General features: G+C 39.5%; 3 protein-coding genes and 2 long non-coding RNA genes across 5 annotated transcripts; 3 read left to right on the top strand and 2 right to left on the bottom strand.

Annotated features, from left to right (window-relative positions):
* The first annotated feature begins 11133 nt into the window (after positions 1-11133).
* Positions 11134-70810, top strand: CTNNAL1 (catenin alpha like 1). Its single transcript, XM_032681560.1, is given in 20 exon segments — positions 11134-11328; positions 32834-33023; positions 38581-38768; positions 43575-43694; positions 45896-45985; positions 46293-46463; positions 47469-47669; positions 49545-49631; positions 53098-53256; positions 54804-54896; positions 55190-55340; positions 61314-61351; positions 64597-64647; positions 64739-64814; positions 64817-64886; positions 65604-65658; positions 66463-66519; positions 66655-66774; positions 69051-69134; positions 69241-70810. Coding segments are annotated over 20 exon segments (2289 nt in total). The 5' UTR covers positions 11134-11202; the 3' UTR covers positions 69403-70810.
* Positions 55965-61307, top strand: LOC116783754. The gene is made up of 3 exons (XR_004355815.1): positions 55965-55977; positions 56252-56257; positions 60861-61307. It is a non-coding gene; the product is annotated as an uncharacterized LOC116783754 (long non-coding RNA).
* On the bottom strand, positions 67220-74367 carry ABITRAM (actin binding transcription modulator). Its single transcript, XM_032681547.1, has 6 exons — positions 74300-74367; positions 74168-74219; positions 71774-71903; positions 70965-71041; positions 70824-70893; positions 67220-70756 (listed from the first exon to the last, which is right to left on the bottom strand). Exons 1-6 carry the CDS (start codon positions 74361-74363, stop codon positions 70628-70630), a joined length of 522 nt encoding a protein of 173 aa, XP_032537438.1. The 5' UTR covers positions 74364-74367; the 3' UTR covers positions 67220-70627.
* Positions 74368-74616: 249 nt separating this feature from the next.
* SLC39A6 (solute carrier family 39 member 6) lies at positions 74617-95343 on the bottom strand. Its single transcript, XM_032688265.1, has 10 exons — positions 95292-95343; positions 93130-93941; positions 91764-91944; positions 91435-91604; positions 90330-90542; positions 89061-89130; positions 87375-87752; positions 82444-82524; positions 79820-80010; positions 74617-79061 (listed from the first exon to the last, which is right to left on the bottom strand). The coding sequence occupies exons 2-10, from the start codon at positions 93910-93912 to the stop codon at positions 78909-78911; spliced, it is 2220 nt and encodes a 739-aa protein (XP_032544156.1). The 5' UTR covers positions 93913-93941; positions 95292-95343; the 3' UTR covers positions 74617-78908.
* Positions 95244-105011, top strand: LOC116787041. Its single transcript, XR_004357139.1, has 2 exons — positions 95244-96813; positions 99411-105011. It is a non-coding gene; the product is annotated as an uncharacterized LOC116787041 (long non-coding RNA).
* Positions 105012-105295: the final 284 nt, after the last annotated feature.

The raw sequence follows: 105295 nt of genomic DNA, 5'->3' as shown, positions 1-105295 counted from the left end.
AAATCTGTAACCAATTCTTCTGAAGCAAAATTGCCAAAGGAGGAGAAGAAGATATGCTGCCTTATTGGGTGCAAATCTACTTCCACTCTCTTGGAGATTGCCATTGACCTTTGACTAGAGGGGTCTGGATCTCTGAAAAGCAGAGGCATAACTAATAATATGCTTCATTAGAAGGTGAGTTCATCATTAGAAGGTGAATTCAACTACTGGGGTATTTGATGATGAGCACTGTTCAGGGTGACACAAACAGAGAGCAGGGAAGGGTTTCCTCTCTCTCCTCTTCCCCTCCCCACTCCCCCACTTCCAATTTGCATCCATTCCATTAGACAGGAAATAAATGTAAAAAGAGCTGAATAAATAGCAATAAAATGTCTCTCACTATCAACTCTAGAAGGACAGGACAAAGGTAGAGTCATGATGACTATAAATATTGTAAGGTTCAATAGATGTATGTTCCCTGTGCCTAATTCCTTCTAGCAATTTTTCCACATTAGCCTGACAAAAATTGAGACCATCCATAGTGCTGAACAGAGGACAAGGAAGAAAAGTTATCAGGTCGTAGCACACAAGAGTACAGCCACCCCTCATGAACAGAGCTTGGCTGTAGTAAGTGGGGATTCATAGAAGTGCCTTTTATTGACCTGTGCCTGACCCAGAGAACTCAGGAGATGACAGCTGACTTCCACAGGAACAGTATCAGGTCAATGTCTGAATGGTTTTGACTCTTCCAAAGAATTTCCTTCAGTGGAATCCTAATGGGAGAAGTATAAGGTACCAAACCAGTTTGTTGGGTTTTATTCTTCCTGGATAGAGGATTTCAAACAAGTACAACAGAACCAACTATAAGCACGTTTGCTGTATTCAAATGAGGAATATGACAAACTAGTGATTCTAATCTTATGAATATTTTGCTCCAGAAAAATTGCTGAAAAAATGTCCTAAGGGATTACAAACTCAGGATGTAAATGAAGAGAATGTTAACTGGAAAGGAGTAGTGATAAGAGATATAAAAGTAACAGTCTAATTCAAACTGCATGCCTATAGTACAATTTCATCACGCACATTAAGTCTGTTGGGATCAGCCTATATACACAGAATCCCCATCTGAAGACAGGTGCTCATGCCTTTTATAAGGTGCCCTTGGAATGTTGAACTTTCTCTGAAACTCATATTTAATATGTGACTTCTTTTTAAGGAACTTTTAAGAGGAAGAACTAAAATAATGCATGATTTAGGAATCAAAAATATTAATTCACAGTTTCCATTATGAAGGTTTGGGGTGGAAATGTCTTAAAGCATCTTCAGTTCTTGAAAAGAACATTAGGAGGGAAGAAAGAAACATAAGTTTAAATCCTTAAGTGGGCATAAGTGGACCATTTGTTTGGGATGAATGGTAAACCTGCAGGAACATTGCTAAACATGATATGAGCTGCTCTAGATCACACTTTTTAGTCCTATTTTGAAATAAAAAGAACAGTAAATCATAAGTACATTAGTAAAATGTTAAGACTGGAAATTTCCTATTAAATATATTTTTTTTCTCTAAATTTAGGTGAGAATGAATTGTGGGGAACACAGCAGTTCCTGTTTTGTATCCGGATGAAGACAAAGCCTGACTGAGACTTCTTAAAAGAAAGACACCACCTTGAAATATCCATAGCTAAACACACAAATGAGAAGTGGGAATTTAGTTTAAGGACTATGATCTGAAGCTGACTGAGTAGGGATTTTAATCAGGTTATGTATGCTACACATGTCACTTGGACACCAGGTTACACTAATCTAAGTGGATTTTCACTTTCCAACTTGTTTCTGCTGTGCCTACTTTTTAAAAAATGTGATTTGTAATCATCTATCTTTCAAAGTCAAGGAGAAGCTCTGCTAGAGCTAAAAGAATATTATCATTTGTTGTATCCCCTCAGCACCTTGATCATAACTCTTGAGAAGGACAGAGAGGTAGATAAAATACAGTTGTTGCACAGTTTCTGCTGAAAGGGCTGAGATTCCCTACTCAATGCATATCAGTATTAGAGCATGACAGGCAGAGTACAGAGCAATTCCATCAGGATATAATTATTGATTACATATTACTCTGTGATATTTTAAGTTTTAAAAAATACACTGTTTTAAATAGAGTGATATTTTTCTAATTATGTTGCCTGGTAAGATACAAAGTGTTGTAAGAAATCAAAATGGGTACATATATAGGTATAGACACTAAATGAAGTTCTGAGAATCCTGAAGCAACTTGCAGGCTAAATAGCTGACATGAATCCTGGAACTCTAAAAACACAAATTGTCTCCTACTGATTGGTTTGTTTTCTCTCCAGAGAAGCAGAACTTTTGCCATCCTTTATGGCAGAATCAAAGAAACATTTGATTAGGACACTATTTTCTCCTTATCCAAAGTAGACAGTTAGATTTCATATTCTGATTGCTAGAATAGACCAACTGTGAAACGAGAAAGCTTAGACTTTTAAGTGCCTTCCACCTGTGATCTGCAAATTTATTTCTGTTAGAGGAACATATACAGTGTCCCAAGCACACCTCATGCAGTGTGCAGTCCTCATCTGGCACCACATCAATGTACATGAGTGGAAGAATTGCCAGGTGAGGACTACTGTTAGTAAGTACAGAAAAAAAACATTCTGTCAATGTGCTCCTTAACCTCAACAACTCATTTTGCTTTCAAAACTTTTGCCTATTAGGGCCTGTCTACATTATGATGTTTTCCAAAAATGTCTGATATTGCAATTTGTACTGGCAATTCAGTACAAATATCACGTTCTAAGAAATGCTTTTAGTACTTTGAACATGACTGAAAAAGAGAGGGTTCTAAATTTTCAGTTATTTATGTTATGCTTTCTGGAACTTTTAATATTTAGTATAAACTCATTGAATGTACTTATTTCAAAAGTGCTTGTGCTCCCTTGGCAATAGCTTGCTGCTTCCCCTTCCATTTCAGCTGCACTTACAATTTTCTGCTCCAATTCTGATACTCCTGCTGCCAGAAACAGAATTGAATCCTACCAGCTGCCTGTAAGAGGTTAGCAACAACACAACGTCTATTTTTTAACATTAGAAGTATTTTGTTGTAATGTATATTAGTAATGTCTTTGTTGGGCTTAAGTTGGTTTGTTAACCGAGAAACATGTTTTAAAAAGAACATATACTGAAACAAAGTGGGGTTTAGTACCCTGTTAATAAGTAATTTTAAGTAATACCATGAACGTAAGTCTAGAAGCTCTTTTTTTTCTTTAAACAGATTCAGGTTAATTTAACAATGTCACATGGGTAAAATTCCTTAACAAGTGTACATGGTTCGGAGGTATGGAAGGTATGAAAAATGCACTGTCCTTAAGTATCCCCCGTTTTTTTCCTTTAAGGAGGTGGAAAAAAAACCCATGAGGAAAACAGAGCAACTGAGATAACTGATACCCAGTAAAGCATATTCTTAGACATTGTAAAGACTTATGCATGTGAATCATCTAAGTAGAACCCATGTGCATTAGCATCTGTGTAATTTTTCCCTACTACTTCATTAACATCACAAAATGCAGACCAATGGGACTTTGATAGCCAGCCAGCTCATGCATGTTGCAATTACCCTTCCTCTCATATAATTACCATACTTTCTGCACATATCTGTGCAAACTAACAGAGTATCTGTGGTTTTAAATCGTTAACATTTATAAACAATATCTCTAAAAATAACAAGACACTTTTCAAGGAATGTGGTATTTATTGCACGACTAAATTAGCAAATGCACATTTGAAAAGAAAATAGCTTCTAATCTAAGTATTCATTTGCTGATGAATTAAAATCACTAAGTTATTCAGCACAATTCAAAATGAAAAAGCTGACATATCATTTATTGCAAAGGCCACAGCTATAATAGGAACGTCATTGTTTCCCTTTCTGCTGGTCTCACACATTCTTTTTGATCTTGATTATTTGTCACCCTGTTAGGGACTTCTTATGGTAATGAAATCCTTTTGTCAGTGATGTAACCAGAGCCTTTTGCTGCATTTTCCCTTCCTACATAAGTTACAATTGCAGTTATAAACACTGTGGAGATTTCTTCTGAATCACACAATTGCAGATTGTTCGAAGGAAACACACGGGTTCTTGGCTGTTGCTAGGTGGCAAATGCTCTTAAAGATTTTGCAGGCTAGAGATTTCTTCAAACCTTTAATCCTCCATATTTTTTTTATAACTCATAGGAACAGTTAAAAAAAACCAGAAAATACCACTCAGTGCTAGGATGATAGCAGGTTTGAAAGAGGTAAAAGATTTGGCATCAAAAGCTTTTTCCCAATCCTAACTACAAGTCAGTTTAAGACTTTCATGAGGGATGATTATCGTGTATCTGTGTATTTCAAGGCTGCATATGACTTCTTCTAAAACTAGTGTGCTAGCTCCTGTTTAAAACAAGGTCCTAGATGTAATGAATGAGCCTCAGACATAGTTCTTTGAAAAATATATATGCATGAAAGAAAAACTTCATGGACTGCAAGACAAAAATCCCAAATTTTTGCTTAGCATCTAGGAACTGATCATCTAGGTGATTTTGCCTGAAATGTTGCAGCAGCACTGAGTTTTGAAGAGTATAGTAATGCATTGATAAATCTATAGAGTGTTAGTCTGAAAAGGGTCCTGTACTCTCCTATTCCTAGGGTATGATTTTATAAAACTGCACATGAATTCCTACCTACAGTTCAAGTTGAAACTGTATTTTTCAGATGTCCTTTTGAAATAAGGCCAAATTCACAGCTGAAGCTAAAATGATGAGACTTTTTACCTCCAAAAGTTGTCACACCAATGTGGGTGTTAGGCTCCAGTCCATATATCAGTAATATGTATTAAAGGACAGCACAAGGAAATTCTAAATAAAGGAAAAAAATACCAGGCTTGACTACAGAGCAGCCTCAGCTTCTCCCACAATATGTTATACCTGTCCAACAATCAGAAGTCCCTGTCTGTCACAGAAGCAAAGAATTATTCAGGTTGGATAAGACCTCTAAGATCATTGAGTCCCACTTGTCCCACCCAAGACTTGGTGAAGGTAATTCCTGCAGCTGGAGAACACCAAAATCTCTGACTAGCACAGTACTTGCTTCCTGTTACATGTTGCCCTTGCAGCTGGGCCCTTATTCTCCTATCACTTGCTGTGCTCTCCTTCAGCCTGTCTTATTCTCATTTATTCCTACTCCTTACATTTGACCCCTGTTCTTGGCTCTCAAAAAAAACAGTCCCACTCAATGTATGTAGAGGTGTCAGAAAATTTACTTGGTAGTCAACAAATAAATCCTTCAAAACATATAAAAATAAGTTTTCACAAATTTATTCTTCAGGTAAATTTAGAAATACTGTTACAGAAAGTACAAAAGGCATTTCTTTGACTGTCCCATCTCATTTACATACATGTCATTAAATTTCACCTTTGTGGGCCAGCCTAGATCTCAGCAAAACAATGATAAGAATTATGCAGCTTTGATAAATGCCTTCTTTGCCCTAACCTCACTTCTTCTGTTTTATTTTCTTTTAATTCAGGATAACATAATTTCTTCTGAAAAAATAAAAGAACAACACATTCTAAGACAAACACCTGTTGGAGAAAACACCAAAGTTTTGAAACTTAGCAAATGTATATACAGCCAAAAACATGGGTCTTACAATGGACAGTCTTGTCCGACTAGCAGTATCCATTATATATTATCCAGTATACATCTTTCCGTGCCAAAAAACTCTCATCATTAAAAAAGCAAAGCCTTACAGGATTGCAAATTGTTCCCTCACTCTTCCCTACCTCAGACACACATCTACTACAACTGTAGGTGGCTTGGGTAGGAAATATCAGTGAAAAGGTAGGATATTTTCTTCAGACCCTGACTTTAATGATCTTTCTTTAATTTTGATAGGTTGACTCAAGCTTCTGTGTTCTTTGCATTCAGTATGTCACAGGAAACATATGTTTTATGGCTTGATGTATTCTCAAAAACTGCTACTCATTACAGAAGTCTCTTGATGGTGCCGGGACTGATGAAGTGTACTGAGTCCTTAAGCTTCTTGGAGAACTAGCATGGGTAACTCAATTCATAAGTGCTCTCTAAAAGAGGCAGTCAAGCCATGATGGGCTATCAGTATCTGACCATCCAAACAAGGTTTCTCATTTTCCACAGTAATAGGGAACAGAAGTGGTTTAGAGGTACCACATTTGGTAGCATGGCCAAACAGCTGTTACTTTCTGAAGATTTTAACAGCTACCACTTCATAAACAAAAAGAGAGCCAGTGCTTGAAATCACTCTCTGTCTGCAGAGGCACACAGGCATTCTGAATAAACAGTCAGAATAAAAACAGACACTAGTAGGACTTGTAGTCCTTCAGATATGTCTATACATTACTTTTATATCCCCTCTTCTTCATAGTTTCTGTAATAATTACTGTAATCCCACTGTGAAACTAGTAAATTCATAAAAATGGTAAAAAAATATAGTCAGTGTACAGTCACATAAAATGCTCTCCATGTAAAAAAAAGTAATGTAGTCTTTGTAAAGTATTTTACTATATGGCATGAAGTAAACATAAAGAGTGATTGGTTTTATAAAGAAGTGTAATGTATTTTGGAGTTAATAACCACTAATAATCAGGATTAGACATTTCACGCAACACTTGTCTACAATCTTTTGACTTTTCCCAAAAGCCTAAAATTTTTAGCTGTCTTTAAAATTAATAATTTCACAAGTTGCCTGCAAAACATCCCCACTGAAACAAAAAGAAGTATGACTTTGTCAAGTTTTAGAGGAAACTAGAAGTAATCAAGGGAGAAGCTTAATCTTAAAGTGGATTTCATCTGGAAAGATGATTGATGCGCTTTCTCCTCCCACACTGCTATAATTTAATCTTACCTGGAGGAAAGAGAAAGGAAGCAATCTGACACTTAGCTCACTCAGCTCTGCTTTCCAGACTGCAGCTCGGAGATAAGGAAGCAATGGAGGCACTGCTTCCTCTCACCCTTGGATATTTGGGATGCTCTCTATGGGAGGAAAAAAGCAATTACTCCTTGGAATTCAACCTCAAAGTTTTATTAATTTAGCTAATTCCTATGTCCTATCTCATTCATTATTAACATGTGTGGAAAAGTGCTCATTATCAACATTTACTGAAAAGCCCTCTGATCCCATCAGCTGGCCTTTACCCGTGTTTCCTTGTTCCCCCTGCAGTTTGCGCTTCCTAGACCAACTGCTCCTTGTGGACAGAAACTGTTAGGCTCCTCTTCAAAGTTCACAAGTTCAATTCTGTCTTGACTGGCTAAGTGGCATCTGCTTTCCTGTATGTGCCTCAACAGCACATACAGAACAACTATAAAACCTGTTTCCTAAGGAAGGTTTCTTCATGTGAAAAAGGTTTCTGTCCTCACCACTGACCTTATTCTGGTCAAAATGACCGGATTAGCAAAAGTGTAATATAAACTATTAAAGCATTACCCATCTTGTTTTGCTTTAAATAGACCAGGGAGCACACACGTCTTAGACAGAAGGTAAGAGCAGGTGCCAGCTACTCCATCAAACTGAGGCTGACAGCCTTTTCAAACAAGCCATGGCACAGGTAGTATAAGATGTGCTTAGTACACCCATTAATACATTTCATATAATTCCCATCAAAGCTAAGAGGCCAGCATCCATGGTCAGAGGCCTAGCTACACATAAAGGTTCAAAACAACCATCCTTCTCAGGAGCACTGTCATTGTCAGGGTGTGGGGGTCATCACTTTAGTCTGAGAACTTTGGCAGAGCACCGTTCTGGGTAGTAATGTTATCTCCTATAACAGGTGTTTCAGATAGGAACAATAAAGATGAAGAGCTAGATGAGGGAAAACTGGTTTACCTTGTGTGTGAGAACCTGCCACCAGTCACAGAACCCAAGCTTGTGGGGGATCATAGGCAGAGCAACAGGTGTCACCTCCTTGAGTGAAGTTTGGAAACAATACAAGGAGGGACAATATAACACGTTGATAATGCTATGAGGATACGAATCCCTTCCTTCTCCTTGAGCACTGGTAAACCATGAAGTTAGAAATATAGCCCATTAGGCATTACTCTTGTCCTCTATCTTAATACTTCAAATGCTTTTCAGATTTGAAGCAGAGTTAAACAATGCTAACTCAAGTGGTACCTCAAGACTGCCACGGCCAGTGGGTGGTCCTCACATCATACAGGCATGAGGGATGTTCTTTCTGGGGTGATAGGCTATTGCTTTCCTGAATCCATCACATGGGCTGAAGATGATTGTATGCAAAATAATCTAGTGCTGTGCATTGCAGTGTGCTCCCTCAGAGGTATGTGTTGGCATGCCAAAGGTGTGGTTGCAATCTATCACTCTGCCTGATTCAAATTGTCTTAACATAATTAAAAAGCACAATTAAGCTCCAGGTTATGATGTTTGAAGATCTCCTCAAGGTGTCTTCAAAGACATTAGTCCGCAGCATGCTAGAGCTTTTCAATCGTGTTATATTAAAAACATCACAACATGCATTCTGTTTGCTTAGCACAGGATTTCAGAAGCAGAGCATGTGGTTTCCATGTTTAAACTGGAAGCACGTTAGGAAGAGAAGTGGGAGAACTAGACAGTGTTGTCTCTAGTACCACCCACTAATGCTGCTTCTCTAATGAAAACAAAATGGAAGCAGTAAAAGAGCGTGGTAGATTGGGACCAAGACTTCTGTCTGCAGAAAGGTATTGCAAAGTTCCTACTGTTTGTCCAATAAGTGTAGGAAATTATTTTTAAACTATTTTTGCCAGTATCTTTTATACTAAACTTGTCTTCTTTTTCAAAGAGAAGCTACAATCTTTAAAATTAATCATTAACCTCTGCTACTAACTCGGCTTTCAATCAGAAAACATCATCCCTGGGACATCTGATCTGTTATTGTGTTGAAGATGATAGGCAGCTGTCTTTGAAATTAAGTGACACAAATTGTCAAATTATAAACCATGTGTGCATCCAAGTGTGCATGTGCTTCTAGTTAATTTCTGATGTGAATCGTAGATTTGTATCTGTAGATGTTGATGACATAGTTAATCTGCATTACAGCAATATTCATAAAATAGTCAATGAGTGGGAAAAACAGGGGGAAGAGGGCAAAGGAATGCACTTCTGTCTGGTATTACTGACACTTTGTCTGGTGGATGCTTCACCTCATATGATCCAAAAGTCTCCAATACCAGTTCACAGTGCTGGGGAGGCTGCAACCGCCCCTGCCTTCAGTACTCTACCAAAAGGTAAAAGAAAACAACAATTGTTGTCAAGGCTTAGAATCTGGGTATTGAGAGGAAAAACAAATTACCTGAAAAAGAATTAAAGATGTTGCATGAAAATGAAAAGTAGGGAAAAAAAAAAAAGAAATCTCAAGTGTGCTTTAAACCCCTTTGGTCAAGCAAGACTAGCATTAATTTCAAGTCTACATCATCATTCAGATGTTTTTGTGCCATGGCAGGTTTAAGCCTTCAGTTCTCTCCTGTAACACTTGATGTTATATAAGATGTCATTTTAGAAAATATGAGACCATGTTGGAAATCAATTTCCTGAAGAGCTAGGAATAGGGTCATATTGTTTTCTAGGGTTATACTTGCAGCTCTGGCAATTTTCTTTTTTAATAAATATGGATAACTCCATAGGACTCCAAAGGACAACAAATATTGTCCTTTATCTTTTGTCTATGTTTCAACATTGTGGAAAAGATGCTTAGTGCAAAATGGGTCAGAAATCTTTCTGAAGACACAAAATGATACAAAGTCCTTGATCGAAAACATAAAAAAGCCAAAGACACTGCTACAGAGTTGTGTTGTGCGAGAGCCGAGCAGTCAAATACAAATCCTCAGTTCTGACCAGGAAACTAAGTAGCTATGTTAAAGTGATTTACTGTTCCAGACCCTACACAGGGCTTGCTCTCTCATACACAGCACTGCATCGAGTGACCCCAGTGTTGGACTGGATCTGCTTCACGCCTCCGTGGGTTGGATCACAGCCTGAAGAGCTCCATTCCCTTTCCACAATTTTGTGCAGACAAGCCTGTAGAAGAGCCAGCCATACCAAATACATACAGCCAAATCAGACCTGAAATCATCCAGGTCCTGCCACTTTTCAAATACAGGGTACTAAGTAACGTGAAGAGAGTTTAGCCCATGCCAAACCAGAACAACAACAAAAATCCCCCAACTCGCAACACAAACCAAACCATTTTTATTCCTTTGAATTACTTTTGCCGCCTTCTTTCTAGATCGATCATAGGTGCTTTGCTTTAGCACCAGGGCTGGGCAAAGCCGGGTATCCACGACAGCTATTCTCTGCGAGCAGCCCGTGTGCCAGGTATGGAATACAAATCACTCAAAGCCAGGAGAAGCCTTTTGCCCCTTCGCTCTAAGGCTGCTAAGAAAAGCTGAAGGCGTTTAGTTCGAGACACCCATCAGGGCCCCTTCCCCCATGCTATAAAGTACGCGAACCGTGACTGCAGCCCTCCCCAAAAAGAGAGTGGCTCCCCGGCTGCCTCTCCCCGGCCCCCACACCGGCGCCCCTCACTTCCCGATCGGGACCACCCTTCCCGGGGTTCGCGCCAGCCGGAGCCGCTGCAGCCCCGCTGCTGCCCCGGTGACGGGCCCGGATTCCCGCCTCCTTGGGGCCATCAGAGCCCCTCAGCCACTGCCTGGTCCGCTTTCCCCACTCGGGCACAGATCCTCTGCCTGCACCCGCCAGCCTGCCTCGGGCGAGACCGACGGGGAAACCCCCGCTGGCAGCCGTGGTGGCGGGACGACTCCCAGCTTCCCCTCCTCCGCCGGCTGCGGGGTGGGGCGGGGGGCTACGGGCGCGGGAAAGGAGGGGCACGAGGGTAGGCGGCAAACACCGGGATCCGGCTCCGCGGAGGGGCGGGAAGCGTAGAAGCGCGAGCTGCCTCTTTAAATCCATCCCGTCCCGAGGGGCGTGGAAGGGGCCGCCAAGGGCGGGGAAGGGGGGGTTGGCTGAGCGCGCGCGCGCGCGCGCGCGGCTTCGCCCGGCGTTCGGGCAGGGAACGGGAGAGGGGGCGGTGGCGGCCGCGGGGGCGGAGCGGCGCGGAGGGGAGCGGAGCGGAGCGCCGGGAGAAGGGTCGGTCGTGCGGGAGTGTGCGTGGCGGCGGCGGCGGGGGGTCCCGGCCAGGCTCCCCCGCTATGGCCACGTCCCCGTGCAGCAGCAGCGGCGTCTCCTCGTCGTCCTCGTCGGGACTGGGCGCGGACGCGGGGCTGGAGATCCGCACGCGCTCCGTGGAGCAGACGCTGGTGCCGCTGGTGTCGCAGGTAGGAATGCTGCCGCGAGACACCTGCACCCCCCATCCCCCGCCCCACAGCCCTCGAGAGGCGGGCGGCAGCGCTGGCTCCCGCCGGGAGGCTCTGACCGCCTCCCGCCGCCCGCTCGGGACGGGGCTCGGCCACCGCCGCCGAAGTTTGCGCGCTCGAGTTGCGGCGCTCCGGAGCCCCCTCTGTCCGGCCGCGCGGGCGGGGGTGGCTGCTCCGAGCCGCTCCCCCTCCCTCCCTCCCTCCCTTCTTCCCGTCCCGGGGTCCCGCCGGCCGGTGGCGGCTGGCTGAGCGGGGGCCGTGCGGGTGATGCCGCTCGCACGTCCGTCCCCAGACAGGCTCCGAAGTTCCCCGCAAGGTCGCGGGGAGTGTTGCGTAACGCCGGGCGCTGCGGTGCCGCCGGCGGGGCGAGCCCGGGATGCCGCGGTGGGTGGCGGGCGGAGGGACTGCCCCGCCGCTCGGGTGCTCCCGGCTTCCCGAGCCTCCCGCCTGGCGGCTGTCCGCGTGGGAGCGCGCTCCTTTCCTCGGAGCTTGGCGCTGGCGAGAGAGCGCTCGTCTTCCAGGGGCTTTGGCGGAGCTTTGTGTTTTCGCGGTCTGGCTTGAGCGTTGCATGGATTGGAGCTCTAAGCGCGTCGCAGGGTAGTGTCCGATTTTATGAAGTTCAGTAATACGCAGACTGTTTCTGGGTGACCTCTTAACGTCTCCCTCACAGTGCTAAATGACCTTAAAATAAAATAAAAATCGGTCTGGTAAGCAATTGTTTGCCTGCCGCTTCGGCGTTGGTGGGGTTTTTGTTGGGTTTTTTAGTTACAAAGTCGGTGTTTGGCAATACTTAGTTACAAAATTGGCGTTTGACATACCCCATAAAATTTTCTTCCTTGAAAAAAAATCTATGAAAACAGCACAGTGTTTGCTGTATGGAGTTTTTGTGCTTTGGGCACCGATCACTAAAGTTAGCTAGTAAAAACCTATCTGTACAAAATCTTTAGGCAATATGTAACAGCTATACAAAAATAACTAGTCCTGGTGAGGTCGGGTTGTGTTTATATCATCATAGCCGATCTGGAAACAAATGTGGTAAGCCTTGTTTTGCGTTTGTACAGCTGGGCTGCAGGAAGGGTTTGTGATTGGTGATTGTGTTTCTGTACTTATCATGGTTATGTATATTTATTTTTCTGTTTGGAGAAATCAGTCAGTTCTGCAAAGCCCGAACCACTTGTTCCAAGGCAAGGTAAAGTTAAATAAATTTCCTAGTCCTGAAACAACTGAGGTAAAATACGGAGACCTCTTTTAGGAAGCTTAAGAGCAATCAGAAGCAGATCCAATTGCAAAAGCTGAATGTAGTTGCAAATGTTAAATTCTTACTTTTAACAGATTTAAATGAAGACGTGCACGTTCTTATTTCTCTGGAATACTCTTTAATAACAACGGTTTTACTTCTCTGTGGGTTTGTTGGACATGTAATATGTCATGTATAATTTTTCATTGACCACAAAACCTGTGACAGCATCTTCCAGAAGGGATAAGCAGCTTTCACTTCCTCTATATGCAGGGTAAGGTGTCTGAACATTTGTGAACACTCAGAGCTTACTCTTTTGCTGCTAAAGGATTCCAGACAAGCTTGTTCCCTTGAAGCGTGAGCACTGAGATCTATTCAGATCCAGACTGAAGTTGCTGATTGTGTCAGCAGTAGCTCTCTACACTTGACTCCTAAAATGCCCCACTTACTGTAGTGGCTAATCAGTTCTGTCTGTGCTGTTTCATTTAGATTGTTCAGTAGAGATCTCACTGGCTGGCTTTGTTTGGGAATTTATGCAAAATGGTGCTTATACGGTACTTAGTCTCAGAATTTGTTTTTAGGTTCCGCATAAGCTGTGTATGGCAGTAACCTTCAGGACTTCGTTTTTTTGCTTGTGGAAATACACTTGCAAAGGGCTTTTTTCTTGCTGTGAAGTTAACTTTACAGTTTACCATTTTGTTAAAAGCTGAGAAGTCTGATACTTGTATACTACTGAAAAAAACAGTCAGAACGTTGCTACTGCTTTTCACTACTTTAAGCAAAGAGGAAACAAAAGGTGCTCTGTCTGACAAACTTTCAATCTTTCATGAGGAGCTAAATCTTTTCTTTAAGGAAAAAAAAGCTACATTGATTGTTATTAAATTCATGTGCTGTACAGTACATCGTCCTGATTTTAATGTTGCAAACATGTGTTTGACCGCTTGTTCTTAGTCAGCAAACGTGAGGGTTGTTTTGTTTGATTTTTTTTTTTTTTTCTTATAGACTATGTTGTTTTCACTGGGAGAAATTACCCTTGGAGTCTATTCAGACCCTGATGCAGCTTATTTCTAGAAGTACCACAAATGACAAAAGAAGATGATAGATTTAAGCCGCAGTATTAAGGCATATGTGCTAATACTTCTTCACTATATACACAGCTGTACTGTGAAAAGAATCATTGTACACTATTTTGGAAAGCATGTGGCATGCAGTTCAGAAAATGGGGCTTCTGGGGTCAAACACCACAATTTTCTTTAAAATAAGTAGAATTTTCTTCTTCTGGATAGGTGTCTTTAGTTCAGTGTTCCACGCATAAATAGTATGGCATTCTTCAAAAATCTAGACATTTCCTTCACTGCCGCTACCCATTTCCAGTCTAATTATTTTGGATTTTACTTTTTTTTATGGAAAGCTTTTGGCAACACAAGTCAGGAAGGGTGTTTGAAGTGGTCAGTGCTGACTCATTTAATAACAAGTCATTTAAGCAGTTGAGGAAAGGCAAAGGCAGGGAAAAGCACTTTCCAGGATGTGGTTCCACCAGTGACTTCCACAGCTGCCATTATGTACCTGGGTGCTTCTCTAGCAGCAGTTGGGTATTTTCACAGCTGTAGGAGTTTGTCTGTCTAGATCTGTTCTAAGGAAGCCTTCTGAGAAACTGCAGAATAGGATCTTGTCAACCTTTACAATGAGGTGCTTGGGGAAAGGAGGGAAGCTTTGAGCTCTTGTCTGTCTGGAGAAGAGAAGGTTCTGGACAGACTTGTAGCAGCCTTTCAGTACCTAAAAAGGACCTAGAAGAAAGCTAGAGGGGGACTTATTACAAAGGCATGAAGTGATAGGACATAGGGGAATGGCTTTAAGCTGAAAGAAGATATGTTTAGATTAGATATTGGGAAGAAATTCTTCTCTATGAGGGTGGTGGGACAGTGAAACAGGTTGCCCAGAGAAGCTGTGGATGCCCCATCCCTGGAAGTGTCCAAGGCCAGATTGGGTGGGGCTCTGAGCTCCCTGGTCTAGTGGAAAGTGGCCCTGCCCTTGGCAGGGTGTCGGTGGAACTAGATAACTTTTAAGGTCACTTCTGTCCCAAAGCATTCTATGCTTCTGTATTCCCAAAAGAAGACAGTTTTCACAGTTGAAGGTAACCTATCCTCCAGCATCCAGAGGGCAGACCTCTGTGATTACAACTAGCTGTTCAACCTTCAGAAATCCCATTTTGTCATAGGCACTTTGGAGAATGATTGTGTGCCCATATATTACTGAACATGTTTTTCCAATTTTCTTGGTATAGGATATACTGTCAGAGGTTTTGGAATTGACTTGATCTATATAGTCAAAAATAAAAGTTTTTAAGCTTTTCTTTATTTAACTACAAAAAGCCCATGATACCAAAGCTTCTGAATTTTGTTGTTTTCAGTCTTAGATTCTACTTAAGTTAACAGTGGCACATGCCTTGAGTTGGATAAAACAAACCTGTTCTTTGGTGTTGTTTCCTTGCTTTCTCTGAAGCTAGCTAAAATAATTCCTATTTCAGTAAACGTTATATACCATTACATAATATTCTGTCAGTATTCTGTTTTTCCATAAGTTTCTGGAGTTAATTATTAGAGCCCAAAGAAGAACCAACAGCTGATGTTTTTCTACTTTTGTAAAAAGCTCACTGATGCAGTTTTCAGACTGAAGATATGACTGTAGAATAGCCATTGTACATCAAGCTAGAGGTCTGTATATAATCTGTGACCTTTTCTCTGTTTTTTTCTGATCAATTATCAGGGACTGATATGGGGGACAGTACTGTTTAACATCTTTTTTAATGGTCTGAATGTTGGGGTGATGGGCCAGCATGTTCAACAGGCATGTGAACTCCTCCACAGTGAGTTGGAGAGTGTCTGATACTGTAGAGAACAGGGCTGCTAGACAGAGGGACGAGCTGGAAAGATGATCTGACAGGAAGTTTGCTTATCTCTCCTCCCTCTTTATGATTATATGTAATAATCCATGTTACAATGCAGGTTTCTATGTAAGTCCATCGGTCATCTCCCTCTATTAAAGTGTGCAGTCATTTATTTTCTCTTATCCTTCATCTTCTCATCATGCTGTCTCTTAATAAGTAAAATACTCATACAAAAGGGCTTCTGTTTCTTTCATAGACTTGCTTAATGTCCTTTGAAATAGTATGCACTTTATTTCCTAGTTTTCTTTCAGCAGAGTACCTTCTTATCCATGTGATCTGTAATGTCTACAGAGAAATCTGGTTGTTTTGTGAGGCAGCAATTCCTTTAACAAACACTATGTTGAGTCTTTGTCAATATGTCATAATTATGCAGGTCTCCACTACTTCTTCCTAACTTTTTGTATTGATTTTCCATGTACAATTGTTGGGCAACCTTCATACCTCAACTGTTGATCTAGTTTTAGGCAGGAGATTGCATGAGGAAGTTGATATAATTCGTTGTATCTTTTAGCCCCTTGAAATCTTAGTGAATAACATCTAATGTTGTCAAGTTGTTCCAGTTCATTTTATCTAACACTTTTATAACCTGTTCTGCAGTCACTTTGATTACACAGATTCTCTGAGTACATCACATAGGTACATTCTGGAGTAGAGATCACTTTGCTTTCTTTTGTAGTTTAGCACAATTATGAAGAGCTGCTCTGCTCTGTTCTTATTTTCTTTCAAAGGAATAGAACAAAACTGTGGTAAGGAAGTAACTGAGTACATCAGGGTTATAACATCTGAAGAAATGGACTGTAATAGCTGATACTTTACTGTATCTTTAGTGGAACTGATATTATTCTCCATGGCACTGAAAAAGCATGAGCTGTCCGAGTGAGAGAGATTTAAGAAAAGTGTAAAACTGTAGATATGAAGTTCAGTATGCTACTGTTCCATGACACTGGTCTTTGAATTTTGTCTGTAGGCTAGCAGTGTCTCAGGGGAAGCTGTTTTGTGGATTCATTGGCTTGGAAGTCCTTAGATGGCTTCTTCAAATCCACAAATAACAAAAGGAAAGCTAAGAATAATGTGGACCTGTTGCTAAATGGAGGGGGAACCCTGTTAACAGAGGACGCAGAGAAGGCAAAGTTACTGAACACCTTGGTTGCATTGGTCTTCACTGACAAGACCAACCCTTAGGAATCTCAGACCCAGGAGACTAGTGTAAAGGAATGTTGGAAGGAAGACTTTCCATTGGTCAGGGAGGCAAACTTGACATCCATGAGTCCATGGGCCCTGACAGGATGCATCCGTGAGTGCTGAGAGAGCTGGCAGACACCATAGCAAGGACACTCAGGATCATCTTTGAAAGATTGTGGTGATCAGGAATGTTGCCTGAGGACTGGAAGAAATCAAATGTCACCCCAGTCTGCAAAAAGGGCAAGAAGGGGGACCCAGGGAACTACTGGCCTGTCAGCCTCACCTCAGTCCCTGGGAAGGTGATGGAGCTCCTTGTTCTGGAGGCCATTTCTGTCCACATGGATGACAAGAAGGTGATCAGGAATAGTCAGCATGGATTCGCTAAAGGTAAATCACAACTCACCTGATTGCCTTCTATGATGAAACAACTACCTGGATGGATGAGGGGAGAGCAGCGGATATTGTCTACCTCGATTTCAACAAGGCTTTCGACACTGTCTATCACAACATCCTCATAGGCAAATTCAGGAAGCATGGACTGGCTGTATGGACACAGAGGCGGATTGACAACTGGGTGAACATCAGATTCCAGAGGGTCGTAATCAGTGGCACAGGGTCTAGTTGGAAGCCTTTCGCTTGTGGTGTCCTCCAAGGTAAAATACAAGGTAAAATACTGGGCCCAGTACTGTTTAACTTACTCATCAGTGACTTGGATGAAGGGACAGATGCTTCCTCAGCAAATTTGCTGACCACACAAAGCTGGGAGGAGTGGCTGATACCCCAGAGGGCTGTGCAGCCCTTCAGAAGGACCTCGACAGGATGGAGAGATGGGCAGAGAGGAACCTTCTGAAATTCAGCAAAGGCAAATGCAGGGTCCTGTACCTGGGGGGAAGTAACCTTGTACAGGTTGGGGGCTGACCTGCAGGAAAGCAGCTCTGCGGAGGAGGATCTGGGGGTCCTGGTGGACAACAAGCTGTCCATGAGCCAGCAGTGTGCCCTAGGGGCCAAGAAGGCCAGTGGTATCCTGGGGTGGACTAGGAAGAGCATTGCCAGCAGGTTGAGGGAGGTGATCCTGCCCCTCCTACTCAGCCCTAGTGAGACCACATCTGGAGTGCTGTGTCCAGTTCTGGGCTCCTCAGGACAAGAGAGACATAAGACTCCTGGAGCAGGTGCAGTGGAGGGCAGTAAAGATGATTAAGGGACTGAAGCATCCCTTCTACAAGGACAGGCTGAGGGAACTGGGCCTGTTCAACCTTGAGAAGAGATAGCTGAGAGGGGACCTCATCAATGTATATAAGTATGTGAAAGGAGGGTGCCAAGAGAACAGAACCAGGCTCTTATCAGTGGTGCCAAGCAACAGGACAAAAGGCAACAAGCAGAAACTGATACACAGGAATTTCCACCTGAATATGAGGAGTAACTTCTTTATTCTGTGAGTGGAACAGGTTGCCCAGAGAGGTTGTGGAGTCCTCTACACTGGAAATATTCAAGGACTGACAACCCAGTTCTGTGCAGTGTGATCTAGGATGACCCTGCTTTAGCAGAGTGGTTGGACCAGATGACCCACTGTGGTCCCTCCCAGCCTGACCCTTCTGTGATTCTGAGGTAACGGGAAACTACTAGGTTGCTCATGTTGTAACCCAGTAGCAGCAGAACTCTGAACAGCAACTCAGACTGAGATTTTCAGTATACCTGTAGACGTGGACCTTAGTATGCTTCCTTGCTGAAGAATATTTCCTCTGGATGTATTCAAGGAGCTTCACAAGGCTTATTTTGTCTGGGTTGTACATGTGTGGCACTCTTCTAAATCATCATGGCTAGGCTTCATGAACGAAGATTTGTGAAGGACTCTACCGACATTTGCTACAAGCACGCTGGTGGCTAAAGAGACCAATGCACGATAGACAAGTCCAGTTGCAAAAGGCACAGCAGAAAGACTCCTTGGATGGTTATCAGCAGGACACGATTCTTTCTGCGTTGTCTTTTCTCCTCTAGAGTGGTCCTGCGTGCGTTCTCAAAAGAAGCAGCAGCATTAAAGATAGTGTGCCTCCAGGCTTTCCGATTGGAGACCAGAGTAGACCAGTGATGAAGATCAGTATGGCCAAGGCTGAGGTGTTGTTTCAGGGAGTCCTTGTATCTTCTCTTCGGGGCTCCTCTCTTACGGCAGCCAGTGGCAAGTTCACCATAAAGCACAGTCTTAGGGAGGCGGTGGTCCTTCATCCTTGAGACATGTCCTGCCCAACGCAGCTGAGTTCTCAGCAACATGACCTCTATACTTGTGACTGCTGCTTGTTCTAGAACAGATGTATTGGTCACATAATCTGACCAGTGGATGTTTAGGATTGTAGGGAGGCAGCATTGATGGAAGCGTTCTAAGAGTCGCAGGTGGCGGTGGTAGATGACCCATGATTCAGATCCATATAAGAGAGACAGCACAATGGCTCTGTAAACACTGGTATTTCTACTTTTCTTCAAGTTTTTATTTTGCCAAAATCTTTTATGGAGTCTTCCGAAAGCTCTATATGCCTTTGCTAACCTGTTGTCTATCTCTCCATCGATCTTACTGTCTGAGGAGATGATGCTACCTAGGTAATTAAACTGCTGGACTGATTTGAGCTCTGATTTGCCAGTGGTGATATGGGGATGATGGAAAATTTCCTGAGGTGCAGGTTGACAGAAGACTTCTGTCTTCTTTAAGCTGACTTCCAGCCCAAAAAGCTCAGCAGCCTCAGCAAAGCAGGATGTTCAACGCTGCAGAGCTGCTTCTGTGTGGGCGTCATCAGTGTAAAGCAGCTCCCGGACGAGATGGTTTAAGGTCTTAGTGTGGGCCTTCAGTCGCCTTAGGTTAAATAGGCTTCCATTGGTACGATATCGAATGTAGATACCATCTTCTTCATCGAGGTCTGCTGTGGCCCTTTTCTAAATAGAAGCATCTTCTAAATAGAAGCGTCTCATACACTCTGGACAACATTCATAAAACTAAGAAATATACATAGTCTCCTTCCCTTCCTGAACTTCAACATTCAGTCCAAGCTCAGATCCATTTCAACTTATTTGCATTTCCCATGCAGCAGATGCACTGACAGATTTGTTCTAGCAAGTCCCTTGGCTGCCTTGTTTCACTGGGCATTTTTTTGGTACCTCTAGGTCTTTCCCTTTCATATGTCTAAGGTGTTAAAGGGGTTTTACATTGCTGGCTGTTGCTGCTCCAGTATGGTACCAGGGCTTGTGCTTGCCCCTTATGGCTTTTCTTGGTGGATTGGAAAATCCTTTTTTGGAAAAAGTCGGGCGATCCATATTTGTCTTAAACTCATTGCTTTTCTCAGTGCATCTGAGGGGAAAAAAAAATAAATCTGAGCACATTCCTTTTAAAATGCTTCTTGGGACCTAGTCTTTGTTTTTTGTTACTTCAAAAACCCTAGTAAGTTGCAAGCTTTGAGAAGTTACCCCCTTTTCCAGAATTTTCTCCCTTGTGAGTTAATTTGGTACTCACTTTAGACTTGAAACTTGGCACTACTGTTGAGTAATAAAATTATGAATTGTGGTGTAAAAGCTTGCGTTATAACTTGTACAGAGTGAAGCAAACCTCCTGCTAAACTCTTCTTAGTTTACATCTGTACTGCGGGGAAACTGCCGTGGATGCAGAGTCCTACGCTCTGACTGCTGTGAGTCTGGAAGCATATGGTATGCTGCCTGGGAACAGAGTTGCACCTCGTTACTTTCAATTAGTCACTAACTCACTACCCCTTTCCCCGTGGTTCCATAGGTATTGTGGGTTAAGTTGTGAGCTTCTGTTTTGTGTTAAGCATCTTCCACTCCATACAAGTTCTTTTTCTGGCAGCAGCTCAGCTGTTACTCAGCCTACAGCCTACACTTGGTGCTCTGTGCCCCTAAAGGAGCCTAATTCTTTCTCTTGGATTTATGCAGAAAAATTAGTCTTAGGAGATTGTCATCTGGATGTCGAAAAGGTGATTATTTCAGTAAAAGTATCAATTGTATTTCTTGGCTGATGTGATCACAGTTTTCCTTTTACTGGGATTAGTTTTTAATTGACAGCGTTTAGTCATTGGAGCTAGGTCGTTATGAAAAGTGAAAGAGAAATAGAGGGTCATTTACGATTGTGGTTTTTAAGGTATACTGTGGTGGCCAGGAGTACCATAGAATAGACTAAGGAGGTAAGTTAAAATATTGTTAAAATTTTGTTACATTAATAATTATTGATATTACTATCACTAATGATATTTTACTTTACAAAGAAAATTACACTTGAACATTTTATCACATGTGCAACAGCACTATCATGAAACAGCTGTGGTTTCAGGCTTCTTTTTCCATGAACCCTTGGATACTGAAATTGGCTTTAAGCTTGGCTGCTGCTTTATGATGTTCTATACCTTAGTCTTTGATGTGATAAATGAGTCAGACTAGCGTTTCAAGTAGCTGAAGGAAGATGCTTTTTACTGACATAGCTGAAAATCTTTTTCAATGGAATTTTATCTTTCATATTTTTGAGATCTGATTAATGACTTTTCTACAGATTAAACAAATTTTTGTAGTTCTCCATTAGAATGACTATTAAATCAGAACTGCCTCTCTGTGATCCTGCACAAGAAGAATTAGAGCAGCTTTCTTGCTATTCAGCATTGTTAACAGATGGTTTTAGATAGATTAGGTAGGGAAATCCCCAAAGGATGATTTATGAATTAATGGTTGCAAACAACTCTGATTATAGTTCAGTAAAACTGCTGTATGGTACTGTGAGCCTATAGCTTTCTGCATGGATTTATTTTACATTTCTTAATTCATTGACGAAGTATAACCCTTGCTAGCTAGAACCTTAAATTCTATTTTTTACTCATTGAGTTATATTACATTCCATTAATAGCCTTGTTTAAAGCTAATGATGTCAATGTGCAGTGATATAGATTCTAGTGCCAACTTGTTACTAATTAATCTACTTTAGATACTGAATCGGATTATTTTTTTGGCTTTATGCATAAAATGAATTCTCAAATGGTAAGATAACTCCTAAACATCAGTTACAGCAGTAATGTAAGAGCAATTCCTAAAGTTCTTTTAGATGTATATGGAAAAATAAAAAAAATGTTGTTGCTTTTGTTTTAGAGAAACATATTTGTATTAAGCAGAATGAGTGTAACCATTTAGAACCACGAAAATCCTGTATTTTCAAATAGCAATAGAGCAAAATTGGTCTGTAATAACATAATCTTGTAAACATGGGGTTTGTGATGGTATTTTTGTTTGTTTGTTTATTCACAGGTGTGAAAATAGTTTAGAAGTAGAAGGGTAATACTGTCCAATGTTGCAAGTGCTTAACATGTAGGAGTTAGACTGGTGTATGGAGTGCTTCCTTTTAGTTATCAAAGATTTTGCATTGTATCTCCGTGTTACATTTAAATGTTCTTAAATTTTCCAACTGAATGAGTTTTTGTTGTCCTTGAGCTCTTCAGTGAAGCAATCAAAAGAACATATAGGCACTTTAACATAAATAATAGTTCCTGGATTATATGAATGTTTTGTTTTGCACTCCTGTAGGTGGATAGCAGTTGGATTTGCACAACCTTTTCCATAGCACGCCGTAGTTCTTTATTAATCTCTAGAGCAAGTATGTGCTTTTCAAAATGGAATACCAGGTGTTGCTCTGAATGGAAGTGGTATGCCAAAATGCTGCTAGGGAAGCCTTCTCTGAAAAAGGCTGTAGGAACCCTCCTGGCTGGCAACATTCAGTGCAAGATGGATTGAATGGCTGGTATTCATGCCAGGGAAGCTGCCTGTTTGTGGAACTAACAAGCAACTTTTGCTGTATATTCAGGAGCCGATCCTCTTTTGAATAGAAAGAATTCTCAGTTGGTGGTATTAATGTGTTGTCCCTGCTACATTACAAAGTCTGAATTTTTAGTTCCACAACAATGGCTTTTTTTGGAAAGAGCAGCTCAGAGCATTGTTTGCACAAGTAGTAGACGGTTAGGTACATTAACAAAGGCAAGTTAAGGAGAAAAGCCACAATTAACATTTGCCAGTCTGGTTTTGAGGTTACCTGATCGTGTAAGTAAATTGAGTTATTTCTCAGACTTGCATCTCTCTGGTGCTGAAAACATGTCTGCCTTTGTTTTAACCACATTTGAAAGTACACTTTAAACAATGAACTTCCCTCTGAGTTGGGTTTTCTTAGGCTTGATCAAGCACAGGAATTCTACATGTGGAATGAAAAAGGGTAATAGCTTTGTTTATGAAATCTACCCTTTTGGGTAAGAAGTTAGTGAACTGGAGGGCAACAGGAGGGGAGGAAAATGTACTGCCTTGTGTGCCTCAAAACCCAATTATTTGGTCATTTAGCTTACATTCACCTTTTCTAGTGAGGTAGTGGTGCATTTCAGCAAACTTCAAGACAGCAGATGAGTTAGCCAATTTTACTTCTGCATGCATTTTATGATAGGTAAACACATGTTATCTCATGTTCCCTGTACTTGTTGATGGGTGTATCATATAATCAGAAGAGGCTAAATTGGACTTCCAATTTGAAAAACTGTTTTTGCCAGCTCATGTCAAGTTGCCCAAAGGTGCAAATTTTGGTAGAAATTTCAGTCTGTGAAATTCCGTACATCTGTATAAAAAGAGAAGAAAGCTTGATCTTGAATTATCTGAAAATTCAGATCTTTATTGTGGTCACTAATTTCTGGAGACATCCCCCCTTTTTGTAGGGGAAGATAGGGCAGTAGTTCTCTGACTTGCAAGGCACGTGGCAATAAGAGTAAACAAGGTAGCTTTAATCAGTGGTCAAGCCTCACTGAGCATTATCGAGTGAACATTTTCTTCTCTTGGATATGTGGAAAAAAGAGGGGAGGATAGCAGCAGTGCGCATCAGTTTTTGTGTACTTTTCTGCTTCACCTCTGCAGATCAGTGGGGATCCCTGATTTTAAGGAGCCTGTGAAAAGTGAACATTAAAAAGAAAGCACATTTCTCCTCTTCAATAGTGTTACTTCGGTAACATTGCTAAATTAATTCAGTCTTCCACATAATATCTAAGAATCCATAGGCTGAAAGAATAGTGAGAGCTGTGTTCATTCCTTTTTTTTTTTTTGTTCTTGTTTTTTATTTCTCCAAAGTTCCTTTTCAAAAAAAACTTGCAAAAAGAAAGAATTGGAAATAATTTAATCCCACTGAAGAAAAAAAATTCCTGAAGTTTCCAGTTTTCACTGCTTTGACAAAAGAACACCCCAAAAAACCCAAAACAAATCAAAACCCAACCCAGACAAAACAAACAAATAAACAAACAAAACCCCAAACCAACAAGAAAAAAAACACAAAAAAACCCAAACCAAAAAGGTCACGCAAATCCCCAAATCCAAAATAACCGTCACTCAAGGAAATAAATTGCTGTCATCAAAATACTACACCTCATCTGAACAAGTTCATCTGTATCACATTTTGGATAATCATTTTCTCAGTGGTGCCGTTTGGATCTTGAAATTTAAAAAGCCCTTGGTTTTCTAGGAATGCAGTCAGCACAAAGAAAGGGTATTCACTACTATAGTACAGTCTTGCTGTGAGTTGAATCCTTTCTTTTGATCTCTTAAAAATTCCAAGAATGTCTAACAAGTACATAGTGATGGTACTAATAGTCTGAGGCGTGTATTTCAGTTTGATGTTGTGTACTCTTGTCACTCCTGATGAACTTTACAAAGAGTGGGTTTTGAAGGAGATGAAGAGGACTGTTTTCACACTTTCCAGATAATATTTCCATTTGTTGAAGCTATTGTGCTTGTGAGAAGTACATAATTAAATGGTGTTTTAAAATTAAATGTACAATTTGCAGTTAACCAAAAATTCTGGTTACAGCTGCACTGTGGCTAATGTCACGTTTGCTTGTTTCGCTCTCACAATTGTCTCTAGACAAGTAGGTAAGTTGTACTATCAGATATAAAATACTAGGTCAGGGATACCAGATACCAGATCTGATTTGGTAGGGCTGCTCTTGAGTTGCTTGACAGCTTCTACTTGTCACTGCAGGTTCTGGATTGTTCCCTCACTCTTTTAGAGGTGGCTTACCAGCTTGTTAGACGCTACATGTGAAAGTTAGCCTGAGGCTCCACTCAGTGTCAGCGTTTGCCCACAGATAAGTGAACCAGCTTCCAGGTTGTTAAAGTTGTTTATTTAATTTGCTTCCCTGAAGTTTGTTGTGAAAGATGTGTATAAAACCAATGAGAAGGTACTTCTAAAGAGCCTTCAGGTAAAGGTACAACTACAATAGTCTCAATGGAACAATAGCAGTACTCAGCAGTCCTGGACATGGAGCATATTTGTACTGCCCTTCTAGACATCAGTGCATAGGCACTACGAGGAAAACACATTAGCTGGATCACACCACTTATTGGGAGCTGCTTTTTTTCACAAGTGTTGACTCAGGGTCCTGAATGATGTGTTGAGAACTTTGTGACTTCTGCAAGAAGAGCTTGGTTGACTCTTTGAATAATGACGCATTCAGTTGTCCATAAAACAGTGGCAGCTGACTCAAATAATGTTTTCAGGATAAATACAGTATGGGTTCCTACAATTAACTAGTGCATTAGTAATTAATGCAGTTGAATTCTATTTTGTTTAGTCTTTTCTAACCTTCAAAAACTTTCAAAATTGAGTTTCTACAAAGTTTATTTGTGCAATTTTTCTACGTAATGAAGTATGAATAGAGAGATAAGGCTTTCCAATACTAAAAACTCAAACATCAGCCAAACTTCTAAAACATATTTTATTGCTTGAAATAATGGAAATCTTAAGCATTTTCTGCTATGCCTGGACAGGCATCTAATGTTAACAGAGTTCTGATTTCTAGGACAGGTAAGCAGGTAGTCCTTGTTCACTTCTTGAGATCCCTGAGGCTCATCTTGTGATGAGAAGTCTATGTGACAGTTCTGCTTGTAGCCCTTATGGACAGGATGTCAAATGCCAGCTGCTGCTTCTCTGCTCTCTCTCACGCATGGCTGTATTCTGTAGCAGGTGTGGGTGTTGGAACAACATGTGCTGCTGTCTGGCTAATGAGTCTGAAGACCTGGTTGTCCTTAAGTAGTACACAAAGCTAATGACAGACAGTACTTAAAATTTAGTATTAGAAGTTCACCTCTGCTTTCAAACTCAAGATGAACTAATGAAAGTGCAGGCTGCATGGGAAAGGCCTTTTTGACCAAGATTTTTCTATGTCCTATCAAATGCAACCAAATATACTGTACAGCACTCTTCTATTGTAGAAGCTACCTGAAAAGAGGTCGTAGCAAGGAGAGTGTCAGTCTCTTCTCCTGGGCAAGTAGTGACAGGACAGGAGGACATCGTCCTAAGTTGTGCCAGGAGAGGTTAGGTTGGACATTAGGAATAATTTCTTCACAGAAGGGGTGATTAGATACTGGAATGGGCTGCCCAGGGAAGTGGTGGGATCACCATCCCTAGAGGTGTTTAAGGAAAGACTGGACATGGCACTTAGTGCCATGGTCCGGTTGACATGGTGGTGTTCAGTCATAGGTTGGAGTCAATGATCTCAGATGTCCTTTTCAACCTAATTGATTCTGTGATTCTTCCCAAGTATGTAGTGCTATTGCATTTTCTTAGCAAAGGCTTTCCATTCTCGGTATTACATTTTTTTTCAGAAAGGAATTTTCTACCATTATGAAGTTAATGGAAGGTAGAAAGCAGAGAATACACAAAATTAAATAGGAGCTGTTACTCTGAGGCTGTTAATCCTCATTGCATAGTGTCTTGATTTTCTTTCTAGCAGGAAAGCTGATTAATATGAGTGTATGGGGTTTCTGTGACAAGGTTCTGATGACAGGGGATGCTACAGGGATGGCTTCTCCAAGGAGCTGCCAGAACCTTCCTCTACGACTGACAGAGAAAATGCCAGCTGGCTGCAGGATGGACCTGCCACTGACCAAGGCTCAGCCCATCAGCAATGGTAGTATTATCTCTGTGATAACATACTTAAGAAGGGGAAAAAATGTTGTGCAGAAGTAGTTGCGGCCAGATAAGGGAGGAGCGAGAATATGTGAGTCAAACAGCTCCACAGACACCAAGCTCAGCAAAGAAGTCAGGGGGAATAGGTGGTCCAGGTGTTGGAGCAGGGATTCCCCTGCAGCACATGGTGAAGACCATGGTGAGGCAGCTGTGCCCCTGCAGCCCATGGAGGACCTCACGCTGGAGCAGGTGGACGTCCAAAGGATGATATGGAGAAAGGAGCAGGTTCAATGGCATGACACCACCGGGTACCTATGCTGGAGTGGTCTGTTCCTGAAGGACTGCACCAGTGAGACAGATCCATGCTGGAGCAGTTTGTGAAGAACTGTAGCCTGTGGGAAGGACTCATGTTGGAGAAGTTCATGGAGGACTGTCTCCTGTGGGAGAGACCCCACGCTGGAGCAGGGGAAGGAGACCTCTTTTTGAGGAGGAAGCAGCAATATTAACAACTTTGATGAACTGACCACAACCTGCATTCCCCATCTCCTTGCACTGCTGGGGGAGAGTGAATAGAGAAGTGGGAAGGAAGGGGGGGGGGAAAGGTGTTCTTAATATTTGTTTTACTTCTTATTATCCTATTCTGATTTGATTGGTAATAAATTCAGTTAATATCCCCCAAGTGGAGGCTGTTTTTTGCCCATGAGGGTAACTGGTGAGCGATCTCTTCCTTTCCTTGCCTCAGCCCACAAACCTTTTGTTTTATTTTCTCTCCCCTGTGCAGCTGAGGAGGGGAGTGATAAAGTGGCTTTGGTGGGCACCTGGCAGTCATGCAGGGTCAACCCACCACATAAGAGGTAGTAACAAATACTACTCTTTAGGGTCTAAATCATCCTATGTACAATGCGGGTACTTCCCTAGGGAGGGAGATGGATAGGGTAACTTCCAATGCAACTTCTTAGTTTAACTCTTATGTTTGTAGCAGTGGCTGTGAAATAGCTACATTTCCTCTGGTTTTATTTATAAATGTCTATAAATACTTGCTGAAACCCAGTCTCTTAAGTATCACTTAATTCTGTCATGCAAGACTTAATTACGCTGACAATAAATAGACATTAGAATATTTTTAGCTAAGCGTGCTGCCATGATGCTTCCTGTGCATGAAGCATATAACGACTTCAGTGTCAGTATCTAAAGGCCCCCAAAGAGATCTGAAAACAGCTGCTCAAAAACTGCCACAACTGAGCTCGTTTCCTTAAATATGAAATATATCGTGATACATTATGACTGTATGTGTTAGTTTTGGTAAAGTACTTGGGAAAAGGCCATTATTTTTCTGTGGCTTCTCGTAAAAAGTGACAAAAGATTGCAACTGCCAATTTCTTGACACTGCACACTCCTTAAACTGATTGTCTGAAATCTTAGATAAGCATTCCATGGCAGCGGCGTAAGAGCTCACATTAAACAGAGGGTGAGTACCATCGAAAGGACTGTTTCCTTTCTAGGACCTGATCAGTAAATCCTTAAGTAAACAGCATGTAACATATTACTCTTGTTCAAAGAGACTTGCAGGTAATCTTTTCAGCGGTTAGCTCCTGTCCAAATACCACAGATGTTGGTCACTGGGTAATACATGATCAGAATACAACAGATTAAATATTTGGGAGGTGCTAAGCTTTAAAGGAAGGCTTAGATAATGTTCTGGGACTTGAAGTGGTTTCCTTAACTGAAAAAAAAAAAAATGAAAGAAACACGACAATAACAGTTCTGGTCTGGTTGCAGCTGGATGGGCTGCTGGGGAAAAGCAATTCCTGGTAATCTGAAATATCTTGAATGCTGCACATTTTACTAGTTCAGTTTTTTATAGGTTCTTAGGGTTTCTTTGGAGGAAGATGATTGTTGGGGACAAAGTTCCTTGTTAGGTTTCTCGTGGGTCTTTGCTTTTCTCCATTTAACCTGTCTAATTTATCCTTGTTTTAAATGTTTAAAAGCCAGGAGCAAAAACATTGTTTATTCTTTACTGTAGAACCCTAGATTATTTGCCTTTTAATGCTCATTGCTGTGTTTGTGTCCTGAGGTAAGTAGTATTGTGTACCTCTTCCCAACAACCCTTCAGTTTCACTGCCTAGGGATTTATTTTTTTTTTACTATGGTCTGAACTACTAAATAATTTTTGTGCTGCTTATTAGCATCTCAGGTTCCTTCAGTTTGGCACTTAACATGCTAGTGAAATTCCTCTCCTTGCTCAGTTAAGATCTTGTTTGTTAGCTTTTTAACTGATTAAGTCTTGAAAAGAATCTGAAACTGCAGTTGCTGTTGCCTCTGCTTTTCCAAAACTTTATTTGAAATGGAGGACATAGCTAGAAATACACCTGTCACTCTTAACGCTTCATGATAGAAAGAGTAAGATATTTCTCAGAATTACACATTCTCCTTGTTTGCATAGCAATGTTTTCTGCAGGTGGCAGGTTATGAGAAGCCCATCTGTGTCTGAGCAGCTTTGCTTGTGCCTTTGGCGTTCTTAAGCATTTTACATTTGGTTTATGTCTAACTCATGTTTCTAGAACCAAGACCAGCCCTTTTTGCTTTAGTTGATCTGTATTTTATATCTTTCTCTATCTCTTTCATCATGACCTACCTACTCCTATTTCAGGGCTGTTTTTTATTTTTTTATAGCACACATCCTATGCAAATCTAATATCAGTACAGGCTGCATTTGCTACATAATGTTGATGACATCTGAAATAGGTGTTACGTGAAGCTGTTTGTTGTGATATGTTTCAAACTTCTTGACAAACCTCTGTTTTAGTTTTTTCACAATGGTTGTTTTTAACTGGCAATCCATAGTTTTTGACTTTTCTGAAGAAAAAAAAGAGAGCTCGACAAACTTCCCTCCATGCCAATGTTGAGATAGTAACTATAGTGGCCCTAAGTTAGCCAGTCTTAGAAGAAATTATATTATCTATCTAAGAATTCATTATTCCAGGAGGTATTTGCAAAGCCTCTGCTGCTGTGTATAACCATAGGCATCCAAGCTGAGTTTAATTTGCATATACAAGCTACTCCAGTGAGTGTCTAAAGTAGGTCATAGAATCAGAGAATAATTTGGGTTAAAAGGGACCTTTCAAGACTACCTAGTTCCACTCCCCCGGCCATGGGTGGGAATACCTTCCACTAGATTGCGTTGCTCAAAGCCTCATCAAAACCGCAGGTTGTTCAAAGCACCTAGCCTTGAAGATGGTGGGGTGTCCACAAGTCAGGGAATCTGTTTCAGTGCCTCACAACTTTTGTGGTAAAAAATTTCCTCTTTAAGTCCAATCTAAAACCACCCTCTTTTAATTTAAAACCATTGACCTTTCTACTGTCACTACAGGCCTTGGTAAAAAGTCTTTCTTCATCTTTATTCTAAGCCTCCTTTATATATTGAAAGGCTACTATAAGGTCTCCCTGGACCCTTCTCCAGGCTGAATGACCCCAGCTTGCTCAGCCTGTCTTCATAGGAGATGTGTTCCATCCCCCTGATCATCTTCATTGCCCTCCCCTGGACTCACTTCAGCAGGTCCAGCTCCTTCTTATGTTGGGGGTCTCAGAGCTGGATGCAGCACTCCAGGTGAGGTCTCACCAGACCAGAGTGAAGGAGAGGGTGAACATCACCTCCCTTGAGCTGCAGGCCACACATTTTTTGATTTTTATTATTTACATACCTCTACAGTAACATAGGAATTAAAATAAATGCCCTTGGTGATTTTTAAGAGACAGTGGGATTTCTTTCACTCTGCAATGTGATTTGCATATGCATTTTTTTTCAGGGTTATGCAGAACATATTTAAACTTTTACTGGTGTGAAATGCTGTAGGAGGTAAACTTGCAGCCAGTATGTAAACTTGCAGTTTGTCTTAGGCCAGTGTTATTTTATATACGCTTATGAGAAGTCATTAACTGTATGAATGTAATATTAACCCAGAGTTGGGTTGCTGTTTGCTTAAAAAGCAGTTGAGGAAAGAAAGTTGTGACCTTCTATCAAATTGGTCTTCCTCAATGTTTGGACTAATGCTCTCAGTAGGCTTGCTGGCCATGCCTAATCAAGAATCCACCAGCTGGGATTGTTAGATTTTGGGTATTTGTTAATTTGGTATACCTGAAGCATCTACAATGCAAGAATTCAGGAGAGCTGCATAGTGCAGCTGGTTGTACCATCAGTTTCATATGGATCTGAATTTCCACTGAAGTGGTAGTAATTGTGTGTTTTGAGGAATGTCATTCCTCCTCTAAAATGAATCTGAATTTTTTGCTCAGTAAATAATAGTAGTAAAAGTTATAAGACTGTTTTCATCATAAGAAGATCTTTGCACTGGAAGGACATCTGGGGTTCATAGACTTTGGGGTTGAAGCTTGGTGACTTCTTACAGGGGAACTCTTACACAAGCGATTTGTTGTATGAATTATAGTAAGTGGCCTTCCTTTAGACCTTGTGGCTTATGTACAAGTTGGAAAAATAGGGCATATATAAGAAGGCAGTGGACAGACTAAGCATTTCTGTACTGATGTTTTGTACCAAGACAAAATACTCTTCCATTCTCATAGCAGTTCTTCCTTAGGACAGCACTGTTCTTTTTTTCCCCCCCTCTCTCCTTCAGTGTGCAAAGCACTCTGTGAAGTATTGACATTTTCCATTGCAAAGAGTTTAATACAGGACACTTGGCTAAACGAACTCCTGGCATTCAAAACTAGCCTCAGAAAGGTATTGAAAACCACCGGTTTTTTTTCCCCAGAAAGACAACTCAGTGACATCTGAAGGGTAAGCGCTGGGCATTGATCACATCATGAAGCAGAACAGTTCCTACATTGCTTCCTACTATGTCCTTGGATCTCATGTGAGCCTTACAGGTACAGCTTGTATGCTCTTGTCCAACCATAGGCTTGACTAGTAGGAGAACGTATGAGTAAATGATGGTTTATATTTTTTTGAGGAATGGCAAAGACGTTTGTGATTAAGCTGATATAGCTGAGGTGTTCAGACAGTTAAGTAATTCATGTATTTCTGAGATTCTCTCAGCAGACATCCTTGAGCGCCTGGGAATGTGGCTTACAGTACAGTTCTGTGGGCATTTTAAAATCACGCTGCTGCTGAAAGGGGCACTTCTGCCCATTTTTCTCCAGTCTGTACCTTTTCCCTTTTGCCACCAGAAGTATTTGTAGAGCTATGCACTGAGCTGGACTGGAAACCTGGTTATGGGAAAAACTAAATTAACAAGCATCACCTTCTCCACAACTCAGGTTTAACCCACATCAGATAAATTAATTGCAGCCATGACAGTGGGAGGCAAAGACAGGCAGGACTACCCTTGTTGGGCCTTTATGATGATTTAGGATGTTTGAAACTACAGAGTTTAACTGCAGTCCTGCTTCTCATAAGAAAACGGTTGTCATACCAAAAACGTAAAGCTCATGTTTGTAATGTAGTTTATAGTTACTTATTTCTGAGTGGCAGGATTGCATACTGTTCTCACATTTACTTAATGCCTTGGTTGAGAATCTGCTTCTGCATTCATGCCTTTCTCCTCTGTGAGGGGAAAGGATCTCTTTGTTTCCTTATGTTTGGTGTTTTGGACAAATCTTCAGTCTCCTGCAGCCGGTGTGCAGCTGATCTCTGGTCTGTGTGATCCAAGAGGGAATGTATAGCATGATGTAGTGGACAGAAAAGCTAAGACAGGAGTTCAGAATAGGAATGTCTTTGCAAATTGTTTTACTGATAACTTGCATCTCAGTGGCAACCTTTTTCTAAATTCTAGAAACACGTGCAATTGAGTTTAAGTTACAAGTACGGTGGATACTTTAATGGGGGAAGGGCTGTGCCTGTAGTGTGAAAGGCTGTTCAGACGCAAGGGAGCTTATTTTAATACTGCAAACGGGAGGGAAAAAAGTAAAAATTCTTCTGTTCATTTGAGTTAAACTGAGATCACAGCAGATGAGCAACTTTTTTTTTTTTTTTTTATTCTCTGAGAAGTTAAATGATACCTTCTGACTCAACACTAGATGTTATTACTGAAGTATGGTAAAAATCTATTACGGAGTTCAGTTCAAAACTTGCCTTTAATGCTGAAGTTAAAATGTTCTAATAAGTAACTCTTCTTGTTTGCAGATAACTACTCTTATTAATCATAAGGATAAACCAAAGCGTTCAGACAAGACTCTGCAAGCAATTCAGCGAGTGGGCCAAGCAGTTAACCTGGCAGTTGGAAGATTTGTTACAGTGGGTGAAGCCATAGCCAACGAAAACCATGAATTGAAAGAGGAAATGAGTGTTGCTTGCATTGAGGCAAGGAGAGCAGGTATGTAGTTACTCATGAAATTGTACTTGTGCCATTTTTGGCACGCTATTTTTAGTGTCAGGAATAACGTAAGAACTTTATTATTTGATTGCTTAACCATCTTCTGCTGGTTCATTCAAGGCCTGATCTGTTACCTGATTTTTTCACTTACTTAAATTACTGTCATCTTATGAACAGAGAATGGAATTGTGTGTTGGCTCTGATTTTTATAGGATCATTTGCCATAAGGAATTATCTGACTGCTCTTTGTTTTATGATGTTATTAAAGAACAGAGTGTCGAGAATACGACTTTATTGCTACCAAGCTAAAACAGTGGAGTATCTAAAATTGGGTGTTATGCTATTGAGGTCACTGCATTCTAAATCTGAATGTCTGAATGAAGGTCGGTGTCAACCCATATTTCATCAGGATTCAGTAAGATGACTCACATCAGTCATCTGATGACTCCTCTCAGTAGAATGAAAATCATATTGTGTTTGCCTTTTTGCCGGATTCAAGTTTTGTTGCAAAGTTGCTGTGTGTGTGAATTGAATGTGAAGTATGGATAACTGAGTTGCCTGCTGTCACCCTCCTCCTCACAGAAGCCTCTGTCTAGGCAAATAGGGGATAACATAAGAGAATGTCAGTGTCATGCTAGAAACTACTATCCTAGATATTAAGTACTATTCCTTGCATGATATTTCAGTGGCTCTCAGTAAATGCATATCCTTAGATCTGCAGTGCAACCTTCAAGATGACTTCTAGTAGAATGTTCCTTTTGTTGTAAGTGGGGTGAGGTTTTGGGTTTTCTTTCAAATACCTTTGGATCATAGGAAATTCTATTTGAAGCTTTCCCAATTTGAGCAGGTGGATGTAGCTACAAGTGTGACAGACTTCCTGCTTACTGTGGCTTCAGGGAGACAATCTTGAGGTTCTGGATGTGGAGGCAAATAAATGACCCTTCAATGCTAACGTCTCTGACTCCAGAAAGGAGCAGTACTCTACTCCAACACAGGGGTTACTGTCCTTAAAACCATTCTGTTAAGTTAAATAGTGGACTTGTGGGTGGGTGTTTGTTTTTTACCTTTTAAATAACCTCAGAATTCTGAAAAACCTGTCTTTTGCTGTCCTAACTGGTGTATTTCTTGCTGATTCACTGTACTGGCCTCAAACTTTGGGGATGCAGGTCATACTATTATTTGTGATTAAAAGAAAAAAAAAGGCTTGGAAATTAGGCATGGTACTGTAAGAAATCCTCTGAAAATCCCTCAACAATGAATCACAATGTCTAGAAACATGCTGGTGATGAATGATTGTTCTTGTGATTTGAAGGACTATTCTGGATAAACTTCAGACTGAAAATTCCTAGTCGCTCCAGTAAATTTGGCTGCAAACAGAAATGTCCTAATTTAAAAACATTCCAGTTGTTATGTGAAGCATGTGTTTTCTCTTCAGAGATCCAAGTAAAATGCTGACAAGCCAAAATTGCCAAAGTTCACATTGATAATCTCAGCTGCTAGAAGAGCAGTGAAGTCTGAATCTGTTTCTTGACTTGCCATTTATGCTGTGACCAAGTGTTTTTTCTTCCTATCAGTGTATCCAGGAGGATCTCAGAATCTAAAAATAGTCTGCAGTATTTTACCTCAACAAAAGGCTATAGTTTTTTACATAGTAAGTTTTATTTCCTGTTGCGCAGTAATGTGCCTCAGTCCAGGGGAGTGAAGATATGGATTGTTTACATTTCTGTCAAGCCTCACATTTACCTTGGCATGGGCCAGTTTTTCTCTGTGAGCTATGCATTTTAGAGCTAACTGAAGACTTATAGGGGAAATTCAATATGGCAAACACATTTTCTGCTGGGTTTTTTTTTTGACGGGGTTTTTTTGTGCCAGTATTATCTCTGTGGGCTGTGCAGTGTTGGACAAGGTAAAACAGTCCTTTGTGCAGATAAATTCTTATAGATAAATGTCCTCTGAATTCAAATTCTGAGCACAGTTGCTCAAGTGCCATTTTTAATAACTTTGGTGTTTCCAAGCAAATAAAATAATTTCCTGGACAATTATAGCCAAGAATATTGACATGTATAAAAGAGTCCTATGTTCTGGAGGCATAGGTAGCAGAAAACTCTTGCTGTTTAGGGCAGAGTGTGTTGTAAGCTTTTCATTATTCTTTATAGCTGATAAATTAGATTGTGTCTCGGAAATTAAAGGGACATTTTGTTAGGCATAGAAGATAGATTTCAACACTAAAGGATTTAGAACATTAAGCATCTCAGTTGCTAAGAAAAGTAGGGAGTCTTTAAATCAATTGCATATCCTGCAGAGGCTTTGAAGGATGACAGATGTTGTATCTGCCTCTTGTGAAGGGTATAATCAGTGATCTGAAGTGTTTCAGACTTGTTATGACTGTTTCCTTGTAATAAACCTTGTAATTTGATTGACTCAAAATAGAATCATAAAACACTGCAGAGGGTCATGTAGCAGATTTTGCCTAACATTAGTCTTGCACTGTGTCAGTGTTTACAATGACAGTATAGTAGTGGAACGTAACTCAAAAGAAGTGCATTTTAGATGCCCATCTGTGATTTTTGTTATCTTTTTTTTTCCCCTCTAAAACTAGGAAAGACTGGTTAATTTAAAAGAGAAAGCACATGTCAGGAATAAGTTAGTGTCATAACATTTCCAGTATTCTCTGCCAGTTGACTACATAGCCCTAGAGGAAGATATGGAGTAAAATGAAAGCAATAAATAGCTCTCTATTTTTGCCTTGTCTTTTAGTACAGAGAGGGCTAAATTAAGAAGACTGGAAAATGACAATTTAAGATGAATAAATTGAATCACAGAATAACTGAGGTTGTAAGGGACATTTTAGCTTCAAGAATGGAGATCTGCCCTCCACAGTATCAGACACTGCCCCATTTTGGTATTGTTCACACGCTTGTTGAAAGTGCTGGCCCATCATCCTGGGAACAGTTTTGATGTCTCATATCAGTCCCAGAGAGGTACCATTGAAAATTGACTGCCCATTGGACTTTGTACCAGTTATCACCATCCCTAAGCCCAATAGTCAGATTCATTCTCTACCCACCATTTTTCAGTTATTCAGTCTGTATCTTAAGATGAAGTTATAAGGACATTATGGGAGATCATGTCAGAGGCCTTGCTGAAGTTGAGATGCACAGCATTCATAGCTTTCTTTTCTTAAAATTGATGCCATCTCATCCTAGAAGGCATTCAGATCAATAAGGGACTATTCACCCTTGCAGGTCTGTGCTGTCTCTTCCTGATTGCCTTTTTCTGCTTCATGTGGTAATGGCTTCCAGTATTATTTTAGTAATAATCCTGGAGGCTGATGTGAGGCTGACTAGCCCATAATTGCCTGAATTTTTCTTGTTACCCTTCTTGCACGTGGATGTGGCACCTTCTTGGATGTGGCAGTTGTCTTTCTGTCATTGGAAATCTCTCCCAATTGTCACAATCTTTCAGTCACAATAGGAGAATTACAGGGACAGTGAACTGCTTCTTTAACATGCTCAGGTGTGTTTTATGGACTTGTTTATACCCAGATGTCTTCCCTAACTCTGTCTCTTTACCATAACAGATTTTGCTCCTCATGGCTTTCTCCAAAGGCTTAATTCATGTTCCTGTAGTTGCAATCTACAGGCAGAGGAGGAAGCCTTTGTTCTATTATCAGAGGTCTGGAATTTCTGGGGCTGTGTGGAGCTTTTGACAGGCAGCTGTTGCAGGTCTTTCACGTTCTCTGATAAGTTTTTGTATGAGTAGATGCTTCACCTATGACTTGATTCATCTTCAAGAAGATGAATCCCACAACATAAGAAATGGGATAATAATGTTGTGCATCCTTTCTTGGTTAGCAAAAGAACTTTGCATCTATTTTAATTGTTCTCTATATGTTTCTACACCATTTTGCATTGTCTCATATTTTGAGGTCAAAGGAAGAGATTGGGATTAATTAGCTGACAAAGGTGAGCAAGCAGACATTGGCATGAACCAAAATGAATTGGACTGTGGAGAAGGCAATGGCCAGTGTGTTTTGCTGTTAAATGGTCTCATTACCTGACTGGAGACTCCTCCTACAGATTCACTGTTAGTGCATCTGGCTGCCCTTGTTGTTAGAATAGTAGCTCTACTTTTATAATTCTTCTTGCTTATTTTTAGGCCCTTCAGCTGGGGAACTCACCATCTCAGACTGTACTCTGTTTATCATATTTGCATGCTTACACTAGAGTGACCCTCTGATTATTTGGAGCATGCCTTTTATAACCTGGCCTGGTCCTGGCAAAAGTCCTGAAAGTTCCTTGCCATAATGGAATACCTATTTAGGCAGCTTAAGAAGCCAAGGGAATACAATTACCAGAGGAGAGAAATCTATACATGAACGTTATGCAGTGTGAAGCCCTATGGTTTGAAGGACTGTCAGGTCTTGTCCTGTGGTGTTTGTGTGTGATATTTGTGGAGTACCAGAATAATGCATCCTCTGGTTTTTCATATGGGAGCAGTGGCTTTATCAGGCTTTTGGAGTGTTTTGTCTGCTTAGATGAATTACCTGAGGTATTAAGATGAGTCTTAGGGAACTTGATCAAATCTTCTAGATTTTATATTCAAGGATGATCTATAGGTCAGTTGTAGGTTGATCATCTTGTCTTACATGCTAACCAAAAGCATGTCTCAGAGCTTGCCTGAGTTCAGTCTCCCAGCAGCCTTTCTGTGATAATGGAATAGGAAACTGCCCTGTCTTTTCTCTATTGCACTATTATCTAGTGTACTCCAGAAGATTTAATTGGATAGGGTCTGTGATTTTTCTCAAATAAGCAGGTCCATTGGCTGCACTGGATGCAGAATTTTTGACTGCATAAGAAATAAAAGTGGTCAGTTAAGCCTATTTAACTACTATCTGTTTAAATGCAAATTGAAAAAGAAGATAATGATGAACTGAAAATCAGTGCTTTATTGCCTTTTTTTTTTTTGTTTCCTCTCTCTGTCAGCATACTGTTTAGTGTCCCTCCTTAGAATAAAAAGTGCGGTAGTCTCACTATAATGCTTCAGTCTTATAATTTATAAAGTTACTGAAATCTCTTTTATTATTCATGCCTGAAGACTTCTAAAGGAATAGGAAATCTATAAATTATGGGAACGCTAACTGAAATTTGGAAAGTGGAGGGGAATTTGTAGTTCTTCCTTGCTGCATCCCACTCTTGCAGTGGGTTGATGCTGCAAGCGTGGACACTGATTTGACTTTTGCTATTAAAAACGTATCTCTCATTAGTGTTTTCTCCCTCCACACTGCTCATCTCCACTCCCCACTCAAATATCTGTAGACTGTAAGAAAATTGGTGTATGTTACAGATGGAAGAATAAGGTAGTACTGAGTAGTAGTCCAAATTTAAATATGGAGAGGGTGCCACCAACAGTCAATAAAAGGAAGTGAAGTGAAATAAAAAAGAGTTGTGCGTAGCTCTGAAATTGTTTCATCCCTCAAAGGTAAAAGTTAAGAATGCTTAATGGCCCAGTATCTGTTTTCTGAGTATGAAAATTTAAATTATTTTTTTTCTTCTAGGTGAAACAATTGCACAGCTTACAGATGTGGCAAACTTGGATCATCCAGAATCTGATAGCCACATAACAATCTTTACAGACAAAACGGGTGTGGTAAAAGCTGCAAGATTGTTGCTTTCTTCGGTCACAAAGGTGCTGGTGTTAGCAGACAGAATTGTTATAAAGCAAATTATAACTTCCAGAAACAAGGTATTTGTAGCTTCTTTTTTATTTTGTTTAACTGATACCTGCAGTGCAAAAGAGTGGTGGTAAATGAAGTGGTATTTTCATTATATCTCTAGAGGAAGTCTAAAATAAAAAGGTAAAAATTAATGTCTTGCACATGTTTATCTACCAGGTATCTGAAAGGAGGCGGCTGTAAGTCAGTAGTATTAAAATAACAATTTTCAGTGACTCTACATTTTATGTGACCCATATTTATTGCTCTATTGACTTAGTAGGCTGTAGAAGATGCTGTATTACTGCTTATATAACTTCAGGTTTACTTCTACATGAAAGTGTGTGTCTGTAAAATGGTCAATAAAAGCTTCTCCTTGCTAATGACAGGATGTTTGTACTGTCAGGATCAAGACAAAGAGAGCATTATGGATGTGTCTAAGCAAAAGCTGTGAGGAATGCATATGAAATTCTGTGCTAGAGATGTGAGGCTTACAGATTAAAAGTTTCTTACGCAGTTTAACTTACGTCTTGAAACTTAGCATGAATCTACTTAGTTGGTTTAAATAATGTATGAAGGCCCATTTAACCTCAAATATAATCCATTTCATACAGTGCAGACTTCACTGTCTTGCCTGTAGGATATTCTTCCATTTCTTTTTCTTCACAATGTGCTAAAACAAAAATAGAAAACCCTCATGTTTGAAAAATGAGAACCTGATAAGGCCTGGGGTTTTCCATTAATTTGAAATTCATAATCCAGAACAGTGCCCCTCTTTCCTCTTTTGACTCCTCGTGATGTCGCTATACTTCTGTCCCAATTTGCTTTGCAGATGTGCTGATTTCTATTTTGCAGCTCCTAGGTCCAAGACACTTAGTTGAGTCCAGGATTCAAAACCAACAAAAATAACCTGCTCCTGATTTGCTGTCTTTGTGTTTTCATCTCCCAGTGGTTGGTTAAGGTGGCGGCATTTTCATCAGTATCAGTTTGATGAAGTTACTTGCAGCTTTGGTCTTTTCTTGCCCTAGAGACCAGAATGGTGTATTTAATACCTTTTCTGCTTTTCTGCTGTTGTCTGCAGTCTATAATGCAATAATCCTAATTAATATACCTTTCCAAAAGTGGCTGGTGGTAGCACAGATTTAGGCTACAGAGCAACTGTGCAAGTGTATGTATCATGGAAGGATGAGGAAGAATATATCATTTCAGCAGCGAGCATGGTTTCTGATAATTTTAAATATATATGAAAATATTGTCATATGTACACTGAAATGAATATAGTAAGCATAGGTGCAGCATTTAATTTTGAAGGTATTTCAAGCAAAGTCTCATAGTCCAGAGTAAGCATATCTGACTCTGACTGCCATAGTCATAGAATCATAGACTGTCCTGAATTGGAAGGGACTCACAAGGATCATGCATAAGGATCATGGAAGCCCAACTCCTGACCCTGCACAGGACAACCCTAAGAACCACACCATGTGCCTGCGTGCTTTGTCAAAACACTTCTTGAACTCAAGAGAGCCTTGGTGTTGTGACCACTTCCTTGGGGAGCCTGTCCCAGTGCCCAGCCACCCTCTGGATGAAAAACTTTTTCCTAATATCCAGCCTAAAGCTCCCCTGACATAGCTTGATGTCGTTCTCTCGGGTCACTGGTCACCAGACAGAATAGATCAGTGCCTGCCCTTCCACTTTCCCTCAAGAGGAAGCTGTAGACTGCAATGAGGTTTCCTCTCGATCTCCTCTTCTCCAGGCAGAAGAGACCAAGTGACCTGAGTCTCTCCTCATATGGCTTCCACTCGAGGCCCTTCACCATCTTCAGTGCCTTCCTTTGGACACTCTCTAAGAGCTTAATATCTTTTTTATTTTGTCATGCCCAAAACTGCACACAATATTCAAAGTGAAGCCGCACCAGTGCAGAGCAGAGTGGGACAGTCACCCCCCTCAACCAGCTGGTGATGCTTTGCCTGATGCCTCCAGGACACAACTAGTGTTTGTGAGCTTTTGAGTTTTAGTACATTCTCATTTTCTGTGCATAGTGCGCATATATTTGAGAAAGTTGGCTTCTGTTTATGGTACCAGTAGGGCAATTCACATCTCTATTTAATTAAACAATTGATGTTGTCTTTTAGAGGCCTGATATTTATATATGCCCTGATTTCTATAGAGTACATTCCTGAAAAGTGTGTCAGACAGTATGGTGGATAGCAAAGCAGTTCTTCCTGTAAGAAATGTTGTGGTAGAGGGATGGCATGGGCAGGGACTTAAGAAGTGCACACAAATACTCAGAGACAGTGTAGTATAATATGGTACAGAGGATGGAAAGGTAGGATCATCAGTACTGCCAGCAGGAACAGACTCTGGCTTCTTGAAGTGGGTCACTGTTCCAGAAGATCTCAGCTCCATTTTTATCTTAGAGACTGAATGCCCAATGTTAAACTTTATTGCCTTTTTTTTTTTTTTTGCTGAAGCACTTTCTGAACACCTTTTATTTTCATTGTCATCATCGTCTTCCTCATATGAATTGAGTCAACCAAGGGCAAAGGATAGAAAAACAGCTTAGTGGTTGGACATCCAACTGCACAGAATGATGAAGTGATTGAGATCTTCTGGAGTGGTGATCAGCTCCAGAACCCAACTTCTGTTTGATGATCTCAATGATCTTGTTCCTGCTTCTGCATCCTCTGCACCATATATACTGTCCTTGTGTTCTTAGGTTGTGTGCATTTGTTCTGTCCCTGCCTGCATCTTTCCGCCTTATAAAATTAGTTTCATTGTCCATCAGACTTAGTCATTACATCAGTGAGCTTAAGGTCTTGCTCCACTTGCTGTCACCAGTCAGGTTAGGAGTGCCGGAACAATGAGCAGAGAAGTGACAGGTAGTGGGGGAGCTGCTGCACTGTGCAGATTGGATCAAAATATGGATGTGCCCTGAAGTGCTGTCAGCCTACGACCGCTGTCTGAAAGGCAACATTCATACTGCAGCCGTAGCTGTGCAATACCAGGTGCTAATTTAGATATTAGTAAGAACTTAAAGCCTTATTTTGTTACATATTTTTAATCTTGTATTTAAAAATGTACATTTTCATTACTATCTGCGTGTTCCCTGTTGAAGAACTTTTAAAATGAAAAATTATGAAGACATCGCAGGTATTTTGCATTGTAGCAGCTTCTTGAATAACCTTTAGACAAATATAGAGCTGTCTGTACGGTTTCTTGGAATGTCAACTCTGCCTGGGATGTCTAGAATTATTAGATGTAATGGAAATGCATGTGCTTTCACTGAAATTTTTAGTTGATGAGGTTTGTCATGAGAGAAACACTTGCTCTAGGGTAACTGTAACGGAGTTGTTTGCAACCAAGACCATACTCGTGAAATACTATACTTGCTTAAAACAAGAACAGTAGATCATAATTAATCTTTTGTCCATTTTTAGAAGAGAAAGTTGGACTTAAACTTGTATGTTTTTTCTTTTCTCCGTGCTTTCCTTCCTACATCCTCATTCTCCCAATCCTGTGGTTCTCTCATTCCACTCTCATACTGCTATTTTCACATCTTTCTCTTTGTGTGCCTTCCTTCCAAGTTCTTGATACTCCATCCTTACTTGTACATCAACACCTGAATCAGGAAAGTCCTTATTCTACAGTCTTTGTGGAACTGGCTGCATAACATAATATACTCAGACAGATACTGCGGTCTAATATGGCACGATAAAGCAGTCAGTTCCACAGTAGTCACAGGATTTAGGGGAACATTTGCTTTATGTAGTTTATAGCTGAGACTGAGCAGCTGCTCTACCACAAAGGAACGGGTGTTTCTAGGAGAGTTTGCCTAAAGTGCAGAGAGGGAGTAGCTTGTCATAATCCAGAATATAGACTGCTTTTTTTAGTTTGGGCTTAGGAAAGGAAGAATAACTTGAAGTTTCTCCCTTTAAATTTCAGTTTGTTGAATTTTTATGTGGTATCTTATCTCCAGTGTGAAAAACAATAAAGAACTGCTTTGACTGTTTTCCCTTCTGAAGACTTTTAATGGATTTGAAAGGTCACTTTGAGATTAGCAAGTATAAGTCTAACCTGAAAAACCCTGATGTTAATCTCTGTTATAAACCACATTGTAGTGACTTTACAGGATAACTTCAGTAATTTATAAGCTATATGATAATTTTTGCTGAATGTTTTTAAAAAATGCTGATTTTACATGCTTTAATGTATTGTGAGTAAGAGCTTGATACAACTTGGATATATTTAGTTCTTTGTTTTATATACAACTAATAAAAGTCTCCAAAGTTAGAGAAAATTGCTACGGATAGTATAAAACTATGTATTAACTAATTTCTGACTTTTTTGTTTACTTTTGTTGAATTCTGTTGCCTTTTTTTTTAAGTGCACAGAGCCATTGAAACACCTGTCTTTGCCACTGTGGTTTTAGACTTTGAAAGTTATGCATCTGAAATTGAACTTTGAAATTGGGAGTTACAACACGGATATAATGTGCATATTAATTTCAAGCACTTGTTACTGTCATATTAAATTTAAAAACACATTTTTCCTAAATCTGGAAGCTGAGTCCTGTAATACTGTCAGTCTTGATACTGGGAGGAATGAGGACAATGTTTTCTGAGGGCTGACAAGAGATTTACTCATTTTGAATGAAGCATGATTATTAATTTACACTTGATTTCCATTTGTTGAATTATTAATGCTTAAATAGTAACAAAATATATGCATTTTAAACTACACCATTTAGAAGTTCCTGTAAATAGTAGTATTCCTAGGTTAATAATAACATTTTCTGTTTAGCACCTTGATGATCTGCGGTATTTTCCCTTATCTTGCAGGTTCTTGCAACAATGGAACAACTAGAAAAAGTTAGTAGTTTCCAGGAGTTTGTACAAATATTCAGCCAGTTTGGAAATGAAATGGTAGAGTTTGCCCATTTAACTGGAGATCGTCAAAATGTAAGTATTAATAAAAGGTTGTGAGGGATGTTGCACAGTGTAATTTTCATCTTATTATCTGAAAGATTTGAGTTCTTCTGGGATGATTAACGAAACAAAATAATTGCTGGTGTCCTGTCTCTGGAACCTAACCTGTCCTTGCTCCACCCAAAGTATATCTTTTGATTTTAAAACTCAGCCTGAGAAATATCACTGCATTGTTTGATCTGCATATCTTCCAGATGCCTGGTTGCATGTTATTTGTGGTGTCCTTTGGTTTCAATCACCGTCTTTTGACTCTAACTTTTTTGTCTCTTTACACTGGTAGAGAATTTGTCTGTTGTTACTTGACAGAAATATTTGATGTGTGCACACAGCGAAGGGACTTGAAAGCAGAGTCATTATTTTAGAAAATTCCAAACATGAAGTCCTTAGATTCTAATAAAGCATCTGCTTTGGTGGCTTGTTAGGGTTTGTTTTTCATTATTATTATTGAATATTTTTCTAGGTTTAGGTCAAAACCTTCTTATGTTAGGGCAATGATTTTTTTATTTCTCACATGCAGCTACTCTATCAAAACCTTTCATTCATGCAGGAAGCTTTTTTCCCTGCAACTTCCATGTAAATAAAGGGTTTGCTGTGAGGCTTAAGACTTCTGCTGTGAGCTCAGATTGCTTTCCCTTGGCAATCCAATCCCCTATTCAGAATTGAACCAGGGTTTGGTATAGATATAGAGAGTCCCTAATATCCAGCAAATTTCAGAATTCAGTTTGTATAAACAATTGGCCAGCCTCATGAGTTTCCTTTTACCGTTGATGTGTGCTGAGTCTGCTAAGTACATGTGCAGTCTCGAAGAACCATTTCTCGGAAAACTGCATGTAATTAAAGGAAATGAACTCTCTGCTCGGAAATTAACTCTATTTTCCCCTGAAGTATTGACAGCAGTTGTGCCTTTAAAAGGGAAAGATGCATTACTAGTAAGTGATACTATTTTCAACTGGTTTGGGGTTTCAGTGTTAACTCCTCTTCTGCTTTCCCCTCCTTTCCTACTTGACTGTTTTGGAAAGACTGTTTCATGACCACTTTTTAAATTATGTCTGCTTTCTTGATGTACTCAGTTTACAATGTGTAGGCCGATATGTGGCACTGCTAGTCCTATTGTGAGGAAATATCCCTCAAAGTACTTTTAAGTATGCTGGAAACTCCTGAGTGCCATCAGAATTATCAGTGTGATGTCAGAATTTCAGAAATTAACTGTTTTGTCGTTTGATTGGGTTTTGGGTTTTGTTTGGTTTTTTTTTTTTAATGTGGTGATTTTGATCTTAAAAGATTTTCTGTAGTTGCTAAATACAAATTTTATAAAAATGTCAAAACAGATTGCTGCAGTGATTTGTCTGTGTGCCTTTTTTTTAATGTAGGCACATTAATGTAAACTGTTCCCTTTTCAGCCAGTCCCATTCAGTTGCCTCAGATAGCACTCAGCTGTCTTTGTGAGCAGTGAGAAGATTGTACTTGTAGCTTTCAAAGTTCTTCCTATTGCGAGACATCCTTATATGCTGAGGGATTCATGTCTTGCCCTCTTCCCCTACATCCCAGTGTGGAGTCCAAACTCTTCCGTTTTGATGAACTTTGCTGGGGGGTTAGTTCAGTTTTGCAGGTATATCCATCTCCCTGGACAGTTCTTGATAAGTTTATGTACTCAATGCAGAGCAATACAGAGGAATTGCTTTTTTAGCCTGTCAAGACTTTCTTTATTACTGGTATGTAGCAAATACAACACTCAAGTAGAAAAAAGATTTAGTTTATATTTCCTTCACTGCAGTATGATGAAAAGCAGGTGTTCTCTGCCTCTGCCTTACCCTTTTTCCCACTTCAGAAAATATTTTCAGTCAGGTATTCTTTTCCCATCCTTTTTCTGTTTTATGAATAATGCTATATGATAAAGATAGCAAAATTAGCAACAGTTTACATAACATGCTCTGAGATCTTCCTTCTTTGAAATCTGAATTGAATAGAACCAAGAATAAATGCATAAATTAAAATCTCTCTGAAAAGCAAGTTCTAGATCATGAGTTAGGCTGAAAATAGTAATTGTCAGACATCGGGAAGCTTTCTCACATCCCATTCATCTGTTAGAAAGTTTCCTTTTTGCAGTCTCACAAGCAGTTAGTATTTTAGATACTGTGTATTATTCAGGTCATTTTCTTTCTTTTGATGTTTAGGATTTGAAGGATGAGAAGAAAAAGGCTAGAATGGCAGCATCTAGGGCTGTTCTTGAGAAGTGCACCATGATGCTCCTGACTGCTTCAAAGGTGAGTGAGTATGTGCACTCTTACACGACTTGGCTAAATCACAGAGCATGGCATCTGGCAGGATAGCCAACTCTCCTCTCTCAGCCCCAGTTTAAACTTCGTGCTAAAGAAGGGTGTAAGAGTAAAGAATGGGTAAAGAAAACCTTTATATTCTCAGTAGGGGTGTGAATTCTACTTAACAGCAGTTTAATAGAAAGAATTCATAATATTCTAACACATTCCTTAGACTTGCCTTAATAGGAAGCTTTCATTTCAATATACTGCATGTGTAGTCTTTCATAATAGTTACTTTACTTTCTTTAAAAAGACTTGTCTGCGGCATCCAGACTGTGAATCTGCTCGTATTAACAAAGATGGAGTTTTTCATCGGATGAGACTAGCTTTGGAACAGGTAATAGAAATTGTAACGGACTCTCGACCAAATGGAGAAAATGAAATGGCCCCCATCAGCATATATTCTGGCATCAAAGAATTCAAGGTAAGAGTAGAAATTATATTGTTTTCTACAGCCAATAAAGTACCTCGTAACTAGGATTTTAGGAAAAAAAAAAGTAGTTTTAAATGTAAATTGTGGAGCTGCATCTCTTCAGCAGTGTTAACTTAAATAACTGTCCCAAAATGTTAGAGAATCTGACAAGAAGGGATTATAATTTCAAAGTCATTGCCAAAATACACCTCATGATACTTGCCATCTCCTTTTGAATCAGTATGCATTCAGAACTCTAATGTTTTGTTGAGGTGATGCCTTGACATTGAATAAACTGAAGTATCAGGATCTGATCAGACCTTCATTAAAATAGTTGTTGTTCAAGAATTCTTACTTAGTAAAACTGCAGACAAAAATATTCATACAAACATTTCAAAGAGCAAGCTGTCATTCAAAGGAAATGTTCTGAATTGAAATTTATTTTGTAGCTCAGTTGTTTTTTTTCCTCATAAAGGCGTTTTTAAATTTCATACTCTGTTAAGAACGATTAATGAACACCATGTCTTACTGCTTTTGAGCTTGTCACTTTGTTTTAATTTATTTACTTATCTATTTCCCCCTTTAGAATTCAATTGAAATTTTTGCAGTGTACCTCAAAGTATTCAATTTGCTACATACAAAGTTTTAGAAAAATACTGAAAATAGATGACATGGATGTGCAAAGATCAAACAAAATTGGAATACACATCTAATTTCTGAAACTTACTAAACTTAAAAACTTTTTATTGACAGCAGTAGAACAATGATGTATTTGCTGTTACTCCTGGTAGGCCAGTAATTTGCTGATGGCATTATCACTTTAAAGAAATCATCCCAAACCCCAAACTGGAGGTCTGGGCACAAGCAGATTGTTGAATTACTTTGAAAATAAGTGAATAACTAAAGAAAGCATTGAGGAGAAAAATAAAATGTGAAATGATACCTCTGCTTTCTGCATTTGCATCGCAACTGTATGATCACATAAATTCTCAAGGAATTTATATGCTTCTTTTTCAGAATAAGGTGGAGGGTCTTCGTGAGAATCTTTATTTTCTCTCAAAAGAGAACCTTTCGACAATGCTGGAAGTTATCCTGGAACATACAGAAGACTTCACAGACTCTGCCTATACCAGTCATGAGCACAGAGAACACATTTTGGAGCTGTCTAAACAGGCTAAAATGGAACTAGAGCAGCTGGTTTCAGTGTGGATGCAAGCTGTAAGAGCTTTTTAGCAAAGTAAATCTTTTCACCTCTACTTTGGAAAGAAATTTTTGATGCAGTCTTTCTTCTGTTCTGGGAAGAGAGAACCGAGTGTATTCCTCACAGTGAGAGCTGGATCAAGGAAGCCACAGTTTGTTCTGTGCTTCTGCAACTTCCATGTCTTCTGTCCTCCCCTTGCCCCAGTGTCATTGCTTCATTGATTCTTTGACGGCTAAATTAGGCTACTGGTGGCAGTAGACTAATTTTAATGAAGCTGTAATTGGAAACAAGGCAGTGAACCAAAGTATCATTGTGCAGTCTTAAACAGGTATTTTGTTGGAGTAGTTCAGAGATTTCGATTGTCTTGATCCCATAGCTGTGACCACAGTTTTGTTTCCTGTTTTTAACAGAATATTGAAAACAGTTAAACTATTGGAAAGGGAAACACTCTAAAAAATTGACTTGGTTTTTTTCAATTGTGTGGAGGGAGGAAGAGACACTAAGACTTAGAAGCTATTTTTGTTTGGTTTTTTTTAACATGATTTAAATGATGGGAGTTTTTAGAGAAGAAGCATGTTAAACCTCTCTCTTGTCATTTGTCTTACTTGTTCCTTGAAGACGATAGAAGGTACATGCAAAAGAGAGAGGAAAAGCAGAGATGGAAAATGCAGTTTCTGGTTTTGATGCTGACTTGCTTTCAGTCTTGCTTCTGGGAAACATATAGCACAAAATCTTACCAACATTCTGAAATGTGGCAGATGTGTATTAGTATAGGATACTTACTTAATTGAGTGTATTACTTATGAGAAAGCATTTTTGTTCCTTTTTATCTCTTTGAATCAGATACTGCAGTCAAGTGTTCTTAACGCGGTAGTGTAGTTTGAAGGGCATATAAATCTTACTGATATAACAGAATATTGTTATGACAAACAAGACACATATAGAATATTAGTTGCATAGACACCTTTAACTATAGAAACTAAACCTGTGTTTAGCTTGGTGTTGGTTGTTAGCCCTGGTAGGCAGCTGTGTAAACACTGCTCAGCAATAACTAACACATCCCGATGTTGTCAGCACTGCTTTTATCACAAATCCAAAGCAGCACCATGCCAGATTTATGAAGAAAATTAATTCTATCCCAGGCAAAACTAGGACACTTGGGTATTTCTAAGCTTTATTACTGGTGGAAAATGATCACCTCCAGATAATTTACATGCTATATTTCAAGTGATAGAAATGAGAGCCTTGTACCAGATTATGCATATATATGATCCATGAAGATACTTGGGCATGCATGTGTGTGCTTATGCTTTAAAGTATTTTTATTGATAAATAACCCAGCCTAGCTGTGACTAAAGACACAGTAGCAGATAAAATAGCATCAGTTCACTGAAATGGCTATTTAGTTTCAGCTCAATAGCTTCATTGGAGGGTGAATATTTTCTCAAGGACTCCTGAGAGTCTTTTTATAATTCAATATAGAACATTTGGTATAACATTTTAGGTATCACTTCATTTTAAAAGATTTTAAAAAAAAAAAAGCCTTAAACTCTTGTTTTACCCTAGGCTGGTTAGACAGAAGATTTTAGGAAATTGGGAAGCTTAAGGAAATCCTTTTCCTGAAGAAAAGCTCAGCGAGACTTAGAAATAAATTGCTGTTGAATGGAAGCAGTCAATTAGATTGAACCACTATTATTTTTCGTTTTAATTTTGTGACGAATGTTTCTATAAAAGAATTTTAGGATATACACAGGATGTGTAAATGAGTACATTTCATCTGGAAGGAAAAGGCCATCTTCTAAAGCTCCTTGAACTAATGACACATGACATGAAGGTGGGTTTTGCTGGGGTTTTTGTCTGATGTCTTGTTCGTTGCTTTCTTGGGCTTGTAGCAAAACCAGAAGACAAAGGATCTCATGGAAGACTTGGAAGTAGCCATTCTAAAAACATGCCAGTGCATGAATGAACTCAAAAGAGAGGTAAGTGTAGCTTAAGCAAGATAAATTGAGTTTGGATTTTTTACTTGTTATATGTGAAGTTGTAAAATGGTATCCTGCGCCCAAAAAGGCTAATATCTATTTATAGAAAAGAGTAGTTACATCAGAATTACATCAGGGAGCTATTATCCTCTCTGTCCTTACTGATTAGAAATCTGCTGGATACATGGGCTCATTGCTAACTGACAAAAAAGAAGTGTTTGGAAGTAAGTACTATGCATATAATCATTGCTTTAAATGTAAAGGCAAAGTTTCCTTTGGGATTTGTGTGTCACTGTTTTAAATACTTTTTCTTGTAGTGTGCACCTAAATCAATAAATTACATTTGCAGTTTGTTTGTACTTAACCTATTCTATTGATTTCTATAGGAGAAATGTGTTATGTCAGTGCCTTATACTCGGAGTTTTTTCTCTACTGTTGGCAGCTGTGTATGTGCCTGTTGTAAATCATGTTTCTTTTCCTAAATGCAAATATGCTGGGGGTCAGCTTACATATACACATAGAATAGCTGCCTCATTTGGTACATGGGATGGACTGCATTTGCTGATCAGGGTCTTCCCCCTTTCTGGTAAGGAATAGCATTACTGCCTTATCTGTTGCACAGATTTGAGTCAAATACAGAATTACCGATTTCTGGCAGCTTCCTGAATATTTGCAGATCATTGAGATATCTTTTCAACTGCTTCAAATTACTGTTCTTTTAAACAGATGGAGAAATGAAGACTAAAACAGTGAGGGTTTCAACACAGAGCACTGCAAAGATCTTAGGGAAGCATGGTGAACTTATTAGGCTGAGCTGTCAGCTGCTGTAACTGGAAAACCTCAACTGCTCAAAAAATCATGCTCCTTTTTTTTTAATATAGATGAAATGAGAAATTTTGTCTTCTGGATTACAGTTCCTGCAGCTGTCCTGAAGATTTAAACAGTGCTTTGAATCCATTTCAGTTTCAGTAAAGTGCTTTGCACTTCTGCTTTTAGGCAGCATGTTGGGCTCCCAGAAAGTGGAGGGTACATAATTTGTGCTCTTTGATTAGCAGTTTGTGATGTGGTCACCATTATGTAGGAATTCAGTCACAGAGCTTTTCCAAAGTGGCATTCAGCTGCTTTAACTGTAAGATTATCATTTTTGAGTAACATCATTCCTGGGGTAGAATGGGGTAGAAGGGATGATTCCCAGTCAGATTAGTATGCATCTGTGTAATTTCATAGATCGTAAAGCCACAGGTGGCTGGAATATGGTATGTGGAAGAAATCATTAATATCTTGTATTTTCTTGCAGCTCTGTAAATGTAAATGTTAACACACCATCCTGATCACAGGTTTATATTTATGAAAATGTCATGCAGCAAAGACTACACATGTACCACACTTAAGTTAAAGAACTTTGTCAGATGACAAAAATAGAAAATTATCTTCTGTAAACCAGCTAACAGAGGTGGCATAAAATACAAAATGGTAGGTTACCTGTGCCCTGTGATGTAGCTCCATATTAAAAGCAATGCAGGTGAAAACATAGCACGCTGTTTTAGGAATTGTGGAGCAAATTGAGTGGGTGTGGATTTCTAAGCCAACAAATCCTAAGTCCTCTGTTATTTGCTTTGTTGACTTATAGAGTCGAAAAGCTTGCTTTAGTAAGAGCCATTTTAAAATGCACAGGATTGATGCTATGCTTAAAGTAAGTTTAGAGTATTATGTCATTTTTGTTGTTCTCTCTGTAGTGATTGAATTGATCCCAAAGTAGCCATGCTTCTTTACATGGCTGAGGAGGACTGACTGACAGGACAGTCTGACTTGGGGTGCTGCAGTGTATCAGTCAGCAACCAGGATCTCACTGGTAAAATGAAAGTATTATGACTAATTAAAAAGCTTTTGAGAGACTGAGTGGCTGAGAACACAAGACAGCCTTGTTAAAAGTAGTTCTTTCCCATCTCTGTCTCTTTATGGAAGAAACGAAAATTACATTCATTCCTTGGGATGATTTTCCTGCTAATGATCAGAGACAGCATTAACTAGAAGTATGTTTCTGTCTTAGATCATGATGAAAAGAATCTCTAATGAAAAGGGAATCTCTATGTAGCCTATAAATAAATGAGAATTGCCAGTTCCTACTTCAACATTACAAGCCTTTTACATATCCTTTCTTCAGAGCTGACTTCATTTCTGAGATTAGTGGTTTGTGCTAATTTTTAATGCCATACAGGCAATGTTATATAAATAGTTTATAGCAGGTTGTCATAGCTGTTTTCTTTCCTCTCTAAAAACAGTTGCAGCAGGTTTTGAGGCAATAATTCAGCTATCTTTTGTGAAATTAAAAAACAAATCCAGAGAAAGTTAATTCTGGGTACACTGTACTGCCAAGGGAAAGGGGTAAAAATAAATAGAGTCCAATGAAATAAAACCCCCAGCATATCATTACAGTAAACATTCCCTTCTCTACAGCATCAATTTCAAGCTCATTGCATTTGTAAGAGCTTGAAAAATACTTTTTCCTTGAACAGCCAAGTTGTTCTATATTCAGTGTAGTCTAGCAAAGTGAGGGCAATATTACAAGACTCATAATAGTCTTACAAGCATAAGAGTACTCTTCTCTTTCTAAAGAGGTTGCTGTTTTGGTTTTACCTCTGTTCTTAAGGGCACAGGTAAACCTCCTGACTGGTTACTAGAACTAGCAGCAGCTGTCATTGATAGCTGTTGTCAAGCAGAGTCCTTTACAGCACAATTTCAGCACATCTGTGGGTCTGAAAGTGTGTCTGGATTTAGGGATGTGTTTAAAGGAGAACTTTCTCCTTTCTTCTTGGTAGTGTGAGTGTTTGAGACTTCTCCAAGACCCATCTCCTTGTAGAAAAGGTGACTTTTACTTTCCTAAGGCTGTGTCACAAGCTATATAATTGTCAAGCTTTTCTTTGCACCACTGATAATTCTAATTTCTAAGGTATTATAAATTCATACGTTGTGTGGCTTCAGTCTGATTCACACAGTTTAATGTGTGTTCTTTATGAAAAGTGCAGTGGACATTGTTCCTTGCTTATGCTGAACTTGGTGACCCACAGGTTCATGCACCTGTTTTTTCCCTATCTGTAACATAATCAGAAAGCAGCAGTGTGGTAACTTCATGTCCTCACTTTACCCAGCTGCTGTTTTGTTTCCCTCCATATTTGATTGCGGGGTTGTTGGTTTTGGTTTTTTTTTTTTTTGTTCTGTTTTTTGGGGAGTTTTATTGTTTTGTGCTGGTTTGTTGTTTTTTTTAGTGCCGTGCATTTTACCTTTGTACTTTGAATAGTAATAGAAGAAATAAAACCCAGGATAATAAGCAAGCTGTATATGAGCTTTCATAGCAGTAAAATTTTGCTTCTTGGAAAAATCAGTATGTCTTTTAAGTTTGTTTGACTTCGTACTGAATTAATTTTTTTCCTTCCATGGTTTCTCTCTCCTTTTAATGCTACTCAAGGTCCACAGTGCCGCAACATCTTTGGCAGCAGATCTTCTAAAATACCATACAGATCATATGGTTCTCAAAGCATTAAAAATCACAGGAGTAGAAGGAAATCTTGAAGCTGTAGCAGAATATACTTGCAAACTATCAGAGCAGAAAGAACAACTTGTTGAGGTGAGTTCACAACACCTTTCATTGTGTAAGACACTTAGAAAATGAGTGGCTGGATTTGCATCAGTCTGTTCTTTAAGAAGGCTTTGGTCTGTGTTAGTGGGGTTTTTTTATTTTGTTTTCCTGGTATGTTGCTGAATTTTGTATTGTTCTCGGTAGGGTCTGAGCCAGAGGTGTCACTGTGGCATACAGGTGTTGTAGAAAGCATATTCAGTTGTACCCAGTTCTCCTCCTGGATCTAGACTCAATCTGTATGTATATGTCGAGTCTAAAATATTAACAAAAAAATGGGTTTCTAGATCTAAGAAGAGATGATAACCCTTTTCTTTCAAGCAGGAGGCATCTAGCAATAGATGCATCTGAATCCAAATATACAATAATGCTGGAAATTATATGGTAAAGTTTCTTAATTCAGTGAATTTGACCATTTTGAAGGTCTTGTGTCAGTCAAGAAAGCCACAGGAAATCTTTCTACTTCATGAAAAGCAGTTTGTATGTTCCATGGACTGATGCATTTCTGGTTTTGTATGGTAGTATTCACACGTGAATAAAGAGGACTTCTGAGTACTGAGACATAGTGGTTTATAGGAGTGGCTGTGGAGAGGATGTCTGCCACCTGTACCTTGTTACTGTGAGCTAAGGTACCTGTACAAGTAGGAGACATACAAAGATAGATCACTTTGATCTGAAATATGGGTCATGAAAGCCAGCAGCTGTACTTGCGTGGTATCTAATACTAATTTCTAAAAAAATATATTATACAGGGCTTGAGGAAGTATGAATAAACAGAAGCAATACCCTTGAACTTCCAGGACTAGCAGATCAATGCTGTGAATTTTTGGTTTCAGTTTTAATGTCCCCTTTATCTGTGACTGTTTAGTGTTCCAGTGAGACACTGATTTTTTTTTTTTCAGTCATAACCATGAGGTTTAGTGTTTGCATGTGAGCATTTCTGATGGACAGTGCAGTAGGTTTCATAAGTGCTGTCTCTGTCTTAGAAAATCCTGTTGATCTGAAAAATTCCATGTTCCTTCTTGAGCAAAAGTTCACTCTTAGTCTTAATGAAGAAGAAAAAAAAAAGGATGTTAGCTTACTGTGAAAGGAAACAGTATTACTTCTCTAAACTAATTTGATGCTGATTTGCTCAAATATAATTCAGTCCCCTGGATGATGAAAGCCTACATTTTCCACATCATTGCTAATTGCTGAATAAGCCTGCTCTGGTGAAATTATTTAGGCTACAATATTTCCAAGTTCTATACATGTGTGATTGCTTTCAGTTTTATTATGTCACAAATATGTCAAATTGTTTTTGTTTCATTTTAATTTATTTATTAAGAATTGTGTTTCTCTTAGTGGTTTTCTACACCTTCCAAGTCAGAATTTTTATTGTAAATGCTCCATGAGAAACACCCAGCTGTGTGGTTCCTTGTAAGTTTCTGGGACTGTCAGAAGTTTTGTTTGTGTGGGTTTTTGCATGTACATCTTTTCTCACTACTAATGAAAGCATGTTTTTACCATTCTTTCATATTTTTTTAAAAAAAATCTAGATGTGTCGCTTATTGAGGCATGTTTCTGGAACTGAGCCCCTTGAGATTACTTGCATACATGCAGAAGACACGTTTCAGGTCACTGGCCCACAGGTATGTTTAGCTTTCAAACTGACCACTTCTACTAAACATAATACATCAATAAAAATTACTTGTGTGAATTTTTTGGAAATATAATGTTGAAAGCAGTTCTAAGAAGGAATTACACTTTAATGCTGGGTAGCAGCTAAAAGAACGCACAAAGAAGATCACCAAGCCTGTAAATGTCAGATGAATACACTACAAAGACATAATAGTAGCAGTTTAATTTTGTGTTTTGCCTGTGAATTCATGTGGAACGCTATGTACTAGGACTTGCAATAGCAAATGCTTTGTTCTCTGTCCAGATAATTTCTGCTGCAGAAACACTGGCATTACACCCATCTAGCAAGATTGCAAAAGAAAACCTTGAGGTGTTCTGCGAGGCATGGGAGTCTCAACTGAGTGACATGTCTTTATTGTTGAGAGAAATCAATGATGTATTTGAAGGAAGACGAGGTAAGAATGCTGTGTGGAAATAGAAAAATGTAGTTTTCAAAACACATAATCTAAGAATTTTAAGTGTGATTTAGGAAATACTGTTTTCTTAAGAGTGCAAGAAACAGTTCCACATCCTGTGGGATCTAGGTATCAATACACATGTATATTGGTTTTGTATAGATGTTGAATCAGGCTGCTTACTGGATTTTTTCAAATAAAAGCAGCCAAAAATTTACAAGTCTGGTTTTGTGTTCGATTAGGTATATTTAACTTTCTGCACTGTGGTTAGTTCTAGCAAAATCAGATGGAACTGTTGAAAGGACACAAATGCATTAGACACAGCTCTTTGCCACCAGTGTCCAGATATTAGGTGTGTAGGGCTTTCATCCCACCTTTTGGTTTGTCTAAGACATATCAGCTCATGAGAGTCAAGATACAACTTAAATTGTGTGACATGTTTAATTAATTTCCTGTATTTTAGGGCAATACATATCTCATATTATTCTATACTGTCAGCTTGCCTTGTATTCACTTCATAAAGTAGTGAATGTAGTTATTTGATTTTTAAACTGCTGTCCTTCCTCCTGGATGGAATCTTTGACGACTCTGCACAATCTTGGGATATTTGCTCTGGTTGGTAAGTTTATTGGTATTTGTACAACATGTAGAAGAAAAGCTTGGAATCTTAAGGAGAAAATTCTGTGTTTACTTTTAGCACAGGATAATTTACCTTTAAAATGGAAGACATTTTGTTTTTCATTTTTGTCCAACATCATATTTTCCAGATTATGTCTTTAGTGTAGTCTGTCATACTTCTTCCAGCTATGTGTTTGTTTCAGTCTTTAAGGTATAACTGCATACAGATAGAATGTAATATATAATAATACTGAATGTCTTGTATTTTTAAGAGAATTGCTCAGGTTTTAAAGTTTAGAGTTAGTTAAATACAGGGACTTAATTTTTTGTATCTAAGATACAGAAAAAGTAAATCCTTATTCAGGTTAGATGACACTTTATCAGTGATACAATACTTCATCTTGCTATTAACGTGAGACCTATTAACATGAGACCTTTTTCCATTTTTGGAGCTTATTTTGTCAGTTTAACTTTCTGTACCTGATTTTTTGTGTAAGCAGTTCTTTTCTGCCAGCATTGTGAGCACAGTAGCAACCAGCCACAGAGTGTAATATTTTAAATTATTGCTGCTGGTTGCTAAATGAGTGTGTGCCTGAGCCTCAAGATTTCTAGAAGGGAAACATATGTTGAAATTCTAGGTGGGTTTACAATACTTGTGTGTAGCACAGGTTATTGGGAATTTGAGACTTTTGAGAAATACGTGATTGTTATCCTACTTGTTCTTCCACCTTGGTCTGGAATGCCACATAAATATGTGTAGCAGTCAGAGATTCTGTTTATGGACCTTTTAACATTCAGCAGGTTTTGGTTTGTTTTGGGAACCAGGGACATACTTTCTTTAAACATAATATTTTATAAAATGAAACTTAAATTATGATATTGCTCTATTATTAATGTGTTAGAATACATTTGGAATTTCTAGGGCTGATAATGCAGTATCTGATTTTTTTTCATACAGTGGTCTAGCAGGGTTGAATGGTAACCTTTTTATGTATTTATATCTATCTGTGCGTGTGTGCATACATATCTATATTGCTATATTTAAAAATAATAGGATGAGAATCATGCAGCCACAGCAAAGCATATACTTGGCTCTCCAAACAAATTGTTCTTGATGTGAGGTGCCCAGCTTCCTCTGTAGTTAGTAACTTTCTTTTGGGGCTACTGATGGCAGATAACGCATTTCCCATAAATGGCACTTTCCACTTTCTTTAAAGCATCATTTCACAAGGGCAACCCAATGTCATTGCTTGAAGGAGAGAAAAGAAATGGATAGGTTCAAATTGGAGGCTATCTCATGCGTAGAGCTAGGTGAAGACTACCTTCTCCTGTTTGGCATAGCCAGATGAGTCTGTTTTTATTAGCATCTCATTTCCTCAGTCTTTCAGCAGTTCTGATACCACCACTGGTAAGATACTAAGCGTAGCTTATGTTCTCTATATGGCCTCAGGTACATTAGGCCTTGCATTGCCAAAACAATGCTTAAGAGATCATGTCTCCATTTTCCTTGTCTTTTGGACCAGCCTAGTAGGGGCCTTCTCTCTGAATCTGATTTGTTTCATATTAGCCATCAGTTATCTCCTTAGAAGTAGTTTGGTCTCCTATATCCACCCATCTTTTACAAAGTTTTCCTTTGTATTGTGAGCTAATCTGGTTTTGTTTGCTTGTTTTCTCTTGTTGGACTTCAAATTGACCCTTGTCAGTAAAAAAAAAAAAAAAGTGGGGAGGAACCCCCTTGTCCCCCAGTAGTCCCACTCTTTGCTACCAGAAATACCCTAAAGTTACCTTGACACTTTGGGCAGTCTCCTAGAAAATACAACTGGTGACCCAGTAAATAAATGACACTAAAATATTCGTTTGCTAAGAGAGTATAAGAGTGACATCCACAAAACTTTTGCCTCTGAACACAGTGAAGTTTCACTATTTCATAAGACTTTATTCTTCTCGTAATTCATGATACTTGTCTTAATGCTGAGGTTGCTAAAAGTGTCTTTATTTTAAAGACTAAAATATATCAAGTGCTTTATTCCTAGTAAAATTGTGATTGTGTGTAACAAAATATAGAATTACAGTAAGAGGTATATATTTTTTTTTCTCCTCAGCTTAAAAACCTGTATTTTTGTACTACCAATTGAAATGTTTGGCTTGTTAGAGAGTTCAGAATACAGCTTGAGATGCAAAATTGAATGGTGACTAAATGTGCTGGACACAAAAAATAAAATAAGCATTTTTCGGATTATACTGGATTGACGTTGTTTATACTAATTTCTTTATTTTTACAAGCAATTGCATAGCTCCTTATCCAATTTTTTTTCTTAACAGCAAATGAGGTATTTCTCATACTGAGGTTCAAAACTCACTTGGATAGAGGGCTGTATTTAGCTTGAAAGTGAAGCAGTATTTTACTCAATTTTAATATAATCACACCAGATCATGCCCGAATTTAAATGGGCTTGTCTTAGGGAGCAGGGCACACAGGCATGTTGGGGTAGGGGAGGTTGGTGAGACGCCACAGCCCAGTAACCCTCATGTGTATTTTGAAAACATTTCTGTGCTGTGCAGAACTGTATGGGGAGGTAGAGTTGTCCCTCTTTTACTCAGTCCTAAACCACTTGTTAATCCAGCGGTGAGGCCCATTCTCCTCAGTGTCAGTGTATCTGCTCTGGGCTGAGGAGAGTGACAGGCTCCTCAAGAGGGAGGCTCCTGCCAGCTGGAAGGTTTGGTTCTCCCCAGGCAGGATCATTTTGTTTCTTTAGCTTTGATACTTAACTCTGAAACTCCTGTACTTTGAGATGGATCACTTGACAGAAGTACCTCTCAGATATCCAAGCTGTTGGATATCAGCCAGTCTCTTTCTTTTCTAACAGTTTGGTTTCAACATGCTGGATAAGAATATAAATAATTCTCTGATTGCTCCCTTATAACTTGGTTGGAAGTGAGAGAATGGTTTATGAAGATAATTTACTTTTCTGCTCTCCTCTTCTGTTATGCCCACTTGATTTGCGAAGAGTTAAATGACCGTGACGATTTGGGAGGGTTGTAGTTGATGAATTGGCAATACAGATCAGAATTTCAGAATGAAGAAATTTGAATTCTAGAAAGAAGAGTGAAGCAGGCATGCTACTGTCCTCTCAGAGAAGAAGTGACATGAAAAGCAGGATTTGGAAGTTGAAATAGATGCACTTTGGAGGGAAAGACATGATTGGAACTAATAGAAAGCATAAAATTGGAAGACAAGAAGAAATAAAAATAAATTATAAGTTAAAAAAAATTAAAAAAGGAAAAACATGTTAGAGAAAATGCATTAGGAAAGCAAAGACAGACTCAAATAAATTGAAAGATCATAATGTGGCAAAAAGCCTCATATTATTATAGCAAGATCTGACACACATACTAAGGAAATTAAATACCTGAAAAATTATATATATGTATTCTGTTAATGAAATGAAAGTTCTGTGATTATACTGATGTAATTAAGTATTTTCTGATTAAGTAGAATTATCTCTGCCTTGAGTTGATCTGCTCTTTTGAAAGGTCCTGTATCTGTGAGTCCAGTGAGATGTGGTTTTTGTTTGCATGGTTTTTTGGTTTTTAGGGTTTTTTAAAAATTGTCCCAAGATATAAATAGTAAGATCCTTCTTCGTTCTGAATATAATCATCTAAATGAATATGAGCAACTAAACCTTGCAAAGCCAAATAATGGGAATTACTTCAAGAGCAAAGGCAAGGTTTTTTCTTATTTCTGTTTGCTACATATTTCTGTTTGGTTTCCGTAATTCTGAATGTTGACCTTTTGTGTGTGAGAAGCATGTCTTCTCAGTATGCATTTGTATTCCATTTATTATGTCAAATCTTTTTGTGTTTGAACTTATTTTTTAACAAGGCACAAGTTTTGACATAGCTCCAAAGGAGATCTTTTATGCTGCAGCATTTTAAAATTACAAGTTAGCTTTTGTTCTTGGTATGTCTTACATGCTTTCTTACATGCCCTTTAGCTGATGTTTTGATACATGGGATATTGTAAATCACTTCTCATAATTTGTATCAGTCTTTAGGGAGAAATCTTGCTCGGATACATGTTTGGGCAATTAATATCTGAAGAACTCTGCATTCTGAAAAAAAAAATAGTTAGGCAGCTTGTTCCCTGATAGCTCATTCATCTTTTGTAAAACTGGGTACGGGAAGAGGTGATCTTAGAAAGTAAGGTTACATTTTTCATATTTATCAGGAGGGTGGAGGACACTTGTCAACGTCCTAAAAGTTGTTTTTAGGAATCGGTTGCCTAGACATGGAGCTCACAATCTTTCTGTGGTGTCAGGAGATAAAGGGCATGCTTTCAAAAATCATGAATGCACAAAGGAACTGTCTTCTGAGGACTCACAATGGAATTTCTCCAGAAGCTGATACAAGATTGAGGAAGTAGCGACTGTAGAGGGTTTGTTGCTCATCCTTTGTTGAGAGCATCATCTCTGTGTAAACCTGGTAGTGACATCCATTATAGTACCCTTGGGGTTTTTTGAGTAAAATCTTATTCTTACTAGCTTTTAAGGTTGTTATTTAGTTTAATTTGGTTTAGCAGCTTTTCCTCTCCTGAATCTATTGCAATAAATGTAGAGTCTTCATAGATCATATAGGCTTCCGGTAGCTGAAGCTCTAATCCTAGGCTTTTAGCCCAGGCCTCTGTTCCCTTCTTTTCAATAAAATCTTTCTTATGAACTTTTAGGTAGCACGTAAAGGATTTTTTTTTCCTGTTTGTTTTGCTCAGATTTGGAATATTTGAGGCTCCCAGTGATACAAGAAACAGTTGAATAAGTGTGTAAATGCAGTAGAACTTCTTTTCTTTATAAAATACAATGCATGTGGGATACATATAGTACAGTACAACGTGAGGGTTTTTTTTAGAAAACCTGCCTATATATTTCTTACCAGTGGCAGTGTCTACTCAAATTTTAGACCATACAACCCATGCCAAGACAAGCCTTGCATGGAGCTACCACTGCATGTTCTATACTTTGCAACAAATGAATGCAGGTAAATAGTGAGTCATTGGAGAGAGTTGCTTTACTCCCTATGGAATACAAGCAAGGGACTAGAAATATTACTGAGGGGAAACTGTTCAGAGAGCTTTCTTAACTGCCAGTTGCTGGGGAGCTAAAATCTGAACAGTACAGAGCTCTTGGGCTGTCTCTCTGAAAGCATGAGACAGAAGATCTGCAATATTCAGAGAGGAGAAATTACAGGTAAGTAATTTGCTTTTGTAGTACTGCAATTTAAGGATGGATGAAGTAAGGCATTTGATCCCATTGATTAAAATCTGTATACAAATTTTGGAATAAACCTGTGTGTTCTTCATAGGAGAGAAGCGTGTCTACCTGTCACTGCCCAGACCAGGGGTAAGTTGCTGTTGGGTTCGTTGCATTTACTTTATATCTGCTTTTATCTGTTTGAATTTTCTGTATCACAACTTGATGGGGACATAGCAATACCTTGGTAACAAGTCCTGAATGGACGGATGGATGGTTGACAGTAAAATACCAAACTTTGTCAGTTTATTAAATGAATAATAAACAGACTGAAGACTAAGGTAACTAGTTATGTAATGTGCTTTAATCACTTTGATTGTACATGAACTTTAATTCCTAATTAAAGTTCATTAATATGACATTTCTTATCACATACCTCTGCTGTCATGCTATATAATTTAAAGATGCATTGTTGCTATTAAACAGTAAGAATATGCTTCAACATACTGAAATTTAAAAAAAAAAAAAAAAAGACTACCAAGACTTAACATTGTAGCCCAAGTTGACCTATTTGGAACAAATGGACATCTGAACCTGTTGTAGGCTCTTCAGATAATGGGTTCTTGTTTCCTTCTGTGATCTTAAGTGTGTTTAATGTAGAGAAAAAAGTTACACCAAATATCCAGTTTTAGATGTGAGATATTGAATATCCTTAGCTGATTATAATTGATACTACATTCTTTCTGCGAGCATCTGTATGTTAGGAAACCTTCTAAACCTTGTTAGTATCATGTCATCAGTCATTTCATTCACTTGCTACGAACTGAATCTTTTCATGGGTAGGAAAAAAGGAAAGAATGATCTCAGAAAGTACAGTAAGCTCTAGCTTGTTTCTTTCTCTCCATGCTTTCTTTCCTTAACCCATAGTGTTCAGGAATTTGGGTGTGAAATGATCCCCTGTGTTCAGGAATTTGGGTGTGAAATGTCTCTGTGTCTTCTGTTGTGCAATTCTGTGACTTCAAACACAATACTACTTCTGACCCTTAAGAAGAAGAGAAAAGCTCATACATTATCAACCCAATCTGCAGATTTAAATAGAATATAATGTTTGGCTGCATGAGCATGGGTGAATTCCACAGTTAGGGAACTAAATATTGAAACTGCAAACAGACTGGTTCAGTGACTTTTGATAGGGCTTTTGTCCTTCACTGTCTAGAAGCTACATAGCTCCTAGACTTCAGCCAAAATTTAAAGAGAAATTTGAAGTCAGATTTCCACCTGTTGATTCATATGCCTTTTAAAATACTCTGGATAAAAAATTTGTGCCCAGGATTTAAACAGTTCTGCATTGCTATTCTCTGAAAGTTGCTGCCTTCTTTTGAGTTTTGTAAGATACTTACCATTGAGGGGGAATTAAATAAATGCACAGTTCGAAAGTAGACAGGAGATGTAGATTACTTCCATAAGACACTAGAGTCTCTTCACAGAGTAACTTCTTTGCCTAACTGATGCATTAAGCTTTGGAACTGCTTTCTTCCCAGTGCTGTTATGCTCAGTAGTGCCTCTTCTCACCCTACTGTCAGCACAGAGGCCTTCTGTGCCTGGCTAACACCACGCTGTCCCTGCACAGAGCCATGTTGTTCCTGTCGATCTAATTAGATTACATATTTTGTTACATCTGTTTAATGCAGCTGTGCTGTTTGCTGGTAATGAGTGGCATCCCAGATTATGCGTAGCTGAGGACCAGAGCAGCAGTGCTGACTCATGTGTGTGCTTACTGCATGGGCATATTTTTTTCTCTATAGTATTAAGTGTCAAATCGTGTTTTAAAAGCAGAATGACTTGTCTGCTTTTTAACAATCGTAGTATTCAAATAATGCAAGTGAACTCTAGAGTGGAGAAACTACAAAAACATTACAAGATTTCTTTAGTTATTTGTGGATAGAAAAGCTTAACCTGTGCTAGAGGGCTGGTTTTCTTGAGTACCCTTCATTCTTGCACCTTAAATATTTGTGATACCTTCTAGCACAAAATTTGTGTTTACATGCAAATTCAGTTTGGTTTTGTCTTCCTTTCTTCTTTTAAGATGCTGCCTTAAAACCAGCATTTCTTAAACTGCATCTCTAATATGCAATATAGTTAAATCACAATTGAGAGTATCAGTTATTACCCTTTGTGCTAAATCTTTCAATATGAGATCAGCATTTCTAATACATAGGCAGAATTACAGTGCCTAATCAGGGGAGACATTCATAAGATTCAGAACATTTAAACATTTCAAGATGGAAAAAGAGAAATGGAATGAAAGCTAAACTGAGCACCAAATTGCAGTAGGAAATTCAGTAGTAGTATTTTACTTTTGCTCAGACTCCTGAAGTGAGAGATGGAGATGGTGCCAGTGGGCTTAATTTCTGATGCTGTTCACAATGACCAGTGTTGGGGGTTTTTTCCCCCTCAGGCATTACTGAGCTTAATTTGCCCAAGTACTCCCACTAATGAATACAGCAGCTTTTTTCAGATTCTCAGACAAGGGTCTCAGTCCTGCTCTCCTCCTCAGAAATCATCCATCCTCTTCCTCTGTCTCACACCTCTCCCAGGTTAGGACACCAACTTTGTACTTGCTATTCCTCTGCAATCCAGTGCAGTTTCTGAACGTGGACTGTGGATCTCACATCTGTTAGTATTTGCTGTCTTTGCACAGTGACAGCACCAGCACACAATGTTAAAGCCAGGAACTGCAAATTAATTTGAAACAAATTATGTATTCCTGCACAAGTGTGTCATGCAGTTGGCAAGCACTGCACTAATTATTGTTTAATCTGAGCTAGTATTTGGCTTGCAGACAGACTGGTATTTTCAATAGTTCATGACTTAAATAAAAGAAGGAAACCCATGAAAAAATCAAAGTGTCGCTATTTGTTACCAGCTATTTCAACAAAGGGACACAGAATAATGAGCTACACTAGTATTTACATGAGTTGGAGCCTACATCAGCTGGCTACTAGCCAAATCAACTTCCCTCTTACATATGTCATCTTTGATGATGGAAATATCAGTGCAGGAGCACTTGATCGAGACTGTTTAGTTCCAAGTATTATTGAAGATTTAGAGGGTAGGGGAAGAGATTGTACTGCATTAGGAAGTGGAGTCCAAGAACTGTGGAAGAGATCTTTTCCTTGAAATTTCAGGGCATCTACAGGGCACAGATGCTGTTTGCACATTCCAATTTCAGGAGGACAGACAGAACAGGTTCTCAGTTTCTACTGAGAATTTTGTGTAAAGCACTAGAACTCTCCTGCAAAGTCTTCCTCTGAATATAGAGCTACCTCTTATGATTTGTTAGTAAAATGATTACCAATTCCTTTTATTTAAAATATTATTTTTGTTTGAAACAGAAGCATAATGCAAATCTGAAAGCATTAAAGCCAGTCAAACTAGATACTGAGGTAAGATGCCATCATTTTCGTAAAAAAATTCCTTTATTATTTTTATCTTGTCTGAAGAATACGTTTTCAAGTACCATAAATATGGTTACAGGAACAGGCAAAAATTGCAAAACTTGGATTAGAATTGCATCTGCTCACATCTGATGTGGATTCTGAGACAGAGAAATGGAAGATCAGGAGAATGAGATCGTGCAACATGGACAAGGCATGTCAAGTATGGCCTACTCCATGTATTTATTACCAGGTAATTACATTGTATGCAGCAAATTCTAGTGGGAAGAAGAGCATTAACAGTGTTATAAGAAAGAAGATAGTTTCATTTTCGGAGTATAATAATTGGGACCCATTCAGAAATGAACTTGATTTTATCCTTAAGCTTTATAATTTTTGTAAATTTCTAAGCTGTTTAGTAATAAAATTAGGGGGGGTTAAAGGGGTGCAGCGTGTCTATTTACATATCTCTTGGGGACAGAAAACATTTTAAGAAGTATGTTCATAAATACTTTGAAAATCAAGGGAATTAAAGCACAGGTATATAATCTTTGCTGTACTGAAAGAGGTTGTTCTGAAACTTACCCTTGTAATGTTAGCTTTCTGACTTGAAGATTTTAGGTTTGTTTTTATTTGCAAGAGTTGAGATTTTTTTCTTCTAAGCTACTAGTCCAATAATACTCAGTATGCCAGAGACATGGATTTCTGTTCTCGTTCAGTTTAAGAGAACTGAGCCATTGCTAATTCCCCAATAGTGCTCTAGCTACTGAGGTGTTGGTATAATATTTTGAAACGCAGTTCCTGTAATAAGTTATTGTTGTGTCTAGTATCTTCTAAAAGACTGATATTTTATAGTTCAGTGGTGTGCACTGTTAAATATTCAGTGGTGAGACTGTAACTTACGCAAGTAACAGGCAAAATAATCTGCAGTCTATACATGGCATATCTTCTGCTTTCTTTATTTCCCACAGAGGAGAAGGACTTCTGAAAACTACTCAGGATTTATTTCATCAAGCAGAGGTAATATGTTTTAAACAAAACAGGAGGTAGGCACTCTGAGTGAAGGTCAAATTGGAACTTAAGTCTCTGATTCCTTACACATAAGTACAGTGTACCATGAATTGACTGGCAGCTGTAGATTTTAAGCAGCCTAACTCTGGTACATACCTTCTGAAAGCAAACCTTTCAGTGTTCCAGTAGTAGCTTGAGACATCATTCATTATACATAGGTGTTACATCCAGATAGGAGGAAGAATAGCAATTATGGCATTATATGGCAAATATCAGTGGACTTCAATACATTAGTAGTAGCTCAGTCCCTTATAATGCTAACTATATAGTGCTGCTCGATCCTAGTCTGAGCAGCAGTGTTTTCTTGGGAAAGAAAGAGGGTGTAAAAAATTGCATAATACAAACAGAAAGAAGGGACCAAATGAAGGAATGTGTGGATTCCTTGTGTCCAGCCTGCATGCTTGTGTGTAACAGGAGACTGGTTACCTTTGATAGGACAATATACAAACACAGCAGGTGTTATCTACCCACAAAAAATTTGTGAGCTGCCACAGTGCAAAAAATAATTGGAAATCAGGGGGGTTTTATATGTAAAGGAAAAGCCTTTAAGCTTTGCTTATCTGGGAGGATGGCAGTTTGTAATGTAGCTTTTTATTTCAGAAGTCACTGCAAACTGCTGACTTGTGAATTATAAATATATAGAACAATTACAAGTATTTCCTGCTACCTTTTTACTTTATAGCACACTATTAAAACAATGAGATAAAACTTCCATTGTGGTTAATTTTCTTTCATGCTTTCTCCTCCTTTCAGATTTTTGCCACAGAGGGCACGAAGCTTGCTTCAGCTCTTCATGCTTTTTCTGATCAGGTGATGTATGACCTCTAAAAGAGCCATTCAGCTTATGACACCACTGCTTAAAAGCTGGCTGTGCTGTCTCCTCCGTTAACTTTATGTTGGAATCTTTAACACAGAGTTGTTTTGTCTTCCTGAACCATGTTTCAGGTACACGAGGATGACAAGCCTTTGCTTCTGTTGGAGGCTGAAAAACTCATCTCTGTGTGCAGGCAGCTCCAGATAACAGCGAAAGCTTCTGCTCAGGGAAAAAGTGCTACGTTTACAAAGGTAAGGTAAAAATTATATATATTCCTGAAAGCAATACCTAACTTGTTTAGGAATGCAGTAATTTACTAATTTATGCTCCTGTTAAAATATGGAACAGTTCATGACAGCTGAACTTCTTGATTGGCTTCTGGATTGACAGAGGATCATAAAAATTAATAAGTACAAAATTTTGTGCTTTTGAGCAAGCATTTTTCTGCTATGCAGTATGTCACTGTTGCTGTTCCCTGTATAGGAGAGGAACAAAAGTATTATTTTGCACTTAACATGTTTTGAGCAGCTGATGTGCAAAATAGAGGAAAAACCATAAGAACTGCTGTCCTTGCTGAAGATGTTTTGTCTGTTGGGACACCCCCTCACTGATAACTAGTCCCAGCCATTTGCTGCACTGCCTTGTCTCAGGAAGGGATTCTCTCCAGCATGGGTGCTGTTGTCTTCTGGCCTTTTATTTTTTTTTCCCTACTACCAGAGAAGGGTTTCACTGAGGTTTATCCACTGAGGTTTATCCACCTGATCCACTCATTCATGCTGGGAGTTTGTTTGATAGGAGGCAAAATACAGTACACTGGCACCCAGCATACATGGAAGCCTGTCATTGGATGACTTGGATATTGGATGGTATTAGTCTACAGGCTTATATGAATTTTTTTTAGGGATCATAGGATATCAAGTTTTGTGTAATTGGCCCAGTGGCCACAGACATATAATTGATATTAATGTTTTAAGGAACAGTTTCCCTACTCTGAGCTTTTATTGACTTATTGAGTCTAAGAATCAGTAAAATAAGTAATAGGATATTTTTTCCTTCCTATTGCTTAAAGTACTGAAATTACTGTTACTGGAAGAGTTTACAGAAATGTTTGCCAAGACAATGATTTTCCTGGACTGCACTTAAGAAAAATTAAAAGGTGGGAAGGTGTCCATAGGCTTCCACTACTTTGTATTCTTTTTGCTGCTGAGATTCTTTTTTCAGAGAACTTCTATCAACATGCCCCTGACCCTACACACTAGGAAAAAGAGAAGTACTGGATTTTATCATGCTGCAAATGAGAATTTTCAGCAGAATAATAAGAGATGGAGTAATACTGCATATAATTACACTGCAATCCACTAGATTGCAGTAATAATACTGCATCCACTTGAATTTCATCCGGAGAAGTAGGACTGTAATTAAGCATACCTCACTGTGGACTTCAGTATTTCCACCACTGTAATAATTATTGTTATTCTGTTGTTACTAATGCTTAACAAAAATGTAAATATATATAAATGTAAATTCCAACCCCCTGGCTCTATTTCTGAAATACATGCTTGCTTCTCAGTAGGCAGGTAGTGTACCCTAGACTACCCAGAATTTTTTCTGATAATAGTCATATTTGCTATAAATAAATACCTATGCAGCTGCCGTGAAAGTTTCAGCATTGTTAATTACCACAAGAAGTAGATTTGCAAACGTCAGTGGGGAATGGAGGTCAGGTTTCTTGAAGAACCGAAGTATCCCTGAGCAGCAGTATGATCAGTGTGAGCAATATGACTTCTGTGCACCTGAATGTTTGTTTCCAACTGGCTGTGGAAAAGGTGTTAGAATTTTACAGCAGGGTCTAAAACTAGATAGAGCGTCCAAGCCACTCAGAACCAAACTGAGCACCTTGGGGCTACCTCTTGGTTTGTTTTACACTCTCTAAACTGAATGGGAACTCCAGTCTGTTCATACAGTGATGTATCACTACATAGCAGTACTAGGCTCTCAAATTAGTGTTTGTAAAGGGCCCAAATTTATAATCTGTGCTGAGTGTCAGACTTGAGGCATGAACTCAAATGCTCTAAGATTTAAGACAACTCTTAGTGTAATTCACATCAAAGTAAGGCTTTCATGATGCATGGCTTTCTAAAGCATGCTGACAGGACATAAAACAGAAGGGAAAATCATGAAAAACTGTGATGATTCATACTTAGATGACAAGAGCTCCTTTCCGAGAAACTCCTATTACTGTTTAATATTGTATTGTTAATAGAGAATTACACATTCTCTTCGGATGTGTGTCACTCCCTTCTGCATCACAGCTCAAGTCTTGGCTAAACAGAAAGGATGCTCTTGTTTTACATGTATTATATAGAGAAATTTATAAAAATGTAGGCAAACCCATTTGATTACATGAGATTTCAGAAGGACAAATATTACTTATTCCAGCTCAAAGTAGATTACCATCTCATGCAGAAAACAACTGCCTAACACAAGTAATGAGTGGTCTTGCTCTACTGTTAATTGTCTTGTTTAGGTTGATGCATGCATTCTGAAAACAAGGAATGTGATGACTCTATTATGCCAACTTCTTCCACTTTGCTTCAAATTGCTAAGAAAGGTCAGTATTTGGTTCATCTGCACTACTTCAAATAGGCTTTGGGGTTTGTTTCGTTGGGGTTGGTTGATTGTTTTTAAGAAATATTCTTTTTTTTATATATACACAGAATAAAGCAGGAAATGGTTGCCTTAAACCTGCTCCACCATGGAAAGAAGACAGAATACGAACTGGTACAAATGCACATACTCCAGAAAGGAGAGCGGAGACATTTGGCATTAAGTCTTTAGAAAATCATGTAACAAACATGACGTTTTTAGAGAGCAAGTAATCATAGCACTGAGAAATGCAGGAACTCCCATTTGAAAATAACACTTCCTGAATTTTCAATATTGCTTTCATTTGTGGAAAGTCAAGCCAGGTTAATTTGAAATGAAACTGTTGGCCTTTGTCACATCTAATAGATGTCCCATTACTTAGCTATTACAACACCAACTAGTTAAATCTTCTGTATTTTTATAATGTGAATGCCTTTCCTATGCTCACTGATACCGATTTTGTAATTAATGCTTATGAATGTCTTACTGGATGTTTCAGCCCAAAGATGCTGCTAATAGACATTTTATGTAAAGACGCTTGTGCTGCATATGCCATATGTAACACTACTGTTGAAGTCTGTAAACTCATCTCTGGCCTATATCAGTCTATATATTTGATAAAGCAGAATCAGGAATATAGTCTGAAAAGCTGTGGCCTGAAGCACTGAAATGTTATCTTAGTTACGAGTTATACCTGCAATGAAGTAGTTTTAGAAAAAAAACCCTCTTTCAGTAGCTGCACCCCTGAATTTTAATCTTGATGACATGACTGATCTTTACGAAAGGGTATTTCTAAGTCACTGATAGTCTTGACTCAAATTCTTTTTCTGTTACCCTCTCTATTTGTAGATGGTAGTTGTTGCTTCCTTTTTTATTAAAATTTACTGAGAATTTGAGTTGCATGTTGAACCACTGAAGTATTATGCAGATTTGACGTTATACCATTTAAAATTTAAGAAAATAGATACTGATTGTTACAGAATTCTGTACAAAGGGCATTATTTGACTTCAGGATGCCATGAAAATACAACCTGGTGTGAAATGTTTATTTTCAAGTTTATCTGCTCTTTGTACCTACGCTTCTGTTACATTTTTATTTTCAATTCACCTTAGTCAAACTCCATATTGTTTTTGTTTAGCTGAATTTGATGATAGCTAACTCATATGATTTTTCTGTATGTTTTAGGCTTGCATTAAGCAAAACTGATTGTGGAACATAAATACTCCAACATGTCATTCTGAGCTTATTTAAGAACTTGTAGTGTTAGAACTCAGAGAAAAAGAGTACGGAAATTTTAATATACAAACTATTTGAACTGGTTTATTCTTGTAGGAATCAAGCAGTTTAGTTCCACTTTTAAAAACTGGCACTAGGCCTTTCAATACTACAAAACTCACAGTGTACAATAAAAGTAGCTTGTTTAGTATCAAGTACAGATGATAAGTGTAGAATTGATTTCATGAAGAAGAATTACGGCGTTTCAACAAAACTTCCTCATACTCCTTCTGCGTCAGAAGTCCTTGAGTTATGCTCTTGCTTTCTTCAAATTTGGGTAGAACCACTGCAATGTAACCCTCAGTTGATGGCTGTAAAGCAAGACTGAAGTAAGCAGTGAAATAAAAGTTAAAAATAAAAAGCAAGAAAGTGTCTTACCTTTTCTTGCAGAAGAGTGGGGTTACTGAGAATGTTTTCATTCACTTCTATCAGCCGCCCTCGTATACAACTGCAAAAGTGTTTAGATTCAGTAGATGTGCATGGTATGTCAAGGTAAGAAGAAAAAGGGAAAAACCTTACCTGTAAATGGTGTATTCCTCTCCATCTGATGAAGATATCCTGCACAGAGGGGCAAGTTCTGTTAAAAACTGAGCTCCCTGCATTTGGAAAATAAATAAATATATATGTAGTTTAATGACACAGGGCTTTTAAAAGTATTACCATCAGCAACATAAGTTTGTAAGCTTCTCAGAAAGCAAGGATGTGTGATAGTACAGGTCATTGCAAGTTACAGAGCTGCGCTTCCCTACAGAAGGGAAGATGCCAACTTAGTTATGTGCACAAATCAAACAGAAGCTTGTTAAGGGCTTCTAGATTGAGTTATAATTAAGTTTCTTGCAGAATAGCAGACCTGTAGTTTGATCAGATTAAAATCAGGGAAGAAACAGCACGGCTGATTTCAGTATAAGCAGGTTAAACTACACATTCAAAAATCCACCATGAAACACACTAAACTGGTCCATCTGCTACCTAGACTAGCTTGAGAAAAACAGCAGTCTCCAAATTCTTGGCATTTTCCTGGAAATAAATTTGTGTCTTTTCAGGGATGCTTATGTCCCTCTGTATACGATAAAAAAAAAAAAAAAATTACTAAAAGTGAGTGGGTTTGAGCAACACTGGAAACCACCAGTGCTGTAGGAGCACTCCAAGCCTGGGCTGGGACAGCCAGACAGGCACCTCTTGAGGAAGTCTAAATTCTTCAGCTGTAGAGGGGCTGGTTTAAAATACAATACAAAAGTAACCTCCTAGGTTTCTATCCTAGAAAGGACAGAAAGTTTTAGGCAGTATGAGAGATTAAAATGAAAACTAACGAAAGAAAAAAGCCATACCCTTTTTGACTTCCCAGAGACCTTATTCTGAAGTCTGCTACAGTTGGCACTGATTTGGTAATTAATACTTTTAATTGTTTTCCCACTTTGAAGAAGAGGATGGGCTTCTGCCAAGGTGATGACACAGATTCTGAAAAAAAAAATAAAAGTATTATGCTATAGTTTTGAGAAGCCATGCTCTTTTGCTCTAAGCAAGCTATACAACCTTCTCTGCCTATCTTACTTGATGCCTGCTGTGCCACCCCAAATGAAAACGGCACTCTGACCTAAAACTCCCATAGAAGGTGCTTCATTTTGAGATATTAGACAGGATCATCAAAAGCACTACACTTCTTACTTAAACAGAACTACTGCTTTTAAATAAGCTAGAGCTGTTCTGTCTGTTGATGTACCCTGTGGGAACATACTTTGTTCACTTGACAGCTAATAGCTGAAGTAGATACTCACTTAAACAAGTATGAGCACAGTACATTTTTGTCACAAAATGTAATGCAAGGCAATGTTTCTCAGAACAGCTAAAGGCCATTTGTAGTGAATAGTTAGAGCAGATAAATCTTTCAGTGATCTGGGCTTTAGTTAACCTGCTGCTTGCATTTCATCTTTTTCTAAAGGAGGGTTATTTCTTGCCATGAAACTGGACAGTTTGAGACAAGCCAAGCTAAAGAGACGGCCTGTCTTTATCCCTGATCTAGAACCATGAGTAATGCACAAGCATAGAGAGCCCAGAACTTGCCAGTAAATGAAGAGAGATGAAGCTTTTCTGTTCAAGAGGAGCATAAAACCTACAGTAAGGATCAGAATTAACAGCACAGTGACTGCAGAGGAAACCAGGGCACAGAACCAGATCTTTCCCTGTGGATGCTGCATCCATCTCCACACGCTCTCAAGGAGTTCTGGCTGCGCAGCTCCCGCAAGAGGGAGCTGGATCCTGGTGAATGCATCAGCATGCCCCAGCAGCAAAGCTACCTCCTCTGCACTCCAGCCTCTTTCTAAGGGGGAGGTGGCAAATCATTTATTTGAACAGTCATCTGTTGGAGCTGAGAATTTGCTTCTGCAAAACAAAAAAAAATCCCCCCAGAATTTTATACTGCCTAGAAAAAGCAAACTGAGCTACAGCCCCACACATAATAAGGGTAAAATACTTCACAGAGCATTTGGCTAAGCTTCTGTGTAAGCCAATATTTCACAACTCAGAGTAGCAAAACAGTCTTCATAGACATTTGAACAATTTTAATTTCCTTTTCCCCCCACATCAGTAGGATTTAAAGTACTGTTTATATCAGACAACTGAGACTAGTAACTACATATTTAGTACATATGCAAGGGTGGCCTTTCTTGCCGTTGCTGTCACACCTTTTATTTGCAGGCACTCTGATTTGTTTTGAAAGAATGAGAAAGAACTGCAGAAAACAGCCACAGAGAAGCTCCAGCTCCAAAAGGCTGCAGCAAGGCAATGGTTCTGCCCTGTGCCAACCACGCTCTTCCTGTTATTCTGAATTCTTAACAGGAGCAGGTAACCCACTGGGAACACAAATGTGGCCTCACCTTCCCTCAACACGAGCCATTGGCACTGCCAGTTTTTGTGTAGATAGTAGTTAGGTTTTATTCTTCCCTCTGGGACCAAACACCCCAGAAACACTCCCAATGCCCCAACAGGCCGCTGCTGAGGGAGGTAAGGTATGAGACTCCAAATCAGGCACAGGTTGATTTATTCCAAATAAATGGATATCCAGCTACAGCCAAGCAGAAACAATGCATGACATTTTCCTATCTTGCCTTCACCATCCAAAGTACACAAATCACAGAATATGCTGAGTTGGAAGGGACCCACAAGGATCATGGAGACCAACTCCTGGCCCTGCACAGGACCATCCCTAGGAGTCACACCATGTGCCTGAGATTATCATCCAAATGCTTCTTGAACTCTTGTCGGGCTTGGTGCCGTGACCACTTCCCTGGGGAGCCTGTTCCAGTGCCCAACCACACTCTAGGTACAGAACCTTTTCTCTAAGAGCTTAATATCTTTCTTACATTGTGGTGCCCAAAACTGCACACAATATTCAAGGTGAGGCCACACCAGTGCCGAGCGAGACAATCCCCCCACTCGACCGGCTGCTTTGCCTGATGCTCCCCAGGACACGATTGGCCCTCCTGGCTGCCAGGGCACTGCTACCTCAGATTCGACTTGGCATCGACCAGGACCCCCAGGTCCCTTTCCGTGGCACTGCTTTCCAGCATCTCATTCCCCGGTCTGTACGTACATCCGGGGTTGCCCCATCCCAGGTGCAGAATGCGGCACTTCCCCTTGCTGAATGGAAAGCCAGGCCAGAGTCTTCCCGGGGGTCAGAACCCGGCGGGCAGAGGGCAGACCCCACGCCCCCCCGCCCCACTCGCCTGTTGGAGTGCTGCAGCACGCAGAAGTCCTCGCACGGCCGCCCCTTCACGTCTGCAACAAGGGCACAAACACCAGTCACTGCCCCGTCGCCGCCCAGGCCCCGGTCCCAGGTTCCCCCAGCCCGGCGGTACCTGGTTTGTACCAGCGCGTAAAGTACCGCTCCGCTCCCCCCGGACCCGCCGCCGGCGCCCCCATCCCGCCCATCCCGGCCCGCCCAGCCGGCGCGCCGCGATGACGGAGAGAGGGGCGGCCCCAACCCGGCCCCCTCCTTCTCCCCGGCAGGGGAAACTCTAAGGAAATGCAATTTTATTTTTTTTTCCCCTTTTTCCTTTTTTTTTTTTTCCCCCCACCCCCCCCCCCCCCCCCCCCCCGCCCCGAGAAGGTAAACGAAAGATGTAGCATCTTTCGCCACATCTACGTCAGTGAGAAAAACGCTCAAAACCCAGCATTTGGTTCAGTGGTTTATTTTCTCTAGCACACAGCAATACGGTAACAGCAACAGTCATGATATTATACACGCCAAAAAAAGTACCTTAAGTAAACAGCACATTTCATTAAAACATCGTTTTGTTTCTTGCTTTTGGCACACAAACACAATGAGCCACATTTTCCACAGAAATTTTAGTTGTGCTGGTGTCTCAGTTCAGGCAGCAGGAGAGCCTCGATGAATTCCATTTTAGCCTCTCAGTTCCATTTAAGCCTTTGCTGTCTTTTAGATAAACATAAATACACACCTGCCATCACATATAGCCACAAAGGAGCAGAGAAACCGTACCAGTGCCTGAACCCGACAGGCCAGGCAGGTGAGAACTTTCACTCCTTTGTTTTGACTTTCGCTGCACATAGTAACTACACGACACCTTTTCTGCACAAATACAGGCCAAAATTATTAGAAGAACATGTTACCAAAAACCCAAACAACTGATTCCAGCATTGTTTGCCTATTCCATTTACCCGCATCTAGCGCAGGCACTAAAGGCAGCTGTAACAGCATATAAAATTAAGGTCTGTACCATAATTAAGCTATAGACAGATACACAAAACAGACACTTCCATTTATCAGTCAGAATAGGCAGGCACATTACAAACTGCTGCAGAAAAATATATGCATAAAAGGGCTGCTTAGAGGCTCTGCCCCATCGGTTGGCCAAACCACGAATATTTTCAACATGAGTACATTGCAACAGATGCAGATTCTACTTTATAAGGCTGATAATAAAACAACAACAAAACAAACCAACCCAAAACAAAAAACCAACCAAACAACCTTTTGACATCTTGCTGGTACAAACCTACAGCAAGTTTCAGTCTACAGTCTTCTCTCAATTACTAATTTGGACAGCTGTCTGTCAGGGACATCTCTCCATCAATCATTAAAGAGGTGGAATATGCTTGTTTTTTAGGTTAAGGACATTTCTACCCACATGCTCTAAAGGCCATTCATTTTTCATATTGTTACATTAGCAATGCGTTTTGATATGCAGATATTTTAATGTCAGTTGGTCACATCAAAAAACAGCCAAGAATCCACTGGAAACACTGTCTGAAATGTGTAGATTTATCTCCATCATTTAGTCACTGATCTTAAAGTCTCTTGAGCAACATTGGGCCACATGTCTGCTTCCTGTGTCATATCCAGTACGTGAACAACAGAAGTCCAGCTGAACTGGCAGCTATTATGGTTGTAGGCTAGTAAAAAATTCAAAGCAAACTGAGCTCATCCAAGTCTGAAATCCCTCAGGACCACAGAGGTGGAGCATGCCCAATTTCTGTAGCAGCTGAGAGTGCAGGACAGAAGGTGAAAGCCCCATGGGCTGAAGTGCACGGTATTTGTGGTGGTTTACCACACCTTGGGTAAACACAGTGCCCAAGCCCTACAAAGCCTGCTAGGACACAGTGAGGCTGCATCCCAGAAACTGCATCATGCAGAACGGTCACAATGAGATGTCTGGAGGAAAGGAAGGGACAAGTCTTGCTGACTTTTTTTTCCTCAGGAATATGTGTTGCCCATGAGGAGCAGTACCGGAGCACAAACTGAGGCACATCAGCACTGATGGTGACCAGCACTATTACCCTAGCAAAGGCAAGACTTGTTTAGACAGGTCAGGGTGAAATCAGATCACCCCAAAGAATCATACATTCAGCTCCAATAGAGAGATATCAGGAACACCTCCAGGGGAAAAGCAGCTATATTTTGAGAGATCTGGAATGAGGTGGGACTGCCAAGATTGGAGGTCAGTATAGGAAAAGGCATGAAAAAATTCCATTTGACAGCTTTAGTGTGTGTATGTGTGTCAGCATGGGTGTCAGCATGGTTGTTTGGATCTGTTTTTCTAAAAGGGAGGTGGTGACAGCAGAAATGAAACAGCTTTTGATGAGCCAAAGATTATGGTATTCAAGCACTAGAGGTGGAAAGGGAAAGATGAAGATCAGCAGGTGGGTTTAATGCAGAGTTTAGCTACTCTGAAGTTAAATGAACATAGAAGAAAGGGTGGAATTATCATCAGAGTTAAGATTGAAAAAACCAGGTTACCTTCTCTTCTGAGAGTTCAAATAAGCTATCAGTTTAAGTGCATGGAAGATGCAGAAGCAATGAGTAGATATATATCCATTTTTCATCATACTTATAAATACTACTAATTCAAGCTTGGGAACACTAGAATATGACTGCTAAGAAAGGAGTAAAGACAGCACAGGATGGGTGATCAAGGAGATGCTATAAAAACATAGCAGATGGCTGCTGTACCATGGCACAACTCCTCTGTTCAGAGGTGTGCTTCTAACAAAAGTCCAGAGGCTTAATCCAAATGCAATAGCATAGAACAGAAGACATACAGAAATGTAAACTGCTTGATGAAGGGAGATAATGCACCTACATTTTGTAAGTGTTCTTACTAAAGATGAAAGCCCAACACCAGAGTAGCTTCAAGTGATGAAAAGTTACGTTAGGAGGAGGAAAATGAGTGCTTCCAAAAGGGAATTCTGTTCTTCTCTCCAAACAACTGCTCACCAAGCAGAGACACATGGGTTCCTACACGTGCAGATATAGGGGAGGTGGTAAGACCTCATCATAGCTTAGTGCTGCTTTCAGGATGCATTAGCAGTGCTGAAGGAAGTACGCCTTTCTCAATCCCCTGGCTTCAAAGGAGGCACTGAACAGCATTTCATCACTGTGGGCAGAAGATTAAACCTCAATCTTTTTAACCTCAGAAAAGACTGAAGGAGGAGAAGAAGCTAATATTCCATTGGCTGCAAAAACTCCTGTGAAACTCATTTCTCAACTAATAAAAAACTCTCAAACCACTCAATTAATTGAAAACATCTATTTTTGAGGTGATAGAATAGGTTTTGGCTTCCATTGTATGACAGACCAGACTGTTTCAACCCATCAGGTATCATTAAACACTTCCGTGGTATCCAAGCTTCTTATTCAGCTCATGATTTGAAGCAGTGGATCAGGAATAAGTTCTAATTGTTATATTTCTGGGATTTTTAAAGCTAGCTAGTAAAATACTATAATTCTATTAGTTAGTTATCAAACAAAAGTTGTCTAACATTCACCTTCCCTGCAAATGCAGAATTTATTTATTTTGCTACTGGTTTTTTCAGCCTTCTTCCTTCAGTTACATTCAGGGTCGTGAAAAATATTAAGTTCAAACCACATAGTTAAGTCTACACTTATTATTCTTAACATGCTACTTCCCTAGATGTGCTGTCAAAGAAATTTTGGTATTTTGTATTTTTCAGCCTTAGTTCTTGCAAAGAATATAACTGCTTTGTGAGCAAAAGTTTGTGTGCAATCATACTGAACTAGAAGTAGGCAGCTCTCCCACTCAGCTCATTTTCCCAAAGTAAACCAACACTTTACTTCAGGAAGCTGTTATAGTAAATGACTTTTAGCTCAGCCTGTACCACTCCTCCCTTTAATATAAAACAGGTTTAATACACCTGTGTCATTTCAGGCAATATAAGTGGGATATAGCACTGGTTTTAAAGCCTTTTTAATGAAATTCACATATTTTAGAGCCATACTTTTACAATTTCATAGCTGTACTTTTGTTGCTGATTTGACAAATCAGTGAAAAGCAACTGGTATCAGAAGGGATGAAACAAGTAAAACATTTGATGCAAACACTTAGAACATTATTTCATATTAATTTGTGTGGAGTAGAAACCAACTGGAATAAGACACAGGGAATCCACAAGCTGTTAAGAGCACCATCACTGCAAATCCCTATAAACTAGGTGGATGAAAAGATGAATGTCTACCAATATAAACACATGCTAACCATTTCATCTTTTTCTCATTTCACACTGTTCACTGTGATTTGTATCCACTGATTTTGATTGTGCTAAAATAAAAACCACTGTTGTTTTACCTCTCTAAACCAACCAAACCGTTGAAGTAAAAAAACATTACATATAATTACATACAGTAAATAAGTTTAGTAAAAAAACCAACCTAACCCCAAAGATAATACCGATTTGGCACTTTAACCGTGTTTTACTAAGTACCACTTTCCACAGTACCATAAGCAATGCTAAATCCCAAGTAAAAAAACCCAAAACTTTACAGTGTTCTTTTCTATCTGGGGAGAAGGGAGGAAAGGGCTTAACAACAAAGCACACCAATAAAAATATCTAGTCTATATCAAATGTACCTCTCCAATAAGGAGTTTAATAGAAAAAAAACCCTACTAGTTATAATTTAACACCGAGCTGTCTTTCTGGCAGCCAGGATTACAGGTTTATCCTGAATACAATCTTATGTTCAAACACTGAGATAAGCAGCATTATCCCGAAACCCAAGAGAATCCCAGCATTCTGTAACAGGAAGTATCCCCACCGGCTACATCCATGATCACTGGCATCATTGTGGAGCATTTCAGGTACCTAAACAAACATGAAAATGTTAAATGCCTTCAAAACAAACAATTACTTCAAACCCAGTTCTTCAACCATGAGGCACAAGGTGGAGGAGTCTTACTCCTCTAGTTCTTCTTGTCGACTGCATTAATATTGCTTCTTCAATTAGGTGCTACTCAACATAGACAACACTGTGAGAGGCTACTTTCATATTTACAGACGGAGAGAACCAGTAATGTTCTAATTATTGTTTTCATGATAATTATGCTGATGTCTTAAGTCAACCATTGACTTGGGATATGATTATTTAATAAGTGATTTGACTGAGCCAAGAGTTTTATTCTTAAAATGACAGTTGAGCTTTCACAAATATCCACTTTGTACAAACATACTTCTGGAGGTACAATATACATTTTTAAAAAATATCTGTCTTCATGTCAAGAAGCAGTAATGATTTCATGGAAAAGTTGGAGCAAATTTGGTGGTGCTGATAGTGTGCAACTTGCAGTCTTACTGGCAATACTGGCCACTGTCGCAGAAAATTCTTCACCTCTGCTGTTAACTGCTTCTGTTTAACAGCTAAGGGGAAAACAGAGCCTGTTCCTACAGTAATCTGAATAAAGGCACTTTCACATTAACATTTAACTGAGCACTTACACTCATTAGCACCTCCAAGCACAGAGAAAGTTAATCGAGGGAGAAAAGATGGAAGAATTTGAGATGAAAAAATTAGCATTAATTCTTTAACTGTGTTATATAAAATTCAAGTAAGTCTAGCCACTTACCATATCCACAAGAGCCACGTACATGAACAAGCCAGCAGTAAGTGCAAATATCCACATTGAGACATTGTCTGCATAATGACCAATAAGGATCCCAGTCGCCATCCCAAGATAGGCCAGCATAGCAGACAGAGCGTTATAAAGCACAGCTTGCTTGACAGTCATACCAGCTTTTAGAAGTACAGCAAAATCTCCTACAACAGGGGAAGGAAAAAAAAAACCCCAAAGTTTTCACTCTCAGGTAATTATTGTAGTATTTTCTTACTTACAGTTCTCTTACTTACAAGATTACTAAGCTCTGTCTATGCTGTTGTCTTATTCTTTTTCCTTCATAAAATTAGAAATCACTGGGGGACAGAAAATTAAAGGGTGCACACGAAGCACAGCAAACAAACACAGCAGCAAACACTGTAAGTTTATAACCTTAAAGTTTTAGGAGTTTTGGAAGAAGCAACTTTGCACTGAATCACAGAATAACCTGAGTTAGAAGGGACCCACAAGGATCATGGAAGTCCAATTCCTGGCCATGCCCAGAACAGCCTCAAGAAGCACACCATGCGCCTGAGAGCATTGTCCAAACACTTCTTGAACTCTGTCAAGCTTGGTGCTGTGACAACTTCCCTGGGGTGCCTGTTCCAGTACCTAATAACCCTCTAGGTGAAGAACCTTTTCCTAACATCCAACATAAACCTCCCATAATAGAACTTCAGGCCACTCCCTCAGGTCCTCTCACTGGTCACCAGAGAAGAGATCACTGCCCCTCCTCTTCCCCTCACGAGGAAGCTGTAGACAGCTAGGAGGTCTCCCTCAATCTCCTCCAGGCTGAACAGACCAAGTCACCTCAGCTGCTCCTTGTATGGCTTCCGTTCAAGGCCCTTCACCATCTTCATAGCCCTGCTTTGGATGTTCTTTAAGAGCTTTATATCTTAGTGTAGTTTGCATTTAAACCACCACTGTAAAATGTTGCAGTACTTGATATGCATGAGCATTCTAAAGAAGTCCCTAAAATAAAATATTCCCAATCGACTGCATAAAGCAATGGTGATTATTCCATTTATTATCCTGTAACTACTGTTTGTCCTTTAAGTCTTTTCATAAATTTTTAAATAATTTCTTTGTTAATTTCTGTAAATGATCCTTAGTGTCTTAATTTTACTTGAAGAAATGATAGGCCCCCAGCCAGAAACAGATTTCCTGTAATTCCAAACAGATTTTTTTCTAAACCAGAGTAACAGAAGCTTATATAAATTATCTCCAGTTAAAGTAAACAAACAAACAAAAGTGATCTTCAAAGCTGAGTTGAGTAATTTGTTACAACAGCTTTTCCTACAAGATACTGCCGATAAGATGAACTGGTATATTATAAACATTGTTTAGCATTAACAACAATGATTCAATTTTAATCCCAGCTAACTTCAGCTAGTCCCATTTGTTTCGATATTCCTATGCCACTTCATGTCCTCTGCTAAAGAAGGTATTTCTTATCAAGTTTTCTGTGCTGATTAAAGAAGTATGATTTAAACTTTAGAAGATTTTTCTTATTTTCAAGCCCAACAGAACAGCTGAATCTAAAACTATCAGATTCATAACATGAATTTACTTTGTATATCTGAACTAACAACTTTTAATACATGTAATTAATACAAGATTCCATGATTAATATGAACAAGACTCAACTCCTCCCAAGTCATAAAATCAGGTATGTTTTCCCCAGAATAACTATTTCTGTATAACATTACTGCACAAATATATCAAACTGTTTAATATAGAGTTTGATGTTTACACATACTGGTTTACAAGCTCCTTTAAATGAAACTGAATGTTCTTGCTCTCTAGGGAATTAAACCTTAAAGTGCAAGCAAACTTTTCTTTCTTCATTCTATACACCCAGTATGACTGTGACTATGACGGCTAAGAAATAAACACCAGTTGTACATTCAAAATGATTTGACAATTGGGAAGATCAGTTTCATCTCGGGTTAAACTAAGCAGATCTGCCCTGTTCCCACAAGCTGCCCCGTAAAAGGGCCAAATACTGAACTTATATTGTAAAACACGAAAATAATATCTCATGGGACAGCACATGAATTTAAATCACTTAAGCTTGAAAGACAAATTATTTCTAGGAAACATTTCTAAGTAGTTTCAAGTTTAATTTAGAGTTACAGCAGTTCTTTGCAAAACTTAATGAAAAAGCAGCAAATGTTATGCGGAAAGTAGTTTGACTAATCATGACCTTCTTTTAACAGCACAAGCACAAGAATAAAATTAAAGAGAGATGTGAGAAAGGCAAATTCTGTCATGCATCCTCCTGGCAATTCACAACTTAAATACAAGGAGAGTAAAAACTACAACTAAACTAGACAGAACAAGCTGTAAGTAACTGCAAGAGGCAGAGTTTTAAACAAAGTAGCAGAAATATTTAGATTTTTAAAAGAAAGATGATTTCAATTAAGAAATGTTTAGAAACATCTTTAAGTAAATTAAAAGTCTTCTTGAACAGACAACCTGACACAGATGAAGTTTGCTGATCAAATTTTACAGAGACACAAAATAAAATCACTTATTCTCCTATATGCACCTTTAAGAACATATACATGCAGTATACGGAAATACTGGGGTCTTACCTAGCTCATGAGGTAATTCATGGCAAAACACAGCCACAGAAGTGCTTAAACCACTAGATAACCCTTCAGTAAAGGCTGCTCCTATGAAGAGACAGGAAAAAAAAAGGTGTGAACAAAAGATTACTGCATATTTAGACATCAAGTGCAGAAGCATCGTTGCACATGCTTATATCATATTAGGACATATTAGTTTCACTCAAGTTATTCTTCTGTTTGTGGAAGTATTTAAACTTTAACTGAAGTGTTGTTTACAATTCATAGGTTTCAAAATTCTCCTTCAGAATCTTCCAAGTAAAGTAAACCACATTTCACTATCTTATTTCTGAACTAATACCTTTCCACAACATAACCCTTCCCAAAAAATGCAATAAATACTTTTTTTTTTAAGATACAAAGAGAAGGAGTTCAACTACATCTGAGAGTCAACACCTGAAAAAGGAAAGTCAATTCAACAGTAAGAGATGCTGGGTAAGCCACACGAAATCAACAGTCAAAGACTGAATTCTAGGCAGCTTGAATATAAGCAAACTACTACACTTTAAGTGGAAGAAAGAAAAAAACACAAAAACTCCTTAAATTATTCCAACAGTCCCCATCTTTCTAGTTTTCTCTGTTTCTCCTTTTGCTTGCCATTTTTCTTATTTGGCAACAGTCGAGGAGGACACAGCACACTGCAGAGCTGCAGAGCTGAACCACAGCTCACACACAGCATGGGAGGTCCCCAGCTGCATGGAGAGCCTCCCCCAGCGTGCAGAACCACATACAGCTTCCTCTTCAGCTGCTACCAGCAGCCTGCCAGCAAACAAGGTGCTGCCAATAAGCAATTAAAGAGCCACAAGGCCATGACACAGTAGCTGGCACACAAGAGAGCCAGGAGTACTGCTCACTAACCACCTAACCAAGAAAAGGTGGTGGCTAAGGCTACCTGTGAACACAGGACATCACCATTCACAGAAGATTTTTCAGCTGTGAAGGTAACAGTACTGGGCACACAATCTAAGATGGCCCTTAATTGTATTGCTAATGCTTTCCTCAATACAAATGACAGAAAAGCCAGCCAGGATTAGCCTTCTAATTGATGCTACTGCACCAAACCAAGGAAAAAAACGACATCTGGAGAGCATGAGGTAACTGAGTTAAGGATACAGAAGGAGACTGGGAAAGGAGGAAGCAAAATTAGGACTCCAGACTTTAACAAAGCAGACTCTGAATTCTTTAAGGAATTGCAGTGCAGAATACCCTGGGAATCAGTCAAAAGGGAAAGAGTGCCCAGAAGAGGTGGCTGGTGCAGGAACACTCACAGACAACATGCCCAGCTAAGCAGTGTGTCTTAATGAATTAAGACTCAAAAGAGAAGCACACAAGAAATAGAACAAAGACTGGCAACAGGGAAGTTAAAAGCAGTGGAACAAAAAGGAGGAAGACTGAAGCCCAGCTGGAGCTAAAACTAACAAGACACCAAGGATAACAAGAAACAGTTCTACAAGAATGCTAGCTGAGAAACAAGATTCAGGAAAAATTCAGGTCTGTTGACAGATCAGGAAGGGAAACAAGCAGTAGACATAAAAAGAGCAAAGCATCAGCACAGCCTTCCTCTCAGTCCTCATTGGCAAAGCCAGATCCCAACACCATCCAAAGGCACAGCAAACCACACAAGCAACAGTTGAGCGATATGTAGAAAAAACTGGAAACACTCATACACATGCCAGGATGGGACTCACACTCAAGGGCGCTGACAGAGTTGACCAGTGTGACTACAAAGCTGCAGCTGCAGACTTGTGGAGTCTCCACAAGTCTGTGGAGAACCATGGCTATGGAAGGCCCTGGTGGAACTCTGAGAAAAGGATAACATTATTCCCATCTTTAAGAAAGGCAAAGAACAGGACTTAGGGAACAGTCAGCACCATCTGAGTTCCTGGAAAGATCATGCTGAATATCCTCTTCAAATCCCTCTCCAGATGCTTCATCCAGCTTGAGGAAATAACTGACTACAGAGACAGTGACAGCAGTGAATGTAACAGAACTTGACTTTAGTGGGATTTCTGACGCTATCTCTTACAGCCAGTCTCATCTGGGCAAAGAGGAAACATGAGCTTGCACACTGGCTCGAATGCTGAGCTAACAGGGCTGGATGGCTGGCTAGTGAGAAGTAGAGCTCACCAGGACAAAAACTGCAACTAATTTTCTTCAGTGGCTTCACTAATGATCTGGATGAAACAGACGGCACCAAGAGCAAATTTGCAGATGGCACTAAGCTGGGGGGCAGTGGGGACACATCAAGCACTGGAGCTTTAGACAAGACCACAGTAAACTTAATTCTTACAAAGTTCAAGAAGGAAAAGTAAGAAGTAACCAAAGTACAAGTTTATATAAAAATATCTATTTTTACTTTTTCACTGCTAAAAAGAAGCCTTGAAACGTCAACAAACTGAAGATGACGTTAACAAATCTGGCACTATCCCTTATCAATAAGTTGATTTAGAAGCATCATTGGTATCTTAAAATACACTTTAAAGACATCACTTCTTTCAAAAGCTGAAGGAAAAAAATTTATATGCAAGACTAGTGTAAAAATAGGGTTCTGCATTTTACTTATTTAGTTGCAGTTACACAGAAAAGTCCAAATCACAGATGATGGTTTTGTACAAATGAGTCAGATGCAACTGTTCCATGCTCTAATAAAAAAATAAGCACTTCTAAAACTTGTGCCTACATAATTAGCAGAACAGATCTGAGGAAAGAAGTAACTGATGGAAATCATGAATAACAATTCACAGAGTGAATGAACTTAAATGAAGGGTTATGGTGGCTAAAGCTATCTTTACAGACGCATTCACATCTTTTAAATACAGGTAAGATACTATACAAGTAGCATTTTCACGACACCATCAAACTGATGTTTTTCCATAATACTTTTAAGCACATACAGAACTGAAAGAAACCCATATTTCCATTAGCCTGAACAAGCTACACAGCAGGACTTCTAAAAGCTATTGCTCTCCCTTTCAATAAGCCTTTATTAACCTTTCTCATACTTTTCCCTTCATAACTATAAAGTCATAACTCCTTCTCAAATCTCCCTAATGCCAGGAGGTTAATTGATTCTGTGTCATTTGTATGCAAATCTTCCTTCTACCACATTTTCACTACTGATCTGCTCAGAAATTTACATTTCATGCTTCCACTTTCATCAAAAATGAGATTAAATAAGAAAGTCTCTTTTCACATTATACTTGGAATTGACTGAATCTGAACAACTGCAAATACTGCTGTGAAAAAATAGTTATTATTGGGTTTTCTCCTCAAACAAGAATGAACTTGTCCTACAATAAAATTTACAGAAAGACTGATACTGCTGAACTGCCCCCAGTATCCTAAACAAGCTGGAAATGAATCCAATACCTGTAAAGATTAGTCTTAAATACAAAAGTCAAGATCAGAAAAGATTAGCATAAGAACTGAAGATTACTGATTTGACTTCACTTTTGTAACTTACTTTAACTGTTTAAATTCAAAATACCAGTAGTCTAGCTCTCCTAGAAAAAATTACAATCCCCAAACCTGACTTCCCAGACAGAAGTCCAAACCAAAATATTCAACCTATTATTTTTGTGATAAAGAAATATTTTCACTGAAGCATTAGCAAAAAAGACTGAGCAACTACAACATGTTAAGGGAAGAATAGGGACATGAACAAAAAGATACATGTTTTGTTTACAGATAAAATAACTGTTTATACAATTTTAAATTTTTTAAAAAATGGACTATTAAGCTCAACTTTAGGAACAAGATTCTGAGTAGATTATGACCGACCGCTGTTTAAGAAAATAAAATTTTTTTAAAACCTTTTCCAAGAAGAGAGACTGAGGGCAGTACACTGAGCATCTGAAGAAAAATGATTCTATGATTCCAGAAGTAGTTAAGTTGCAAAAGACCTAAGATAAAGTCCAACTGTTAATGCTACAATTGATATAGGTATTCTTAATCCAAAAATCTGCATAAAGGCAACATACAGTGACTTCATTGGTATCTTCTCCATGAATCATGTTTCTGACAGGTAATGGCTAACTACTGTCCTACTCACACACTCCTAGGATACAAAAAGCAGCATAGATCTTCTCTGGAAGGTCAGTACAAGCACTAGGAAGAACTGCAATGCTGCTCTTTAGGGGATGGTAAGATCTGAAAATCTGGATGTGACATGACTGCTATGGAAAAGCGTAAAAGCACTCTGAAGAATGCAATGATTTGGACCAAATTAATTTTACAGCAAAAATGAATGCATGCCTACCTCCCACAGCACAGCAATCACACATATATATTGCCTAATCCATTTGGGTACACTTCAGGCTAAAGCAGATTGAAACCAGGGCCCCATCTCCCTACTCACCAGTGCTCTAGGGGAACTTACACATGACATGTAACCAGGGCCCAGAAGACAGATATGCCAAGTATAGAACCTGACCTTGCTGCGTAACAAGTGAAGATGGAAGAGAAAAAGAAGTAAAGAAGCCAATGACACTAGTGGATTGACTGAAGTAAAAAAAACATACAAGCTTGTCATAAAAATAATTAGGATTAAAAAAAACTGTGGAGCACCTGCAGGTTTTGAAATAAAAAGTCAGTCCTAAATACTGTTTTATAAGCCTACCTTTAGTTTTGAAAAATGTTAGCTTTAACTTTGCTAAAAGTAGAAAATATAGCAAAGTTTATGGATTTCCTAAAGAAACATAGCTGTAAGCACATAATTTCTGTTTCATTTCTAACTGACCTCCATGTTGCTAAACTGGAGATTTTTCTTATTCAGAGATGCTATTGGATAGCAGTTTAGGCTTCACAGATTAATGAGCTACATTCCTTATAGATAAGTGACAGCAAGACTTCACCGTCTTCACATATAACAAAGCTGCAGAGTCCAAGTTAACACTTACCAATTGCTAGCCCATCACTAAAGTTGTGTAGTCCATCTCCCATAATCACCATCCATGCCAGAGTTGCTATCCCCGCGTCCTTCAGTTCTTCACGTGAGTAGCGCTGACTGTGACTGTGGGGATGATGGTTCTGGTGGTGATGGTGATGCAGAATATGATGGTAGTCATGGTGATGGTGACTAAGATGATCTGTCTGTCCTAGAGTATCGTGTAAGTGAGAATGGCATTTGTTTCTACAGCCCCTGGACACATATTCATTATCAACCTCCTCCTGATGAGAATGAGCTATCATCACTTCTTCCTCCTCTTGTACAGTTGGCTGCTGAGACATGAAGGCTGATGGATCTTGAGAGTCTGTCCCTAGATAGCCCTCAGGCCCTGTTACAAAAACCCAGAGTATAAATGTTATACATTTTTAAAAACACCTAGGAAGAAACAAACAAACAAGTTGAACATGTGATGTGGTAAAGAACAAACCAGTTAGTCTAGAAGATAAGACTGATAAGGTAGGTTCTTGCACCACAAATTTTATTTTTAAGGGTTTCCACAACTTATTTTCTTTAATCAGTTTTCAGAGATAATTCCCAGTAGTTCAAAATAAGAAAAACTTTTAGTTTCTGTCCCCAACTGCTGAAACAGCCCTTACATTATGGCCACAAATGCTTCCTAAAAGGTAAAAAAGCTTTTAATCTAAGACCCAGTGCAATTTAAACACAACAGCATAAGGCTGCAAGTCCCAGTTTCACAGTATGAAGGCTGTTAGTTCAATTGTTTCAGAAGGACCAAGTATCTGAAAAGCATGTGCCATTTATTCATCTTAGGGCTGAAGAATAAGGACACAGAAGAGGATTACGTTACAGATAATTTTGGAAACTCCTGTATTTCATATAAATATATGCACTTTGGTTTTACGCCTGAAAAATAAACACGCAGAAATAAAGTCATCAACACAGACCATGAGAGATCCTCATAGAGACATCAAGGCACACTAAGGTTAATTATTTTAACTAACTCCTAAAACTTGCAAAATTCTTCCCCTGAAATTAAATGAATAAATTCACGGGGGGGTTTCTACCTTAGAGACAACTTTTTCATTAGTTATAAAATTATTCTGAAAAACTGAGTGTCTCCTTTAGCTACAAGAGCTAACAAGTATCTAGTGAGGTGTGGTTTGGATTAAAGCCTGACCTTGGGGACATATGATCATTTGCACTCTGAATACTTCAAGTAATATCTAGAATTTTAGATTATCACCCTTATAAATAATCAAACTAACAAAATCCAAACTTAAAATACACAGAAATCTAAATAATGAATCACACATATAACATCTAACAGTCTAAAGAGAAGTGCAGAAGCCAGCAGGTAAAGCTGTATTTGCAACAACCATGGCCAGAAGAGCTTCATAGGATGACTTCAACTTCTGCTGCTACATTCATAATTAAAAGGCTTAAGGTTTCAAAACTGTGAGTTCTCCACTTCCAACCTATTGATCCTTTTTAAAGGAAAGCAGCAAATAGAGCTAGTCCTCTATATATCAAAGCACAGGCAGGTCTGGTTTTGGAAAGAATTCAAGCAGGCAGTTATCCAACCTACAGTAAGAAGATCTATGAGCTGCCATCAATCAGGTGTTTTTTAAACAGCTTTGCCACAAAATAACAACTGTGCAATATTAATGAGACTTACGATCATCTGCATCTAACTTTTCTTCATTCGCTGAAAACTTCTTACTTTCTCCATCATCTTCATTTTTTTTCTTAGTCCAAAAGAAAATACTGCAGTTATAAATATTGTACTTATTTTTCAGGATATACATAAGCAAAATTATATTCACAACATTTATGCGGCCTGCATAGAAAGAGGACAACATGGAGGCCATATAAAGAGTGGAGAAGAGGAATATTAGAAACCCAGTTAAGTATAAGACAACAAGGATTCCTCAGGCTCCACAGGAGAGGAGAAAAAAACCAAAAGAACCCCACAAACAAAAAACAAACCCACACACATAAATACACCACATTTTTGCACAAGGAATAAGCAGAGGGGTTAGCTGAGAAGCAAAACACATCAAATACTGAGTAGAAGTTATTCCACTCATTCTTTTCTATTGTAAGGTCAATATAACGGGGTTTTTTATAATGTACAGAAGGAAAACCAAGTAAAATCTCTAATCCTTGTTTAGTAATGTCTGTATCACAACAATTTAGACTCAGTATCTAGAAGAGTGTAATTAGTCTAACAGGAGATTCATTCCTGTGGCTCAGAGAAGGACACAGAAAATACTTGCTTTGCTTGAAACTCTTCATTTTCTTTCCTGTCAAATAAACTTAACTAGAGATAGGGAAAGCTCACAGTTTAGCTTCAGTATAAACCACACCAACACAACCTCCCATGATCAAAGTAAAGCTTAAGATTGTTGGAACCAGATGACCTTCAAGGTCCCTTCTAACCCAAAACATTCTATGATTCTATTATATCACCAGCTTTTCCTGTATCTTTTTTTACTGAGTCAGCTTTTACATCATTCATTTTTCCTGGCTACATTAGTCTGTAAAGAACGAGTAATTGGCAAGTTACCAACATTTATAACCTGCCAAAATTCAGTCAGAAGGAAGTCAATAATGAACAGTGGTTTCTTAAATCACTCTGTTAAAACAAAGGGTGCATTTGGACGTTTGCACATTTGCTTATTAAACAATTCACTGTGATATCAAGCCTGTACTACATTGTCTGGTTATGGAAATAGCTAAAAGCCCTTAATAATGGGACAACACAAAAAGGTTATCACGCAGTTTAAAAGTATATGTATCACCAATATAAATGAAATTCTAACACTAATCAAGTCAGCTATCGCTATTAAATCAAAAACATATAATACTCACAAAAGGGTTTTAATAAGTGTTTTCAGAAATGAGCATGCAATACAATAGAGCTTCAAAGTAGTAGTATTCCTACCTTTTTCTTCTTGTCTTTAAACTGCTTTATTAAAGTGATCAAATGCTCCACTAGAAACATGAAGTACAAGCCTCCAAGTGCTGTAAGTCCTTTCCATGTAGAATCCAGGTAAGCACTCTCCTCTGTACTTTGAAATGCAGGATGTTTGTGCATAGAGCCTTTGTTTTGTTCAGTCAGAGGCTTTTCATGGTGATGGTGATGGTTTCCATGAGACTAAAGGGAGAACCAAAGGTGGAAAGTTGTTACATTCAAAAGAACCGTAACATAAGAAACAAAGTATTTTTTCATATTATTTTCCTCATGTCTGGAGGCCAGACTTGACAAGTTTCACAGGGTAAATGCTCTGCATACAGACTCAAACAATTACAAAGAAATCCATTGGCTGGAAATTTGTTGATGGGAAGAAACATTGTAAGGACTGAGAACAGGCCTGGTATTTACCCATTCACTGAAGCTACAGTCTTATACTTTTCTGAAAGCTGGAACAAGTTACTTTTGGGAGAGGAAGCAGCAAAATGTCTGTCTGAGAGCTTCAAGAAGGGAATTTGATTGCTAAATTTCTACCTATTGCATTGTCCCTATTACATAAAAACAACTCCAAAGTCTATCAAGTAATATTTTCCCTGGACTTCAGAAATGCTTGATTCTGATAAAAAAATTACTATAGATAAGCCATCGCCATAAGTGGCTTATAACAGAAAACAGTTGATTATCTATTCCACATTTGAAGTGTTCAATGAGCAATTTCCACTATCTGTAAAGTCCATTAAACTGGAAAAGAACAGGCAGCATTGCCAAAAACAACTAAGAACATTTATGCAAAATTCTTCCATACAAGGAACAATAAGTGACTTGGCAGCATATATATGACTAAAAACAGGAAACAGAGAGAGGGATAATGCTGTGAAGTTCTTGCACTGTAAGGATGGAAATGAGTAACACAAACAGTTTCAAATGGAAAACCATTCCACATAATCTATTTTACAAGGCTGAAAAGTGACTCACCAAACTGGTATTAATTAAAAGGGATTAAAATTATCATTAAGTACTACAGACAGGTGTCAAGTTCTCCGAGATGAGAAATGAAACAGTCATTAATACTTACATGTGGAAGGAGGTGTAAGAAGGCATCTCCACTCAAGGTACCCACAGCCAGTGCCACAAGAAAACTTAGAAGAAATTTGAAAAATACACGATTCATCAGCGGCACCAATATAACACCCAGTAAGGAAAGAAAACTGATGACGGAGATGGATATAAAGCCACCAATCCAGGCTGGTAAAAAAAAAAAAAAAAATTAAGCAGTAACAACAATAAGTAACAGCTGTACATGATTTTGTTTGTTTAACATTTCTGTTATCAAAGACTGCCACAAAGATTCATAACCAACTGAAATATGTTTCCATTAAGCTTTGATGTTAAAAAACAACCTACCTATCTGCAGAGAGTAACTTTTGGGAGGAGTTTCAGCTTTTTCACTAGTTGCATGGACTATGCAGTACTTGCCATCGATCTGATTAATAAGAGCTGGACAGAGGTAACTAAATTCTGTAGCAGACAGCAATACTTGAGTGCCTATTCCATGTGACTGCATCAGTTTTGAAGCATTTGAGCACTGCGGAAATAAGACGTATGTTAACGATTAACCAGAACCAAAATACCATGACATACCTTAAAAGGACTGCACATCCCATCTTAATTGAAATGCAGTGGTACCACATAAAAACAGCTGTATCAACACAACTCAAAAACTGATAACAGACCAATTTAAGTGAAAAATGTCCCTCCACCCCTTTCCTCTCCCAGAAAGCTCATTTGGGAGTCCTGGTAGGTAATTATCACTCATTCTCAGCACAAGTGGGTCAGATGCTTTTTGCTGTGTAAATAGAAAAGGCCTAATACTTTTCATTCTGTTTTAAAGGCCACACAAGGAAGCTATAACAAGGTCAAATACCTTTTTATAGAAGTGACTACTATGGAAAGTCTTGCACAGAGCATGTTCTGCATACACTTCCTCTAGTAAAGAGCTCCCCATTGGATGACCTACATGTAGTCTCACCAAGTTTAAAGAACAGTAGTACTTCTGCTTTGACTGTGCAGAACACAGCAACAACTTGTGAATTCAATACCTACAGTCACACGTTACACAACATCCATCCTGAATTACCTGGCATGGCTGCAAATGTCAAGACCCCAATTGCCTTTTAAAGGCTTTAACGGAAAAGGACTTGACTGTGTAAGAAAACTGTCTACAACACAATTATTGACTTTATTGGCCCTGCTTTTTACTATTTTTAAGTACTAGATAACTTTTTGACACAATATTTTTTACAGTTGGTTTCTATATACAGTCTTAAAGACGGGGAGGGGGCTGAAGGAAGATGGTTCTATGCTATCACAGCTGTGACAGCTTTGATAAGAATGACAGTATTTTAACTAGATTTTTTTACTTTCATCATATTATTAGGAAAACAAGACAGAGACTGACTTTAAGGCAGAACTGCAAGTTTTAAATTTTAAATGTATTTCATTTTTAGTAATATTTTAAATTATTATATAAATAGTAAATATATTAAGCAAAGTATACGTTTATACTTAATTTTCCTCTAAGCTTGTGAACACGACACAATATTCCTTCAAAATGTTAAGTTTCAAGGAAAGTTGTTTGCATGTGTTTTGCCACGGGTATGGTTACACCACAAAGCTTGCACCCAGCTGAACGACAAGCATCTGACTAAGAAGCCATGACAACATTCCCAGTGGATCCGGATTCCTGAGAATACAACAGAATCGGACTCACCTCTTGAGTGCTTTGTTTTTTCAGTTTAGAATACAGGTAACTTCCTCCTTCCGACTCCTTCGGGGAAGCACGAGATTCATTTGCCTTGCTGACAGCAAGCCAGCTCGCATTGCGGCCGCCCGTGACATTGACAGCACTGGGGCCGGTCAGCCCTGAACGAGCAACTGTCTTGACTTCCCCGGGCTGCACATTCTGCACCTCGGAGTGGCCGCCTGCAGAAGCAGTGATGACAGATGCCATTATTTCATTAACGGTGTTCTTGCTGCGTACAAAGTTCTGCTGGTGTTCCACATGCTCCGCTTTATGAGGTTCCTTCACGTGGCTGCTCCTGTGGTCTTTGTTAGCATCCGATTCATGGTTTGGACAAGCAGTCTTCTCGGAGCTTTTACTCGACGAAACATGATTACGGTGAAAGTGATGATCATGGTCATGGTCATGGTCATGATGATCATGATCGTGGTGATCATGGTCATGATCATGGCGATCATGGTCATGATCGTGGCCTATTTTAATCCTTTTCATTTTATCTATACCTATGTTCTGGAGAAGTTTTCTAAACCCATCAATTGATAGAGAGTTGTTTTCTCCATAACGATGAAAAAGTTCTTGAAGGTGAAACTTCTGTATTAGTCCTGCCAAGTCAGTATTAATGCCCACTGTCTTTTCTGGAAAAGCTCTCTCTGATGTATGCACAACAGTAACGGTCTCCACTCCATGATGATAACTTTCACACAGCAGTATGGAAAAGGATACAAGGAAAATAACTGATACCGTACTCTCCATTGCAGTTCCTTTTTAGCAGTGCAAACAATCTAAAAAAAGAGGAAAATTTTAACAGTTTGCACAGAACCGATCACATCTTCCTCTGTAATGCTAGTTCATAATCTGCTTAAACAAACAAAAAAAACCACAACAAAATCAAGCCCTTCTTAAAGCATCAATGCAGTGAGAAACATTTAAACTTCTTATGCATTCAGCACTTTTCCCAGATGTCTGGCCTCAGGCAACAGGAGATGAAGCTGCATACCACAGTGAGGTCACTGGCCATAAACACCTCCCCAGGTGCAAGCTTACCTTTGTTTAGCTTCACCTGAGTCACTGCTAATACTGGCTAAACAATGAGAGCCCTCAAGGGTGCACCAACTCAGTTCTAGGTTAGGGTTTTCTCGTGCTTAAAAGAAGCCCTATAATTTCTCTCTTAGGAATGAATAAGTAGTATAAACTATACGCTCCTGCTTAAAAATCGAAATTCCCAACCTTTAATCACTGGATTTCCTGGAGGTTTTGGCAAACCAGCTGGGTGAGTGCTTCCACCACTCCACAAAAATGCATTTGTTATGCTGCCATGTTCTGTCTGTGTTTTAACATTACGGTCACATGGCTTCTTTCACTAGGCAGGCAGACCATGGCTGTGGACCAGACACTCACAAGCGTTTATGTGTTTCATTCCATAAATATAAATACTCCAGCAAGGCTGCGAATGAACTGCTGTGGAGGCTGCGTGCAGGGCTACGCCCGAGGGCTGCCTCAGCTCTTTTCCAGGGAGACACAGAGAACATAACCTAAAGCCGAGAACCTCAGTTTCCTAAAAGATTAGTCAGCCTTAAAAACCCCACACCGGCAGCAGAAAGAGACGGCCGAGAGGTGACCTCATCAATGTCTATGAGTATCTGAAGGAGGAGTGCCAAGAGCATGGATCCGGGCTCTTCTCCGCGGTGCCAACCAACAGGACAAGAGAGAATGGGCAGAAACTGATGCACAAGGAGTACCACCGGAGCATGACGAGAAGCTTATTTACTGTGCGGGTGACCGCGCACTGGAACAAGTTGCCCGGAGAGGTTGTGGAGTGTCCCTCACTGGAGACAATCAGGAACCATCTGGACACCATCCTGTGCCATGTGCGCAAGGACGGCCCTGCTTGAGCAGGGAGGCTGGACCAGATGCTCCACTGTTGGCTCCTCCCGACCTGACCCGCTCTGTGGTTCCGTGACCCGCAGGAGCCGCGCCCGCGCTCACGGTCCCCGCTGCCAACGCCGCGGCGGCCCCGGACACCGGCACTGCCCTGAGCGCCGCGCTGGGGCAGGACCGGCCCCGGGCCGGCTCCGGGCCGTGAGAGGGCAGCAGCCGCGGGAAGGGGAGGAGAAAAAGAAGACAGAGGTTACCTGGCCCGCCGCCGGGACGGGCTGAGCCCTGCCGCCGCTGCCCGCCCGCGCCGGCCGCGCCGCGCCCCTTCCCTTCCCTTTCCTTTCCTTTTCCGGGTACGGCGGCCGCCACGCGCCGCTCCGGAGCTTCTCCAACGGCGGAGAGGGGCGGGAGTCACGTGGGGGTGGCGGAACTGTGGCTTCCGCACCGGCTGGAGCCGCCCCGAGGGTCTCGCCGCCCCCCCACCGTCCGAGTGCTGCTGGTGCCCTGCGGGAGCTGCTCCGGGGCTCTGTACGGGGGGCAGCGAGGAGGAACCGTGCGGGCTGGGGAAGGGCAAGGCGGGAGAGAGAGCCCAGGGGGAACCGTGCGGGCTGGGGAAGGGCAAGGCGGGAGAGAGTCAGCAGCGCGGAGGAGGTGGCCCGGGAGGAGGAAGGCTGAGTCCCGAGAGGGTCCTTATGTACGAAAGCACTGAAATTTGGGTTTGGTGGTGTTTGGAAGATGGCGGTTCCCTGCGAGGTGTGAAGTGCTCCTCGAAGAGTTAAAAGGATGAGAGTCAGAGAGGTTCCTCCCAGAAAATACGAGTTGTTCTGGGCTGGAATCGGCGGTTTGGATGATGGTGCTGGGTGTGGTAGCATCCCTTGGAGGGATGCTTGGAAAGGGCTTTGTACGAGGACTCCTAGTCTCAAAGAGTACGTGTGCAGGCAAGCAAGGGCTGGAAGTGGGCTGACTGGTTGTAAACAAGGGGTGCGGGTAAATGGCAGGTGATGTCGGGTTTTGTTGGCATCCACAAGGCCATGGCGGTGAACACTCTTTGGTCGAACTGCCATTGTAATTAACGATCTGGCAGAAGAAAACTGTGCTCTGCTCACGACTCGACAAAGACACTGTAAGAAAGGAATGAGGTCACCTCGGAGAAAGGCTTGAAACTTGCTAAAAACATGTTGCTTTCTTCTGAATAGGCATACTCAGTTTTTCAAACGTTGCTTTGCTGTACCGCTTTTCTTACCTCATCATGAGCCCTTCACCACTGTGTATCCCTGGCATAGGCTCTCTTACATTTCCTCTTTACTCCTCTACCATTTCCAGAGTTTTACAGTCTACCATCACATGATTAATATTGCTAGTAAAGTGGGTGCAGTTGTGCTTACCCATCCCAGCTGGCTCTGGAATTTGGCTTCTCTTGTGTGATCAGTTGCCAAGATTTTTCAGCTTGCTGGAGTGTGAAAGCAACGCTGAATCCTGCTGCAGGATCTGGCTTTACCAATGACTCCTAAATGTTATGCCAGTGACTTAACATCTAAACCATTCTCGCCCATCTTTCTCCTTCTGCTGCCTGCATTCTTGACCTTGCTCAGAAGTCAGGAGGTGACAGATCTATCTGTGTTATGCCTAATACCTCCAGCTCTGACTGAATTAAACCTCTTTGTTTTGTGAGTTCAGCTGACTGAAGGACAGAAGGGAAATATGCGTTGTGAACAACTCCAGAAACAGAGAGCAACATGTCAGAAGGTTATGGATTTGTTCTGTGTGGTCACTTTTGAGGTATTGAAAAAAACTCTGTGTCCCTCAACCTTACTCTTCTTTTTTTCTTTTCCCCTGGAGGAAGAGAGAGAGGCTATAAAATGCAGGAGTGGGTGGCATTTTTTGTTTAATGCTAATTCATTTACCATGAATATTATTTACCAGATGCCTTAGTAATATTTCAGTAACACAACATTTATGTTGTGTTATCATTTATAAGATGCTATTGTTAGGCATTTGATTGGGGTAAATTATTTTTTTTTTAATTTTTTCAAATTACAGCTGCTAAATGATGGAGCCTGTTTTTCTAGCCTCTTGAATGCATCCACTGTCTCTGTCTGTTTCATTGTGTAAAATCTGCAGTTTCCTCTAAAATCTTGTCAAGGTCATGTACAGACCTAAGTGCTAGAGCTTAGGTCACAGAACTGGTCTTCAGTGCTAAAATGCTCTCTATTTTTTTTTTTTTTTAGTTTAATTTGAGTAGCTAACACACGTCAGGTAGGCGAAAAGAACCCATGCTGGTAAAAACAATTCACCGAAAAAACTTATTTGCAGTAAAACTTGATGTCAAGTCAGTTTTACGGTACCTGAATTATCTCAGTAAGTTTATCTCATGGTAAAATTAAAGCCCTTCAGTCTATTTTTGCCCTTTCTGTTAGCCATGTCTTAGTCCAGCCATAAGCTCTGGAGTAGCTGTGATCAGATAAAACAGAGGTCTTGGTGACCCTTGTGGATGGTTTAATGAATGTGTAAAAATCTCTTAACCTGTGGACAAATGGGAAACATTACTTAGAGAGTCAGTGGAGAGCAAACCAGGAAGCAGTTTGATAGCTGTCTTAATTCGTCATGGGACTTCATCTTAATGACAGTGTGTAGCTCCAGGCCTCTGTTCCTGAAAGAGTATGTTTGGAATTGAAAAGACCATCTTTGTCGGGATTTTTGGTTATTTTTTTTCCTGTTCAGAAGGGCTTTTCAGGAGGTGACAGCCTTTTCAGCATGGAAAAGAGATGGATGAGGAAGAATAGGATGGAAGTGGAAAAGTTTGTGAAATATTACCACCTGCTTAACTGCTCTGACTGGTGTTGCCCAAAAATTTCTTGATTGCTTTGCTGAGTGTGTGTCAATGCAAATGCTTTAAAACGTAGTGGTGTGGAACCAGTAAGGAGCCAGTTGTTCGTGCAGTTCCAGTCTCTTTGCATGACTTTATCACAGCTGTGTTGTATGAGCTCAACATTACACACTTAGCGGAGGTGATGATAAAGAAGTGAGTGGGGAAGTGGCCCTGAGCATGATGCTGAGGGCCACTCTTCTGTGGTCCTTCTAAGCTTCTATCCATAGAACTTTCTTGAGATTTGGAAGGTTTTATATTTCCTTGCCTTTTAACTTTTAATTGAGAACAGCTATGTGATTAGAAATATTAAATGTATGAATGAAAACTCTGAAAGTTAAAAACCAAAAATTTGTTTTAAACTGCAAAGCTGTTACCATGCAATTCCTGGACCAGTGTAGCTTCATGCAAAACTCCCTTATTTTTCTTTAAAATCTCCAATAATCCTTTTATTCTATTAACGGCATTCCGCACTTGTAAAGAAATCCCTGAATCAGCAGTTCCTTCTGTTATTCTTCCAAAAAGTTCCTCTCCCCAATGCCATACTGAACAACTAGTTAGCAATTGCATATTTGATGTTATTATATTCTAATTTCTAAAGATATATTTTAAAGTAGCAGTGTCCTTAGTTTGTGTGTGTGTTCTGTGATGGTTTTTAAAATACTTAGAATTCCGTCTGGAGAAAAATAGTATTACTGGCTATGTCTGCTGAATGGCTGCAGATTTTTAGCAACCTACAAAGTGAGCTCTGGGGGCTTAGGTGTTTTTTAATTAGCAGTTGTTTCTTAAGTAACAATATATATATAAATATATGTCTTTCAATAGAGATGCTAACAAGCAGTACCTAAGCCCTTACCTAAGAATCTCCAGGACCTTCTCCTGTACTCCTGTCTCTCTTCAGTGGCTCATTCTCACGTCAACAAATTCTTTTCCGAAGACCTCTCTGAAATACAGAGGTTTTAACAGAAGAAATAGTTATTTGGAAGCTGCACAGGAGGAGCATTAGATCCTTTTGTGCTGTGCTTAGCTGCACAGACATCCAGGGAAGCACTAACTATCAGGGTGGGGCTTCAACTTGTATCTTATATTTTCTTAGAAATCATGGCTATAGTCACGACATTTCAATTTAGATGTGCTTGCAAATAATTTCTACAGAATGAGCCCTAAAAATTATTAAAAGGGTAAAGAACAGAAATAAAATATCAAAGTTATGCTATCTTTCCCTACAGAGCATCTTTTGCCTTTAGCTTCATCTATCAATTATTGAAGTCATTGGGAAAACTCCCTAGGCATTTGTGCGTGCTATGACAGGCACTTACAAACCAAAAGCTTTGCAGTTTGGGTCTGTTGGGGTTCTTGTGTTCAGTAATTTTGATTGTATTTTGTGTTCATCGATGCTTATGATGTATCTAGAATATCTGTATTGAAAATAATTTGTAAATTTTTCAGCTGGGCTTGATAATGTAACAATAATACAGAAAATTGGTTAATTTCCGCATGATGTGACCAGAGGCTGACTGCCATGAGCACAGAGGAGCAATGACAGGAGGTGAAACTCCAGTGATGAAATCACTGGGAAAACATCAGAAAAGAACACCCTGATCTGGATCTAGGACTGTAAAAGGAGGAGGATGTGCCTCAGGACCAAGTGTGAAACTCACCAGACGAGTTAATGGAAGAGGCTCTCTGGGTTACTACAGATACTATATCATCCTGAGAGGGACATTGTCCTTGTATCCCATAATGACTTCAGAAATCCTTGGGATTGTGCAAGACTTATTATAAAACATTAAGGGGAAGGGCCAAGGTAGGGGAAAAGGAGGATCAAGGTGTTTTGAGGAGGGACAAATGTGAGAAGATAAGGAAGAGGTAGCAGTAAGGGCCGGTTGTAAGGCCGCTGGTAAGTACCTGATCAGTGCTGCTTTTCCAGCATTGTTGCTGAACTTCATTTGCAACTGTTTTCATGGATGAGGGTCTGTCTGTCTGTGGGTGGACAGCTAAGTACCAGTGAACAGAGAGGGGACCAGCGGTCACAGGGGCCCATGCTTCTGTGATACCAGCAGCTGCAAAGACTGGAGTGTGTGTAGGGCTGAGTGCCAGCAAGTGGACAGATGCCCAGTCATAGATATCCATTTGTCTGGAGTGGCAGCAGCTGGAAAGACTGGAGTACATGTGTCTTGTGAGGATCTGTACATCACTGTGTGTAATTACTAAGGAGCATGAAGCTGGGCTATCAGGCTAGTAAAATAAGCTTGGGAGCCAAGTACTGGAGATACCAGAGAACCCTGGGTGTGGTCTATGGGAGAGACTAGGAGCTCCGGGCCAGCTGTGGGAAGAACCCATGGGGTCAGGGGACCAGCTGTAAGAGAGCCTGTTAGCACGTGCCTTTGTACATGAGGCGACTGTCAGATCAGGGAATTCAGGGCTTGGGTATAGACTGAGTAAGACCAGTTACCAGAGAGAGTCAGAGGGTGTGTGTCACATGCTCCCGGGGGTTTGGGACCCAGCAACCCATGTGGACGTGCAGGCCTTAGGGGCTTTTATGTCCAGGTGCCAGACACTGGAGACACCAGAAGATCCAGCAGTCAGTTACTGGACAGATGGAGTGTCTATGAACAGCCACTGGAGTATTGTATGGAGTATGTGTTCCTTGCTCGCAGGCTTTCATCCTAATCAGCCAGACAGGGGAACAGTATTGTGGATGCTGGTGCTGTTGGTGGTTGTGCCAGGGCTATGTTTTTTGTCTGTGTATCTGTGTGGATGGCTGTGTGTGTATGTGTGTACTGTACACCTCCACCTATTGAGAAAACATGCTCAGCCCCACTATTGGCATCCTGGCCTCTACTGGGCAACAAGATTTGGTAACCTCTAATAGCTATTGTTGTTTGGGTATTGTAGTGGTACTGGGTCTAGACAGAGAAAGGCTGAGTTTTCAGGAAGGAAAAGAGTGTAAGCAACAGCAAAATATACTAGAAAAGAATGTGGAGAAAATGAGGGGAGGGGGGACGGGAAGAGAGAAGCACTCCAGAGATACCTATTTAGAATTTTAGAACAGTGCACTTGGTTATATAGCGAGGCTATATATACATACACACAACATACACAATACAGTAATATGCAATAGTTTTATACATTCTTGTGGATGCTATTGAATGAAAGATGCTGAAGGAGGAGAAAAACAGAATTTATTCATGCATGGCATGCTTTTAAGTACTATAAGTTATTATGTATCTTCACAGGAGACTTTACAACATAATTACAAGGTATCCCAGGATGGAAATTCTGTTCCTTTGTGCCACTGGAATATAATAGTCAAAGTGTCTGAGTACAGTTTATCATCTGGAGCTTAGAGCTTTTATTCTAAAAGTTGTCAAAGCTGCATCATAGAACATGCATGTTTTATGTATGTCTAAAACACAGGGGTAGCAATTCTTTCATCAACAACTTTCTGCTTAATTAGAAAAAGTTATATTTAAAAAACACAGAAGCAATAGCTTCCTTATTTGTTTGTTCCTTTTTTCCATGTTTGATTGCATAAGTAGAAGCCTGAATCTCAAGTGCCCTGACTCAATCAGCAGAAGCAGGCTGCAAATCTTACTGGGATAGCACTGGGCTTTTTGACACTCATTGCCTTCACTTCTGTACTTGAGCCAACAATGCAACATTCACTTACAACAAGAAAATTCATGGTGAAGAATGATGTTCAGGGTAGCAGCATATTCTCTGCAATTTTAGGTACAGTGTCTTGTAAAAGGAATGTTGCACCAGGATGACCTCTGCTGCAGCTCTTTTATTTGGGCTGAACGCAGGATTGGATTGATGGCTGGCCACCTTCCCTTTGACACAGCTTGCTCCTTTTTTGCACCCTGATTTGCTTTGTCCTAACAGAAAAATGATTGGAAAATGGATTGTAATAATGGAAGCCATAGCTGTTTAATGAACTGTTGGAATAAAGTTTTGGAATTCAGATTGCTTTGGAAAACTAGGACTGTTAAAAGCTGGATTCGAAAAGCGCGTATGAGCACAGCAGTTTTAGCTGTATTTTAGATTCTCTGCTGGATACAGAAGATAATTGGAAGGCATGCATTTGGGAAGTTGTCTTTCTTAACCCAAGTTTAAAATCAAAGTTTTCAAAACCCAATGTCTTTGAAATTACTGAAGCTAATGAATACTTAGCATCTCAGAATCCAAGCCTGCTTGTTCACATTCTTCAGTCTGGATCTAGCACTCCCATGCTATTTTAAAAGCCTGTCTTTAATGAATAATGTAAGTTTAAATTCTAATCAGTAAAGTTTTAATGGCTACCATTAAGGTAATATTTGAAGTAAACCTGTTCTGACACAAAGCCTGGATCACAGATGGAGACATTAACTGGAAAATCTATACCTTAAAAGTATTGCTGTATTTCTGTTTGGCACTTTCTGGAAAGAAATAGCAGCGTGTGTGTTGGGTAGGTCTTGGGACATGCCACAGTTGCTTGTTTACATTCTGCAGAATAGATTGTGTGTTGTAGTAACTGTACATAAGTAGACAAACTCTAAAACTGCATGTAGCACTTTTAACACTTTAGATAAGCTACACCTCTGGAACTGCTTAGCACATACAGGGTTTCTAGATATCAAGCAGCCAAGCTCTAACGTTCAGAATTTCTTGTAACGTTTCTGTGAGTAGGAGACCTGTTGTTTGTCTCAAAACTTGCCTGTTTTGACAAACTGTTACTCTAATGTCCTCACTTGTGTTAAATTATTGCTGCTTTCAGGTGTACTTGTTTCAAAACTGTGATACCAAAGTAACCTCATACAGGGGACAGATGCCACAGTAATATTTAGGATTATTGTCATTATGTTTTCTTCTGCCTGGTATGTATTGAATTTGGATGGTATAATATCTCTTGTGAAATAGAACACTAGTAGATAACTTGAAAACCAGGCACTGCCAGGTTTTTTTTCCTATTGAACTAATTTCCTTTGAACCTGAAGCAGCATCCATCAGATCTTGTCAGCAGCACAACGAGGCACGACTGTATATTGTCAGTGGAATACCAATTAGCCTTTAATTTTACCACACGTCCAATCAAAAGAGCTATTACTTTCACATGATGGCAGAAGGTCATTAAAACAAATGATCTTGCTGCCAGACAATGACAACAAAACCACAGCTCAGTAAGTAGTGTATCTGTTATTGAGCACTGACAGCACACTCAGTGCTGTGCTGCACTCATTTTTTCTTTCTGAGTTGTTTCAGGTGATCTGATGGCCTGAGAGCTATAGCTAAAACATTGTCTCTTAACCTAACCTGTTAATATTATTTGCTCAGACACACGAGTACATAGTTACTTTTGATGTCATAGCTGTCAAATTCTGTAGCTCTTCCTTTGCTTTCAACTGTGCTTGCAGTTTTAATTCTTAGTAGTCTTCTCCAGAAAAAACAGCAGCCTGTCCTTTGGTACCCTGAGTGGTGGTTCTTCAACCCTGGCAAAGTAAATGCTGATGCATTACTTAAGATGTTACAGTTTGTCTGGGTTCAGTCATCAGGATTCTCCAAAGTGTTTCACTTCATATTCTGCTGTGAACCATGGCTGGTTCAATGCTCTCTTCTGTTTGGGACATGAAAGAATTTCCAGATTCTAACTTTCTCATATTTCTCATCCTACTCAGTTTTAAACTTTCTTCCTGTAAGACAGTTGCCTGTTTTCCATCCTTCATCTTGAGAGCAAACTACTCCACAAAATTCCAAAGTAATGCAGTTACTAGTGTATAATTGAAAGGCGCTATTCACAGATCTCAGTCAATCACACAAAGCTACTAAAATGTGTTAATGTTTTTACATTCAAAAATAACATTCAAAAAACTACATACTGGTAATAGATACTAATTCCCTTACCATTTATGCTTTTAAGATGTCTGTGTAAAAGTAAAATAGAGAAACAAAATTGGAAATAGAGCATGAGTGACAACAAAAGAAAATCCTACTCTATATGTAAGAATTTCAGTTCAAGTCTGCAATTTTTTTCTGTGCTGAGTTTTTCCACTGATTTTGCTCAACAATACCATCAGTACTGAGAACTCCTGCAGAGATGCTGCATTGGTAGCAATCAGGAAAAAATATTTTTATGCTTGTTGCACAATAATCTAGACACCCAGTTTGTGAGGTTTTTTTCTGACTAACAACTTCTTAAAAAGGAAAAATTTACACTGATGGTAAATGGTCCTGTAAGAGGCCTTTGGCCTGTCTGTAAATCAGGTTGCAAGTGAGCATCCCGAAAATGAGTATTATGTAATCATTGACCTAATGACCACATCTCTTCCCCCCTCTTCCACAACTGAGGAGAGTTTATTTTTTTCAGTGTCACCAGAATGTTTTTAACAGTGAAGAAAAAAAATGATGTAGCTGTTACCCAAGTCAGTTGTAGTCTCCAAGCCTCCTGATAATAAGCAGATCTCTTCATAAGTGGTGTCCTGAGAAAGAATGATGCCTCCTGTCTGCTTCATTCACCAAATGCAGAGATCAGATATTTGGGTTAGAGAACTACAGATACCTGAAAACCATTGCCTATACTGTTTGTGGCAGCCAGTCCTGGGTGGGTGTCCTGACTTGATGGAATGGGAATGTATGCTAATTGAGTGCAACACAGCTCTAGTAAGTCTGATTTTTCACTGAGATGTATTCTAAAAGCTTTAGCTGAAGCCATTGGCACAATGCCCAAGAATTAACCTGGACTAACTTTTACAAGGTGGTGAAAGGATGGAGCAAAAGTGAGACCTGAAGTGTGAGAAATCCTGTCTTCCAAGGAGAATGCTTTAACTAACACTGTAGTTGTGGGAAAAGAAGAAAAATATTTTTCCATTACCTAGTTTCTCACACTGCCACCTCAAATGTGATGGATCAGAAAAGCCTTCAAGTATTCTCTGTGCTCTGTCTCATAAGCAGTTATGGCTTAAATCCTAAAGAGGGGAATGGAGACATATAAGAATTTACACTAAATATGTGTGTTTGGTATAAAAACTTAATATCTACCTGTTGTGAATTCATGCCTCCATATTGAACTTTGTTTTCTTATGGTTATTTTAAAACCCTAAACTACTGCTTATTAAATGTCTTTAGAAATTAATATCACTTTTCATGTCTTTAGAATACATTTCTAGTGCCTTCACTTCAAAGAAAATTTGATTCACATACACTTTAGTATTTCAGAAATGAGCATGGAAAAGAGAAGGCCAAAGATCACTAATCATAATTATTAAAAAACAGTAACCCAAATGCTGAAAGCAAGCCTGAGTGACTGAAAGTCTCCACTCTTTTAAGATTAAAATAATAATAAAATTTGCCTTCTGATCTTAGTGATTCAGCAATCTCTTCCTTCAGAGATTTTTTGGCAAACATAAGCCTAGAAAA

This window comes from Chiroxiphia lanceolata, chromosome 1 (assembly GCF_009829145.1).
Source record: "Chiroxiphia lanceolata isolate bChiLan1 chromosome 1, bChiLan1.pri, whole genome shotgun sequence".
NCBI lineage: Eukaryota > Metazoa > Chordata > Aves > Passeriformes > Pipridae > Chiroxiphia > Chiroxiphia lanceolata.
This window is presented reverse-complemented; position numbering and strand designations above follow the sequence as displayed.

Excerpts from the sequence above, each read along its gene's own strand:
- ABITRAM (XM_032681547.1), bottom strand. The coding sequence starts at position 74,363 with ATGGGGGCGCCGGCGGCGGGTCCGGGGGGAGCGGAGCGGTACTTTACG. Across the intron at positions 71,904-74,167 it reads GTGCTGCAGCACTCCAACAG|AATCTGTGTCATCACCTTGG; the intron begins GCGAGTGGGGCG and ends TTTTTTTTTCAG. Across the intron at positions 71,042-71,773 it reads TCTCTGGGAAGTCAAAAAGG|GGAGCTCAGTTTTTAACAGA; the intron begins GTATGGCTTTTT and ends TTCCAAATGCAG.
- SLC39A6 (XM_032688265.1), bottom strand. The coding sequence starts at position 93,912 with ATGGAGAGTACGGTATCAGTTATTTTCCTTGTATCCTTTTCCATACTG. Across the intron at positions 91,945-93,129 it reads AAAAACAAAGCACTCAAGAG|TGCTCAAATGCTTCAAAACT; the intron begins GTGAGTCCGATT and ends TTATTTCCGCAG. Across the intron at positions 82,525-87,374 it reads TAGTGATGGGCTAGCAATTG|GAGCAGCCTTTACTGAAGGG; the intron begins GTAAGTGTTAAC and ends GTCTCTTCATAG.